General features: G+C 47.1%; 4 protein-coding genes across 7 annotated transcripts; 3 read left to right on the top strand and 1 right to left on the bottom strand.

Moving 5' to 3' along the window:
* The first annotated feature begins 4,594 nt into the window (after nt 1-4,594).
* Sar1a (secretion associated Ras related GTPase 1A) lies at nt 4,595-19,804 on the top strand. Of its 2 annotated transcripts, none has more exons than XM_077105397.1 (7): nt 4,595-4,613; nt 9,672-9,745; nt 9,875-9,994; nt 10,436-10,501; nt 13,936-14,039; nt 18,668-18,799; nt 19,648-19,804. In XM_077105397.1, the coding sequence occupies exons 2-7, from the start codon at nt 9,688-9,690 to the stop codon at nt 19,762-19,764; spliced, it is 597 nt and encodes a 198-aa protein (XP_076961512.1). In that variant the 5' UTR covers nt 4,595-4,613; nt 9,672-9,687; the 3' UTR covers nt 19,765-19,804. The 2 variants fall into 2 exon arrangements, with proteins under 2 accessions (XP_076961512.1, XP_076961511.1); XM_077105396.1 differs by having other exon boundaries at nt 4,602-4,704.
* Nucleotides 19,805-24,691: 4,887 nt separating this feature from the next.
* Tysnd1 (trypsin like peroxisomal matrix peptidase 1) lies at nt 24,692-33,120 on the top strand. Of its 2 annotated transcripts, none has more exons than XM_077105394.1 (4): nt 24,692-25,989; nt 27,640-27,770; nt 28,851-28,939; nt 32,338-32,490. In XM_077105394.1, the coding sequence occupies exons 1-4, from the start codon at nt 24,827-24,829 to the stop codon at nt 32,392-32,394; spliced, it is 1,440 nt and encodes a 479-aa protein (XP_076961509.1). In that variant the 5' UTR covers nt 24,692-24,826; the 3' UTR covers nt 32,395-32,490. The 2 variants fall into 2 exon arrangements, with proteins under 2 accessions (XP_076961509.1, XP_076961508.1); XM_077105393.1 differs by having other exon boundaries at nt 24,693-25,989; nt 28,851-29,036; nt 32,338-33,120.
* Nucleotides 33,121-43,126: 10,006 nt separating this feature from the next.
* Nucleotides 43,127-58,138, top strand: Aifm2 (AIF family member 2). Of its 2 annotated transcripts, XM_077105465.1 has the most exons (10): nt 43,128-43,235; nt 48,516-48,648; nt 49,899-50,097; nt 50,436-50,551; nt 52,134-52,253; nt 52,692-52,784; nt 53,969-54,077; nt 55,765-55,917; nt 57,320-57,520; nt 57,797-58,138. In XM_077105465.1, the coding sequence occupies exons 3-10, from the start codon at nt 49,920-49,922 to the stop codon at nt 57,946-57,948; spliced, it is 1,122 nt and encodes a 373-aa protein (XP_076961580.1). In that variant the 5' UTR covers nt 43,128-43,235; nt 48,516-48,648; nt 49,899-49,919; the 3' UTR covers nt 57,949-58,138. The 2 variants fall into 2 exon arrangements, with proteins under 2 accessions (XP_076961581.1, XP_076961580.1); XM_077105466.1 differs by lacking the exon at nt 48,516-48,648 and having other exon boundaries at nt 43,127-43,235.
* A 1,878-nt stretch (nt 58,139-60,016) lies between these two features.
* Nucleotides 60,017-113,460, bottom strand: Macroh2a2 (macroH2A.2 histone). The gene is made up of 9 exons (XM_077105467.1): nt 113,311-113,460; nt 93,737-93,965; nt 81,382-81,488; nt 79,791-79,988; nt 77,683-77,793; nt 75,621-75,720; nt 69,963-70,052; nt 63,533-63,707; nt 60,017-60,712 (listed from the first exon to the last, which is right to left on the bottom strand). Exons 2-9 carry the CDS (start codon nt 93,906-93,908, stop codon nt 60,547-60,549), a joined length of 1,119 nt encoding a protein of 372 aa, XP_076961582.1. The 5' UTR covers nt 93,909-93,965; nt 113,311-113,460; the 3' UTR covers nt 60,017-60,546.
* Between the last annotated feature and the right edge of the window lie 803 nt (nt 113,461-114,263).

The raw sequence follows: 114,263 nt of genomic DNA, 5'->3' as shown, positions 1-114,263 counted from the left end.
CATAAACAGTAATGAAAGAAATCAGAACATGCCACCCCAAGATAGGTCATTTTGGCATACCAATCAGAGCTGAAGGCACTTGAGAAATAGGAGTTACAGAAATGACCATCTGCACTGCCCTTTAACAGCTCCCACTTGTAGCAAGCCCTAAAATTCCTTTGAGAAATGTGCTTTCCATCATACCAATATAAGCAAATAACCCTTATTAACTCAAAGATGGTACCAGAGGAATCTGTAAACAAACCTTACTTAGTGTCTTCCCTATGCAATCAGCTGTCAGAATAATTCAACAGCAGTGGATGGAAAACAATTGGGGGAATATTGCACCTGTATGGGGCATTCAGAGATTTTTTTTCCTCGTCATTCCCTAAACAATGCACTATAACAATTATATACACAGGGCTGGAGACACAAGTTTAGTGGTAGAGCACATGCCTGACATGCGGGAGGCCTTTGGTTCAATCTCCAGCACCATGAAAGCAAAACAAAATAATTGTATGCGCAGCGTTTATTTTGTATTTGTAGAGGTGATTTCAAGCATACAGGAGGTAGCTAAGAGTTCGGTTCAGTGCTAGAGCACTTGCCCATCATGCACAAGGGTCTGGATTTGATCCTTCCCCCTTTTTTTTTTCAAAACAGGCATACAGAAGTTATAAACAAATGCTATGCCATTTTATATAAAGGATTAAGCATCCCTGGATTTTGGTATCTGAGAGGTGTCCTGGAACCAATCCTCCATGGACACCGAGGGAACAACTATATCTATATCTATATATAAACAGATATAGAGATACAGATTTTTTCAAGACATATATTCTATAATAGCTCTTTTACCTATATACCTATATGTCCTCTATATAAAGTGTCTATCTATATTCTATAGTTTGTTGTTGTTGTTATTTTTGGCAGTACTGGGAATAGAACCTAGGGGGCTCTACTGCTGAGCTAGTCCCCAAACCCTTTTCATTTTTTGAAACACAGGGTCTCTCTAAATTGCTGAGGCTGGCCTTTAGCTTGTGATCCTCCAGCCTCAGTCTCCCAGGTGGCCGGGATTACAGGCATGCACCACTCTGTGCTCAGCTTACAGTATGTTATTATTTTACTAAGTGTAAGAGCCATTTGTATTTCCTTTCCTATTCTTTACCTATTTTTCCATTATTAGTCTTTGTTTTTTGTTACTTATTATTTTAATTTAGTTAAGTTACACAAACACATAGAGACAAATGGTACTCCAAATCTTGATATAAAAATATCCATGCCCACCCCGACACTCCTGCCTAAGAGTGGAGACAATCGCATTAACTCTCTTAATGAATTTTTTTAAATTTACCTATATATATTTGCATAGCATGCTTATTTAGTTACTAATTAGCTTTTTCAGATTTGGAAAATACCTATTTTCTAACAACTTTAGAATATGAAAATGAAACTCAATGATATGCATCCCTTCTCTCCATGTACAATCCCCCCAGTAATCAGGTCATATTTTGGTGAGACCATTAGTTGGAGCTTGCATTGTTAGTCTTTTTCATGCGTATTTTTCACTTGTAAATATTTTTCCTCAACTTATTTGCCCTTAGAGTGCCCTTATTATTTTTGGTTATTTTCAGCCTTTTATTTTTAGGCAGCTGAATTTATCAATCTTTCCTTTAATTGCTTCAGAATTTTCTTTTCTTTTTTTTTTTTTTAGAAAGAGAGAGAATTTTAATATTTATTTTTTAGAATTTGGCGGACACAACATCTTTGTATGTGGTGCTGAGGATCGAACCTGGGCCGCATGCATGTCAGGCGAACGCGCTACCACTTGAGCCACATCCCCAGCCCCAGAATTTTCAATCACAGTTGGAAAGGTCATCCTCATTTCAAGATAATAAAGAATCCATGCTTTCTTCTATTTTGCAAGTACTTTTCTAGTGTCATTTAAAATATACAAACCTTTTCTGGTGATGATGATTTAATCTAGTGCCTTGGGCATACTAAGTACATACTCTATTACCCAAACATGTAAATCACCTGGAACTTACTTGGTGTATTATGTCATTTATAGATGCAACTTGGTTTTTTGACTACTCAGGTTTTTTATTTTTGCCCTGGATTTAATCCAGGGCAATATACCTATGCATCCAGGTTGTGCACGTTGCAATTGAAGCCCCATGGGCACAATCCTCTGGTTTGGACAAAGCTGGTGTGAAAAAAGCCTCAGAACATGGCCTGAACCTTTTTTGTTGTCCGGGCAAGATTTAAACTCAATACCCAAGACCCACAGGATGAAGGGAGGGGAGAAGTAGTGCACTAGGGTTGGAGATGTGGTTGCTGGAGTGCCATCGGCCACTTTATTTCTCCAAGTACATTTGGATCTATTTCTGTACTTTGTTCTGTCTCATTGCTTTGGCATCAGTTCCTTTGTTTTCTTGTACTGGGAACTGACCCCAGGGCCTTGCTCATGCTAGGCAAACATTCTACCACTGAACTACGTCCCCAGCCCCTTTTTTAGTTTTGAGACAGGATCTCACGAAGCTGCCCAGGCTGGCCTAGAACTTGTGATCCTCCTGTCTCAGTTCTCCAAGTGGCTGAATTGCAGGGATGTGCCACTTCAACTGGCTTGTACCTGTTTTAAATAATTATGGAGGAGATATATATGTATCTCTCTCTCTTTCTCTCTTTCTCACACACACACACACACACACACACATATATATATATATCACATATTTTTCTTCTTCTTCTTGGTACTGAGGAAGGAGCCCAGGGGTGCTTAACCATTGAGTCATATCCCCAGCCCTTTTTTATTTTGAGACAGTGTCTCACTAAGAGGCTTAGGGCCTCTCTAAATTGCTGAGGCTGGCCTGGAATTTGTGAATCTCCTGACTTGGCCTTCTGAGTTGTTGGGATTACAAGCATGAACCACCAAGCCTGGCTACGTCTTTTGTTGTTGTTGTTGTTTGTTTGGGTACTAAGGATTGAATCCACAGGCACTCTACCACTGAACTACACCCCCTTTTTATTTTTAAAGAGGGTCTCGCTAAGTTGCTGAGGCTGGTCTTGAAATACTAATTCTCCTGTCTTAGCCTTCAGAGTTGCTGGGATTAAAGGAGTGTACCACCACACTCAGATCTATAATGCTGTAATACCTGATAGTGGTAGCTGCTGCTTCTTAGCTGTTTTCCAGAGCCTTATTTATTTTTCCATATGAATTTTAGGAACAGGGTAGTTTAAACACACACACACACACACACACACAAGATCTATTAATTCTAGTACTTTTACTGGGATTATGTTAAATTTATAATATACATAAAATTTATAATTTTACTTAAGAATTAACATCTTTATGATACCGAAATCTTCCTATCCCAGAGTATCAGCTTTCCATTCTACTGTTTTATCTGCAAAATGGGGTACTAATACCAGCCTCACAGGGTTGTCATCAGAATCAAATGAGAAAATGTATGTGAAGCACAGTATAGTGGGGCGACATGTTCCTTTGCTATTTTTTATCATTTGAATTTAAGTTTGGTTACTTGGCTAATCTGAATTTCGGTTCTCATTTGTACAATGGGGCTGATAATGGTATCTGCCTCAGAAAAGAGTAAGGAGGGTAAAATGAGATGAAGCCTCCAAGTACCCACCGGACTGCTGGGAGCGTAAGTGCTGAACAGATACTAGCTCTTTCACTCAACAGGCTTTGCCACGACAGGGAAAATGTGACTTAAAGTGTGACAGCAAACCTAACTCCAGTTTGTATAAAGAGACAAGATGGGGCTGGCAATATAGCTCAGTTGGTACAGTGCTTGGCTTGCATGCAAAAGGCCCTGGATTCGATTCCCAGCACCAAAGAGAGAAAGATGGCATTAATTCCTAGAATAACCACCAGAAGGGAATTTCCACCTAAGGAGGAATTAGGACCCTTAAAAAGGGGAAACTAGGACCCTTAGCACACCTGCAAAAATTCCTGACTAACCGCAAATTCTGCTTCTGTGAGTAGCTTGCTTGCTTGGCGAGAGCTGATAGGACAAAAGAGAGATGCCACCCATACTGAGCTTTGCGGTTTTTTTCCTTTTTAAACCCGACCCTAACTCCGGTAGGGGTCACTCCTTCGCTGTGGAGAGAGCCCCGGTAATCAAGGCTCCCTATTGGAATACCTCTAACCGTGTGTGGATCACTTCCTTCCTGGGAGATCAGTTTGGGGGCTGGATAAAACAAAAGCCAAAGACTGACGGCATCCACCTGAGGTTGCCAGCCCTAAGGTCAACTTTTGTTTGCAGAACCTGTCTACCCACCCGTCGGCTGCCCTTTTTGATCTTATCGGTGCATCTAGGAGCACCGAAGGAAAGAAAACCGGGGAGCAGAACGAGCAAGACCGCCGCTGGACTCGAGGATCCCGCCACAGTCTGCGAAGCCAGGTGCTGCCACGTCTCGCGTGGCCTGCTGGCTCCACGAGAGTAGGTGGAGCCTAGGTGCGGCCCGCCCTCGACAGCGCACGTCACGCCTTAGGCCCGCCCCTCAGCTGCGAGAGTCGCTGGTAGGGCGGTACCTGGGAAGAGAGCGTGACGCTAGGGGCGGGGGCAAGGACGCTCCCGGAAACTCCGGGGGAGGGGTATGACGTGTATCCGGTGAGTAGCTGGCGGTCCCGGGTGCTGCTGGTCTGTGTGTTCTGAGGGAGGGTCCCAGCCGCCTGCCGCCTTCGGAGGAGCCCCTCGGGCCGTAAGTCAGGGGGTGGTAACGGAGAAGGCAGTCGGGGCCCATAGAGCTGGGGTGGGCCGCGGAGGGGGTCGGGGCGGAGGCCGGCCTCGGCAGGGTTGGGGGGGGGGAAGTGACACGCAGGCGGTTCTTTGGGGCCACCGGGCTGCTTCTGGGCGGGGACGGGCCGACTCGGCCGGGTCTGCTCTGTCCCTTGCCGACCTCCGGGCTCTTGAGTTCACTTGCATTCTTCTCGGGGTCTTGCAGCTGCCGGGCTGGATAACAGTTTCCCAGTGTGTACTGTGCTCCCCAGTTTAGGAAACGGCTCCGTGTCTCCTATCTTGGAGGTGCCTCAGTCCTCGGTGAGGCGGTTAGGAGCTTTTGATCATCCTTATTTTGTACGGACTCGGGGACTGAGGCCTGGCAAGTCCCCCAGCTGGCAACTGTGAGCGCTTGAACCAGGTCTACAGGCTCCTAGTTCAGGGCTCCTCCCCACGTCAGCTCTCTGTTGTCATCTGATGTCGTGTGTCAAACCCCGTGTTTTCTCCTTCCGCCTCCCTCTTTCTTTGGTGCACAGATTTCTATTTTCTTTACGATTCTAGCTGAGGGGGTCAGAATCATAAGGGTCGTACCAAATTGCCTCTATAAATATTCTCTCTTAGTCCTCTTCTTTGTCTTTACCCTGAGTCCTTTTGCTTAGGTGTAGACAGAAGGTTTAGGGAGATTTGCCATGGGCTGACATTTACTCCTTCAGCCAAGTGGTTTCCTAGCTAAAACCCCAGATCTGTTTGGAATAGTCTCTCAAAGTTGTTCTGAGTGTGTATAGGAAATGATGCAGAATTTTTAAAAATGAGTTATAATCTGTTTGGTGTTTCTCCTTTCGGTACTTGTTTGAATCAGAACTTAACTTTGCAAGTCTTTGTTTTAGGTGCAGCAGTGTTTTTGATGTCTTTAGAACCCTTAAATTTTAGAATACTCTTACTTGCCATAATGTGATAGTAAAGGAAATAAATACTAATTTTTAAAGTACCATACAAAAGGTGTGATGAATTATAACGAAGACTTAAAATATTATGATCTATGTAGTAGGTGGGTTAAGGAAGTTTTTAAATAAATTTTGTGATTTGGATCTGAATTTTATGTAATATTAACAGAAAGGGCTTTGGCTTTGGTGTTATAAAAGGAGGGTTTAAGCTGGGTGGCTCTAATTCCAGCTACTCCAGAGGCTGAGGCCAGAGGATCAGAAGTTCAAGCCTAGCCTGGGGAAGTTAGCAGGATCCTGTCTCAGAAATAATAAAACCAAACATGGTGGCCATGCCTGTAATCCCAGCTATGCAGGAGACTGACAGGAGGATTGCAAGTTCAAGGCCAGCTTTGGCAACTTAGGGAGACTCTGTCTCAAAAAATAAAAAGGGCTGGGAATGTAGCCCAGTGGTAGAATGCTTGCCTAATGTGTGTGAGGTCCTGGAACTGTGAGATTTTCAGCTAAGTAGTCTTGAACAAGGCAGCTAATTTAGGAATGTCAGCATCTTCATCTTGTTAAATGAGGCTAATAAGCCCTGCTTGTGAGTTGGTGTAGGGATGAAACGAGGTGTCTCTCTAATCTCTAAAATGACTAAGTTGGTATAAATTCTGAGAATTCAAGGATGGAGGAGACATCAAGGCCATTTGCTTAACTTTGGGTAGCAGTGGAACCCAACCCTTTGGGTCCAGTAAAAAATTGGAGGGTTTTTTTGGTTGTTGATGTTTGTTTGTTTGTTTTTAAACAATATCTGAAGTTTCTTCACTCTCCATAGATAATTTTGTTTAGTGTTTGCAGTGCTGGAAGTAGACCCCAGGGCCTTGCACATGCCAGGCTAGCACAGTACCACTGAACTACATCCTTGGCCCTTTTGACTTTTTATTTTAAGACAGGGTCTCACTAAGCCTAGGCTGACTTCAGACTTGCCATCCTCCTGTTTCAGACTTGTGGGTAGCAGGGATTACAGGCATACCATACTGCACCCATAAAGCAGTGATGTCAAAGGAAAATAAATTGGAAAATCAGAATAGTTCAAGTACTGTGAAAAATTCCTTGAAGTGTGAGGTTTTCCCCTCATCACCTTTGCAGAATTCTCCTGGTTGGAGGTACTACTAATTTTTTTTTTTAATAGACGGACATAATACCTTTATTTATTTATTTTTACATGGTGTTGAGGATTGAACCCAGTGCTTCACACATGGTAGGCAAGCGCTCTACCAATGAGCTATAACTACTCAGCCTGGTTGGGAGTACTTTGAAAATGATGTGGTAAAAGAATCTAGGGGTTTGGGATGTAGCTCAGTTGGAGAGCACTTGCTTAGTGTGCACAAAGCTCTTGAGTTCAATCCCCAGTACTTGGAGGGGGGAGCAGTGGGGGAGAATCTATAAAGTATTGACTGCAAACCACTGTAGTACAAATTAATAGAGATGTGTTGTAAAGGAGCAATGGTCAGGGAGTACCTTATTGAAGGGCACTCTCTAAAGATGAGTTGTGCCAGGCGTGATGGCACACTACTGTAATCCCAGCGAAATAAGTAATAAATAAATGTGAATTGTGCTTCTCCAAGCAATAAATTGAGGAAAAATAGGGAAGGGTATCTGCTTTGAGGAGACTATACAGAAAGGCACATTGTCCTTTTGCTTGCCTGTAGTAAAAGAAACTTAGCATGGGAGTTTTGTATATGCGTTGTTTTATTTTTGGTACTGGGCATTGAACCCAGGGGCACTTAACCACTGAGCTACTCCCCAGCCCTTTTTATTTTTTGAGACAGGGTCTCACTAAGTTGCTCAGGCCTCCCTAAGTTCATGAGGCTGCTCTCAAAATTGCAATCCTCCTGCCTCAGCCTCCCAAGTCACTGGGATTACAAGTGTCCCATCATGCCCAGCCTGTAAGTGCATTTAAGTTATTGGACTTAAAGTGTAGACTAAGTTTCTAAACAAAAGTGTTATTTAACATGCCAAATATGGTCTTTCTACCAAAATAAAATTGAATGTTACAGAAAAGGGAGGAAAAAAGTTTTCATTTAATTTATTTTCATAAAACCTTTTCCCTCAATCTGTACCTCCACCCAAATTTCCATGCTTTATTTGACCCTCCGTGGTAAGAGCTGTGAAAAGTGTTAAGGAAGCTCTAAAGTTTATAGGTCAATTCCTAACCCTGACAGAAATCCAGTAATTGAATGAAAAAGAAAAAACATACCGTCTGCATTTTTCAGCTTCCTCTCCGTCTAGCATTCTTTGAAGCATATAGGTGCAGCCTATGTGTGGAGTGCACCTGCTGTCCCAGCTGCTAGAGAGGCTGAGGCACGAGGATGGCTTGAGCCCAGGAGTTCAAAGCCAGCTTGGGCAACAAAAAAGAATATTTTGTGTGTAACCTTTTTACCCATTACTATTCATGAAAGTTTTTTTTTATTATAGTTGATCCCATGTAAAGTCTTGTGTACAGATATTTTTGTGATGGATGAGGGTCTTTTTTTTTTCCTGCCCTAAATCTGAGATATTGAGGCAAATACTTAGTGTAACCAGAAAATGCTAACTCTCACATACCTTAGACTCACCAATGTCTCTAGATCCTTTCCATGTTAACTTGACTCAGAGACCTGTTAGTAGCTTTGGGTCATTGTTTTGTCTAGGCCTGTGGGAAACTAAGTTAATTAATTACTAATTAATATATGTACTTGCTTAGTTAATAAATGTACTTGTTTAATTAAAATATATACTTGTCATTATATTAATTAGTGCTAATTAATATATGTACTTGCTTAGAAAGCTACTACTGTATTCTGAATGAGTTGTTGGTTTTTTTTTGTTGTTGTTGTTGTTGCTTGTTTGTTTGTTTCTGGCACTGGGGATTGAATCTAGGGGTACTTTATACCACTGAGCCACATCTCCAGCCCTTTATTTTATTTTATTTAGTGACAGGGTCTCACTCAAAATTTGGTCAATGATGTATAGCTTCATAGCTCACTGAGTTGCTTAGTGCCTTGCTTTTGCTGAAGCTGGCTTTGAACTTGTGATCCAACTGCCTCAGTCTCCCAGCTGCTGGGATTACAGGTATGCACCATTGCACCTGGCCTCCAATCCTTTTTATTTTGAGACAGGGTTTTGCTAAATTGCTGCAGGTGGCCTTGAATTTTCGATTCTCTTGCCTCAGTCTCTCCAGTACTGAAAGTATTATGCTATTCCTTTTTGTTTCTATAGAATAGTATGTCTTTTCTTTTTATAAGTTGAAACATTTGCAAAAGGGGTTAGACAAATTTTATTAAAGAAGAGATAATATTTAGCTAGGTTCAGTGGTGTATACCTGTAATCCACAGTATGCTTAAGCAGGCCTGAGCAACTTAGTGAGACCCTTGTCTTAAAATTTAAGAAAGGCCTGGAGATATAGCTTGGTGTTAGAGCACAGGGCCTAGCTTGCTTAAGGCCCTGGTTTCAATCCCCAGTAGGGATAAAGAGGTTGTAAATGGACCAGGACAAATTAAGTTAGCCAGTACAATTTTGGCTTTGTTTTTTAGAGCTGTGCACAGACAGGTTAATATGCTTTTCTTCTTATTTTCCACATATCTCTGTGTCCATTTGATCCAGGTTATTAATGAGACTGATTTCCTACAGGTGTTGTTAAGTGGTAGACCTTGGTGGTATCTAAGGAATGTGAATGAGCTGCAGCTGCCTGGAGGAGTGAGTCACACAATAAAAGAGGAACATATGTCATTAACTAATAATTCTGAGTATCATAGGTTGATAGCTATTAGGAAACAATGAATTCATGCAGATGCAAGGATCCTAGAAGCTTCCCTTCAATGTTCAAAATCCTTGTCTTAAGGGTAAAGGAGATTAGTTAATCTTCTTTCTTAGGCCAGAAAACATGAGACTCTGAACATGCATCTGAGCCAAGGAATAAGAGTTAACTTCCCCAGAACTATACTGGTATTTAAAAAGTTAATGTTTGCTACTTTCATATTTTATACAGGTAGTAAGCGTTAATAATGTCTTTCATCTTTGAGTGGATCTACAATGGCTTCAGCAGTGTGCTCCAGTTCCTAGGTAAACCATTTTCTTTAAATATTAAATATATTACAGGTTTCACACTGCATTTCCTCCAGCAATTTAAATATAAGCAGCCTTTGGTATATAGGGGGAGAATTTACATTAAAAATTTATGTTCTCTTTTAGGACTCTACAAGAAATCTGGAAAACTTGTATTCTTGGGTTTGGACAATGCAGGCAAAACCACTCTTCTTCACATGCTCAAAGATGACAGATTGGGCCAACATGTTCCAACACTACATCCAAGTATGTTTGAAAATACCAGGTGCTCTTTTGACCTTTGAAGGTCAATGTCAGGATTGGAGGGGTGAATCTCCAATTAATGTTATTCTTTTATTAAATGAGGCCCCAGAAGCCAGCTTACTTTGAAGTAACCTTTAGTACATACAAAAGGTCAAATAATCATAGATCTAAACTTCTGGAACATTGTCACTGTCTCTTCTCTCTGGTTCTAAAATGGGACACATCTCCCGTATCTCCTATGAAACAACACATCTTGGAGAAAAGTAAACTTTTGACCTTTAGAAAGTAAACTTTTGACTATCTTTAAGAAAGTTTTCATTTCTGTATCTTTTTCTTCACAAGGTGAAAGCTTTATTAGGTGTTTGCATTAGTATTGACTTACAGTATTAGTAATTGGGCCTTTGGATGGAAAAGTTTATTTATTTCCTCTTGACAATTTTTCAGCATCAGAAGAGCTGACAATTGCTGGAATGACTTTTACAACTTTTGATCTTGGTGGGCATGAGCAAGGTAAGAGACTTAATGAAGGCATGGTATTAACTTATGGTTCATTGTGTACTTACCCCACGCTCCCCAAATAGTGTGTCATTTTTACCTTTTAAATTGCTTGCATTTAGGATTGGAATGACTTTTATTTTATATTCATTTATTTAATTTATTTTTTATGTGTGGTACTGGGGATTGAACCCAGGGTGCTCTACCACTTATCTACATCCCCAGTCAGTTTTTATTTTTTGAGATGAGGTCTTGCTAAGTTGCTGAGGCTGGCCTTAAATTTGCAGCCTGCTGCCTCACCCTCCTGAGTCTCTGGGATTACAGGCAGGTATACCACTGTGCCCATTTTTAGGATTGCAGTCTTACTACTTCATTGACGTTTTTTATCTACTTACTATTTTTAAGTAATTTCAAACTTGTCAAAAATTGCATAAATGATACAGGAAATTCTATACATATATAACTTTTGTCCACATTTATTAGTCTCTCTAGTAACATTAAAATCTATATTTTTCGGGCTGGGGATGTGGCTCTAGCGGTAGCGCGCTCGCCCGGCATGTGTGCGGCCTGGGTTCGATCCTCAGCACCACATACAAAACAAAGATGTTGTGTCTGCCGAAAACTAAAAAATATTGAAATTCTCTCAAAAAAAAAAATTTTATATTTTTCTAAACAGTTTGTGAATACATCATGCCCCTTTACTCCCTAGCACTTTCATGCCTTTTACCAAAGAAAAAGAATATTCCTTTACATAATCATTGTAGTTGTAATATGTAAGATTTTAATTTTTTTAATCTGTCTCATATATTCCTTTTTTGTACGTTGTCCCAGTAATCTCCATTTTTAGCATTTGTTCCTCTTGAATAGACCAGTACAATATCACAAATTGTATTCAGTTGTCAAGTCTCTTTTTTTTTTTTTTAAAGAAAGAGTGAGAGAGAGTGAGAGAGAGGGAGAGAGAGAGAATTTTAATATTTATTTTTCATTATTTGGCGGACACAACATTTTTTGTCTGTATGTGGTGCTGAGGATCGAACTCGGGCCGCACGCATGCCAGGCGAGCGCACTACCGCTTGAGCCACATCCCCAGCCCAAGTCTCTTTTATTCATAAGTAATTTTAAACTTGTCAAAAGTTGTCAACATAATACAGTGACTACTTGTGACCATTCTGATTTAAACTGAAATTTCATATGCTCTACCCATTTGGGACAGTTGGAACTGTTTTTTCCAATTTTTTTTTTTGCTTTTCTCTTGAGTCCTTTTTTTTCCTTATTCAGGCTATGTCTTTTTGGTTCACAGTTTCCTATCAGGTGTCTTATGTATTTTTGAGATCTACAAAATGGGCATCTTTATCTCTTGGGTAGTGAGTTTACATTTGGCAAGACTCTAGGCATAGGAGTAAAACATTTAAGTGTGGGAATAAATATTCTGAGAAGGTAGGGAAAAGAAACCACTGACATTCTGTAAGATTTACTCAATCGTTGAGAAGTCTGTTTTGGGAACATTTTATTAGGTTAAATCTCATTTAGCGGGGCCAGGATTGTGGCTGAGAGGTAAAGCGCTTGCCTGGCATGCATGAGGTATTGTGTTCCATCTACAACTAAAAAATTAATAATAATAATAATTAAGAAAATCTAATATAGTTTAAAAAACAGTAAAAATAGAATATTGGTAGTTTTTTAATTATTCAGCCTAATAATTTTATAATTGGTGGGTTCATTAGAATATTATATTAATTTTACTCATTTAATATTTATATCCTGAATAATCCTACATATATTATGGTCACAATCACATAAAACACTGGGCATTTGGTATCTTTTCTCCTTCCAAAAAGACTTTGTAACACTTTACATATTTAAATTCAGAGCCAGATAAGACAACCTAGACCATCTGGAGATTGCTGAAGAAATAGACACCAGATGTCTTTAGATACTCGAACTGGGAATAGTAGATTATTTGGTGTGATAAATTTCACTTTCATGTTTTGTTAAAGTAAGAAGGGAAGGGAAACTTGTTGGTGTACATTGTTTTGTTTAACAGACTGAGGAAAGTTTAATAGAGGCACCTTTTCATAATCAAAGCCACCATTTTATAGAAGTTACTAAAACATTAAACATCTGGAGTTTCCTTTTTTTATTTGCATAGATTTCAACTTTTGAGCTGGGGGTGTGGCTTAGTGGTAGATTATTTATATAGCATGTATAAGACCCTGGGTTCAATCCTAGAATTTAAAAAAAATGACAAAAAATATACATAAAATTATAAGAAAAACAAAACTTTTAACTTCTAAAAGTAGTGCAGACTCAATGTAACAAATAGTATAGCAATATAGAAAGTCAAAGTGACAGTTCTAGTCTCTCCCTGCCCCACATTCAGAGGTATCCAGGTAATTGTTATTAATCCTTTTATATAGAGACACTTTGTTATTCATGCCATTCAAGGACTAGACATGAATGGCTGAGAAATATAATGTAATTAAAGGACTTCTTCCCAGCCTTTCTCACTTCTTTTTATAAAACAACAAACAAAAAACACAAGGACTGACTTGGGAGACTGAGTGCCCCTGAGACCTGAGTAGATGTCAGCAGACCCACATTCTAGTTAGTAAGGCATTAGAAAAAGTTACATGGACAAGCTGGGCATGGTGGTGCATTCCAGTAATCCCAGCTACTTGAGAGGCTGAGACAAGAGGATTGCAAGTTTGAGGTCAGCCTTAGCAACTTAGCTAGACCCTGTTTCAAAATAAAAGATAAAAAGTGCTGGGGATGTGGCTCAGTGGTAAAGTACCCCTGAGTTCCATTCCTGGTACCAAAATAAATAGTTACATGGACAGGTACTATACTCATATTTTTATTTTTTTATATTTATTTTTTAGTTGCAATTGGACACAATACTTTTATTTATTTTTATGTGGTGCTAAGGATCAAACCCAGGTCCTTTAACGTGCTAGGTAGGCACTCTACCACTGAGCCACGACCTCAGCCCCTACACTCATGTTTTAACTCAGAGGTTGCAAACAAAATTGACTCCATAGACAAGACAGGTCATTTAAGTGAGTCAAATTAATTGAGCATAAGACAATAGGAACATGGAGACTTTGGCAAATTGAAGAAATTAAGCCTCATTCAAAGTTTAAGAAAGCCACCATTTGTTTAGTTCTAGCTGATGATGGGCATTTAGGTAAATAGACATGGTTTGCCAGATATTACTGTTTTTCAAGGAAGACAGAAGGTCTGATTTGCAAATTTAGAAAAACAGGTTCAGCTCACAGACCATCAGTTTGCATTCTCTGTTCTGACTTAATACAGCTCAGGACTTAGAGAATCCACAGGGAGGAGTCTGATGTTACTGAAACTGCCTAAGATTTGCTCATTTTATAGATCATTTAGGTTATTCCTTATCACAGTATATGTTTTTTGATGCAACTACAAATTTTGTCTTCTAGCTCGTCGGGTTTGGAAAAATTATCTTCCAGCAATTAATGGGATTGTCTTTCTGGTGGACTGTGCAGATCATTCTCGCCTCATGGAATCCAAAGTTGAGCTTAATGTATGTTTTTTTCCCCCCTCCTTTTTTGGCCTATGTTCTAAAGAATACAGCTCAATAGTGCCAATATTTAATCATTCCAGTTTACACAATGAAACTCCAAGTCATATTGGGCTGGGGTTGTGGCTCAGTGATCGAGGGCTTGCCAAGCATGCGTGAGGCACTGGATTCAATCCTAGCACCACAAAAAAATAAATATGTTTCAAAAACGAAAATGTGCCAGGTGTAGTGGTGGAAGCCATCCCAGTGGTCAGGAGAATGAGACCAGGAGGATTGCAAGTTCAAAGCTAGCCTTAGCTACTTGCAACTTATGAGACTCTATCTCAAAATAAAAAATAAAAAGGGCTGGGGATGTAGCTTAGTAGTGAAGCACCCCTAGGTTCAGTCTCTGGTATAAAAAAAAAATCCCAAGGTATTGTTTTTCAATGTCTTGGGGAACCTCAGCTTCAACTTAAATGATTTTTCTGCTTTATATTATATAGTGACTTTTTGGCTCAATTTGCTCAGGGTACTGCTCAGTTTATGCCTGTTGTCCCAGCATAGTTAATAGCCTTACAATTCATGTATCAGTCTTTATGTAATACTGGTATCTTGAAACCCAAAAAGAGACACCAGCTTATCTATCTATCTATCTATCTATCTATCTATGATTCTGAGGATTGAACCCAAGGGCACTTAACCACTGAGCCACATCCCCAGCCCTTTTTTCTATTTTATTTAGAGATAGGATCTTGCTAAGTTGCTTCGTGCCTTGCTAACTTGCTGAGGCTGTCTTTGAACTTGTTATTCTCCTGCCTCAGCCTCCTGAGCCACTGGGATTACAGGTGTGCACCACTGTACCCAGCTATATTTTTAAATCTGCTTTCTCAGGTTGTGCCTATGTGCCCTTCCACTGAATGACTTGCTAGATCTTAATAGTCTGTTCTCAATCTTCAGTCTTTTGGTCACATGCATCCTTCAGTACTCTCAGGGACTCACTGCAGGTTTTCTCCTTTGTCCATTGTTTTTATTTTATTTTATTTTATTTGGTATTGGGGATTAAACCCAGGAACACTTAACCACTGAGCTATATTCCCAACCCTTTTTTATTTTGACACAGGGTCTCCCTAAGTTGCTGAGGCTGGCCTCAGTCTTGCAGTTGTCATGCCTCCACTCCAAAGTTCCTCCACTCATCTCATCCACCTCCCACCCCATTATGGATTATCATCCACTTATCAGAGAAAACACTTGGCCTTTGGTTTTGGGGGATTGACTTCACTTAACCTCCTGAGTTGCTGGGATTATAGACGTGTGCCACTGTGCCTGGCTAACATTGCATTTTCTTGGCTTGATAATTTCTAGCTCTGGTCTTGTGGAATTACCTACAGGACAGTCTTCACCTTATTTAACTTGTTGGCATTGGCCATTTTTTATTTCTCTAAACTCCCCTTTACACTCTTGATTTTGATGCTGTCTCTCCAGCTTATACTTCTCAGTTTTTGCATAAGTACTTGTTCCTTTGCTTAGCCTTTGAATGTGGGTATTCCCCAGAGTCTCTACTTTCTCTCAGGCTACTTTCATTTATTCCCATTCCTTCATCTCCCATCCACATGTCAATGACCTCCAGATGGACTTCTCTCATCCAGACCTCTTCTGAACCCCAGCCTCATGCATAATTGCTTCCTGCTGGATAATTCCACCTACTGATCCTGCTTTCTCAAAGGAGGAAGCTATTCATCTTCCCCTCCTGTTTCGTAGATAAGCAGTCCAGAAACCTTTGAATTATTGTAGATTCTTCCATCATTCTGCCAGGCACTATATTGCTAGAAGAAATTATCTTGGATTTGGCATTGCCCTGCTTGGTTTTTGTATCACTTTCAGGATAAAATCTATAAATCTTTTGCATAACATATGATCTTTCATGATTCTCCCTCTGTTTTTATTTTTCTTCTTTATCTTCCTTTTTTCCTACTGCCTACCTTAAACTACATTCCACACAGAGAACAACTTGTCCTTCCTTGGATATGCATAAGTAGCCATTCCCCACTTAGCTACCTCACCTATCCCTCCTCCCTCCTTATTCCCAGCCTGCCTCCCTTTTTTAAAATGATATATTTATTTGTTCTAATCAGTTATACATGATAGCAGAATGCTCTTTGATTGAGTGTATACAAATAGAGCACAATTTTTTACTTCTCTGGTTGTACCCAAAGAATAGTCACAACATTTGTGCAATCATACATGTACCTAGGGTAATGATGTCTGTCTCATTCCACCATCTTTCCTATCCCCATGTCCCCTTCACCTCCCACCACATTATGGATTAGCATCCATTTATCAGAGAAAACATTTGGCCTTTGGTTTTGGGGGATTGGCTTACTTCACTTAGCATGATATTCTCTGACTATATCCATTTACCTGCAAATGCCATAATTTTATTCTCTTTTTTTGCTAAGTAATATTCGTGTGTGTGTGTGTGTGTGTATCACAGTTTCTTTTTTTTTTTTAATATTTTGCTTTTTTTTTAGTTGTAGTTGGACACAATATCTTTATTTTATTTTTATGTGGTGCTGAGGATCGAACCCAGGGCCTCACACGTGCTAGACGAGCACACTACCATTGAGCCACAACTCCAGCCCCCCACAGTTTCTTTATCCATTTATCTATTGAAGGGCAACTAGGTTGTTCCACAGTTTGGCTATTGTGAATTGTACTGCTATGAACATTGATGTGGCTGTGTCACTGTAGTATCCAGCCTGCCTCCCTTTTGCTATTAAATTTTAAAATGTCCTTTAAGAGATCTCATATTTCAGGTATGACCACTTCTGAGAAGCCATCACTGACTTCTCAGACCAAATTGTCTCTCCGTAGCTGCATGTCTATTGTCCCCCAAGACTATAAACTTATATGTGGGGATTTTGTTTAGATTTGGCTATGAGGTGCACCTCCCAAAGCTCCTGTATTAGTGTAGGAATGTTCAGAGGTGAAATGATTGGATTGTAAGTTTTTTTTAATATTTATTTTTTAGTTTTCCTCATCAGTCCAACTATTTTGAGTGGACTGACTGGGTGGTAACTAGGCAGGTGGTGTGTGGCTAGAGGAGGTGGGTCTGGAAGGGTACATCTCCCCTTTGGCCCCTTCTCTTCTTCCCTCTCTCTGCTTCCTGACCCTACCCATGAACAGCTTTCCTCCACTGGGCCCTTCCCCCACAATGTGCTGCCTCACCCCGGGTCCAGAGTAGTGACTGCATCTGTCGATTGAGACCTCAAACCATGAGTCCCAAATAAACTTTTTCTCCTCTAATTTGTTCTTTCTGCTATTTTGGTCACAATGATTCAAAAACTAACTATAACAGACTTTGTCTTGTTTCTTATTGTTTTGCCCCAGCAAAGCACTGGACACATTTTTTATTTTTTATTTTTTAATATTTATTTTTTAGTTTTCGGTGAACACAACATCTTTATTTTATTATTTTTTTTATTTGGTGCTAAGGATTGAACCCAGCTCCCCGCGCATGCCAGGCGAACGCGTTAGGGCTTGAGCCACATCCCCAGCCCAGCACTGGACACATTTTAAGCACTTTATCAGTATTTACATGTTAAAGTAGCATCCTTACTCTGATTTTGTCTTAACGCTTCCTGGAATTCAAAATGGTCAGAGCATATTCCCCTATTGCTTCAACTCTTTCTTTCCAAGCTTTCCCATCAATTAAAACTTAGATGCCCAGTCTTGAAGTCTGTTCCACAGACTTTAACTCCTTTTTTGTTTGTTCTGTCATTTAGAATTCACTTAACTTCTCAAAAATGTCTCCCCTGCACAATTCGTTAAATTTGCTACTTTGCAGATATTATCATCTCTTACATGAGCACCACAGATAAATATTATTTGTAAATTCACTGTCCTATGAGTATACATTTTTTCTGTAGATCTAGTGCAGCTAACTTTTCAGAATGGCACCATAACGTGGGTTATCCTTACTTTGTTGCTGCATATCAGTGTAAATGCTTTAAGCTTCCTCAGTTCTTATCCTACTCCAAAGCGGTTGCTTATGTTCTTCCTTCTTTGCACTTGTGTTAGTCCTGCCTTTCCTTTAGAGCCCAGTTTTGCTAGGCCCAAATTGTTTATTTCCCTGAATTTGTTTTACTGTTACTAGTTTGTCCCCATTCATTGTGACAGTCTACTATATTGTGTTATTATTTAGTTTTCTTAACATAAATATGGACATAGAATATGGACTGGGGTATCTTCTCTAACCCTTCATTCTGCATCTCTTGCTGTGTTCAAGATGGGGCTTTGCACATACTGGATACTCAGAACTTGGGTAGTTCCTGTGGTCATCTCTGAGCATTCATTCTTCTGGACTATGCAAATGGGCAGGACCATCTGAAGATGGTTTGTGGCTAAGCCAACTAGCTAAAAGTTAAGGTTGGGGCGGTTCTTCTGTCCCATAAATAGACGACTTTAAGTTGGAATTGTTTTGAGGTAGTTAGAGGATTTTTTACCAACTGTTATGATGAGTCTTTATTCAGATATAGAGATGTTCAGATTTTTCACTTTGCATATAATGCCTTATAAGATCAGAAGAAGTCCCAAAGTTTTCACTATCTGGTCCCTCACTTAGCTTTTTTTTTTTTTTTTAACCCTGTCTTTAGGCTTTAATGACTGATGAAACAATATCCAATGTGCCAATCCTTATCTTGGGAAACAAAATTGACAGAACAGATGCAATCAGTGAAGAAAAACTTCGCGAGATATTTGGGCTTTATGGACAGACCACAGGAAAGGTAAGAGAAAAGTCTTCAGGAGGCCTAGAAAGGACATTCACGACATCTGAAACACTGATGTTTGGCACTCTGGAGTCTCCTTTCAAAAGCTTAAAGGCTTAGGATTTCTTTTAGTATAAGTATTGTGTAAGCTCACTAAAGGCAGAGGCATGTTATTAAACCTTTCTTTTTGTGTGTGGTGCTTGCTATCAAACCCAGGGCCTCACACATGCTAGGCAAGCACTATACCACTGAGTTGTGTCCGCAGCCCCTTTTTAAACCTTCTGATACTTTATTCCTTAGGAATTGAGAATTAGTAGAAAAGCAATCTTTTAAAAGAACACTTCTTAGCCAGAAAGTGGGGTTTTTGGGTTTTTTTATTGTTGTTTTGGGGGCTGGAGATTTCAGGTTTTGAAGAGAAGCAGTCGTTTATATCACATTCCAAGCATTGGAATCAAAGCACTTGATTATTCTCAGTGGGACTTCTAGTCAGTCCCGGACCTCTCTTGTCCATCAGAATACATGCTGGTTCCATGACTCCCAGTGGCTGTTTCTTGGTTGCTGCCATGACTTTCTAGATGAATGTTAAGTGTTCAAAGCAAATGCTCTTGAGAGAGACAGAGACAGAGAGAGAGAGAGAGAGAGAGAGAGAGAAAGAGAATGGCTGGCAATAGAACTATGCTACTTATTATATCCTGAAAGCAAGAGGCCCTAGGGAAGTCATCTAGATGGCCTGAACCACATTTCTGTAATTAATACCCACTTAGATATGCATTTAAGGAACTGAGTAACAGACTTTAGTGATCACCCTTTCAAGCTTTTCCACCGCAGAGATGCTAACTGCCCTTTCTTGGCTTTGCCTCCCTTAGGGAAATGTGACTCTGAAGGAACTGAATGCCCGCCCCATGGAAGTGTTTATGTGCAGTGTGCTCAAGAGGCAAGGCTACGGCGAGGGTTTCCGCTGGCTCTCCCAGTATATTGACTGATGTTTGGACAGTGAAAATAAAAGAGTTTTACTCCTCTGGACTGATCCTATTCACAGCTTCCTCATGAACTTTTCTAATAGAACAAGGAAAGCTCTCCAACCATGTCTGGCGTTGAGAAGCCAAGAGTCTTTGTCAACTCTTACGCCCAGTGGTGACATGTGCTCTTCTCAATACTGTTGTGAGGTAACGCTGCCCCATGTGCTGGTGCAGGTCAGTATCCCCGGACTTGGAAGCTGGCAGGATTTGCCGGGTAAGGCTATGTGCCATCACAGGACACCTGAGAAGAAAAACACGTCTCACCACTGTGGTTGATTTCAAAAGAAAGTGATTCTATTTTTTAAAGAAAGTGTTGTTAATGTAATTGGTATCCATCTTGACTTTTTGAGTTCACAATTTCCTTGGTCCAGAGTTTTCTATTCTTTTTTTTTTTTATTTTATTAGTGAATGACATTTAGATACTTCATAAAATTATGAACAGTTACACATTGGAGGCCAGAGTTCAGGAGAGTGAACTTACTCCTGCTGAGGTGGCAGGTTGGTGAGAGAAGCTCCCCTAAGCTCCCTTGTCTCTGTAACTGCCTTGGAGGAGGTGGCATCAGCTTGTTCATGGAGAATTAAAAAAGGGTCAGAAACTTGGCCTTATGGTTGTGGCAAGTTTCCACTGTGGTCAGCTGGAGTCATTCCTCATCACAGAGTGGGTAACAGATTGTTCACTGTGGAGGAGTTAATTATAGAGTGGGTTATTATTATATTATTTTTACTTATAAAGTTACAAATCTCAGCCAATCTTTGCTTTAATACTGTTGTGAAATTTCATTGCTCTCTGTAGTATCTTTTCTTATTTTCAGTTAAAAAAAAAAACTGAATTTCGCCTCAAGAAAGAGTCGAAACATCTCTCATATAGTCACATACTGCAGGGGTGTCTGAGTTTCTTTTGCAGAGATTCTAAGGGGGGAATTATTCTGAATAGAAGGACACAGGACAAAATTAACAGCTTAAGGGCTCTTAATTCTTTGAATTGAGGACTTAGACATCTGGTATTACAGCACTTGTGTGAATCTAGGAAAGATTTCTCAGTGGGCTTTAAAATTTTTAAAAAATAGTTGCAGAATTTGATTTCTCTTGTTCATGAGTTCTCTTTCTTACATCTTCTCATCAGTTACCTATTTTGTTGGTGTTTAAAGGTTATTATCTGCAGCTTTTCCAGTCTTTTTGGTATGAAATTGCTTTTTGTTGTTCCAAAAATAAGCTGGGGAAAAACACCAACCCAGGAACATCCTACAGAGCTCTTCCTGTGGCTGACATCAGTATGAAAGCATCAGCATCTCCATGAAGTCAATGGGCATTGTTTTTATAGCATTCCATTTTCATAGTGCCACATGTAAAATTGGATTTTCATGATCTTAACCTATATTCTACAGTGTGGTGAAAGATGATAGGAAGTCATCTTAAGGTGGGAGGTATCTATATTCATTTCTTTAATAAAAGATTGAAGATAGTTTCTTCAAAATTGAAAATTGTGATGATGATCTTGCAAAAGATTGAACTCGGTTCACTGGATTCTGACTTTAATGGGAGGGTAGGGAGACTATGGATAATACACTCCTGGGGTGGGACAGGATCATTCTTTAGTTGCTTTCTCATTCTTGGTCTTCAGTACCTTATTGTTGGGAAAGCATTCTTTTCCACTGCCAGGTCCCAAATGCAGAGGCTCCATAAAGTATGTCTGGGAAGTTCATACGTTGTGTTTATAGCAAGCATAGCTGGATTAAGACAAAACTGTTGGTTTGGAAAGGGGTCAAAGCCTTAAGTGAACAAATCTAGCTAACAGCAAATGAACTAGTTATAGATAGATAACTTGCATACTTTTTATTTCTTTTGGCTTAAAGGTTGTCCATAATTTTCTATCAAAGACATGAGGCTTCAGTGTTAGTTTTCTTTTCTGTTTCTCCACTCTCACCCCGTTTGTCCCTAATCAGTTTGTAGTAAGCTAGAAAATTGTGGTCTCTACATAGGACAGTTCTTTGTGAAAGTGGTTTATTTTGGCCACTGGAGGAAGAGGGCGTTGAAAAGTCAAGCAGCACCCATTGATTTCTTGCCCCACAGAACACTGTTCTTATCATACAATAGCTGAGAAAGCTACTGGAGGAGCTCAGCTCCAGACAGATGAGCAGAGCCTTGTTCAGGAACTCCCACAAGCTGAGACCTTTCATTCTGTTTTATCAGAGTGCATATATGTCCTACTTCAGGAAAAGTAAAACATTCATTTACAAAAGAAAGTCAATCTGTATCCTAAGCATTTTAATAAAAAGTTAAAACAACCTTGCTATTTATTTTTCTTTCTTTTTTTATTCTCCTTTTTTTTTTTTTTTTCTCATTGATTTATTCTGTTTGAGCATATAATCATCTGTTTGGGGGAGGAAAAGCAGAGTTCTTCCCTTCATAGAGGAAGAAACATTTAGGGTGGGTGTAAGAATCTTGAATTTTGTTTTCAGGAAGAAATAAACAAGGCTGGGCTGGTAGAAGAACTTTAGTACTGTTTGGGAACCTTGAAGTGTCTTGTGGACCCAGGGTGGTTGTCATTTCTGCAACAGGAGAGGGATGGTAGATGTGTAAGCAAAATCTTACTTACAAGCTGTCAGGGAAGCATCCATTTTAGCTCTGTTTAACTCATTTTATATGACTTAAAGAGAATCAGTTGAATGATACCCTTGGCAAATAAGGGGAAGGACTCCTTGGGCATTTAGTGGACTTTGTCAGAAGCCTTGCTTTTAGAAAACTACAAAACAGATTCCAAAATAAAGTCAGGACAAATAGAATGGGAAATAAAATGAAACAGGTTCTTTACAACTGAGACTTAAACCACTAGAAATGTCCTTTCGTTCCTGTTGATATGAAAGGATGACATGGGTTCTCTGGGGAAATGGAATTGTTTTGTTTGAGGCAGAGTACAACGTGAAGATCAAAGATGAGCCTAGCACTCAGTGGGTCTCACCTTGGCTACCTCTGGCTGTGACTTGGGACTTCTGTACACAGAAACAAAAAACCCTGATGCATAACAGTTCATGCCAGAGGCTTGAGCGTCATTAGGGGAGAATCACTGGACTCTAGAGAGAAAGTCTTAATTGCTCAGAAGTTGAATTAGGGGAGATTTTGCTGTGAACAAGCTATCTTCTGTGTCATAAAACCAAAAGAAGACTGTGCCTGGTGTGGGAAGACTGCTTAATTTCAGATCTGCCTCATATACCACGGTCAATCCTTTCTTCAAACTGATTTGTGTCACCAGGAACATTGAAAGCATTATCATGTGTTGTGCTGCAAATACACCAAGCAGCATTAATTTTATTCAAAGAAGTTTTGCAAAAAGTTTATGTAATTTATATAGTAACTTTTTCATTATTGCTGACTTAGATGTGTACTAGTAATCTTGCTAAAGATTAACATTTTAGTGACAGTGATAAAGCAGACTTCATAAAATGTGTAGCTTGTGGTGACTGCTTTGGAGTATCACGATGTCCTCCCAGGCCTGCCTATTCTCAAGATACTTCTTTGGAAAAGTAGGGAAGTTTTATGTTAACCTAGATTAGAAATGGCAAACTACTGTTTGAGGGACAAATCTGTCCTGCTGGCTGTGTTTGTATGGCCTCTGGGCTATTAAAGATTTTTACACTTTATGGTTGAAAAAAATTAAGAATGCTATTTTGTGAAACATGAAAATAATGAAATTCAAATTTTGTAATTTTTGTTTTTTGGTGTGTATATAGTTCTGGGGATTAAACTCAGGGGTACTTTACCATTGAGCTGTATCCCTAGCCATTTTTTACTTTATTTGAGACAGGTCTTGCTAAACTGGGGAGGCTGACCTGGAATTTGCAATCCTCCCACCTCAGTCTCCCTAGCAGCTGGATTACAGGTGTGCTATACTAAACACTGCAAAATTCATAAAATTTTATTAGAACACAGCCACCATGTTTCCTTTGGCTTTTGTGTGATACAATTGCAGAGTTGAGTATTTGTGACAAAGATTATATGGCCAGCAAAACTTGAACTATTTCCATTTTTGCTTTTTTTCAGAAAAAAAAAGATTAGCTGGCCTATATAAATCCTGAGTGGTGGTTATAAATGTTATTATGTCAAATGTGCATACTGCAAAATATAGAACTGCATGATGAAAAATTTATTATAACTATTATAAACTATTATCATAGTTTAAAGGACAATTTAATTTAGAGCAAATCCAGTTTCCATGAGATTTGTCAAGTTGGCACTTTAGCAACAAAAGGCCCTAGGAGTAATTTTGTGAACTCTGTGCCCCCTGGTGGATTGCTTAGGGTTTACTTTTTTTTTTTTTTGTACTGAGGATTGAACCCAGAGAAATTAAGCACTGATCTACATTCCTAGTTATTTTTATTTTTTAATTTTGAGGCAGGGATCTTGCTAAATCGCTGAGGCTGTCCTCGAACTTACATACCCCTGCTTAGCCTCCCGAGTCGCTGGGATTACAGGCTTGTGCCACCGCTCCCGGTTTAAGGTTTACTTTAAAAATTTCAAAATAAAAAAATAACAGCATTTTCAAAATACCTAGTAAATTGGTCGCATTATCCCGGGTCAGAGACTAAGGATCATCTGCATCTGGCCTCTCAAGGCATAGGCATGTGTAGCTACTTAAGTGCTCATTTCTATTTACCAAAAATTAGGCTCGGAGGGCGGATCCCTCAAGCCATCTCACCACAAATCCCGGTGACGCACGCCTGTCACTCTTTCCTGGGGCTGGTCTAGTGGGATGGCTGCTTAGAAATCCCACAAATTGGATAATCCAAAGAGGGCGGGGAAAGGAGATACACAGCCAATCAGACTTCGGTCCCATGCCCAGCCAATCGGGTCGGGTCAGTTGGGGCTTAGCCAATCGGGCTTGACGTGGAAGACTTGAGTCAGTGCTTACGCCTCTAGCTCACAGTTGTGTGTAGCGCTGAGTCGAATTCCCCTGGCTTGCCGGGTCCCGGTCCTACCTTGCATTTTGGCTTGTTCTTGGGGAAACCTTGGAAGTCCAGTCCCAGGAACCATGGGGCGGCAGTGGGGGCCCTCCATGAAGGCGGCCGAGCAGGCGGGCTGCGTGGTGAGCGCCTCCAGGGCCGGACAGCTGGAAGCGGGCTCTTGGAGCTGCAGCGGGGTAATCCTGAGCCGCAACCCGGGCCTGGTGTTGTGCCACGGGGGAATCTTCACCCCCTTCCTGCGGGCCGGCAGCGGGGCCCTGACCGCGGCCGGCACCGCCACCCTGCCCGGCGACAGTTGTAGTGACGACCTGCGCCTTCACGTACAATGGGGACCAACGGCCAGGAGTCCCGCCGGCCGCGCGGAGCCGGGTCGTCCTGGACTGTGCACGCCGCAATGCTCGGGCCTCGAACCCGGCCTGGCCGCGCGGCCCCGCGGACGACCCCTGCAACCGCCGCGCAGGGCCGAGTTACTGCTGCTGCTAAGCTGCCCGGCCTTTCGGGCCCACTTCGCGCGCCTCTTCGGAGGCCAGGCGGCCGAGCAGTGGCGCTTCGCGAGCGCCGCGCCTGACGATGAGGTGTCAGAGGACGAGGAGGAGGATCAGCTGCGAGCGTTGGGCTGGTTCGCGCTGCTGCGGGTGCAACCCGGCCAGGAGGCGGAGGAGGAGGTCGGGCCCGCGGTGACCGTAGCGCCTCTCGGGATTGTACCCAAGGGCGCGCAGCTGCTGGCCTGCGGTTCCCCGTTCGGGGCTTTTTGCCCAGACATCTTCCTCAACACGCTGAGCCGCGGTGTGCTCAGCAACGTGGCCGGCCCGCTGCTGCTTACCGACGCTCGCTGTCTGCCAGGCACTGAGGGCGGTGGCGTTTTCGCTGCGCGACCCGGAGGATCGCTGGTGGCACTGGTGGCGGCGCCACTCTGCTGGAAGGCCCGCGAGTGGGTAGGCCTCACTCTGCTCTGCGCCGCAGCTCCGCTGTTTCGCGTCGCCCGCGCAGCGCTCGCCCACCTCCAGCCCGACGCCGCTGCCCTGGCAGATCTCCTGCCGCCCGAGGTGGGCGTCCCGCGGGGCCTGTCCCTTCAAGACCCGGGACCCCCGTGGGCAGCCGCAGCCGTGCTGGTGGAGTGCGGCACCGTGTGGGGCTCAGGAGTGGCCGTGGCGTCTCGCCTCGTGGTGACCTGCCGGCACGTGGCCCCTCGGGAGGCGGCCAGAGTCCTGGTGCATTCTGTCACCCCCAAGTAAGGGCCTCAGGACTGTCCCTCTTTGCTCCTCACCAGGTTTCAGGTGTGGACCTAGACCTTCCACATGGAGGATTGTGGGGGCCTTTCTGCTGGCCTTATGTTGGTGCTTTGGGGATGTAGTGGGAGTAGATGCCTGTGACTCCCCCTCATTCTTGATAGGCAGGGCCTGAATAGAGCTTGGTCAGGATGCCAGGATACAAGCAGATTTGGAATTGGGAGCTGTGGGGCCGTTCCCTACATACAGGACTGGACATTTTTGAGCTCCTTTTCACAGTCTGAATTTCTTGTCTCCTAGCCCTGGACCTCACACCTCTCACTAAGCCCTTTGATCCCATTCCCTAACGTTGACATTTCAGGGACCCAGGACATTGCCCTCTAGGGGTGATGAGATAGACCTTCTAATCTTAATTATCTCTTGCCATTTAGCAGTGGCTGAAAGTTACAAATGTATAGTTCTACCTAAGTAAATGAAGGGTTGAGGCCCAGGCAGATGAATAACTTTGTGAACAATTTTTAGATGATCCTGGTGGGCAGCTGGGCTGACTTCAGATAGTCACTAGTTCCTTGTGTAGCCAAAAATAGCCTTGTCCTCCCTGGGCCAGAGCCTTGGCTTCCAGGCTTGGTTTTTCTGGTGAGGTTTTTCTATTTCTGTTGTAGCCCCAGGTGCTTAATCCAGGCCAAAGTTAAGCAGTATAGCACCTTGATGTTAATTCCTGGCCTTACCTTGCAAGCCTTTTCAAATCTCTTTTGAATTCCCAAGGTTAGCCCAGTGTGGCTAACCCAGCCCAGCTTTGCTACAGAGGGCCCCATGGGTGGCTGACCAGACAGCCATGATTTTAGACAACCATGATTTTACAGGGAAAGCTGATGGTGAGGTTTTCCTGGTAATGGCCCCCAACTCCTCACCCCTCTATTCTTGTTCCTAAGAAAACCATGGGGTTTGTAGGAAAATACCCCTTCAGTATGTAGCAGGATGTCCCTGTGCGGTGTAGGGCAAGTCACTATATGTGTGTAAGCTTCACCCTGCCCCCTCTAAGTGAGCTTACATGTAAATTATTGGACCAGAGACCGGCACTTAGTGTGCTCTGGAAGCACTAGCATGTATATAAACAAGCAGTAAGAGGGCTAGAAGCCCATCATGCCATCTATCATGCCACCCAATAATATATGAACCCATAAGGAGGCAATGAAAAACTGTTCCCATTTATTTGCCCAACTCCTACTACTTGTCATGTGACCCTGGGAATGTCACTCAACCTCTGGGCTTCAGTATGCCATATAAAACAGACAATGTCAAGCCCCAGTACCAAAAATGATAAGAAGAATGGAAATTGTATCAGTGCCTAATTCAGGGTCACGAGGACTAAGTGAAATGATGTCCACAAGACATCAGCACCAGGCCTGGCATGTGGTGCTCAGCAGGTATCAGGTGTTCATTATCATGGCAAGGAACAGGGAACTTTGCATACAAGTGCTCTATTGTTTGTAAAGCATGTTTGGTTAAGTGACATACCCAGAGCTGCCTGGCTGGTTAAGTTCAGGACTGACCCAGATCTTCTGACTCCTAAGTCCATGAATTTTGCTGTCACTCTCATCTTGCTTTCTCCAGTGCAAAACTAGCCTGTCACTTGTTTCCCTTGCTCCCAGGAGTGTGGCCATCTGGGGACATGTGGTGTTTGCCACCCAGGAGACATCTCCCTATGACGTAGCAGTGGTGAACCTGGAGGAGGACCTAGAAGGTGTCCCTATGCCTGTGCCAACTGAGCACTTCCACGAAGGTAAAGGACAAAGGGTACCTGAAGGCAGGCCCTCTGGTCTGGGCTGGACCTCAGGAAGGAGAGTCAGGGTTGACTAGCCATGCCACACCAGGTGGCAGCTCCCTTCCCCTGCCTGCAGAGGTAATGAGTCAGGGTGGCACTGTGAGGTTCTTGTTGGAGGCTGTTCCAGAATGCCCCAGGTGCTGGGGGCAGCTGGTGTACACTGTGAAGGGTAAGGCGTGGCCCTACCCCCAGGCTCTGCAGCAGTGTAGTGTTGGGGGGCTCCTAATGCATTCAGGCTGGTCAGAGGAGTGTGTGGTATCTTCAGGGCTCCCATGGCATGATTAGGTAAATGGCTCAGAGATGCTGCCACATGGTGGGAGATGTCCCATTTCATGGAGACCGTGTGATATAGTGATGAAGAGGACAGATGCTCTGGATCAGCTTCTCCTCTGCCACTGCTGTCCTTGGACAGACTGCTAAACTGTCCTGCCTGGGTCACCACATCTGCAGAATGGGATCCATGCACCTTATCTTGGGTGTGGCGAAGACTGTTTGAGATGTGCCTATAAAGCATCTAACCCTAGGCTCTGCCCTGTACCTTCAAAGCACTTGGGGAGGAAGGTGGAGGCTACTTTATAGCCCTCATCACCGTTTCTTTTCCCAGGAGACTTTTCAAACCCAGGAGGTGATGAATATTAATTTCACAGACATTTATTGAGCACCTAGATACGTGAAAAGAACCGCAAAGCCGGTTCAGTGGTGCACACCTGTAATCCCAGAGGCTTGGGAGGCTGAGACAGAAGAATCTTGAGTTCAAAGCCAGCCTCAGGAACTGCCAGGCACTAAGCAACTCAGTGAGAGCCTGTCTCCAAATAAAATACAAAATAGGGCTGGGGATGTGGCTCAGTGGTCGCGTGCCCCTGAGTTCAATCCCTGGTCCAAAGGAAAAAAAAAAGAACCCCAAATGTGACCGGCTGGTCTTCCTGCAGTGGGGACCTTGGCATGGGAGTATCTGAGTAAAAACTCAAGGGGCAGAGAGGGTGGGGATGTGTTGGGAGCGAGTCCTCCCCTGCTTCACCCTCCTTCCCTCCCTTGCAGGAGATGCTGTCAGCGTGGTGGGCTTCGGTGTCTTTGGCCAAACCTGTGGACCCTCGATGACCTCAGGCATCCTGTCAGCTGTGGTGCAGGTGGACGACACACCAGTGATGCTGCAGACCACGTGTGCTGTGCATGGTGGCTCTAGTGGGGGACCCCTGTTTTCCACCCATTCAGGGGACCTCCTGGGTAACCAGCTCCTTGGCCCTCTCTCACCCTTCCCCTTGCCAGAGCCTCAGTCCTGCCCTGTGAATGTTCTGTGTCCAGCCCTGGGAGGACCCTCTGCCTGGGAAGATGGTGGGCGTTATGCCCACAGTTAGTTCAACCGAGTTTTCAGGCTATTCTGCCTTTGAAGGTGGAGAGGGAGGTAGGCTGAACTGGAAGGGAAGAGATCTGGGCCTTGATCTGTTCTCTGCCACTACTCTGCTGTGTGACCTTAGGTATGTCAGTCTCAAGCCTATGGTTCCTAGGCAGGTAGAGTGAATAAATGAATGAGTGACTAGAGGAAATGGAGGGGTGAGGTCAGGGGTCAATTAGGATTAACTCTGCTCAGCTGCAGCAGATTGTGGCCTGATAGTATTTAACAAGAAACTGGGATTTTTTTTTTTTTTTTTTTTTTTTTAGTACCAGGGATCGAACCCAGGGTCACTTAACCATGGAGCCACATCTCCAGCCCTTTTTAGTTTTAATTTTATTTTTGAGACAGAGTCTTGCTAAGTTGCTTAGGGCCTCGCTAATTTGCTGAGGCTGGCTTTCAACTTGTGATCCTCCTGTCTTAGCCTCCCAAGCTGCTGGGATTACAGGTATAAGCCATCACGCCCATCTGAACTTTTTTAAAGATTTGGATTGTTTAATCTTCTGTTTTTAAAATTTTGGTAATATCAGGTTGTTGTTGTTTTTTAAAATCCATTTAGCTATTTAAAAAGAGGGAGAGAGAAGCATTGTGAGTCAGAAACTGCTAGGATTCTGTGTATAGCACTACTTGTTTATTACTAGCCTTTTTAGTTCTACTTTTTTTTTTCTTTTTTTTGGTACCTGGAATTGGCCCTTTTTATTTTTTTTTTAATTTAGAGACAGGGTCTCACTAAGTTGCTTAGGTCCTCGCTAAATTGCTGAGGCTGGCTTTGAACTTGTGGTCCCCGTGTCTCAGCCTCCTGAGCTGCTGGGATTACAGGCGTGCCCCACAGCACCCAGCACTGCTTTTCATTATTTCTAACTTTTTTCTCTTATAGTGAGTAACCTTACTTTTTCTATCTACAGTATTTTTTACTTGTTTGTTCAACTCTCGTGTATAAACAGCTTTAGAATTCCTAAAAACCTCACAGCGGTGAGCACCAGTTTCAACTAGTACAGTGTTGGGTGTTCATGTGCAATTGTTTCTGTCTTTGACCTTACAGTGTCTGTCAGAACAGTGCTTTCCAAAGGTACTTAGCTTCTCTCTTTCATAGTGGTTATTTATTTGTAATAAGAGTCACAATTTTTCTCCATGTTTCCTCACATCCTGGTTGCTTTTTTAAGCCATATATACAAATAGGTGAATGAAGAAATAAAATTCAGATTTGTGTGCATAAGTTAGTCCCCCCGCACCCCTTGCACAGTCTGTATCTCCTACTCTGTCCACCAAGAGGGACAGGGACACTTTCACTCCATTTGCCAACAAGCGCTTTTGGAACCCAGACCTTGGTTTCTAAATACTATTCCTTAACAAAAGGAACCAAGAACTGGATGATCCCAGGGCTGGAGCAGGGAAAAACCAAGATAGGAGTGTCTTATCCCAAAAAAGGAAGTCCTAATAAGAAGAATGATGGGGCATGTCAAGTGCTGACAGGACCAGGACCAACCCTGAAGCTCCCATTGGAACAACTCAAACAGCCAACAAATATCTGTAGTGTCACATTATAACCCAAAGAAAAGACTGAACATCCGTGAGTCCACATTGACACAAAGAGAACCAAAGAAGTTAGAAATGGAGACAAGCAGCAGCTCTTCCCTACAGAATTCTAATTAATTAATGTAGAGAAGAAATGAGGAAAACAGGGATTCACAAGACACCACAGCAACAGTTGCAGACAAGAGCTAAATGGACAGATGTCGAAAGTAGTGGGCAGAGTATTTGCATAGCCTCAGAATAGCTCCTCAAATATTTAGAATTTACAAAGGTGGAATCCTCTCTTCAGTGGAGAGGCCTGGCAGATACTAGCTTAGCCAGTGGTCAAAGTCAACACCAAAAGTACCACAATACAGGCTGGGGAAGTAGCTCAATGGTAGAGCGCTGCCTCGGGTGGGTTCGTGGTCATACAAAGGACAAACAGTACTATAATAGACATCAGCCACCTCCTGATAACAGACAGACAGGTCACTTCTTTGGGATTCTTCCCAATAATGCAAAACCCCATTGACCCTGGGATAAATTTTGGCCCATTGTACAAAATAACTGTCTTATACTCTTCAAAGTGTCAAGGGCATGAAAGAAGGAAAAGCTGAGGAATCAGCCCAAATTGTCAGAGATTTTGGAAGATGTGACAACTAAAGCAATGTGAGATCCTGGGTTGATCCTGGAACAGAAGGAGGACCATTAGTAGAAAACAGTGAAATGCAAAGGATTCTTCATTTTAGTATAGAAGCAAAGTTAATTTTTTTTCTTTCTTCTTCTTTTTTTTTTTTTTTTTTTGGTATCTGGGATTAAACCCAGAGGGACTTAACCACTGCGCCGTATCCCCAGTTTTTTTTTTTTTCTTTTCCTTTTTTGAGACAAGGCCTCACTACGTTGCCAAGGTTGAATTTGAATTTGTAATCTTCCTGCCTCAACCTGCTGAGTTGCTGGGGATTATGGGCATGCACCACTGTGCCCGTCTAGCAAAGTTAATCTCCTAATTTCCATAAACATTTTATGATAAAGCAAGTTATTACATAGGGGAAAGCTGGGTAAGAGGCATATAGGAACTATTTGGACAAGGCTTCTCTGTGTGAAATTGTCTTTAAAAAAAAATACAGAGCTAGAGTTGTGGCTCTGCGGTAGCATGCTCGACTGGCACATGTGGGGGGCTGGGTTCGATCCTCAGCACCACATAAAAATAAAATATAAAGGTTAAAAAAAAATACAGACACAGCAGGCCAAGCAAAATATGTCTGTGGGTCTGACTTGTCTATTCATCATTCAGCAAGTGTTTGTTGAGGGCCTGCTCTGCCAGGAACTCTTCTCGGCCCTGAGGAGACTTCATGAATGAAGCACTCAAGAGCCACCTTCATGGAGTGGGAGAGAGGGAGGACCAGATAAGTGAAATACACAGTGTGTTAGAGCAGGGTTGTGGTTAGCGGTGGGGTGTGAGGAACAGCTGCCTTATTACAGGAAGCTCGGTGACATCTGTTATGATGGAAGTTTTGAGCTCCCCGCAGGACCTGGAGGTTCCAGAATAGAGATGATCCTCCTCCCACGTCTGGTTGGGCTACCCCTGGCTCATATCCTCTTTGTTTTCTGACTCCTCAACAGGCATTGTCGCCAGCAACACCCGGGACAATAACACAGGGGCCACCTACCCCCACCTGAACTTCAGCATTCCCATCACGGTGCTTCAGCCAGCCCTGCAGCGGTACATTCAGACTGGCGACCTGGGGGGCTTCCATGACCTGAACCGCGCTGCTGAGTCAGTCAGCGTGGTGTGGAGGCTGCAGCGGCCCCTGCCCGAGACCCCTAGGAGCAAGCTCTGAGGCTCTGTCATCCCCTCTCCCCGCAGAAGAAGAGTGACTGTTCTATGCCATACAAGTGATGTTGAGGTTGTGGCCACCTTAGGATCCAGGGCCCACCCAGCTCCAGGACTCCAGTCCCATGGGCCTCAGAGTTGACAGCCTGTTTTGGGGTGCTTTCTTGACCGCCCCCCGCACTTCTCCAGCACTAGATTCAATCATGTTATTTCCCTCCTGGGGATTCAAGCCAGCTACACAGAACTCCGGTCCTGGTAGTCGGGTGCTGCTTGGAAGACTTTGCGTCTGTCCTGCTGACTCCTGGTCTCCCCATGTCGGGGCTGGCAGAGGACTCTGGGCTTGTTCAAAAGACCTTAGCACACAGGGCCTGCTCTGAAGGCCAGAGACAAAGGGTTGGGGTACAGTGTGTCCCTGCTCTGCCACACCTATGGGCAGGCAGGTCCCTGGCCAGGACACCTGGGTCTTCACTCATGCAGTGCCTTCATTTTCCAGCCCACATCCTGGGTCTCAGGGATCTTGGGGGTTGAATGTGTGGTTGGGACTTGGGAATAAACACAATCTACTACTTCTCTATAGCCGACTCTTTCCTAAGAGTTCAATCAGAAGTAGACAAGCACCCGGTAAAGAATGCCCCCTCTCTGTGCTGTTTTCTTGGCAGGGTTTCATCTCACAGGAGTCTCCTGCCAGGCTGTCTCTGGTTACTAGTCATGTCCCAGTCAGTGCTGTCTGGGGCTTGTGGGTCCTAGAGGGTGGTGGTCTTGGCCTGGCAGCAGCTTTTTTTAAATTTTATTTTTTAGTTTTTGGTGGACACAACAACTTTATTTTATTTTTATGTGGTGCACCCCGCGCATGCCAGGCGAGCGCATTACCGCTTGAGCCACAACCCCAGCCCCTGGCAACAGCTATTTAGAAAATTCCTGGGATATGCAGAGGTCTGGGCTGGGCTCCAGGCTGGGTAGGAGTTCCAAGGAAGCCACAGCAACTTCCAGGAGCTAAGACCAACTGTGAGTTGATGCTGTGCACTATGTGCCCAGGGCTCTCAAGAAATAATTTTTGTTGGGAGGGTGAGGCAGGAGGACTGCAAGTTCAAAGCTAGCTTTAGCAACTTAGTGGGGCCCTAAGCAACTTAAGGAGACCCTGTCTCAACAAGGACTAGAGACGTAGAATAGTGGTAAAGCGCCTCTGGGTTCAATATCCAGTAAACCCCTGCACCTCTGCAAAAAATGATTTTCACTTGCAGGTTGAATGCCATTTTGGAGATGGCTAGGGGGCTGATCTAGGCAGGAAGAGGGCCTTGGGAGTATCTTGCTTCTAATATTTATTGGACTCTGGGTAGCTGCAGAAGACTACCGTCATGGTGGTTCTTGCCTTTACAGAGTGGGAACGGGCCCAGGGGGTGAGGTTAGCATGAGAAGTCCTACAGTAGGTCAGGGGAAGCAGGAGGCTGGGTCTGAGGTCAGGCCTTCCTGGGGGTGGGAGGGGAGGATCTATTCCAGAGCATATGGGACCAAGGCACTCAGTCTGTTCCTGGGAGACTGGTGTGTTGGCCCAGAGTGCAATGCGCAGAGCAGCTGCCGTGCAAGAATATGTCCGGGGACCAGAGAGGGGCTTCATCAAGGTGACTCAGGTGCTGTTCTGTGAAAGGAGAGTTCAGAGTGTACCAAGTGGACTAGAAATGGGGACGGTATTCTAGCCAAGAACAGCGGGAAGTGGGAGAAGGAAGTGTGCAACCACACCCTTGTTCTGGGAGTGCTCCCAAAGGAGAAAGGCTGAGGCCCCAGGACCGGTTATGATGGCCTTGGTGAGAGAGAAGTTGACAGGCAGGACTGTGGGCATGGGAGGATTGAGTTCCACAAGAGGCTGAAATGGCCAGATGGAGGGCTGAGTCCCAGAGGGAGGAAGGTCCAGTGGTGCCTGGATTTCTGGCTGGAATAACAATGAGGTGATGACAAGTTCAGGGCTCTGAGACCTCAAGTAGAGGTCTGAGAATGCAGGGTGCTGAGGAGCAGATGAGTTAGACAGTGAGGAGGAAGTGCCCTCCATCTCAGGGCTTAAGAGTTTATTGTTCACGTCAAGATCAAAGTAGTGTCTGACCAAGAAGGGAAGCTTGGCTCCCGTGCAGTATGATGGAGGGGCTCTGCTTCCTTCCCTCCTGTGGCTCTGATGTTGGGTCTTGGGGTCCTAGAGTTCTCCATCAGGTCCTCTACCTGCCTGTTGGTTGGGGGAAGAGAGGAGAAAAGATCCCTGCTTCATGAAATACACCCAACTGTAAACCCATGACAGTCAACTCCAAGCCATCTCTGAATATTTATTGTTAAAAGTTGATTTTTTTTATGTTGATAAAAATATGTATCCTGTCATTCTTTTAAAACTGCCAACTGTGTCAATGGGAAGAAAGAATATTTTAATCATATAGACATTCTGTGTTGCAATGTATCTCTGCCAACAGTCATTGATCTGTAAGAATAAAGAGCTTTTACTGGGAAAATAAAAATGGGATGGGGATGTAGCTCAGTGGTTAAGTGATTCCAGGTTCAATTCCCAGTACCCCCCAAACATATGTATATATAATATATATGTAACATTTACATACATATATATACACATATTTTTTGAAATAATTTTAAACACACAGAAAATTCACAAGAATTCCTAAACATCCTTCACCCAGAGACCCCACTCAATTTCAAACGTGCCCCAGTGGTGTTCTTTGTAACAAAAAGATCTAACCTGGGGTCACGGATTGCACCCACATGCCACTTTTCTGTTCTCTCTTGAATCGGAACAGCTCCTCAGGCTCTACTTGAACTTCATGCCCTTGACTTTCTGAAGACAACAGGACTGTCATTGCATGGACTGTCTCCTCACTTAGGTTTGTCCAAGCATCTTGGGCAGGGTAGTCACAGAAGTGACGTCTTCTCATTGCGTGTCCTCTGGAGTAGCACACAATGTTTATTTATCCGATTACAGATGATACTAATGTTGACTACAACTTTCTCCTTTGTAAAGTTCTCATTTCTCCTGAGTAATAAAGAATAATAATTTGAGCCGGACACAGAGGTGCAGGCCGGTTATCCCAGCAACTCGGGAGGCTGAAGCAGGAGGATCACAAGCTCAAGGCCAGTCTGGGTGACTTAGTGAGACTCTGTCTCAAAATAATATGAAAAGAGCAGGTGATGTAGCTCAGGGGTAGAGCACTTGCCTAGCATGCATGAAGTCCTGTGTTCAATTCCTGGTACCTACCCCCAAATTTGTGCAGAGGTACTTTGGGACTATGTAAATCTATTGTTCCTAATTCCACCTTTACCTGTTAGGTGTTGTACCTTTTCTGTTTGCTGGTTGAGTAACTGAACTGGTTGCCAAGTGGTAACTTTGTATTGTCATTCCTCCTACACACAGGAGGTGGCTTTCTGTTGTCAGAGTTTTCCCTTCTCTCTGTATCTGGGTGGACTTATGGATTCATATTTTATTGGGTGGGTTAAAATGTCATTTATTTTGGTGTCCATATTGCTCTGGATCTGGCTAGCAGGCCTGCCTTCAAGTGGCATCTCCCCATCATTATTCCAGAACGTCCTTCATGACAAAATGGTCTAGGTCTCTTTGTCCTTTTCTTAGAATCAGCCATTTCTCCAGGATTCTTCTGGTGGAAAATGGCATTTAGAAACATTGCTGCTCCTGGGCCCTCTTGACATCTATTTATTTCTATTGCTTTCTCTCTGTGGTATGCCATGAGTCACACAAATAGCTTCAGTTCTCACTTGTTCTCACTATGTTGACTTGTTTGCTCCACTACCAGCACATGGCCATCTCCTTCCCTGACCTCTCCGTGCTGTCCCAGGCTCCCTGTTTTAATTCTGTCCTTGCAGGGGCCACCCTAGCTGCTGCACCCAAGCCTGCCCAGTGATTTTTTCTTTCTTTCTGGCACTGGGGATGAACCCAGGGGCACTCTACCACTGAGCTGCATCCCTAGTCCTTTTTATTTTTGCTAAGTTGCCCAGGTTGGCCTTAAACTTGCTATCTTCCTGCCTCAGCCTCTGAAGTCACTGAGACCACAGACCTGGGCCGCCATGCCTGATGCTTGCCCAGTGACATTTTTACTTCAATAGGAAAAGGACAGGAAGCCCTCTCAGATTCCCCACACAAATGCCCAGTGGAACAAAGAGCTAATTGGGCCCACACCTTGCTGCATCTGGGGCTGTGCCTTCTGATGGAGCTGTGGCGGGGGGGGGGGGTCCATTTAGGATAGGCCTGACTGGACTACAGATGAGGCTGGGGAGTGGAGGTGATACTGCAGGAGAAGGTGCCACAAAGGGCCAGGGTCAACAGTGGTTAAGGGACAGGGGCAAAGGGGAGCCTCCAATGGGCTGACAAGTGACAAGCAGAGTCATAGGAAGAAGCCTAGAGAGGCCTAAGACCCAGCCACAGAGACAGACTTAGATGTTAGCAAAGTCCATTTTCTTTTCTCCTCGGGTGTATACAAGCCTGCATTTCATGGCCACCCTCACAGATAGGCTTGTTTCTGAATTCCAACTCCTGGATCTAAGGAGCAGGTAGTGAAGCATTCTAGTCTGGCCTACAAGAAACTTCTGCCTGGACTTCTCTAAGCAATGACTCCCTCCTCTTGGTGGGAATGAAGAAAACACCTGAAAGAGACTTGGAAGCTACGTGTTGCAGTGGATAGAACCTCTTTTAGTCTGGTCCCTGGATGACTGTATAGGAGGCAGCCTCATTCACCAGTCTACTGGCCAAGAACTGATGCTCCAGCAGGAAATGCACTCCTGTTCCATTTTGGGGTCTATTTGTCATAGCAGCAGAATCTACTCTAATACAGTCTTTTCCCAGCTGGGAGCATTATACCCAACTATATGTTGGGGGGAGCAGAAATGGGGCCTCTCTATCCTTTGAGTCTTACCAATTCAGTTGGAACTATAGACAGAAAAGGAGAATGTTTACCAAGCTCTTCAGAATTGATGGTTGCCTCTTTCCTAAGTGGGGTTACTGCTTCTTCCCAGGCTCCTGAGTTGATCCTGGTCCTGTGATCTGGGGAAGAACAATACAGCCCCTTGTCTGTCAGAAAGGTCCTCAGGCCCAGGCGCCCTGCGGGTGAGATAAACACCTCTTCTTCCTTTTAGATTCTGTGATGTCAGATAATTTGCCTGCTGTCCCCACCAGTCATCAAAGTTCTGTGGACTGGAATTGCCAGTGTGTCGGTATCCAAACCACCAAGCCTTCCTAAAACCTCTAGCACCCAGAAATTCAAAGACAAAGGTCCTTTGTTAGGCCCAACCCCTGATTTTCAATTCCAAAGCTTTGGGCATTACTTGATGGGCAGAGAGGTGCGACATGAACTGCCTCGGAAAGGGCACAAAAGGGATTGCATGAGACCCTATCCCCTCTCCTGGAGAGGGCGTCTTCTGCATGCCAATAAGATGCTGGGTGGCAAAGAGGACAGCTTGTTGATTCTCATGGTTTGAGCAGCTCCTTAGAGACGGGCCATACCAGCTCCGACGTCCCATGCCCAAGTGCAGCTTCTTCCCCCTTCCACCTCCCTCTGCTCTCTTCTGTCTTTACCTTCCTGCTGTGCTTTTGAGTGCTTCCTGTGAAACCTAGCCAGACCCAGGGGAGGCCTGAGAGTCTATTCTCTGTGTCACATGTTATCGGGCTGTACTCAGGAAATTTCCCATGCTTGCTTTATGCCACAATTGAGACTGTTTTGCCCGCTCAGTGACCTCCAGCTCTCTTAGGGTGCTACCCTGCCAGAGGATTTCCTGGCTTTGGGGTCACAGTTGCCACCTATGTTGTTCAAATCTCAGCTGCTCTGCTTTACTAGCTGAGTGACTTTGCCTATGTTTCTTAGCCTGTGGGGGCCTCTGTTTCCTTATGTGTAAAATAGAAATTAATAAGACATGTCTTGCGAGAACCATGTAAAAGATGAACCTGAAAAGGAATTCAAAGTACTTCATTTGTGTCAATAAATATTAGCTATTGTTTTTCTAAGAGTGCGGGATAGACTGTTTCAACAGAAATGAATCATTCTGGTTGTCAGGGCCTGAGGCCAGGGAGGATGGGGGTGCCTCCTAATGGGTATGGGATTTCTTTGGGGATGATAAAAATGCTCTGGGATTAAATAGTGATGATGGTTGTGCAACCTTACCACCATGATTATGTATGCTGTTTTTTGTTGTGTTTTGTTTTTTAGTACCTGGGATTGAATACATGCACCCCCAGCCCTTTTCATATTTTATTTAGAGACAGGGTCTCACTGAGTTGTGTAGTGCCTCTCTAAGTTGCTGAGGCTAACTTTGAGCTCACAATCCTCTTGCCTCAGCCTCCAGAGCCATTGGGATTATAGGCACGAGCCACTGCACCCAGCTCATGACTGTATATTGAAAGGGTAAATTTCATGACATGTAAATCAAAATTAAATTAAAATATTAATTAAAAAAAATCATTCATTTAGCAAACATTAGTGATTGCCCAGGGAACCAGATGCTGGGGTCAGTGTCAGACACTGGTAACACACAGTCAGCCAAGTGAGGTCTCTTCCCTAAAAAATTGGTCTGAGATGTCCTTGTTGTCTTAGTGTCACAGTTAAACACCTGCACTTTGACCACAGTTTGTAACACTATTTTCCTCAGAGTTTAAGGAAAGAAAAAGGAGATAAAAGTCTTTGGACGGGGTATGGTGGTGCAGCCTGTCCTCCCAGTGACTTGGGAGGCTGAAACAGGAGGGTTGCAAGTTTAAGACCAGCCTCAGCAATTTGGGAGACCCTGTCTGAAAATAAAAAAGGCCGGGGATGCTGGGGATGTGGCTCAGTGGCAAAGCACCCCTGAGTTCAATCCCCAGTACAAAACAAACAAACAAACAAAAAACTTTTTGAAAATTAGCAAAGCCCAGGACAAAGGCAAGCCTCACTGTACCCAATGGACCCCCATGTCCAGCCAGTGGCTTCCTGATAACTCCCCACTGGACCACTGGACAGCGTTAGAACAGGCAGGGCCTACGGCTCTCCACACTCATACTTTGCTGTTGGTTTCTGTGTAGCTCCAGGGGAATAAGAAGAAGGCAGGTATAACCAGTAAAGGAAGAGAGGCAGGATTCCAGAGAACTGGAGGATGCAGGCTGGGCCTGTGAGAATCCGTTGCTGGAGGGATGACCAACCTCCTTCCCAAACAGAGATGATTCCAGGCACCGGCAGCTCCTAGAGGGAATTGAACACTTCAGTCCCTATATCAGGAGTACAGGATATGAAGGTCTTGGACCACTGTTTGTAGTAAAGATACAGGAATGGTTACCTCTGTGTGACTGTCAATGAAATCTGGGAAGGTGAGGGTAGTATTCAAAAGACAGTTAGAGCAGGCACAGTGTTGCACACCTGTTATCCCAGAAATTCACAAAGCTGAAGCAGACAGATCATATGTTTAAGGCTAGTCTCGATAATTTAGAAAGAACCTGTCTCAAAATAAAATTTTAAAAAGGGCTGGGGATGTAGCTCAGTGGTAAAGCATCTGTGGGTTCAATCTCCAGTGCCAGAGAGAGAGAGAGAGAGAGAGAGAGAGAGAGGCAGAAAGACTGTGTGTGTGTGTGTGTGTGCGTGTGCATGTGTGTGTGTGTGAGTGTTGGGCTATCATTGAGCATTGAGGAGGTTGCCAAAGAATTGTGTGGCCTTGAGGATGTGGAGGAAAAGGTACACTCTTACATTGCTGGTGGGACTGTATAAATTGGTACAACCACTCTGGAAAGCAGTATGGAGTTTCTTCAGAAAATTTGGAATGGAACCACCATTTGACCCAACTTTCCCACTCCTTGATATATATACAAAGGACTTAAAATCTGTATACTACAGTGACCCAGCCACATCAATGTTTATAGCAGCTTAATTCACATTAGCTAAGCTACGGAATCAACCTAGATGCCCTTCAACAGATGAATGGATAAAGAAATTGTAGTATATATACACATTGGAATATTACTCAGCCGTACCGAAGAATGAAATTATGACATTTGCCAATCAATGGGTGTATCTGCAGGTTATCATGGTAAGTGAAATAAGTCACTCCCCAAAAAACAAGGCAGATTGTTCTCTCTGATATGCGGATGCTAACACACAATAAAGTGGGGAGGGGAGAATAGAAGTTTATTGAATTAGACAAAGGGGAATCAGAGGAAGGGAAGGGGAATGGGAATAAGGAAGACAGTAGAATGAACTGGACATAATTTTCTTATGTTCATATATGGATACACAACCAGTGAAACTTCACATCATGTACAACCACAAGAATGGGAGCCAAATTAGAATAAGTTATACTCCATGTATGTATGTCAAACACACTCTACTTCTCATGTATATCCAAAACCAACAATTGAAACTCTACTGTCACATATATCCAAAAAAAGTGAAAAAAAAATTGTGTGGCCTTAGACGAGCTCATCTGCTATATAAAACATGTATAATACTGTAACCAGTTGCCCTGTGCCTGGTATCACCCTAAAACACTTCACATTAGTGATCATGTCACCAGACCGGGGTCTGAAGTGGTCCCTCTATTGGGCAATGGGACCTCAACTTGGACCAAGCAGGTTCTTTTAAAAATTTTTTTTTAATTTTTTTAAAAATATTTTTTTTAGTTGTAGATGGTCACACTATTTTATTTCTTTATTTTTATGTGGTGCTGAAGATCGAACCCAGCACCTCACACATAAAAGGCAAGTGCTCTATCACTGAGCCACAACCCCAGCCCCCCAAGCAGGTTCTTGACTCACATGGCTGAAAAGAATTTCAGGATGCATCAAAAGCAAGGCACAAGGAAAGATTTGTTAAAGGACAACAAAGTATACACACCCCACAGGCAGGGTGCAGAGGACCCTGGCCTCTCGGAGAAGAGTGAAGCACATAGGGTTGAATTCTCACTATAAATGGGATTTTCCTTGGAAGAAAAGTGCTGGATTCCAGGCAAGTTGTTGTGAAAATCAAATCCCATGTCAATCATTTGATGTTTGGGATTTGGAAAGTCTTTTGGGGGTTAAGCAGTCCTAAGTCCTAAGTGGGCACATTGCGTAGGTCTTTGAGTCTGGTGACATTTACGTTGATTATGTTCATGTTCTGATACAAGCCGCCATGGGAAGTTTTGTTCACTTAACCAAAAAAAATAAGCATGACTGGTCACGCTGATAAGTTGGGGTCTCCATCTAATAAGGGTCTGTCTCTCTCTCTGAGATCCCCCACTTCCCTACTCTTTGCCCAGAACTAACTCCCCATTTTACAAGAGAGATCTCTGCACCATTCTTTGCTTCCAGTCGTTGTTCTCCCCATTTTTTATTGGTGCATTATAGTTGTACATAATGATGGGATTGGTTGTTATATATATGTATGCACACCATATAACAAGAGAATTTGGCCAATACCATTCTCCAGCATATCCCCCTCCCTCCCTGCCTCTCACCTCTTGGTCCCTTTCCTCTGCTGATCTCCCTTTGATTTTCATGAGATCTGCCCCCACCTTTCCTTTCCTTTTTTTCCTCTCTAGCTCCAGCATAGGAGAGAAAGCATATGACCCTTGGACCTTCTGTTTGACTTATCTTCCCTTAACATGATAGTCTCTAGTTCCACCCATTTTCCTGTAAATTACATACTTTCATTTTTATTTATGGCTGAATAAAACATTCTCTCTATATATCTATATCTATATATAGAGAGATATCACATTTTCTATTTTTATTTTTTTTAAAATATTTTTTGAGAGAGAGAGAGAGAGAGAGAGAGAGAGAGAGAGAGAGAGAGAGAGAATTTTTAATATTTATTTTCCAGTTTTCGGCGGACACAACATCTTTGTTTGTATGTGGTGCTGAGGATCGAACCCGGGCCCGCATGCATGCCAGGCGAGCGCACTACCGCTTGAGCCACATCCCCAGCCCTTCTATTTTTAAAAATTCTTTTTCTAGTTGTAGATGGACACAATTTATTTGTTTGTTTGTTTGTAGAGCTGAGGATCGAACCCAGTGCCTCACATGTGTGAGGCAAGCGCTCTGCCTCTCAGCCCCAGCCCCAGCCCTCTATCACATTTTCTTAACCCATTCATTGTTGATGGACACCTGTTTGCTGCAGTCTTGACTGCAAATGGTGGTACAAGAAATCGTTGCTTTTGGGGCTTGATGTTCAGCATTAGCCTTTCCCTAGGTTATCGCTTCCATGAAAGCAGAAAACTTGTGTGCTTTGTTCTTCATTTTATCTCCCCAGTCCCTAGCACAGTGCCCAGCATACAGTAGGTGCTCAAACGAAATCACTCTAGATATTCGTGGATGTTGTGCCCAGGGTTGTGAGGCCAGCGAGCGGGAGAAGCTTTGGGGCTGTTACCCAGCAACTGAGCAGCGTCCGAGTGGCCCGGGCTGGAGCGGGGGCGGCAGGCAGCCTTGGGGACCTGGTTTCAAACTTTGAGAGTTCACTCGCGGTCAAGGTCCGTCTCGCTGGCGGTCAAGGTCAGCCCCACGCGCCGCAGGGGACGAAGCCCAGGGCCCTGAGGCCGAGTGGGGAAAGCTATTCCGGGCCGCCGAGGCGTGGCCGCGGGACCCGAGGGCGGCGCTGGGTCCGCCCTGTCCGCCCTGTCCGCACGGTCGCGGGGCGGGCGCCGGAAGACGCCTGAGGATCCGAGCCGATCGGAGCGCAGAGGAGCCGGGTCGCGGCGGCGGGTGAGTTCGCGCGGGCGTGACTGAAGAAAAGGGGCTAGAATTGCGCCCAGGGTCGCGCAGCCAGTGCTCGGAACGGTCCCCAGCGGCCCGGGCGAATCAGGGACCCCAACAGGGGCGCGGAGCGGGGGCCTGGCCGACCGCGGACGGGGTCGGAGGTCGCGGGGTGCAGTGGGCGGTTGCCTAGGATGCGCGGCGCAGGCCTGAGCATCCACACCCGCGAGACAGCGCAGGGGGCTCTCCGCCCCGTCCTCTCCCTGAACCCCTGCCGAGAAAGGTGGGCGCAAGCCGCAGACAGCCGGGGAGCTGAGGTCCCGCGGGTGTGACACGGGTCCTGGGAGGTCTTGGAGTTCTGAGGGCAGAGGGAGAACCCGAGTCTTCAAAACAAAGTGACCGGAGACGGCCGAGTGCCCATCGCCTCGGGGTGCATCAAGAGGCCGAGGTTCTGCGGGGTGAAGACCAGCAGAGGCTGAACTAACTCTCATGCAGTTCCAAGTCAGACTTGGAGCTGCTCTAGTGGGCAGTGTTGGACGCGTCCCTCCCAATGTCACCCACACGGAATGCTCCCTTCCCACCTTCCCCAGTAAGGGTCTCTGAGCTGGGCCTTGTGATCCCAGTGACTGAGCTGCTCCCGAGGCTGTCAGGAGGATCGCAAGTTCGATGCCAACTTCAGCAATTTAACAAGACCCTGTTTCAAGCTAAAGAATAAAAAGGACTGAGGATGTAGCTCATTAGTAAAGCGCCCCCAGTCCTCAGTGCCCAAGAGGGGGGTTCTTTTTTGACCCTGGGATTTAAGGAGAAGCTGGGGAGAATGAGGTGGTTTGGGAGGGTGAGTTTTGGCAGGGGCTTTGCACCCGTACTTCAGGGTAGTATCAAGTTTTAGCTTCTGCACAGATGTCTGCTGCTGGGACTCCCCAACCCTCAGAGGACATCTGCCTCACCCCAGCTCCTAGAGAGAGCTCTTCAAGACCACTTCCATCTCACTGAGGACCAGAAACCCAAACCAGGGCAAGGCCTTGCCCAGGACTACCCTGCCCATAAGTGATGGAGCTGGGCAGGTCGGGGGTGCTCTGGGGCTGGCCAGGCTTAAGCAGGGTCCCAGTGCACGTGCTGGCAGACCATGGTAGAGTTAAGGAGATATCAAAATGACTGACTCTGAGAAGCTTGGCCACCTCACTAAGTCGCCGAGACCGGCCTTGAACTTGTGATCCTCCTTCCTCAGCCTCCTGAGACTCTGGGATTACAGGCCTGCACCATGGCACCCGACCTCTCTTCAGACTTTGAGTCCCTTTTGGAAAGTGGTCCTTTTTTTTTTTTTTTTTTTTTTTAATATTTGGGATGGGTTCCCTGGGGGGCTGGCCTTGGAGTGCCCACTCTCAGCCTGGCCTTTAGTGTCCAGTGAGGGAGGTCTCCTGCTCTTCTCTGTCCCTGAGGTAGAAGAGGAGATGCTCGCTTGAAGCCCATTGAGTCACAGGTTAGTGGCCTGATCATCCAAGGTGGCCACTCCAGAAACATGACTATCCAAAGTCCAGTATTGAAATCTACCCTCGGAGGAAGCCACGATGACTTAAAAAGTCCTGGGTTGGATGTGGTCTCTGTGAAGCAAGGCAGGCGATGTTCTTGCCTTGATCAGGCCTGCTTGTCTCTTACTGTGTCTTCTGAGCCTTGACCTCTCATCAGCTTTGGCAGAAATGTGACTTCTTTGCTTTCCAGTGGATTCCTAAAGGCCTCTTATTATTAAAGAAGAACCCCCTGGGATCAGGCTCATGTCTGACCGAGCAATTCCAAGTGCAAACCACATGAAAAGTTTGTCTATGAAAAAGTTGGGGATAAGGCTGAGTGCCTTAATCCCAGCTACTCAGGAGGCTGAGGCAGGAGGATAGCACATTTGAGGCCAATCTTTGCAACTTAGAGAGACTCTGTCTCAAAATAATAACAAAGATGTGATTTCCCCAGTGGTAAAATACCCCTGGGTTCAGTACTGAAAGAAAAAAAATAGTTTGTCCCTGTGCTGTATTCTCCCACTGTTGGAGTTTTTCATGGATTAATGGAGTCTCCCATTGATTGAGGTTTGCCTGTACTATTGCCATGTTAGATGAGGCAATTGAGCATTCATTCATTCCATGCATATATTTTGAGCACCTACTGGGTAGGTGGCCTGAAGTGCAGACCTTGGTTGAGGCGTCTGGCTAACTAGGTCATGGCCCAGCAGAGAAGAGTCCAGCTGTCCTTAGGGGCCAGGTAAGAATTGACACTGCAAGAGCCGAGGAGAGTGGGGGTGTCCAGAAGTGCTAGGTGAGGGGCTGCTGCCCAGGAAGTACCTGGTGGAATGTGCTGGATAGTACCTGGTTCCCATCCCCAAGTGAGGTTATCAGAGGTCATTAGAGGAGAGAAAAAGACAGATTCCAGGAGAGGCCTCAGGCAGCAGGAAGTGGAAGAGCACCTCCTCTCCCACAGCCCTGCCTGCTGCCCTTGGAGGTCTGGATCTGCCTTCAGGCCCCCCAACTCCAGAGAAGCGGTTGCCTTGAGGGGGCGGCCTGCCTTGGTGGGTGAGGCAAAGGTTAAGGACCCCTGGGGACTGAGGGGACTCTGGCTAAACTATTTGGTCAAAGTACCGCCTGTGAGGCCTGCCCTGGGGCTGCTGGCTTTCTCTTTGCACAGGGAAGGTGTCCCCTGAGGGGCTGGTCACAGCCTTGTTTGCCTACCTGGCAGTTAAAGCTGCCTTGACAAGACAGGCACCACGCAGTGATATCTGTGCTGGCCCCTGTCCCCTGCCCTCCTGCGCACCCTACCCCTTCTGCCACATGTACCCTGAATAACTCCCACTGCTGTCCACCAGGGCTGTGGCCTGTGCTGTCCCCTCGCTCCTTTTCAGAGTTCTGAGATCTTGCCTTTGAGTCTCTGGTGTGATCTAGCACCCAGTGGCTCCTCTGCCCCCCATAGCCTCTCAGAGCCCTTGCCCAGCCAGCTTGGAAGGGAGGCTTTCTGGGTATTTTATCACTGGCTGCCAGCCCCCAGGGCAGGGCCCGTCACAGGGGTTCCCACACTGAAGGGGCAGGTGAAACACCCCACCGGTGGGTGGCGTGCCTGATGCCTCCCACGTTCCCGGGCCCTGCTTAGCTCCTGGTGCCCTCTCCTACCTGTGCCTGGGACCTTGAGCCCTCCTGGCTCCTGGCTCCCAGGAGACATTCTTCTGGCCCAGTTGGCAGAATACGCCTGAGGAATACTAGGGATCAATTCTGGATAACCTTTCTGAGGACACGGGGCTGTGAAGAGAGCTCTGTCCCCATGAGTACTATCCTGGTCCCAGCTCTGCCCAGGGTTCAGTTAGATGGGAGGGATCCTCCAACCTCAATGCATCGGGATCATCTGGCCAATGGGAAACACCTGGAAATCCCCTCCAAACCTCCTCTGTCCCTCAGGGAAAGAGGTCGGCAGTGGGCAGTTGAACATCCACGAAGACAGTGCCTAGAGCTCTGACTGTAAGCCACCCCTGGCTGTGGGAAGATTGGGGGACCATGTGGGGGTCACCATGGCTGGGAACCCCCTGTGTCCAAGGATAGCTCAGGGTGTTAGAGTGGTGGGGCCTTAGAGCCTCCACTCATGAGAGGGAGTACATTGGTTTTTTTTTTTTTTTTTGGTGCCAGGGATTGAATTCAAGGGCACTTATTCACTAAGCCACATCCCCAGCCCTTTTTATATTTCATTTTGAGACACAGTCTCTCAGGGTTGCTTACAGCCTTGCTAAGTGGCTGAGGCTGGCTTTGAACCTGGGATCCTCCTGCCTCAGCCACCCAAGCCACTGGGATGATAGGCGAGCACCACTGCGGATGGGGGTAAATTGAGGCCGAGAGAGGCCTGAACTCTAGGCTACTGATGATCAGGACAGTGCAGTGACATTCCAGTGCTGCAGTGTGACCCCAGAAGGTCCCCTGGAGCCCTCATCCCCATGAAGCTTCAGCAGCTTCAAGACTGACCTCAGAGTGCATGTCCTCCTTCCTTGACAGCTCTGCCTGCCCTCCCACTGTCAGCTTCCTCCTCCCCGAATCTCGCAGGGCTGTTGGGCCTCGATGCTCTCTGGGCAGTGACCCTTGCTTGTTCCCTGGCGCCACTCCGGCAGCCCTTATCTATACTTGGCACAGTCTGGGAGCAGGTGTGGTTGGTTGCCTGTCGCTGAGCGAGTGTCCACAACAGCCCCTGGCTGCTCTTAGCAGTTCAGCTTCCTCTGACTGAAGGCTGCACCCCGTATGTGTCCTTCTCTGGGGTACAGCTGGCCAGAGACAAGATCCCTGGTTAGAGCCCCACTCCCTCAGCTTCCCTAGGGGCAGACTGGGATGCTACAGGCGACCCTGTCCACAGCTCCCAGGTGGGCTGGGGGAGCCCTGATGTTTTAGCCAGCATTTCCATTACTGGGATCCAAAGACCTAATTAAGACAACACAGAGGAATATTATTTGGGGCTCATGGTTTCAGAGGTCTCAGTCTACAGAACAAGGTGGACTCCCTTGTTCTGGGTTTGAGGTGAGGCAAACAGCAGGGTGGAGGAGGAGAGCCGCTCAGGGTATGGTCCGCAGGAAGTAGGAGAGGCCCGCTCACCTCCTCGGGCCACACCCTACCTGCCACACTTACCACCTGGTTCACTGATATCAGTGGATTAGCTCACTGAGGAGGTTAATAACTCACAACCCAGTTGTTTCATCTCTGAAAATTCTTGCCTCGTCTAATACTTGAGCTTTTGGGGGACACCTCATGTCTTAACCATAACACCTGGCCATGTGGTTATGGTTCCTTTCCCCTCTGTCCACCTCGGTGTTTGGGCATCTAGTGACCCAGCTACTGCTTTCCTCAGCCTCAGATGGCCCCAGCTCTGGCTCTGGGCCACGGGTTCCCGAATTCCAGTTCCCCTGAGACTTAACCAAGGTTTGCTCTCAGTTTGCTGGGAACTGGTCACCAGTGAGTGTGAGCCTGGGGTGAGTCCAGTCTGCAGACCTGGCCCTGCACACTCTTCTTACATGACCGTACCTGTCCCTGGGTCCTTGCTGTCCCCTTTCTCCTCTCACGAGGAGTCTGCATGACAGCGCTTCTCCTGACCGTCTCTTTCACCAGCAGACATTCCTTGGAGATTTAGCCCAGAAGGACTTTTTGCTGTCCCCATTTTGGGGGAACATGTCTCCTGACTGTCCCAGGAAAGCTGTAGGAGTGGGACCTGGTCCCGTGCCAGTTCCTCCTCCCCACCCCATTGTCACACCCCTCTGTCTTAGTCCCATTTGTGTTGTTACGACAGAATACCAGCGGGGCATTTGGAGTGAGCAGAACTGACTCACGCTCTGGAGGCTGGGAGTCCAGGAGGGCAGGGTTGCACGAGAAGGCCTTTTTGCTGTGTCATCCTGTGACAGAAGGCAGAAGAGGGTGAGAGGGTAAGAGACCAAACGAAGCTGCAGGCCTTTTATTTATCTATTGGGGATTTAACCCAAGAACGCTTTACCACGGAGCTACATCCCCCAGCCCTTGTTATTTTGAGACGGTTGCTTATGGCTTCACTGAGTTGCTGAGGCTGGCCTTGAACGGCTCAAGTTATAGATGAACACAATGCCTTTATTTTATTTAGGTATTTTTATGTGGTACAGAGAATCGAACCTAGTGCCTCACGAGTGCTAGGCAAGCGCTCTGCCATTGAGCCACATCCCCAGCCCCTCAAGGTCTTTTACATGACTGTTGATCCATTCATGGATTAGAACCTAAACGATGCAAACATTTGCTCCCAACATGGTCACATTGAGGATTAAGTTTCCAACAAGTGCTTTTTTTTTTTTTTTTTTTTTTTAATGATACTATGGGATTGAACCCGGGGATGCTCTACCATGGAGCTACATCCCCAGCCCTTTTGCAGAATTTTATTTTGAGATGGACTTTCACTAAGTTGCTAAGTCTGGCCTCGAATTTATGATCCTCCTGAGTGGCTGGGATGGCGGGTCGTGGGCCACTGTGTTCAGTTGCAGCACATGCTTTTGGGGATACATTCAAACCAGAGCGACATTCTATTTTGGAGGAGTCTCAGTGGAGCTAAAATTTGGGAAAAGAGCTAGAAGTTGAGGCCATCTCGTCAGACCCTGCTAATTGACCTTCTTAGATTTGGGCCATAGCCTGTAAGCCTAGCAAGGTGTGATTGTAGTGTGTGTTTGGTGCAAGGCTTGAGGAATTTCTGTCTGTTAGATGTGCCCGTGTCGGCCAGTTCTCCACACACCTGCTCCCCGTTCCCTACTGTTCACCTGCCCAGCTTCCATCATTTATATTATCCACCTGATCCTTTGACTGTGTAAGCTCTGCCATTATAAGGTAGAGGCCACAGCAAGAGCATGTCAGTAGAAGGTCCATGTGAATGTTGTTGAGTGATTATTACCCTCTTCCAAAGTCTGGTGAAATATACTGGGTAAAAAAGTGCAGAACAGTTTGTTAAACATGTACAAAAATTGTCAGAACTGTAGGTGCATGCACACGTGGTAAAAGTGGGTGCCTCTGGAGAGGGAGCAGACTGGGTGGGGGATAGCAGTTCTGAATTTAATTCACATTTTACAAAGCTGGAATTTCATTCATGAAGGATTGACCTCATTTGTGAAGGTCAGTTCATGACATTTGACCTTGACTCTGATTTGGTCTCTTCTCCCAGCCCAGTAGTGCCTGGTTCAAGATGGGGTCCCAGGTCTCAGCAGACACGGGAGCCCTGCACGTGGTGATCGTGGGTGGGGGCTTCGGCGGGATCGCGGCCGCCAGCCAGCTGCAGGCGCTGAACATCCCCTTCCTGCTGGTGGACATGAAGGACTCCTTCCACCACAACGTGGCCGCCCTCCGGGCCTCCGTGGAGAGTGGTAATGGACTCCTTTCTGGGGCTGCCTTTGTGAGCATGGCCTTGTCACTGCAGTGGGACCTAATTTCAGGGACCGATTTTCTCCATGTAGGGCGAGTTTCCTAAATGACATCAATAGATTCTTTCTGGTCAGTGGCTTAAGCAGTTGCCATAACAAGGCCTCGCAGTCAGAGCTTGGGCTTTTCCAAAGACCTGGGGCCCAGATTGGCACTTAGCAGTCGGGGGGACCTGGGTGCCCCTGTTGACCTAGCTGTGGCCAGGGACGCCCCTGTTGGTATGTGGCTCAGGAGAAGCTCAGTCTGGTTCTGCACTGTGAACTCTTTTGTGTCTGTTCCCCAGGGTTTGCCAAAAAGACGTTCATTTCCTACTCAGTGACCTTCAAGGACAACTTCCGACAGGGCCAGGTGGTCGGGATAGACCTGAAGAATCAGATGGTGCTGCTGCAGGGTGGTGAGGTGAGTGCGGTGGGCTGACCAGCTGTCCTCTAGCTGGAGGACCAGTCTCTCTGGGGCTGAGAGAGTGCCCTCTGTGCCTCCAAGCTCTGCCTGTTGCGGAACAGATAGGGTCTTCATGGAGAGAGGCTGGAGCAGCCACAGAGTATGGTGGCAGGCATTTCTTGAGTTTTTCCTGTATGCCAGGCACTGTCCTGATCCTTCATGTAAATCTCATTTGGTGATTGCCATGATGGTATAAGGCAGGTGGGACCCTCATTTTTCATATACATTAAACGGCTTGCCTCAGATCCCCCAGCTGAGCTGGCAAAAGACTGAGCCAAGATGGGAATCGGGGCACTTTCAGCCCTGAGTCCTTGCTCCAGAAGCCAGTGTCCTGGACAGGGACCAGGCCGGGCCGGCCGTGGAAACTGTCCTCACTATCTAGAAGTAAAAGTTAGGCACAAGCATGATGCCATGTTCCCCAGATGGGGAGGCCATTGGGGGCTAAGGTTTCCTTCACTCATCTTCATGATCCTCGCCCCAGGGAACCAAGCACCTGGCATGTGCCTGCAGGGAGCCGAGCTCTGTCAGTGAGCAGCCACCAGCCCTCAGGATGGATTGACGGACAGCTCTAGCTTAGCTCCCAGTGCAGTATTGAAAGCTAAGCGGGGATTGGAATCGGGAGACAATTTCCTGTCCTCAATGAGTATGTGCCTTAGTGTGAATCACTCGCTCTTGAACTAATTTAAGGGACCAGAGACTCACTAGTTGGAAAGATTACTGTCTCTTAGTCCTGCAGTTTTGATCTGTGCTTCTCAGAGCCCTGGAAGGGTCCATGAGGGCACCTCGGAGCTCAAAAGCAGGGGCTGAGCGGGTCCAGACGGCCTCTGGTCCCCCTCCCACTGAAACACCTTTATGTACTTAGGCTCCAAACGATATTCCCTCCCTCCCTCCCTCCCTCCCTTCTTTCCTTCCTCCCCCTTTCCACTCTGTTCTTTTGGTAGGGGTGGGAGGAGCCTTCTGAGCTGTCCAGGAGATTCTAAACTCCACATTGGAAGCGCGTCCCTGTGCCTGATTTCCTGTTCCTTGCTGACCTGCCTTCTGCAGTGGGGGCTCTCCCCTCCCGTAGGGTCTGGCGCTGTGGGTCATGTATTCTGCAGGCAGGAGGTAAAATCTGCTTGTTTAGGTCTTTGGGTTCTGGTGCCATCCCTTGGCCCCCCTGGTTTGGTGATTTCACTTCCTTCCAAAAGGACTGTGTCCTCTGTGTGCCAATGGGCCTCTTCTGCCTGGTGCTCCATGGATACTGGGGTTCTGGTGTTAGATATGGAAACCCAGGCCTCCCACTTTGTCTTACCCTTATCTTTCTTTTCTTTTTTTTTTTTTTTTGGAGCGGGTAGCAGGGATTAATTGAATCAGAGACACTCTATGACGGAGTTACATCCCCAGCCCTTCTTCTTCTTCTTCTTATTTTTTTATTTGGAGACAGGATCTCACTAAGTTGTTGAGGCTGGCTTTGAACTTGTGATCCTTCTGCCTCAGTCACTGGGATTACAAGCAGGTGCCACTGTGCCCGGCTCATCTTTCTTTTTCTTGTCCCTCACAGGCCCTGCCCTTCTCCCATCTTATCCTGGCCACGGGCAGCAGTGGGCCCTTCCCTGGCAAGTTTAATAAGGTCTCCTGTCAGCAGGCCGCCATCCAGGCCTATGAGGACATGGTGAAGCAGGTGAGCTGCTGCCGATAGGCGTGGGGAGGTGTAGGCGGATGAGGGAACAGCTGGGGCCGCAGCAGGGAGACCGTGGGCACTTGAGAGCAGCTGGAGATTGGAGAGTTGCTAGGAAGACGTTCCCTGGGAGAGGCCCTGGGCCTGCCACAGAGGCCTGGACATGAGCTCCCCAGACCTGCTCAGGCTCTGCTTGGTGTGGCCAGACTTGTCCCTTCACATTCATCTGCCCTCCGGATTGTCCAGCGCTTTGGGATTTTAGAGCAGGCTCAGTTCCTGTGATGCCAGTCAGTTGGCACAGTGACCCTAGGAGGACGCCTAATGGGATCCCAAATATGGAGAGTTCTCTACCTTTCTTTGGCCAGGGAGCCCACACCACAAGTGGAACCACCAGGCGGAGGGCGGATATGTAGGTGTTTTTTATGTCCCTGTTCTCTCCAGGTCCAGCGCTCCCAGTTCATCGTGGTAGTGGGAGGCGGCTCCGCTGGAGTGGAGATGGCAGCAGAGATTAAGACAGAATACCCTGACAAAGAGGTGAGGTGGCCACCTTGGCCTGGAGCTTCTTTGACTTTACCTGAGGAGCATCAGGAATTTTCTGAGGGCTCTGGAGGTCAGAGCCCTGCTCACAGAAGCTGTGCGTGCTTGTGTGTTTCCTGTCCTGTGCTAAAGAGAGATTCTGCAGAGACTTTTCCCAGGGAACCAGGATCCTGCCGCTGAGTTTGCAGATCTGTTCTTGGAGAGGTCCTGCTTTCTGGGCCAATCCCGTGGGTCAGACCCGGGGAGATGTCTTGTAAAGGTGAACTCTGTCAGCTGGGTGTGAGCTGGGCGTGGTGGCACACACCTGTAATCCCAACGATTCTGGAAGCTGAGGCAGGAGGATCACAGGTTTGAAGGCAGCCTCAGCAAACTAGTGAGGCGCTAAGCAGCTCAGTGAGACCCCGTGTCTAAATAAAATGATAGGGAAGAGGGGTGGGAGGGAAAGGGAGGGGGAAGGGGATTTGCAAGGGTGGTGGAATGTGGTGGTCATCATTATACAAACTACATGAAGACTTGAATTGGGTGTCAACATATCTTATATACAATACAGATGTGAGAAATTGCGGTATATATGTATTAAGAATTGTAATGCAAAAAGTACATGTATAATGGCATAAATTGACATGAACATACTTTATATACAGAGATATGAAAAATTGTGCTCTATATGTGTAATAAGGATTGTAATGCATTCCACTGTTGTCATGTATTTAAAAAAATTAGAAAATCAATTAAAAAAAATAACATAAAGAAGGGCTGGGGATGTGGCTCAGTGGTTAAGTGTCCCTGGTTCAATCCCTGGAACCAAAAAAAAAAAAAAAAGGTGAACTGTGTCACCTTCAGAATTTAAGGTGATAAAACCTAGACTTTGAGTACCTCTTCTTGCCAACTTGAACAAGGACACACTTAGTTGGATTTTGGTCCCTGCCTGATGGGGTAGCCCTTGCCCTGGATGGCCACGTGGTGGGAGCCTGCAGGGCAACCCCTTGCCTGCCCAGGCGTGGGGACAACTGGCTAGCAGGGCCTTCTGCCCGCAGGAGGGTGGCCTGGGCCTGCACTGATCTTTCTAATGCTCAGGGGTGCAGGGGGCAGGGATAGAGAGCCCTGGGCACCTGGAGAGAGAATGTCCTGGCTTGCCCTGGGCGTGACGAGCGCTGAGTGATGTTTTGTTTTGTCCCCAGGTCACTCTCATTCACTCTCAAGTTCCCCTGGCTGACAAGGAGCTCCTGCCCTGTGTGAGGCAGGAAGTGAAGGAGATCCTGCTCAGGAAGGGCGTGCAGCTGCTGCTGAGTACGTGGACTTCAGCCCCCCTGACCTACTGGGGCGGCTCAGAGCCCAGCCACAGTTACCCAGTCCCTTCCTCTGCCTCCTGGGGATCAGCCTGAAGCACCAGGAACAGTCCTGAGTGTCACAGCCCACTGACGCCTCGCCCAGCTGGAGGTCCATGTCATGCAGGCAGCAAAGCTTGCTGTGCTTAGGGCACAGGCAAGACGGGGGAGATCTATTTGCTAAGTGGTGCTGTGGGATACTTCTTGAATGAATGATGTATATATATATTTAAAAAAAAATTTTTTTAGTTGTAGAAGGACACAATAGCTTTATGTATTTATTTCTATGTGGTGCTGAGGCTCGAACCCAGTGTCTCACACATGTGAGGCAAGCGCGCTACCACTGAGCTCCAGCCCATGATTTATACATATTAAGCTTTTTTTTTTTTTTGGTATTAGGGATTGGGTACTCCCACTCCCAGCTCTTATTTTTTTTGGGCGGGGGTACCAGAGTTTGAACTCAGGGGCACTGAACCACTGAGCTGTATCCCCAGCCCACTTTTTAATTTTATTTAGAGACAGGTCTCACTGAGTTGCTTTGCACCTCATCATTGCTGAGGCTGGCTTTGAACTTGTGATCCCCCTGCCTCAGCCTCTCGAGCCACTGGGATTACAGGTGTATGCCTGGCCCAAGCTCTTTTTATTTTTTATTTTGAGATAGTGTCTCACTAAGTTGCTGAGGCTGGCCTCAAACTACTAATCTTCCTGCTTCAGCCTCCCAAGTTGCTGATGACAGATGTGTTCTACCACTTGCAGCACTGAATGATTTTTTTTTAAAAAAAGTGCATTTGAAGGATCTGCCCTAAAATTCGATATTTTTGTGCTAGAGGGAATAGTTTTGTTGGTTTATTTTGAGAGTAATGAGTGTGACTTTGATATAGATTGCGGGGGAGAGAGACCTACCCTGCATTCTATTTCTTTTTCTTTTTTTTTTTGGTGATACTGGGGATTGAATCCAGGGACACTTAACCTTTGAGCCGTACCCCAGCCCTTTTTATTTTTTATTTTGAGGCAGGATCTCAGTAAGTTGCTGAGGCTGGCCTTGGACATTTGATCCTCCTGCCTCAGCCTGCTGCATCACTGGGATTATAGGTGTGGGCCTCTGTGCCTGGCCCACCCAGCATTTTAGAGGGGACTCTGATCCCAGTGGTGGGACACCTATACTTTACTGCACTTGGGCTTGACATCCTGTGCCTTGTGGATAAGGTGGCGAGGCATCTGCTATGAAAGTCCCTCCCTGGTTGTGAGGGACAGTTAGTGCCCTGATTTCAGGCTGAGGGTCCAGGAAGCCGGCTTCTCTGCCTTTCCCTGTCCTTGCCTTGCCAGTGGTGTGCTGGGACAGACAGGGGGACCCTGACATTCAGCAAGGCTCTCTTGAGGTTTTTCTGTTGAATAACTCTTCCTAGAACTTCTTGACAAGCTTCACTTCCCCCAGCAGCTGCTTGGACCTTTCTTCCAGTTGGATGCCCTGGGGCCAATGTCCACATAGAAGGGCCCGAGGGAAGGGCATGGTGGGGGAGGGGGTGGAGTGATTGCCTAGTTGGGCCACTGCAGCCCAGGTCTTCCCACGGTCAGTCTTGGCACGGGCCCCAGCCTCTGCAGTCTCTGCCCACCTCCTGGTCATGGGACCACCCTCCCCTCCCATGCAGGTGAGCGGGTGAACAACCTGGAGGAAATCCCTCTCAACGAGTATCGCGAGTACATCAAAGTGCAGACAGACAAGGGCACCGAGGTGGCCACCAACCTGGTGATTCTCTGCAATGGCATCAAGATCAACAGTTCTGCCTACTCTAGTGCATTTGGTAAGCAGGTGACCCGGGCCACCGCCTCAGTCTCCAGCATTCTTTGCAATGCCCTGTAGTCCTTGCCCCTGAACCAGCGCCCCTGTCCATTTCCTAGCTGCCCACTTGCTTTCTTCTGAATGGTGACCTCTATGGATCTAGGTTAGGAGATCAGAATCTTCTAGCATTGGGACTGTCCCCTAGTGGTAAGAGATAGCAACAGGCTTCTGAGAGACCCATTTCCTGCTATTTTTATAGGGATGTGGGGGAAGTTCTGGGTCAGGCCTTTCTCTGTTCACAGTCCCTGTCTTCTCCACATCCAAATCTGAACATTTGACTACCTCAGCTCATAATGGCTTTGGGGAGTTGGCCGTAACATACCCTCATTTCTTTTTTTTGGGTACTGGGGATTGAATCCTGAGGGACTTAACCACTGAGCCGCATCCCTAGCCCTTTTTATTTTTTATTTAGAGACAGGGTCTCTCTGAGTTGCCTAGGTCCTTGCTAAGCTGCTGAGGCTGCCTCTGAACTGGAGACCCTCCTGCCTCAGCCTTGAGAGCCACTGGGATTCTAGGTGTGCGCCACCGCTGGCTGTGCCCTCTTTTCTTACAAGTCAGTATTTAGCTGTCGAGTTACCTGGAAGTGTGGGCAGGGGAGGAACTGATGTGTTTAGGCCTCCAGGGGTCAGTGTGGACGCTGTGGGACTCCGGGGGGCCATCATTTACTTCTGAGCATCCTTCCCTGTCAAGGAGCTCCTGTGCCCAGCAGGAGGGATGATTCAACTCCAGAGGAAGCATGCCCAGGCGGGCGGGTGTCCTAATGGATTGTCAAAGAAAATTTCTCTTAATCTGTTAAAAAAGAAAAACTGTTTAAAGTAGTTTATCATTTATTTTATTTTTTATGTTTCTGGGGATTGAACCCCGGATACTTTCATCACTGAGCTATATCCCCAGCCCTTTTTTATTCTGAGACAGGGTCCTTCTAAGTTACCCAGGCTGGCCTGGAACCTGCAGTCCACCTCCCTCAGCTTCCTGAGCAACTGGGATTATAGACAGGTGCCACCATGCCTGGCTCAGTTTATCATTTATTAAAACCTTGCATTTATTTTAAAATTCTGAATCTGTGTTCAAAGGGAAATTTAAAGCTTGGCTAGCCATGGCAGTGTATCAGGAGTTAGAGTCCCATGCATTTTGGAGAAGGTGGCTTGCTGGGGTTTTGACAGTCTCCGCCCTGGAGCTGTGAACTTATCTTTGCAGGGGAGGTCCCAGGTGGGGATCCCAGCAAGAACTCTGAGGGTGGAGGATGGGCCTCTGAGCATGCACCTTGGGGGCCACTGAACTAGCACCCAGTCCTCATCCCCCGTGTCTGGTGGCTGCTTAGTGCAGCAGCTCAGGACTTGGTTTGGGTGTCCTCTTGCCCACAGAGAGCAGGCTGGCCAGCAACGGTGCTCTGAGAGTGAACGAGTTCCTCCAGGTGGAGGGCTACAGCAACATCTATGCCATTGGCGACTGTGCTGATGTGAAGGAGCCCAAGATGGCCTACCACGCCGGCCTCCATGCCAACATCGCTGTCACCAACCTCGTCAACTCCATAAAGCAGAGGCCCCTCAAGGCCTACAAGCCAGGTGAGGGAAGCTTCGGGGCCTCCTGGTGTTTAGGGTTTGGGGTTAGATAGGGGAGAACTTCTAGTGCTGAACGAAGGCTGGCCTCTAGACCGCACCCTCGAAACTGATGACAGAGACATCCTTCTCAAGCTGTTGAAAAATAAGCTGGGGACTCCCCTGCCTTTCCAAAATCGTACCCCGCTTCCTGCCCTGAGTCGGAAGGCCCGGGAGGGGGTGTGCCCCGGGAGTTGCGGCCTGTGACCTTCAGCGGCTCTGCTTTGTGTGTGTGCTCCCCAGGTGCGCTGACGTTCCTCCTGTCCATGGGCAGAAACGATGGCGTGGGCCAGATCAGTGGCTTCTACGTCGGCCGGCTCATGGTGCGGCTGGCCAAGAGCAGGGACCTGTTTGTCTCCACGAGCTGGAAAACCATGAGGCAGTCCCCACCCTGAGGGGAGGCCAAGTGGGAGACGTGTCACTACTGCAGATGATGACGGCCTCTGGACAAAAAGCACCCGGCTGACAAGTGCCAAAGCACAAGGCTCTTCCTGTGCAATGAGATGCCAGTGATGTACTGTGTGGACGCACGACGCGTGTAAAACCAATCGCAAGGGGGGCATTAAAAAGACGTGTCCTAGAGGATTCCTTCTGGGCTCTGAAGGTCTGCTTGCAGCAGCGCTGGCTGGAGGGCCTGGGGGGAGTGGTGTGTGTGTGCGTGCGCGTGTGTGCATGTACCTGTGGGCTTGGTGTGCTCTGTGTGTGTGTGTGTGTGTGTGTGTACCCATGCCTGTGCCTGTGGGCTTGATGTGCGGTGTGTGTGTGTGTGTGTGTGCCTGTGGGCTTGGTGTGCTGTGTGTGTGTGTGTGTGTACCCATGCCTGTGCCTGTGGGCTTGATGTGGTGTGTGTGTGTGCCTGTGGGCTTGGTGTGCTCTGTGTGTGTGTGTGTGTGTGTGTGTACCCATGCCCATGCCTGTGGGCTTGATGTGGGGTGTGTGTGTGTGTGTGTGTGTGTGTACCCATGCCTGTGCCTGTGGGCTTGATGTGGGGTGTGTGTGTGTGTGTGTGTGTGTACCCATGCCTGTGCCTGTGGGCTTGATGTGGTGTGTGTGTGTGTGTGTGTGCCTGTGGGCTTGGTGTGGTGTTCAGAGCTCTCAGGGTGGTGTGGCGAGCCGGCTCCTGGAGCCTGGTGTCCCATCTGTGAGAACAGGAGGGAGAACCTGCAAATTGAGACCAGCCACCGAAGAGGCCCCGGGGTGGAGAGATGGCTTGCACCCCAAACCTTTTCCGTCACGTGGGGTGGTGAAGCCTCTACATCCCACAATAACCAGGAGCCTCATTTTAAACTCCCCTTTATGGTTGGTGCCTATACTTCTGGATTTGTGGTGTCTTTTTAGATGGGGTCTCACTCTGGTGGCCAGGTTGGTGTCAGACTCCTGGGCTCAAGTGATGCTCTTCCTCTGCCTCCTGCGTAGCTGGGAGGACAGGTGCGTGTCGGTGCAGGTGGCTAGTCCCCACATGCCTGGATTCCCCTGAAGCTTTGTGATTTCAAGATCGTGACTACATACCAAGGTGCATTTAAGAACAAAGACAGAATACCCCTTCTGGTCAACCCTCCCGACAGTGAGTTTTTACAGAGCGGGCAGGGGTCAAGGCTGAAGCCAGGCTTGCCAGCTTCTGGAGGTGGGTAAGGAAAGGCAGCAGAATTTGATGGTAGGGTACATCTGTTACCCTCCAGGGGGCAGAAGAGGGTTCTGCGGGGGCTCCCTGGTAGATTTCCAGGCTACTGTTGACTGGCAAATTTATAACTGACAAACTCCAGCTCCTGGGGGTGAGGAGGGGTCCTTGAGGTTTGTGCTTCTGGTTTCCTGGACAACCCCCGGCCCTCGTCTGCAGGGCCAGCTATGGAGCAGTAATGTCTAACATCTAGACTCCTGTATTTGGGAGAGAGATTCCAATGTGGAAGAGTCTATTTGGGATCCCCTAGGTTAAATCTCCGTGGCAGAACTTGATGAGTTCACATGAATAAATCCAGGCTGACTCTCCCTGCCCTCCCCCTCCCTGCTCATCTTTGATGGTGGCCTCTGGGGACTGGGGCAGAGTGCTGGGGCCACCAGACTCACTTGGGCTCTCAGCCCATCCCACGTTTGGGCTATGCCCTGCCGTCTGTTCCACTTTGTGGCCAAGGCCTAAGTGAGACGTCCTGCTTCTCGGAGGCTGGTGACCCCTCTTGTGGCTTCATCACCGCCAGTGGGCTCCTCCTTCCCAGAGGGGGGCCGCCACCTGACAACACAGGCCATGGGCATCACCTAGCATGGTGGGCATCTCCGCCAGTCAGTGACAGGCCTTGTTCTATTTATTAGAACATTCTAGAGGTATCCGTTCATGGGGACACAGTTTTCCAAATGGAGGAAAATATTGCAATAAAAGAATATGTTAATAAGAAAGACACTGGATCTTTTATTTTTTCTTTTCCTTTTCTTTAAAAAAATGAAATGAAACCAACAAACAAAAAGCCCAAAGCAAAGAACTTTTGAGGAGTCGTTACAGATGTCATAAGGGAAGCGGGGAGGGGCACTAAACCAGAAGAGAAAAGCACCAGAGCCATGTTGTCCCCATCTTCTCTCCACCACGGACACACCAGCAAGCCCAGCTGACTCTCACACCCTCTTCCCTTGGATAAAGGAAGAACAAAAGATTTTTAAGAATCTTAAAAGGATTTTTTTTTTTTTGTGTGTGTGAGTGTGTGTAAAAGTCAATGCTATAAATCTAAAACGAGGTCTGTGTTTTTTTAAAAAAAGTTCTAAAACAACAGGAAGAAAACACATGGGAAGAACCCCTGGTGGAGACCTGGTTAAGTACGGACCAAGGCCCTTTGTAAGGAGAATATAAAATGCAGAGGGTCCCTCGGTGGCAGGACCTGCTCCTGCCTCTGCTCCCTGCTGCCCTCAGCTGCCCTCTGCTCCCCTGCGTGACCCTTCCTCTCTCCTTTTCAAAAATAAAACCCCACTCTCGTGACGTGGCTCTTCCTCCGATCCCTGCTGGACAGCGGCTACTTGGTGTCCAGCTTGGCCATCTCCTGCACGTAGATGCCGATGCTCTCGCTGTCAAAGAGCAGGAAGTACACGTTCTTCAGTGACGACGCGCTGGAGTCGTCGAAGTGGGCTGAAATGGCCTTCAGGGTCACCTGGGCGGCCGTCTGTTTGGGAAAGCAGTTTCTGTGCCAAGGCAAAAGGAGAGCCCACGTCATTTTGGTCCCCAGATCCCGGGTCCTAACTCTTCCCTCATCCTGGGAGGGCAAAGCCCTGGGTTCCTTCTGATTCTGGCCTTGGGCTCTTGTTTGTACCAAGTGAGGCATCACTGTGCATAGAGTCACCTCTGACCTAGTCAAAGGGTCATTTGGAGGGGCTGGTGGGAGACTTTGTCCTCACTTTATAGGTCCCACACTGACGGGTATGATTTTGGCCAACATCATAGGGCTGCCAGGTGAGGTTGCCCTGTTTTTGAAGCTGTATTGTCTGAATCAGGTAGAACTTGGCTTAAAAATCTCTAGTAATTCAGCTGGGCACAGTGGCACATATCTGTAATCCCAGCAGCTCGGGAGACCGAGGCAAGAGGATTGCGAGTTCAAAACCAGTCTCAGCAACTTGGTGAGGCCCTACGCAACTTAGCGAGACCCTGTGTCTAAATAAAAAGTTAAAAAGGGCTGGGGATGTGACCCAGTGGTTAAGCGCTCCTGGGTTCAATCCTTGATACAAACAAACAAACAAAATCTAGCAGTTCTGCATTACAATACCTGGCCTTCATAAAAGCAAACATAGGTTATATTAGCTTCCTCAAAATTGGTTTCAATACTAAACAGATTATTTAATAAGAGCAAAAATGCATGCTTACTAGCTTGTCTTCAAAATTCCTTTCCATGCGCTCTCTGTTTCTCATGAGCTCTTGGATGTGCTGGTGGGATTTCTGCAGTGGTTCTGGGCAGGACTGGGCCGGTGGAAGTTTGCTAAGAGTCCCAAGCACCAGGGAGCCATCGAGAGTGCTGTCCACTGGCCTCATGAGATACAGCCATAATGGTTACTTGGGGTCAGCCACCAATGACCCCTGGCACAGGTCCAGGATGGGCCTGCCCCATGTGGATTCTTGTGCATGTGCGTGTGGGGGTGTGTGTGCGTTCTGTTGAGGAACACGCTGCCTATGGCCCACTTAGAGACCATGTAGCCGGCAGTGCCTCGGCCTGGACTGGGGAGGGCCAGAGCTGGGGGCTGTGCTGCAGATGCGGTTACAGCAGGGACCTAGGCCTCTCCGCTCTCTCTTCTTCCCGTGATGTGCCTGCCTAGGTTACAGAGCCCAGCCTCCGCCCCACGGTGACGCCTTTCACAGCTTTGGGAGTGTCTACCCTACCTCAGCGCCCTGGCCCTGCTGTTACCCCGGGGCAGCAGAGGAAACCCACAGCGGGACATGTGGGGTGGGGGCGAGGTTCCACATTCTAACCAGGTGATGTGCCTGCCTCTGTCCCACAGACCACACTGGAGTAGCAAGGCCTTCAAGTGTGGTGTCCCTGCCCCCTTTGCCCCCCCTTCTTTCACCTTTCCGTTCCTTTCTTTTCTCCTTCTTTCCTTTCCTCCCTCCCTCTGGGGATTGAACCACTGAGCTACATCCCCCAGGGCGCTGTGGCTCAGGTATGAGGTACCCCCCCAAAGCTCAGGTGTGAGACAACCCAAGAAAGTTTAGAGGTGAAATGACTGGGTTAGGAGAGCCTTAACCAGTGCATTAATCCACTGAATCAACTGAGTGGTAACTGTAGGCAGGCAGGGTGTGGCTGCAGGAGGAGGGTCTGAGGACCTGTCTTTAGGGTTTGTATTTTTGTCCATGGTAAGGGGATCTCTCTCTCTCTCTCTCTCTCTCTCTCTCCCCCCCCCCCCTCTCTCTCTCTCTCTGTCTCTCTCTCTTTCTGCTTCCTGGTTCCATGACCTGAACCAATTTTCTCTGCCATACCTATCCACTCGATGATTGGCTTCACCTTGGGCCCAGAGCAATGGAGCCGTCTGTCTGTGGACCAAGATCTCTAAAACTGTGAGCACCAAATGTCGAAAGCTGCCACCCAGGAGCTGAGCGCCCCCTAGCCTTGAGCGATGGAAATGTGGAGACTGGCTTCCTCTGCCTGGAAGCAGGTGGACCCCCATCTCTGCTCAGCAGGGGAGTGAAGCAATGGGGGTGGGGGTGACCCCATGGGAGTGGACTGCCTTCTGGTTCCTCTGTAATACCACCCCTTACCTTTTTTGGATGGAATGTTCTATTGAAAGGTTCCCCTCAATACATAGGGTTTCAGGTGCGCTTCCTCTGTCTGCCTCTCTTGCTTCCTTGTGGGAGCTGGGGCCGAGGAGCCGAGGTACTTTCTGTGTCTGTGTGATTATTTAGGAGCCAGCCCAATTCACCTGGAGTGACCCTGACTGATTTAGTCACGTGTTGTGGTAACCAAAAGAGACTTTTCCTCCTCTAAAATTGTTCTTGTCAGGTCTTTTGGTCACAGCAGCCGCTGCCAAGAATCGGACTACAACACGGGTCCGCAGTTGCCCAGCCCTGTGATCCCCCTGCCCCCGGTTCCTGAGCAGCTGGAGTAGAGGCGTGTACCACTGTGCCCGACTCAAGCCTGGTGTTTTCTAATCGTGCATTCTAGAACGTGGGTAGCTGCTGAGATGTGGGCTTTGAACACAGCAGACTCTCAAAAATTGACATGCCACCTTGCTCTGCCACAGTATGTTCCCTACAGCCACTTTTCTGCCTGGGCTTTGACATCAGGAGGCAGGGGCTGGCCCCAGCCATGGACAGCAGCCTCTTGGCTGACCAGGGGGCCCGTCTCTCCCTGTGTTTGGAGGTGGGAAGCTGGGTTCCTTACTCTACTGCCTGGCTATCCTGCTGACCATGCTGGCGAGCCCTGGCTGCGTCTTCTGGAATGGAAGACCACGTGTGAGTTGAACAGCAACTGGTTCCCAGGAAAAAGCCTGGAGAAACCAACTCCAGAGGAAGCCTCCTACCTGCCACTGGGGAAGGGTGGGAACGCGACAGACTTTAGCTTCTTGTCCTCGGCTGCTGACAGGCAGTTTTTGATGGTCTCTTCAAGCTGTTCTTCACATTTGTCGGAGCCCCACTGGGGGATGTGACAGTGGATGACAAATTTGGCTGCAAGTCCACTGGATTGGCTGACGGCGGCTGGGACATGGGAGAGAGGAACGCCGCAGGTCATTTCCTAAGTCTTGCCTTCAGCTGGGAGTTAGGCCAAACAGCGCGTCTACATGTCAGGTCCGCGGGGTGGGGTGGGGTGGGGTCGGGGGACCAGGAAGTGGAAGGGAAGCTGACTGGATGGCATTCCCTGCTTCCCAGCGGGAGCTGTTGGGATTGCCCTGGACAGTCAGCACGAGCTCAATGCTGACAGCTCGTCCACTCTGGTCTGCCAGCCAGGCCCGGAGTAGGAACCTGCCCACAGTGGCCGAAGTCAAAGGATCACACCCACGTAGTCTCCCGTGTTGTGGTAGGTTGAGTAACAGACTCCCCACAACACCCACTCCTGACCTCTGGGACCTGTGGATGTGACCTGACATGGCCAGGGGGATTTTCAGATGTGACTAAACAGGAGATTCTCCTGGATTATCTGGCTGGGCCCTGAAATGTAATCCTATGGGTTCTGTGAGAGGGAGGCCGGAAGGCCCAAAGCAGTGAGGGGACCAGGAAGTGGAAGGGAACCTGACAGGGTGACACTCCCAGCAGGGTGGTGACAGAAACAGAGACTGGGGCGCCCTGTCCAGGGGCCAAGGCCTGAAGCCAGGAAAGGCCAAGGCCTCTCCCCTGCACCTCCCGAAGGAACCGGCCTTGTGACACCTTCCTCTAAGCCCTTAGAATGTTTCAGAATGTGGCTGTTGGGCCTGGACAGTGGGCCCTGGAACCCGGAACCTGGGACTGTCCTGCAGAGAACCTGGGACCCGGGGTTTGGCCTGATTAGGGCAATTTCCCCAAGGCTCTCATCTCATGTGCTGGGGAAGCTGGTTCTTCACACCCACGGCTGATTCATTTTACATATGTGTGGAACGATAGTCATGTTATCAGCCGAGTGATATTCTTTTGAATCTAATGTCATTTTTAAACAAGAGGAATACGTTTACTGGCGGTGTGAAACATCCAACCAAGGAAGAAAATGAATTTCGAGGTCGCCCCTGATAACACTTCAATCCAAAGCAAAGCATCTCCATGGCAACCGGAGACGGGAAACGCGGCTCGCAGCTGCTGTGGTTTGTGATGCTCTCTGGAGGTGCCAAGGGCAGGGGTCAGGCTATTGGGAGGTATTTGTTATAAGCACCGACTAACGCTGCTAACCAAATGGCTCCCACCATCTCTGATCTGAGTGGTGTCCCCTGGTGGAACTCTTTCACCTACTAGGTACATTCTGAGGATGACAGGCTGCTGCTAGAAGCTTCTAGAACCTTCCCTCAGGGGATCATCACAGTGTGGCAGGCCTGACATGTTCTTAGGCATCACCATAGCAAAAAAAGGGACCCCAGGGTGGCCTCTTGTCCTGCTGGAGAGCTACCATTGATCCCTGGTCACCATGACACTGTGGAGCTTCGGTTCCCCAGAGCAACCTCTGTTCTTCCTGCCTGCGGGGTCCAGTGTCTTCCCTGCTGCAGGAGGCGTTCAGCTCTGGCTGCTAAGCAACCATCTGCAGCCCCATCGCCCCCTCAGCTTTCAATAGCACCCTGCGTACTGGTGACCTTTCTGGTGCCCCAGGCCCAGTGTGTGTCCAGCAAAATTATCGTTCACTTGTCAAGTTCCCAAAGGAATGACTGTTAGGAGGCCTCATTCACAACCACACCCCGTGTTCCCACCCTGCAGTGTGCACTGAAGGTGTTAACACAAACTGGCTCTGACCCCTACGACAAATTCATGGATGTGTTTACCACACAGCCTCTGTCACTTCCCAGGGCAGCATGTGGCATTTCCTCATTCGGCATCCCCTTCTGACTAAGCTGCTATCTGGTGCTACTTCTCACTGGTGCTGCTCCTAAAATATTTCCTGATGCACCCTCTCCACACCCTGGGCACCGGGACCTGCACTGTATTCAGTCTGCTTTGCCCACCCCAAGATGCACTTAAAAATCATTATTATCTTTTTTGTTGTGGTGGTGCTGGGACTGAACCTAGGGCCCTGTGCACTGTAGGTGACCATTCTGCCACTAAGCCACACCCCCAGGCCGTTTAATATCCTTTTACTTATTTAATTTTTTTTTTTTTTGAAATCAGGATGCATCTTACAGTTGCTGTCAGCCAAGATTGAAGCTGAGTTCTTTCAGAGATAAAGTTGCATTTCCTTCTACATCACTTGGGGACACTACCAAACGGAGGTCGCACGCCACTGTCTTCTCCGCCTGAGGTTTGGGGCAGCACTGGACTTGGCTGTAAACCTGCAGAAGTACTGGCCTGCAGTTCAGGTTCGCCAGCAAGAGGCCTTTCCTCCCAACACCAAAGTCAAGACATGTACTTGCTGTCCTTTCTGCAGGATAGGTCACCGTGCTCTTAATCTGAATGTCCCAGCCTCATGCGGGGTCTCCTATTAGCCCACTTACGAAATTTAATCTTAGTGGCCCAAACAATGAAGGCATTTATTAAAACTGATGGTGTCTTGAAATTAAATGAAGTATGAAGTCAGATCCTAAAGGGTCGTCTCCTCTTTTCTCTTCTTCCCAGGGCGTGTACCAACTTTAAAGTGTGGACTCGTGTTCTTTCTAGCCTGATTGGCCTCAGACTACACATACTTAGACTCAACATACTTGTGCCAATTCACAACTGTTTCCTGCAGCCCTCTACTTACTTCTGATTGACTTCTGGTTCCTTCCAGAAGTGTCTGAATTGCTGCCGCTTAACTTTTGCATGTTTGAAATTGTGCACATTCTGTGTATATAAATATACTTTCTTATTAATTTACGTATTTTAATTAGGTATATATGACAGCAGAATGCATTTTGATTCATTGTACACAATTGCAGCACAACTTTTCACTTCTCTGGTCGTACACAATGTAGCATCACACCACATGTGCAGTTATATATATATATATTGCTAGGCAAGCACTCTACCACTGAGCTATAGCCCCAGCCTCTTGCCCTCACTCTTGAATGAAAAACAGCCCCGTGGAATTCTTGGTGGGCGTGTTTTCCCTTCAGTGCTTTGAAGACTTTTCTTTCCTCTTTCCAGTTTCGGGCTGCTGATGAGGCGCCTGTAGCCACCAGACTTCTCATTTCTTTACGGATGATCTAGCTCTTCTCTTGGGTTGCCTTGGAGGTTTCTCTTGGGTTTTGAACCTTTGACCCTTCATTATCATGGGTCAGGTTTGAGGTCTATTTTTATTTATAATGCCTGATATTTTTAACCCCAGGGCTCATGTTTAATTCTAGAAAATTCCCAGCTGCGATCTTTTAAAATACTGCTTCCACACCTCTGTTTTCTACCTCTGGGACTCTGTTGTGAAAGGCGCCAGCACCCTCATTCTGTGGAGAGCAGCTATTTTCTCTCCTCCTCACCCTGTCAGGCGGTTGGCGGGAGCCTCCCCCAGACCCCAAGCCCCCAGACCAGGTGCAGTTCTTGAATGGCTGATCTGGGTCTGTCTCAAGGTCATGGGGATGAGGGTCCTCCAGACTCTGAGGTCAGTGGGCAATGTGGCCTTGGGCCTGGGTGAGGGGTTGGATCCTTCCTCTACTGTAGAAAGTCCAGTTTCACCCAAGCCATAGCCCTGGGGGATGGTCAGAGCTTTGCCTTCAGAAAGGGCAAGGAGTTCTCTCCAGCCCCTTGCTGTGAGCAGCGAGCCTGGCCCTGCTCCTTCCACCAGCGACTGCAGTCCTTTATAAGCAAGAGCGGCCTAGTGGCTCTGCGTAGGCTCTGCCCTGCATCCCAGTGGCCTGGGCTGCAACTCCCTGTTGCTGCTGCATGTCTTCTACTTCCATCTACACACATGCCCATCTTACGTTTTTTTTTTTTTAACCTGTCCGAGATTTTATTAGCAGGACCATAGCGGCCAGTCTCAGAAGAGAAGGGGGGAGGGAGGGAGGGAGAGAGAGAGAGAGAGAGAGAGAGAGAGAGAGAGAGAGAGAGAGAAGAGAAGAGAAGAGAAGAGAGGGGGAAGAGGGGGGAGAGAGAGAAAGGAGAGGGGGTGGAGAGAGAGGGGAGAGTAAGAGAGAGAGGGAGAGCAAGAGAGTAAGAGTAAGAGAGCGAGCACAAACAGGGTGTTGATATTTAGGGGCTTAACACAGGAAAAGGAGGAGCAAGGTGAGTGGGCCATTACTTCTTCATTGGCCGAGAGTTCGCGCCACTTCAGGGATTGGAGGTGCGCCATTCAAAGATGCAGCCATTCACAGGGATTGGAGGTGATGGTTCGCGTACCATTCAGTGCATCATGGACTTGAGTTCCCAGAAGAGAAGCCCTCCGGGTGCCATCTTTACCAACATTCCTCCCTTTTTTGTTTTGGTTTGGGGGTGTTGTACTCGATCTGGCTACTTCCTGCTGACTAGGGGCGTTGTTTAGAGGGAGGGAGGGAGGTCAGTTGGTTGGAGAAGAAGAGCCAGGAGGCCCCATATCCATGCATTGAAGACATGGATTTTCTCCAGGGAGAAGTCCATGAACGTGCCCTGCAACAATCTGCAGCGCGGTGGTGGATGTCAGGCAGGCAATCCAGAGGAGTAGACTATGACAGGAACAGTTGGGCTTGGGGTTTGGGAACGGGGTTCCGCCTTGAGTGATGGGGATCCCCGTCCCAGGTTTTGGCACCAATGTAAAGGTTGATGGAAAAGCTCTGTAAACTCAACAGGCCAAAACAACCGTTTACCTGTCTGAGATTTTATTAGCAGGACTGTAGCAGTCAGTCACAGAAGAGAAGGCGGGGGAGAGAGAGAGAGAGAGAGAGAGAGAGAGAGAGAGAGAGAGAGAGAGAGAGAGAAGAGGAGAGAGGGAAGAGAGAGAGAGGAGGGGGGAGAGAGAAAGGAGAGGAGGCGGAGAGAAAGGGGAGAGTAAGAGAGAGGGAGAGCGGGAGAGCAAGAGTAAGAGCCCGATCTTACGTTTGAGGGTGGCTGTCTTAAAAAATTTAAAAAGGAAATTTGGCCCACCATTGCATGTCTGGGGAGGGGCGTGTACCAGCTCTAAAGTGTGGACTTGTGTTCTTTCTTGACTGGGAGCTCCCTTTATTTTTCTAATAATCTAGTCTGATCATGACAGTTCCCTGCCTTAACTTCAAGGTGGCCTTTCTGGTCCAGATAGGGTCAGATCCAAACCCCGTCACACAGCCCCAAAGGCTCAGCTCACTTTTGGCTGCTGTTCTCTCCCCGCTGCTTGCTCATGTCCACGGCCACAGCCCCCAGTGGGCTGCACCTCCTCCCCCAAGGGCTCCCTCTTGGTGCCCGTTTCTTGTGTCTGGGGACAGCAGGAGGTTTCGCTGTCCTCGGCAGTCGTAGCATGAGTGCAGCACAGAGAGGAAATGGCCTGGGGACGGTGTGGTGGGAACATGGCTCTGAAAGGGAATCACTTACCAGTAGCCATGACAACAGGTGCCCACACAAAAACCCTCTGCACAGATGTGCACAGGGGCTCCATTCACAGTTGCCAAAGTTGGAAACAACCCAGACACCCATCCACGGTTGAGTGGATAAACAAAGTGGAATATCGTTTGGCCATAAAAGGGAGAGAAGAACCGACGCATGCTGCCACATGGGTGGGATTCAAAAGTACCATGTTAAGGGCTGGGGTGTGGCTCAGGGGTAGAGCACTCGTCTAGCATGAGTGAGGCCCTGGGTTCGATCCTTGGCTCCACATAAAAATTAATAAAATAAAGGTATTGTGTCCACCTACAACTGAAAAATAAATATTAAAAAAATCCCATGTTAAGTGAAAGAAGCCAGACACAAAGGGCCACCCATCGCTGTATGATTCCATTTACGTGAAAGGTCCAGAGTGGGCAAATGTGTAGAGGCAGAAAGTAGATCAGTGGATGCCAGGGCCTGGGGAAGGCAGGTGGGGGGACTGCTCAATGGGGACGGGGCTTCTGTTCAATTTCAAGGTGATCAAAACGCTGTGGAACTAGGTCGTGGCGATGGCTGTACAACATTGTGAAGGACTTAATGCTACGGAATTCATGCACTTTAAAATGGTTACAGTGGGGCTGGGGCTGAGTGCTTGCCTTGCACATATGAGGCACTGAGTTCGATCCTTAGCACCACATAAAAATAAACAAATAAAATAAAGACACGCTGTCCATATACAACTACAAAAAAATTTTAAAAAATTACAATGGCAAGACTTAAGCCCTGTGAAATAGCTTCGGGATAGTTAGGGCATATTTCATTGCAGACACCAGATCCGTGTGAGCGCGGCCAGAGACTGGCGGGGAAGGGTGGGGCCGTGCTGGGTCGCGGAGCCCGGTCTATGCTTACCTTCAGCCACTTCCAGAGGGCCCTGGGATTTACGCAGCTCCTTCACTGTTTCCAAGAACTCTTTGCCCCCGGCCTTTTCCAGGGCTTTACCTGCAAAGGAGAACAGGGGGAAGCCACGTGGTGTGTTTTCAATATAATCCCATGGTAGGACAGATTCTCAGGAGGCCTGGGGGAGGGCATCCTTAGACACTAGGAATCTCACTTCCCAGCTGTCATCCTGGTCTGCCAGTGATTGCTGGTCTAGGGGTCTTTGGGCCTCTGGTGTAACAGATTTAGTTAGTAAGTCTTTCTCTCTCTCTCTTTTTCCCCCCAATATTGGTATTGGGGATAGGACCCAGGGATGCACTCTCACTGAGCCACGTCTCCAGACTTTTCATTTTTAATTTTGATACAAGGTCTTGATAAGTTGCTGAGGCTGGCCTTGAACTTGTAATCCTCCCGCCTGAGCCTCCCAAGTTGCTGTGATTACTGGCTTGTGCCCCCATGTCCAGCTGGTTAGCAAGCTACTTTAAAGGACCTTTTAAGGGGTGATTTCCAGTCCTGGAGATGACTTATTTCATTCTTTATTTTGGCCAAGATGCCAGTATTCTGTTCTACAGGTTCAGTAGCAAGTTGTGAGTCCTTGGGTCAGAGGACAGACACAGGCCCAGGGCAGCCTAGTATCTTGTTCTTCCAACTGAGGCCTTGATTTGCAATGGAGACATGCAGAGATTTGGGAGGCTCATCTCCACGGACTTCCTGTGGGGACATCATCCCAGGCACTGCTGTTAGGGCAAGCTCTGCAATATCTCAGGGTCTGGCCTCCAAGCAGGAACCCCACCTGAGTGCACCAGGGGACCCAGCACCTCTTCCCACACTCTCATTCATGTCTGAGATGACATGGGTGTTCGGACTAGGGTGACGGCTGTTCTCCACGGGACACAGGTGTTTGCCCTCAGACGTTCCCATCTTCTAGTGAACGTGGCCATCTGGCTGTCTGGGGCGAGTCTCAGATCTCTCCTTATTAGTTATCATTATGGATTGAGCATTCCTAGTATGAAAACCCCAAATCCAAATTACTCCAAAATCCAAAAATTTTTGAGCATCCACATGACACCACATGGAAAATTCCCTACTTGACCTCACGTGATGGGTGGGTCACCGTCAAAACTCAAGTGCACTGAAAATATTGTATAAAATTACTTTTAGGTTATGTGTGTGAGGTGTCTATGAAATCTAAATGAGTTTTATATCTAAACTTGGGTCCGCTCTACAAGATATCTTGTATATGTGAAAACATAAAAAATCTGAAACACAGGCTGGGGCTATAGCTCAGTTGGTAGAGTGCTTGCCTTGCACAAGGCCCTGGGTCCAATCTCCAGCACCACAAAACAAACAAACAAACAAACAAATAAAAAACAAAAAAATATCTGAAACACATTTGGTCCCAAACATTTTAGATAAGGACTACTCAACACCACTACCACCACCCTCATCTGTTCAGAGGCTTCCCCAGGGCCTCAGGGATAGACTTTCTACACTCAAGACACTCAAGTATCTTTGGAGAGCCACAATACTTTGTGCACATTTTTATTTAGGACAAATGTCTATTCTAGCAGTTACTATCCATGGGGCTGGGGAGGGGCTTCTTCAGGAAGGTGCTTGTGTTTCCTTTTTCCTGGGCTTGAGTATAGTGACTTGTGCCTTGGCTCTCAGCTGCTTTGGGACCTGTGTAGCTTTCAGTAATAGACAGTTGAGGCTGGGCAGCAGCAACCACAGCAGCAGCAATTTTGTTGGCTGTTGGTTGAATGGCTTCCTGCTGTACGTTACAACAGGAGCTGTGGATCTTCTTTTTGGAATTGTTGAACTAGGGGCATTAAACCACTGAGCCATATCCCCATCCCTTTTTATTTTTTAGAGACAGGGTCTCACTGCCTTGGTTATGTTACTTGCTCAAATTGCTGAGGCTGGCTTTGAACTAGCAATCCTCCTCCTCAGCCTCCCAAGCTGCTCTTATTACAGACATGTGCCATTGCACCCAGTCAGGAGCTGTGGCTCTTACGTACAAGTCCTGGTAGTTTTGTGTAGTTGCTGGGGGTGGTGGTGGGTGCAGTCAGAGCAGGTGCCGTGTGTGCCGTGGGGAAGGCTCCGCGAGCAGCAGCTGTGGTAGGACTAGGCCTGGCAACTGCAGCCGTGGTGGCTGTGGGTGCCTGGGCAGCACTAACTGTGTGAGCACTACTAGGTCCCGATGGACAGTGGAGCTAGCAACCGTGGTTGAACAAGAACAGGCTACACCTGAACTAGCTCCTGGCTACACTTAGCCACAGCTGTGCCTGCTGTGGGTGAGTCCTACGTAGTTGCTGGTCACTATCTTGGCATCTTCCTCTAGCCAGCGGGGCACTTGTGTGAAACCACAGGGCATGCGGGAACCTCGGGCTCCGGCTTCGGCTGCTGAACTCGGATCTCACCTGCTGCCTCCCTCCTTTGCTTTGCTCCTCAGCCAGGTACTTGGGTTTCTATTCTTTTTTTTTTTTTGGTACTGGGGATTGAACCCAGGGAACCTTTACCCCTGGGTTACATCCTCAGTCCTTTTTATTTTTTTTATTTTGAGACAGGGTCTTCCTAAGTTGCTTAGGGCCTCACTAAATTGCTGAGGCTGGCCTGGAACTTGCAGTCCTCCTGCCTCAGCCTCCTGAGTCCCTGGGATTGTAGACGTGCACCACCACGCCCCCCTGGTACTTGGGTTTCAATGATATGACTAGGAAAGGGGATTGCAGGCTCTGCCAACCAACTCTGAGTCTTCTTTCTGGCTTCCAGACTCTCAGTCAGTATTGATCTGCTGGGTCCAGAACCCCGAGGAAGCCTGGTAACCAAGGTGGTAGCTAATTCATACAGAGGAGCAGAGAAATTGAAGCTGCTGCCCCTGCATTCAGACCAGGGACCCAGTGGAGATGTGCAGAAGGCAAGGAGAGTCCACCCTGTCCACTAAACACTTAAGAACAAAGCAGCTGAAGAAGCAGAGAGGCAGCTTCACTCTGGGGAAGCATCCCCACGAAGAAATGAAGGAACACTAGAATTAGAGGATCCACGCTTAGCAACCGCGGGCAAACGGACAATCCAGGAAGGGGCATCTGCGGCTGCTAAGGTCATGCAAAGAGAGACAACGAGCACCCTGTTCCAAAAACAAGACTTCCAAGGAGTCTTACTAAGTTATTATTTATGGCGCTGGGACTTGAACTCGCGGCCTCCTGAACTCTACCATTGAGCTTCGTCCCCAGTCCCAAATTTCTTGAACCTGGATCTCATTAAGCTTCTAGCTCTAACTACCAACTTATAAAAACAAAACAAAACAACAAAAATACACAGCGAAGAAAAGATGTTAAATGAGGATGCAAACAACAAAATCCAGATTGTATGAGACCCTCCAGGACAAACAGCCTGGTTTCCTCAACAAATAAATTGCAAAGAAATAAAAAAGACAGATAAAGGGGGAACCTGTGAGTTCAAAGACTTATCAACCAATTGCAGTCTGTGGACTCATTTGGGTCCTAATTAATTTTAAAAAATAATATTCATGACATAATTGGAATCTCAACATTCATTATAGTTGATATGAAGCTAATGTTTTTAGCTGTAATAATGGTACTATGCTTATGTTATTAAAAATTAGCCCTTATCTTTTTTTTTGGCACTGGGGATGAAGCTACGGGTGCTTAACCACTGAGACACATCCCCAGCCCTTTTTTATATTTTATTTAGAGACGGGGTCTTACTGACTTGCTTAGGGCCTTGCTAAATGCTGAGGCTGGCTTTGAACTCGTGATCCTCCTGCCTCTGCCTCTGGAGCTGCTGGGATTACAGGCGTGTGCCAATGCCCAGCACTGGTTATCTTTTAGAGGTTGTTCTGAACTACTCACAGTTAAAATAATATGTTGTCTGGAAATATGTGGAGGGGTTAAAAGCCGAAACACGCTTGATCACACTCGTAACTGATTATTGCATCTGCAGAGGGGTTCATTACACTTTCTTGTTTGTGTGTATGCTTAAACATTTTTGTAATAACTCATTTTATTTTGCATGCAGAGGGAATTGGGGATCAAACTCAGGATCTTATGCATGCTAAGCACACACTCTACCACTGAACTACACCTGTAGCCTCTAACATAATATTTTAAAAGAATAAAGCATGGTGCTGGGCATGGTGATGCATGCCTATAATCCCAGCAACGCAGGAGGCTGAGGCAGGAAGATTGCAAGATCGAGGTCAGCCTCAGTTACTTAGTGAGACCCTGTCTCAATATAGACCTAAAAATTGGGTTAGAGCTCCCCTGGGTTCAATTCCTAGTGCAGTTAAAAAAAAAAAAAAAAAAGGTCTTAGCTGCATGGGATGCTTGATCTGGGTCCGTGGTGGAGAACTGAGTGGTGATGGGTGGGCCTGCTGGTAACACAGCAGCAAATATTAAGACTCAATTTTCAAATGCCAGCGAGCTCAACTCTTGGCCAAGCCCCAAGTATGCCTCCCTAATCTTCATAGCACGACAAGAAGCAAGTTCTCTTGTTATTCTCAATTGCAGATGAGGAAACTGAGGGTTAGCCAAGTTAAGAAAACTGCCTAAGGTCACAGAGCTAGGAGGCGTTTGTTTGTTTACTTGCTTATTTATTTATTTATTGGTGCTGGAGATAGAACCCAGGGCTTATATCTGCTAGGCAAGCACTTTACCAACTAAGCTATATCCCCAGCCCTAGGAAGGGATTTGTAAAAGGCGGGGCACACACCAGGTGGACTCAAAATCTGCTCTCTTAACCACCTGGCCCCTTTCCACCCATCTCTCCTCTCCAGACCCCCACAAGAGGCAATCCGCACCCTAGAGACAACAGGCCTTTCCTTTGTTCACTTTACCCTTTCAGTGGGAGTAGAGGCTGTTCTGTCTTGTAAAAATGGATGAGGGGTACCCATTTCATGTGCTGTTCTTTGCAATGCCCTCCCCACTCATGGGACAGGTGGAAAACCACTGGTGAAACAACCAGTGCTCGCGGCCTTACAGACTACCGAAGTTTTTCTAGCGCTCTCTTTCCTTTTTACCAAGAGCATTTTCAATATTTGCACTTGAAAAGAGAATGAGGTTTCGTCCAAAACATGTAGCATATTTCCAATCTGGAAACTACTCAGATGCCATCAATGGCAGAATGGATTGATAAATTGGGGTCTTCCACACAGAAAATGAACGGACACAGCTACACTCAGCAGCACAGCTGGATTCCACAAACGCTCTGCCAATTAACAGGAGCCAGACTCCGATTTCACTTAAGTTCAAGAGATGAAGCCCCTCCACGTGTGAGAAGACAGGATAGTGGTTCCCCCTGGAGAAGATGATGGCTGGGAGGGGCCTGGGGAGACGCTGGGTGCTACAGGGTCTGCTTCCTGACCTAGGTGCTGGTTGCTTGGTGGTATTTGCTTTGAGAAAAATTCATCAAGTTGTACAGTAATGATCTATCTCTAGGCTATACTTCAATATAAATTTCTCGAAATATGTGGCTGAGTTACTCTGTAGTGATGCTGTTCCATTACGTACAGAGACAGAGTTTGACAGGGGACCCCGGGACAAGGGCTGACTTCGTGAGGACTTGCGTGAGCAGGTGCCACCCCATGGCACCTCTCCTGAAGTCTCAGGACCTTACCTATATCTTCCTTGAGGTCAATTTCGGCTGTGGTTGGGTGGACAATGCCCTCCACTCTCATGGAGCCAATATGGCTGATGTCACTCTGGGTCAGGGACAGCTGAGTTAGGAAGAAAAGATGGAAGATATGGGAAAGATCAAATCCCATGGAAAATCTCGCACTCACTCTCAATAATTCACACTGAACATCGACACAAGGGCTGCGCGTGGAGCAAAGGTTTCCCAGGTTTTCTTTTCCTCTGACGGTGCTGGGGATTGCACCCAAGGCCTTTGCGTGCTAGGCAAGTGCTCTACCCCTGAGCTGCACCCCTGGCCTTTTTCATTTTGTTTTGAGACAGGACCTTGCTAAATAGCCCAAGCTGGCCTTGGACTTGCCATCCTCTTGCCTCAGTCTCCCGAGTTGCTGGGATTACAGGCATGTGCCACCATGCCCTTTACATTTATTTTTATTTTGGGGGGATTGAACCCAGGGACACTCTACCACTGACCTCCATTCTCAGCCCTGTTTATTTGACTTTATCTTATTTTGAGACATGGCGCCACTGCGCCCAGCTGGTGTTTGGGTTTGAAGAGGCTCCTGTGAGCTCAGTGGATTTTTCACTTTGACGCTAGAGAATGCAACAAATCTGCCTTCTCTTTTGGGAACCAGAATGGAACTTCTCATTTCTTTCTTTTGTTGTTTATGCCTTTGGCTCCCACCCTTGGTGGCCTTGGTTTTGGGTGCAACATCCTCTGAGCAGCTCCTGTGAGGGAGAGATGCTCAGGGCTTGCCTTCCCTTCCCAGGGTTTGGCATTTCCCCCTGAGCAGCCCTGAAGTTTTGGGATAGGGCACTGAGGCCAATAATTTTGCAGGAGGGATGTAATTTTGGCTCTGGGTTTCCAACCTACCTCTGTCTGGCCACCTTGCTATTTATTTATTTATTTATTGTACTGGGAATTGAATTCAGGGGCCCTCGACCACTGAGCCACATCCCAGCCCTATTTTGTATTTTATTTAGAGACAGGGTCTCGCTGAGTTGCTTAGCACCTCGCTTTTGCTGAGGCAGGCTTTGAACTCGCGATCCTCCTGCCTCAGCCTCCAGAACAGCCAGGAGGACATGCGTGTGTCACCACGCCTGGCTCCGCCTTGCCTTTTGGGGACCACATTGGTGGGGAGTTAAGGGCAGTCTCCTTTGTTTCTCCAGGTGAGCAAGAACTTGGCCATCCCCTAGATAAGAGAGAGAAAGCTAATCCTCATGTAACCAGGGAGAACCCCTGGAGGGGACATAAATTCCACCTCTTAGCTTCCTGCTCTGCTTCATCAGAGATGAATTAGGAACCGGCCACATTGATGCTCTTCTTTCAACAAGCTTTCCCAGCTGCTGCTATGGTGGTGCACTCCACTGGCAGGCCGCGAAAGCTCAGAGGCCAGAGATATGATTAACCGGCTCTCTCCTCGTGTGTCTTATTTCAGTATCAGTTGACTTGGTAGATAAATTGTCTGCTCAGTAAACTTTATGCTCGTGGGAATGAATTATTTGCATGTCTGACTGGGCGGCTGCTGTGTTGCTAGAGACTGTTCAAACGTATAACCTGTTTGTTTTCTTTCTGCAGCCAGGGAAGGCAGGCAGACTGAATTATTGGCAAATAATTCATTTTGAACACCAGGGGTATTCAGGAAGCATATATTTCTATTTTCTTTCTCTGATAAATGACATCAGACCATGAAGACAGGTCTCTCTGAGGCTGTTGGAGGCAGTTAGCTATGGATTTTTTTGGTGGGTGCAGAACTATCTGGGACCTGGGGGACGTCATGTCATCCTATCTACTGACCAGAAACCTTCTCTCTATTACCTTTGGCTGACCAAGGTCAGCATGGACAACCTCAGCACTAAAATATCTCTGTTCATTCTCATGATGCAGAAACCGCCATAGTTTGTTAGTTTAAAAATGAATAATTCAAGACTAGAGTGGAAGTCGCATTAAGGAAGCGAGGGACGAAGGCGGCATCATTGCTTGTAAACAGCAGGTTATAAAAGTGTAATCGTGTTTTACTACAGCACATTACGATTCTCTTTATTACCTTCTGCCCTAGAACAAGGCTCTTAGAAGACAGGATGGTGAATCCATCCCCTGGCCCATCTTCCGAGGTGGAGTTTGAAGTTCCTTCTTTGTCGCTGTCCTTTGGTTTGGACTGTTGGTAGAAAATCAGAAGGACGGATGAGAACAATTCAGAGGAAGTCTGATGTGGCTGCGACGATGGCTGCCAACTCGGACGGGAAAGGGGTCGCTAGGAGTTACGTTCTGCTGTTTTCTTATTTGGTGGAATGGAGGACAGAACCCGTGGGTGCTGTGCCACTGAGCTACACCCCAGTTCTTTTTATAAACTTTTAAAAATTTTGAGCCAGGGTCTAGTTAAGGTGCTGAAGCTGGCCTCCCACTTACGATCCTCCTGCCTCAGCCTCACAAATTGCTGGGATGCACGGGAGCACTGCCATGCCCGCCTGGAAGCTTTTCTTTTGATTCGAGGATCAAACCTAGGGCCTGGTGTACGCTAAGCTCAGGCTCCACCACTGAGCTCACCCCCGCCCTCTGCTGTTCTGTGATGGAGGAAAGCAAGAGATGTTCTGTGATGTGAAGAAAAGAAAAGGGTCTGCAAAAAAATAAAGCATATTAAAGACGTTCACTGGTCCTTGGAGTACTCATTTGTCTGCATGCGTTCAGCTGCCTGCAGGGTTCCACGCCTGCAGCTTATGATGACAAACATCAGAGCCAAGTGACTGGTCCCCAGGGCCTTGCTCCAACACCCCCTCCCCAGGGTTTCCCTGGGGCCAGTGATAATGGCACCAAGTCCTGCCCGATCTCTTACATTAGGAGGTCTGCAGAGTGAAAAGTCCACCTCCAGAGCAGCCCTGCTGTCCTAGGCTGTCCCCATGATGGAGCTCCTCTGTGTCTCTGCTGCTGAGTGCTATCGAGTGCTGGAAATGTGGCTAGCGCATCCGGTGCTGAATTTTTAATGTGGCTTAGTTTTAATTCAAGTTGCAATGGCCGCACGTGACGGGTGGTTACTGCACTGGGCTGCATGTGAAAATATTGATTACTCTAGGGCTGGGGATTCAGCTTTGTGGTAGAGAGCTTGCCTAACACAGGCAAGGCCCTGGGTTCGATCCCCAGTATCACAAAAAGAGAAATTAAAAAAAATAAAATATCTTTCCATAAGTGGTGTCAGCAAGCTAAGGCAGTGGTGTTAGCAAGCTGCCCATGACATCTGGCATGCAACCTGCCAACCCAGGGAAGTGTCCATGGGAGACGGGGATTGTTCAGCATGCAGAGTGGGGCTCTGTGGGGAGCTGAGAAGCAGGACTCCACACTGCTGTCTTTCACTTACAGTTTTGGTGAGGCTGTAAAAGGGATCTGAGAACCACCCCCACTTATCTTGGGGTTGGAAATCTCTGGCAAACCCCGTTGGATGACATGAGCTCTAATCTCAAAGGTCCTTTCTTCTACCTACTCCTTCCTCAAGCACCAAGCTACAGAGTCCTCAGTCCTCTGGAGATGCCAACTGTGCCCTCATCATCTTGTCCCTAAACTTCTTTCTCATTCTGGGCTGTCTTAGTCTATCCAGGCTGCTATAACAAAAGACTCCTGACTGGGTGACTTATAAACATCAAAAATATATTTTTATTGCTCTGGAGACTGGAAATTCAAGATCAAGGCTCTGGTGAGGGCCCCTTCCACACGGAGGAGGGCCTCTTGCTGGGTCCTCCCAGGGTGGGGAAGAGGACAAGCTCCCTCAGGCCTCTTCTTCTTAGTACTGGGGATTGAACCCAGGGGAGCTCAACCACTGAGCCACATCCCCAGCACCCCCCTTTTTTGTATTTTATTTAGAGACAGGGTCTCTCTGAGTTGCTTAGGGCCTTGCAAAGTTGCTGAGGCTGGCTTTGAGCTAGCGATCCCCCTGCCTCAGCCTCCTGAGCTGCTGGGATCACAGGCGTGAGCTCCCGTGCCCAGCTCCCTGGGCTCTTCTGATCTCGTGTATGAGGTTGCGCCATCGAGATCATCACCTCCCAGAGGCCCCATCTCTGAACCCCATCCCTCGGGGGTCGGTGTCTGCAGATGAATGTTGGGAGGACACAAACACCTGAACCACTGCAGGGGCAGTGACTGGCCTGTGAAGCGCGCTGGGCTCACCTTTTTGGATGTGCGTGGCTTGGCGGCCTTGGACTTCTTGCCTCCCTTCTTGCCCGACGTGGCCTTCCTGCCTCTTTTCTCTGGGGGTGGAGAGAGGATAGTTTCCGACTTGCCTTTGGTCCCTCGCTTTTTGGCCAGCAGTTCAGGGTGAATTCTGGGCAGGACCCCTCCGCTGGCGATGGTGACTCCTTTGAGCAGCTGAAGAGAGAAATGTATGCACTCATACAGCCAAGGGCTCGCTGGTTCTGGGTTTAAGACAGTTCTGTTGGCAAAACGAGGCTTAAATCTGGTCTTGGTTTTCCCTGAAGAAATGACACGATACATATTGAACCGGCTTCCCCTCTTTGACTTGGAGAGCATTTCTCTGCAGGTAGCAAGGCCTCCCGGGATCTCATACAGTAAGCAAAACAAAAGGGTCAGGCCAGTTGAAGCCAGGCATGCTGCCCAGGGCTCTGGAATTCTAGAGGACAACAGAGGATGAAGGGCTGCACCTCAGAGGAGCCCAGCTGAACAAGACGAGGTTCAAAGGTCAACACAAAGACTGGACCGATAACAACCGTCCAGTCTGCACACTGTCCAGCATGCGTTCATCAGTCAACGCGTTTAGCCACGTACCTCCCCATGGAGAGGTTTATTTATTTGCAAATAATTGACATTTTCCCGCTCCACTAATATATTCTGCGTATCCCAAACCATCAGGACACCAAGGGTGATCTGAGACCACGGCTCATCTGTGATCTGTTAGTTCTCCATCTGGGACGAGAGAGGCATAGAATTTGGGAGTAAGACTCTAGAAATGTTTAGAGCAAATTGACTGGTCACTGTAGACCTGTTAAATCTGATAATGAATACTCGTGGCTTGTAGTTCGTAGGTCTTTTTGAAACTTTTCTAGTAATCCTTTTTTAAATACATTACATCATTTTGTTTGTTTGGTTTTTTTAATTCATTTTTATGTGGTGCTGAGGATCGAGCCCAGTGCCTCTCACGTGTGAGGCAAGTGAGCCCCAGCCCCAGCCCCTCTAGTAATCCATTTTTATTCCGTAGTTTGAAATGATCAGTCTATGACAGCTTGGCAATAGAAAAGGGTTCTCCCCCGCAGTTTGAGAAGAATGAGATAGAAAACAAATATAAAAATTCTACCATTTACCCACCACCTTGTGTACCCTGAGGTGGGGCGTGGGCACTCACTGGACTTTGGAGCTAGTTCCATAATATAAAGGGTCAGTTCTAACATGGAACTAAGGGGTCTCCTGTTCTCAAGAGAATAAATCGTCAGCATGATTTGGGTGAAGAAACTCTGGAGAGGAACCTGGGTTGCCCCTTCTCAGCAATGTGGAGCTCATCTTCACTGGGGAAAGTCTGGCAAGATCTGGAACATACAATGGGATCTATTCTGGGGGTGACTGAATTTTGACAGAGTTAGCAGAATTTCTCCTTCTCTTAACCAGTCTGAGGGTGTTTTTTTTGTTTTGTTTTTGCATAGATGGGGTTAGGAACTGTCACAGGGAAGATCCTGGCTGGCTGGCTGGGTCCACCTGGGGAAGTGAGCTTCACACACCCCTCCCGGGGCTGTCTGAGCTGCGGACCTACCTGGTTGAGCTCCTCGTCATTGGCCACAGCCAGGAGGATGTGTCTCGGCGCTATCCGGGCCTTCTTGTTGTCCCTCGCGGCATTCCCCGCCAATTCTAAGATTTCCGCTGAAATTACAAGGGGGCATTAATAGACAGTCACAGAATGGGGTCAGAGTGGCTTTTCTTTGGACTTCAAGATTGGCTGCCTTCATTGCTTTGTGATTGGGCCTGAGAAATGCAGAAAGTGGAAATGAACTCCAGTTATAGGTAAGTAAGATGCTTTATCAAGACCTCACATATGATCCTGTAGCCAAATCCCTCAAAATTAACTCTCCCTCTTCTTCCTTAGAACGCCAGCCTCTGATTTCTTTTCTTTTCTTTTTTTGCTGACCCCATAACCACAGGAACAAAGACTGATTTCCCATCCTCCCTGTTAATAAACATGATCATGTCACTGAGTTCTGGCCAACGGGAAGCAAGCAGTTATGAGGTATGTGGCTTCTGAGAAGAGGCTATCGATGAAGGAGAGCTGCACCCTTTTTCCCTTCCTGCTGGTGGACTGAGGATGTAATGGCTGGAATCTGGGCACCCATCTTTGACCAAGAAGAAGTTGCAGATGATAGAGCAACAAGACAGAAGGAAACTCGGTCTTCTTACTATTGGGACTAGGAGAGTGGAATAAACTCTCTTCTTTAAGGTTCTGTAAGCAGAAGTGAATCCTGACCAAAACAGAATGCCAACACAGGATCTGGACTGCAGTCTATAGAGAGCAGGGCCGACTCTGGACAACAGGGACAGAGGTAAAGTCTGCCTTCAGGACCCGTTGGAACCCCTCTAGACTCTCCTTCCCGCTTTGCTCATTCTTCAGATCCCTTCTGTTTTGAGCAAGTGGGTGGAAGAACAGGCTTTCCCTGTGGGATGAGGAAATGCTTAGCTTAAAAAGGGAATTCCTGGCCAGGTGCGTGGTGCACACCTGTGATCCCAGCAGCTCAGGAGGCTGAGGAGGAAGATCGAGAGGTCAAAGCCGGCCTCAGCATTTAGAGAGGGCCTAAGCAACTCAGAGAGAGCCTGTCTCTAAATAAAATACAAAATAGGGCTGGGGATGTGGCTCTGAGTTCAGTCCCCAGTACCCCCTCCCTGCACCAAAAAAAAAAAAAAAAAAAAAAAGAATCCCTAAAGATGAGAGCCGAGAGTCCTGGGTAGAAACGCATCTCTCGGGATTTAAGCATAGCATTGGTAAATGTGAAAACGTTAATTAAGAATATTGATAAGGGCTGGAGTGGTGGCTCAGTGGTAGAGAGCTTGTCTAGCATGTGTGAGGCCCTGGGTTTGATTCTCAGCACCGCATATAAATAAATAAATGAATACATAAACAGAAGGTCCATGGACAACTAAATAAATAAATGAATAAATAAACAGAAGGTCCATGGACAACTAAAAAATTTTTTTAAAAAATGCTGATAAAAAAGAATTGTCCCAACATTCTTTTACACGCTATCACAATTTAGTGGTCAAATGTGAAAATTTATAGCGTTTATACCATCTGGATGCTTCCTGCCTTCCTCCTCTGTTTTGTTATTTTTCTTTCTTCCTTAAATTTAAAAGGATTTTGTGCTGAATCAAATTTGTCATAAAAAATATGAAGGGGTCTGGGGCTATAGCTCAGGGGTACAGCGCTTGCTTAGCAAGCGAGAGGCACTGGGTTCGATCCTCAGCCCCACATAAAATAAATAAAATAAAGGTATCGTGTCCATCTACAACTAAAAAAAATGTTTTTTTAAAAAAAGTATGAAGGAGTCTTTAAAGAAAAATTCCTCCCCTTGGAAAAGAAGCAATGTGCCCACATGCTGTCTCACTGGTAACGGGGGCTAGCAAGTGTGTGTCTGTGTACTTGCGTGAATATGTTGTGTGTGTCGCACGTGTGTCTGCTGGGGAATCTGCTGGTACAGTGGCATAAATACTAAGCCCTAAAATTAATAGGCGATTCTGTGTGAGTCTTCACAATCAACCTAATTTCAAATAAAATAGCACACAAAATTGCCATCATTTTAAAATCTGTGGCAATAATAAAAACTTGGCATAAGTATGCCATGTTAACTAAGCAAATGTGATTAACAAAAATTAGAATAAAATAAACATTAGAGTTAAATATTTATGTGGCATTTCCATAATGAAAAGTGCTAAATCGCTGCAAATTCATTCTCCCATCTTTCCCAGATTAGTAAGCAATGTATATTGTGTTTACCGACAATTCATTTATACAGTGACCATGTTTTCTAAATAGAAGAAGTGTGAGCATGCTCTTTAGGACAATGGGACAGATCATTGAAATTAATGCTGTATTAGATCGTCTGATTTGCTCCCTTTGTTCCTCTCTCCTTTTCTTTCTCTTAAAAATGACACACATCATCTCAGTGGCTTGGGAGCCTGAGGCAGGAGGATGGTGAGTTCAAAGCCAGCCTCAGCAACAATGAGGTGCTGAGCAACTCAGTGAGACCCTGTCTCTACATAAAACAGAAAATAGGGCTGGGGATGGGGCTCAGTGGTTAAGTGCCTTTGAATTCAATTCCCAGGACCTAAATAAATAAATAAAGATACACATCAAGAAATGTGGTCAAAGAGCCTGCATGAGTCGGCTTGCAGGCTCTAGGGTCCCAGGTACATGAAGCAGGGTTTGCAGCACCTGCTCTCTTGGGGACTGTCACTTCCAGGTGCACACTCTGGAAGAAGGAACTCAGCTCACCCCTTTTCTAGATGGAAGAGGGGATCCAGGAGTCTCTCGATTTGAAGCTTCTGAGCAATTGAACTGGACTTAGCATCGTGGACCATGGGCTCCTGTTCCCTGCATTTATAGAGAGGATGAGCGTCTTCCCCAGGTTCATCAAACAGACTGTGAGCGGAGGGCTAACGGGAAGCCCCACATGCTTGGAGCCTTCAGGAAGCCCCCGAGGAAGATCAGCTTGCTTTCAGCTTTTCAGACAGATGCATGGACATTAGATCTACAGACAGAGAATCTGCTGGAATCAAAGAAGCACAGGAAGAGGGGAAAGGCAGTGACTGAGCGCACAGCAATGGGGGGCGCGCTGGTGGAGCTTGGTGAAAGTGCCACCAGACTCTTGAACCAGCCCTTCTGAAATAATCTGTGGAAAGGAAAACTTGATTGTGTGCTCTAGTGCAAAACCAGAGGTGGGACTTCTTTAAACTCTTCTTAATAATACAGAGTAGAAAATCTAGATCAACTGGTGCTTATCTCTTCGGATATTCCATTCAGGGCATCTTTGGGACAGGGATGTCACCATTTAAATGACATCAATCATCCTTCAAGTTTCAAATGTTATTATGACATTGTTGTTATGTGGGTTAATAAAGTCTGCTACATTCTTGAGTTACTTTATGGACCCTGGGGGCAAAAGAATCTTTACATTGGTAATCCACAGGAAACTAGATTTATACATATTTGTTTTTTTTTTTTTTTTTGGTGCTGGGGATCGAACCCAGGGCCTTGTGCACGCAAGGCAGGCACTCTACCAACTGAGCTACATCTCCAGCCTGGACTTATGCATATTTGTTTTGCTGAACAATTTGTGGGAAGACTGTTATTCTGCTAAGTGGGTGAAACGCCCACATGAGCCCAGAGAGCTCTGGAGCAGTCCCCTCACTTGGGGTCCAGCGGTAATGACCACGTGGAATACGGCCGAGGGTCTGATAGTGCAGGGAATGGTTTCTTTAGCTAAAAAGTGTTGTAAAGCGCATGCACATTATTTTGGGAGAGTCCGTGCCCTTTCATCTTGCACACAAGCCTGGATTCCTCCAGCCCAGAGAAGATGGGGACTACTACATTAAATGCAGGGCTGGGACAGGGGACACCGAGTGGCCATTCCTTCAAGGCCCTATTTCCTCTCCGGATCCCTTTGTCTTTGTTTGCTTGCCCCCAAAGTAGGGGTGGCCCAGGGCTCTGTCCGTGCCCCCTGCTCTGCTTGGCTTCTGCAGTCTTCTGGGAAATCCCATCCTGGCCGTGGCCCAGCCTCCACCCTGCCCATGCTACGTCCCCATGTGCTCCCTGAACTGCCTACCAAGGGGTCCAAGAGCCAGCCAAGTCACCACATCCCCGAATAAAAAGCATATCATTCCCTGACCCCCTCTCCTCTCTCGGGACTGCAGCTCTGGCCATAGATGGCTCCCTGGAGACCTGCCAGTCATTCCTGCCCTTCCTGTTCCCCTTTCCCCTTCTCCCTGTCACCACATGGGCTCCCACGGGCGTCACCGATCCTACACATGCCATCTTCCTCTTGTCCCATTACCCGAAGCCACTCTTCTCTTCCAGCCCAGGTTATTGTAACGGCATCTAAATGGCTTCCTCACCCCTTGTTCTGTCCTCCTATAGATCCATGCTGAGGAGGCCACTGCTGGCCCATAGGTACGTTTGTGCAAAGAAGAAAAAGATGCCCCTTCCTCAAGACAGGTCACTGCCATCTGACGGACGTCCCTATAACAAATGTGCAATTCTTTGCACTCTGATGGCAAGGATACCTTTTGGTTTTGGGGTATGGGGCATTGAACTCGGGGCACTCCTCGACCACTGAGCCACATCCCCAGCCCTATTTTCTATTTTATTTAGAGACAGGGACTCACCGAGTTGATCAGTGCCTCGCTTTTGCTGAGGCTGGCTTTGAACTCACGATCCTCCTGCCTCAGCCTCCCAAGCTGCTACACTGGTGTTTTGAAAAGAGTGCTTTGTCAGCCAGGGTCATGTTTTGATTGTGCAGGTCACACACTGCACAAGGACACGCCTTTGGGGAGTAGCCTTCCTGGGCTAGGCGCTTTGGTACATGCCTGGAATCTCTGTCTCTATATAAAATACAAAATAGGGCTGGGGATGTGGCCCAGTGGTCCCGTGCCTCTGAGTTCAATTCCTGGTACCAAACAAAACAAAACACAAGTGCAATAAATGAAACTTTTTAGAGAAGAAAATGCTTGGTATTAAGCGGAGAGACCTAATTATCTAGGGATGGTGTGTCAATGACGAGTTAACAAGAGTGCCCTGGAATTCATTCCTGTTTTAAGACTTGTCTGCCCTATAAAAATATATCACTGAACACTTTCTCACCATAAAATAGTTATAAATAATTCATTCTCCCCATCTTGCATTCAGAATATGTATATGGTTGGTAAATATATATATACATTATGTATGGTTGATCAATATATATTATACATATGCATGTGTGTGTGTGTGTGTGTGTGTGTGTGTGTGTAAATACAAAATGCTTTTCCCAGAATTTAGGCTTGGTTTTCAGTGCATTTCCCCAGCTTATATTGGAGACGTGGACTGGGACGATATTGTCCTTGGTTTGGCTTCCCCACCAGCTCCCTGTCTGCTACACCCCTGCCTCTCTCCGTCCTGCAGGGGCTGGGACTTGTTGGTGCTGGCACTAATGTTTTGGTAGCCCGGGAAGGCCCAAGCTGCCTTGTCTCCCATAAGGTGTTTGGTTTTTTACATAAAATTCCCTGTTTTAATTATTTTAAGCATATGACCCGGTGGTGTCCGGTGTATTCATGAAGCTGTGGAACTATTGCTGCCGTTGCCAGAATTTTTTGAGGGTCCCCAGTGGGAATTCTGCCTCCGTCCCTCCTCCCTCATCTCCACCTTCCTCTCCCGACCTACTGCAGTTTGGCTCTGACCTCCTGCCCCATCCTGGCCAAGGAGGGTGGCCATGACTTTGGGGTGGCAGATCCCTTAGGGTCATGCCTCTCACCCCCTCGCTGGCTTTCCTGGCGTCACTCACTCCTGCCTTTCCCTCTAGTCCCCTCTGCCACGTCTCCCCCTCTACCTGGGCACTCTGGTGTCCCCTGAGCTGGGTCCTGGGCTCTTGGCACTGTGCTCTCTCTGTGACCTTGCTCACTCCCAGGGCCTGAAGCCTGCCTCTGTGCCCCAGCCCTGAGATCACTCTGGGGCCTGCGACAGACCTAGGTGGCCTTCCCTGCAGAGGTGCTAACATGTGGCACTCACAGTAACACGGGGACCAGGGATTCGTAGCTGGTAAATGGCCGAGTCAGAGTCCAGCCTGGCTGGATCTAGTTTCCTGAGCACCCTGCCCTCCTGGGCATCTTACAGACACCCAAACTCCGCAGATCCCAAATGCAGCCCTGCAGCCTGCCTGTGCTGTCCCCCTCGACTCCCTCCTTGAGCCGCAGGCCACTAGCTGCTAGCCCACACGGCCACTCCTCGACCTGGGTGTTACGGTTTGGATACAAGGTGACCCCCCAAAAAGCTCCCATGTTACTGCAGGAATGTTCAGAGGTGGAAGCGAATGGATGACGAGAGTTGTGGCCTAATCGGTCCATCCTAGTCTGAATGGACCAACCAGGTGGTAACTGAAGGCAGGTGGGGCATGGCTGGAGGAGGTGGGTCCCAGGGAGTGTGTTCTAGAAGGGCTCATCTTCCCTGTGGCTCCTTCCCCTCTCTGTCTGCTTCCTGGTGGCCATGAGCAGAGCCGGCCTTCTGCCATGATGTTCTGACTCGCCTGGGCCCAGAGCAATGGGATCCACTGAACCCCTGAAGCAGTGAGCCCAGATGAGCCTGTCCTCCTCTAAGTTGCCAGGTATTCTGGGGACAGCGATGACAAGCTGATTAACATACAGTGCAGCCTGGCCTGCAGGATGGTAGCCAGTCCATGCCTGTCGTCATTGACACCCCTCCCACTGGCCTGCCCAGGACTGCCCAGAGCGGACTCTACCCTCCCTCATCTCCCAGCTCACTTTTCTGCTCACCAGCCCTCCATGCAGCCCTAGTCCTGGCCACTGCCAGTTTTCAGAAGTGACACTAGAACAGCTCCCACTGGTATCCTGGATGCTGGCTTCTTGCCAACAGTTCTTCACTCAAAGCCCCCCAAATGCCAGCTCTGGCCTTTAATGTCCCCCGCATCTGTAAGTGTAAAGTGCACATTCTCACATAATTCAAGGACCATCAGAATCTAACCTGGGCCACGGGGCCTCCATCTCCTCTCTCACCCACACCCACACCCACTTCTCAGCTCTGTTCTGGACACATGCCGCTCCCTGAAAAGGCCCACATACCCCCTCTGAACTTTGGGGTTTCACCCCCACTCCACGTCTCCCAATTTCCTTCCTCCTACTTCATCCATCCCATTGGAATTGACCAGCTCATTCCCACCCTGGCCTCCATCAGCATCACTTGGGGGAAGTTTTAAAATCCCAATGCCCAGAACATACCTTGGAGTCTCTGGGGGTGGCTGGGTGCCATGATTTAACATTGACTGACTTGAGTAAAGCCAGGGTTGGTGTTATCGTTTGGAGGCGAGGTGACCTCCAAAAGCTCACAGGTGAGACAATGCAAGAAAGTTCAGGGGAGAAATGATTGGGTTGTTAAAGCCTTAACCCAATCAGTGAATTAGTCCCCTGATAGGGATGAACTGAATGGCGACTGAAGTGGGGGTGTGTGTCTGGAGGAAGTGGGAATTGGGGGGGTGGCTTTGGGGTATATAATTGTACCTGGCAAATAGAGACCTCTCTCTCTGCTTCTGATTGTCATGTGAGCTGCTTCCCTCTGCCACACTCTTCCTCCATGATGTTCTGCCTCACCTCAATTCTGGAGGATTGGAGCCTGAGAACTTGGAAACTGTGAGTCCTCAAATAAAATCTTCCTCATCTACAGTTGTGCTGGTTGAGTCTTTCAGTCACAGCAGCGAAAAAGCTGACTAAAACAGTTGGGAGTCCGGTTATGGCCTAACGGGCCCTAGCTTCCTATCAGATGGTGATTCCCACCCCTGCCCCCCTTCCACCGCCCTCTGGCTCCCCGCCCAACGTGACCTCCCCTCCTGTGATGTGCTTCCTGCTTGTCCTCCCTGCCGGACAGTGGACCCAGCAAAGGTGGGACCATGTCTGCCTGTTTTCTCAACATCGTCAAGGTCTGATCCAAAGGCAGCATCAGTCAGGATTGTTCCATGAATGTGAAGGTCATTTCAAGGGTGACAGGAGGTTTAGACACGTTGGACACCCTTTCTTCCACAGTCAATTGAAGCCCCTTCATAAAACAAACTGACTAGCTGTGTGAGCTTTTCATTGCTGTGACCAAAATATCAGAAAGGAACAACTTGGCAGAAGAAAGATTTTGCCTTGTGGTTTCAGCCCGTGGTTGGTTGGCCCTGTTGTTCTGGGCCGAGGCAGAACATCATGGTGGAAGGGTGTGGCAGAGAGTGGAGCTTACAGCAGCGAACAACAGAGGAAGGAAGGGGCCAGGGACTAGTGTCCCCAAGGGCATGGTTCCCAGTGACATACTTCCTCTAATCATGCACTACCTTCCTAATTTCTACTGCTCTCAGAAGTATTCAAATTATCAATCCATCAAAAGGATCGATCCATTGTGGATGTTAAAGTCCTCATGACCCGGTCATTTTCTCAAAGTCCTACTTCTGAACACTCCTGCATTGGAGGCCTGAGCCTTCAACGCATGCGGTTTAGTGGGGACACTCCAGGTTCAACTCATAGCAATCAACAAACAGAAATCCTCCGCTTCACTTAGTCAATGGTGGCCTGCAATTGCACTGATATAATTAAAATTAGTGGAATCTGAATTAAAACTCCTTGTCTCATGAAAATGCAAATTCAGCTCAAGCATACACCACCTTAACAGAATTAGTCATTTGTACTGTGTCCCGAATGATTTTATCAACACTTAACAGAGGGAAGAGAAGAAGTGCTGTTTATGGAGTGTATTCTATGCACCAGGCAATGTACATACATGACCTCATTTAATTAAGTTAAATGAGTTGCCTCTGGGAAACACCAAAGCTCAGAGAGGTTGGGGTAACAGTTGGCAAATGGATAAATATGGATTTTTTTTTTATTTAGTTGTAGTTGGACACAATACCTTTATTTTACTTATTTTATTTTTATGTGGTGCTGAGGATCGAACCCAGGGCCTCACCCATGCTAGGCAAGTACACTACCGCTGAGCCACAACCTCAACTCCTGCATAAACCTGGATTTGAAGTGACATCTAAGTCTGTGATTTCCAATTCCCTCCTAAGCTTAGAGGGGAGAAAAGGCACAAAGAGGCAGGTGGGGAGGCCAATGTCTGTAATCCCAACAAGGAGGCTGAGCAGGAGGATCACAGGTTCTAGGCCAACCTTAGCAACTTAGCAAATCCCTGTCTCTAGATTTAAAAAAATTAATAAACTTACAAGGGCCGGGGGTGTAGCTCAGTGATGGAGTGCTTGCCTACCAAGTCTTTGCCTGAATCCAATCCCTAATACCTGGTGGGGGAGAAAAGCACAAAACACAGGACACAGAGAGGACAGAGGCAGGGATGGATGGTGGGACTGGCTGGGGGAAGGATGTCATGGACATGGCATCCTGCTCTGCTCACCTGATCTCTTCTCTCACTTCTCCTGGCTGCCCAGCACCAATGGCCCAGTTCTACCACCAGGACTCACATGCCAAGGCCTTGCTGTGGGCGCTGATGGGCGGAGACTAACGAACGCTGACTCAGCAAGTACTGTGGAGTAGGAAAACTCAACATTTCCCATCTAACACATCTGAACCAAGAATAGAGAGGCCAGTATCCAAAAGGCTAGATTTTGCATTTGCACTAAGTGGAGACATAGGAAAAGCATAATTATTTTCATGTATAAAAACACTGGGGCAGTGTGTCATGTAGCAAAAATGTACACAGCTTGGGGTCAAAGGCCCCGAATCCCAGCTCCCCACTTGTAAGCTGAGGGAGTCTTTAAGTTTCTCAGTGTCTTCTAGAATTCAGTGGGTTGTTTTGAAACTTCATAGACCTCTCTCAAAGTTCCTTCACTCCCTTCCTGAGCTAGATTTCCCCATCAATTTTTCTTTCTTTTATTTATTTTGATGTGTGCTCAGGATCAAACTCAGCGCCTCACACATGCTAGGTGAGCGCTCTACCACGGAGCCCCAGCCTCAGCCCTTCTTTCTTTTATTTTTGGTTCTAGGGATTGAACCCAGGGCATTCTACCACTGAGCTACATACCCAGTCCTTTCTATTTTTTAATTTTGAAACAGGGGTTCTGCTAAGTTGTTTAGGGCCTTGCTAAGTTGCTGAGGCTGGCCTTGAACTTTCTATTCTCCTCCTCTGCCTCCAAAGTCACTGGGATTATAGCGTGTGCCACCATGCCTGGCTCCCATCGATTTCTGAGTCCCATCTCAGACTCAGTGACTCAGACCACCTGGGGACACAGATAGATAGACCTGCATTTGAAACCAGCATCCCCCAGGTCTGTGGGCTTGTGGCTAGAGGGTGGCTGCAGTCTTGCTACTCAAAGCGTGGTCTCTGGAGCAGCAGCAGCAATCCTGGAGTCTCGACCATGTCAATGCGACTCCTGTGGGGTCCCCACTTTGAAAAGCACTTCTCTGCAGCACTTGAATGGGCTGAGTCCTGGAGTCCCCCGAGTCATTTCTCCAACTCTTGGAGGATCCAGAAAGGTGTTCAGCTCAGGAACGGGCCTTCATTTTGCAACAGGTCAGGTGCTGAGGCCTGCCTGTTGGAAACTCCCAGGGAGAATGTGTCCACGCGAGGACCAAGGCAGACTGTTCAGCAAATGCTGACTGGGGAGTGGCTAGGAGGGGAAGCCATCCTCCCGAGGGAGGAACTGGAGGGAAGAGGAATAGGGGCTGGGGATGGAGCTCAGTGGCAGAGTCCCCTTGCCTAGCATGAGTGAGGCCCTAGTTTGATTCCCTAGGACTACCACCACCAAAGGAAAAAAAAAAAAGATAAGAAAGAAAGAAAACAGGAAGCAGGGACCTTCCCCGGGGTTTGCCTGGTACAGTGCAGGGCTGGGCTTACCAGGGACAGTTTGCTGAGTCTGACTTTTTTTTTTTTTGGTGGGGGTGGGGGGGATGGACCAGGGAACTCAGGGGCACTGAACCACTGAGCCACACCCCCAGTCCTATTTTATATTTTATTTAGAGACAGGGTCTCACTGAGTTGCTTAGGGCCTTGCTGTTGCTGAGGCTGGCTTTGAACTTGTGATCCTCCTGCCTCAGCCTCCTGAGCTGCTGGGATTATAGGCGTGAGCCACCACGTCCCGAAAGACAGTCTGGCTTTTTAACCTGGTAGGATTTCCAAGGCACTTATCCTTGGTGTCCAGGTATTTTGTTAATCTTGGGCAAAGTTAGAGACAATGTTGCTCATGGATAAAATGACCCCATGAGGAACTAATCACACTTATTTATTTTTATATTTTAAGATACTCTATATTTCTTAGAAAACATTCCTGATATTGTGAAGCTTGGTTTTGATTTAACTATTACATAAGAGAAAAGTAACAAAAAGTTAAATAGGAAGAAAGAACACACACAGTAAAAATCTCTCTCTTAGCAAAAACAAATAATTTAACAACAGATATGGAAATTATCTCCTGTGTGCCCACAAAAGACAGAGAACTGCCTCAATAGAGGACAAAATTCAAACATTACATTGGCTTTATAGAACCACATGAAGATGCTTTTGATGTTCAGGTACCTGTTTCTGATAGACATTGAGCCCTAATTTAAATATACCAGGAAAACTGATGTTTAATGAGCAATTTGATATAAAGGGAAAATCCCTGATAATAAAATTCCCCTTGAAATGTCTTCTTCAGGAGCCTACATATTTACATATCATAGTTCACCACAGAATCCTTGCAGATTGTGTCTAAAAAGTTTTTATTTTTGCGAAAGTATGAGACGCAACCCATATGTGAAGCTTTTTTTTTTTTTTTTAAAGAAGTGTCAGTACTAAATAACACTTAATTAAACGATTAAGTAAAAACCATTTATTACTAAACTGTCTTTGGTGGAAGATTAGGATGCACAGAATACCCGTGAATATATGTTAAAGAGATGGTGACAATTCTGTGGTGGAATACCGTATTGCATTTGCTTAAAATCTAGACACACCTGCAGGGTACAGACCTGGAAGAGCCATTTAACTGTGGGTTCTTTTTTTTTGAAGTGGGGGTACCTGGGACCCAGCTCAACAGCACTCAACCACAGAGCCACATCCCCAGCTGTATTTTGTGTTTTATTTAGAGACAGGGTCTCACTGAGTTGCTTAGTGCCTCACTTTTGCTGATGCTGGCCTCGAACTTGCAATCCTCCTGCCTCAGCCTTCCAAGCCGTTGGAATTACAGGCATGTGCCATCGTGCCAAGCTAACTGCGGGTTCTTGGTCTTCCATGTTGACCACCCATCTTTCCTAGGCCCCCGGCCAAGCAGGCCAGACAATACCCTGTCACTACCCACAGTAGCCTTGGGCCATGCTCAGGGTGATTCGTAATGTCCCTCCCTGGCCAGTGTGAAAGGGGCCCCTGGAGGTGGAGAGCTGGGAGTGGCTGACCTGGACCTTACCTGCCAGGTACTCGATGACTGCAGCCATGTAGACGGGGGCGCCCACGCTGATCCGGTACTTGAACGTCCCTTTCTTCAGGTAACGCATCAGCCTCCCCACCGGGAAGATGACCCCGGCCCTGGCTGACCGGGACAGCTTGGACATTTTCTTCTTCCCGCTCCGACCCGACATCTTGCCTCAGTTTCCCTCTCAGCTTGCTGACACACTGGCCTCCTGGCACTCACAATGCTGGGGAGGAAAGAAGGCAGGAGTGAGGAGTCGGAAACACCGTGGGCACACTGCTGTGGCCCTAGGGCACCACAGTGACTGGCAGCAGGTGGGGAGCCAGGCATCATCAGGCCACCCACAAACACCCCTCCCCGCCAGGCTAGCGCGGCCAGAGAGGACAGGCCAAAGTAAACTGTCACTGAGAGGCAGGATATGGGTGTGTGGTCAGCTGAACAGTGATCCCCGAAGACGTCCATTTCCTCACCCCAGAAGCTGTGGACGTGACTGTGTAGGACAAAGGGACTTTGCAGATGTGACACAGCTGAGGGTCTGGAGATAAGGAGATCATCATGGATCATCTGGGTGGGCCTAATGCCATCACCAGGATCCTTACAAGAGAGAGACAGGGAATCAGAGTGAGTAAAGAGACGTATGGAGAGAAGGAATCATTCTCCCTGCGCCTCCAGAAGGGACCAGCCCTGCCAACACCTTCCCTTTAGCCCACTGAGACTGATGTTGGACGTGGGACCTCAATACTGCAAGGTAGCAAATTCGCATTATTTTACTGTTTATTTTATGTTTTGAGACAGGGAATTGCTGTGTTGCCCAGACTGGCCTTGAACTCCCGGGCTCAGGCAGTCCTCCTGCCCCAGACTCCTGAGTAGCTGGGATCACGGGCGTGTGGCACCCCACCTGTCTGTGTTGATTGGAACCACTGAGTTTGAGGTGATTCATACGGCAGCATCAGGAAATCAAATATGGCTCCTCTTTGCCCAGGTGACCGCACCCATTATTGTTAGCTTTGATCCACATGAAGCTGATAGGCATTTCTCAGATGGAAACACCTTTCTAAGTTCAACAACGGCATAGCAGCAGTCTTAAAAACAGAAACAGGGGCTGGGGTTGTGGCTCAGTGGCAGAGTGCTTGCCTCACACTTGTGGGGCACTGGGTTGGATCCTCAGCATCACATAAATAAACAAAACAAAGGTATTGTGTCCATCTACAAAAAACAAAACAGAACCAAACCCAGAAACAGGCCGGAAGAGGCAGTTTTATTGAATATGCTCCTGTGGAGTAGCCAGACATGCAAATGAAAAGCCATAATCCAACCCAAGTGTCTGCTCCCAGGAATGGGGAATCCAGATTGACTTGGGGGATGGATTTCAAGTCAGCATGAAGAAGTGGCTTCTTAGAGTGCCCCAGGATGCAGGTGTATAACTCACTGCTACTTGGGAAGCCATCATTGGGGGATAATAAAACAGCGACATCCTCTTGGACCAAGTCTTTGTGGGGTCAAAAATAATTTGTAATGGAACTTGGGTGTGTTTGAACTGTTGGTTGATTCAAAATAAGGAAATTATGATGGACCAACAAAACAAACACACAAACAAAACAAAACAACAAGAAACCAAAACAGGACCAAAGAGACAGAGATGGAGACTTTCTCTGAAACGCGTTAATGAATCAAAGCTGTCTGCTCCAGAGCCTTGGCATTCTTTGGAGATGGAAAATGAGCAAGTCAAAGTAAATGGAAGTGGTTGGCACCCACCGAGGAGGCCGTGTAAATTCTGAACAGGTCATCCCTCCAACAGCCAAGGTGGCCAGGAGGTAGGAGGGCCAGGAGTGGGCCAAGCTGATGGAGGAAAGGGCTGAACGGGATGCACAGCTAATGAGAAATGGACGCAGAACTGGGACTTACTGAATCTGGACAAAGAATGAACAGAAAGTTCAACTTTCTGTAGGATTTGAGGACTCTGTTATGACTGAGAAGTTTCACACAGAAACTCTGGAATGAGGCACAGACCCTTTTCTGGACACCCACCTGTCCTCCAGGTGAATGGGGGCAGTTGGGGGCATTTTATTGACACACATTATTTTAGAAGGCTCACGTGTACTTATCACTTTCCTATTTTATATGTCATTTGCCTCCAAAGGATGTAGGTTTTCATGAGTTAAGTACATGCAAAAGTAGCCTTAGGATGTCCCCTCTTTGACAGCAGGACGCAGAGGGACAACGGCAGTTTGTGTTCAGAACCTCCCAGTCTCCAGTGCTGCTGTCGGAGGCTGCTCACTCCAGCTAACCCGCTGACGGACGTGCTCTGCTGGTGGAAGGGAGCCGTGTGGGGTGTGGGGTGTCTGTCTCAACGTGTGTCGAGGAAGCCAAGGCCAGGTGTGTAACGGCGTGGAGTACCTGCTGTTGGCTAGAGCTGACCTGGGGGCAGGGGACACGCCCAGCAGTGTTAAGTGGTCCCTGACCTCATAGCACACACGTTAGCCAGGAGGGTGCTCAGAATGCAGGTGGCTCTTGGTGGAGTGGAAAGAGCCCAGGTTGGGGAGCAGGAACCCCCCAGTGTGGTCCCACCTCTACGTAACTGACTATGTGAGCTCACGATGTCACTTACTTGGGCTCCCAGAGCCTCATCTGTAGAAGAGGGGAGGAGGCTAATTGATCCTTAAGGTCCTTCTGGTCTTAAACTTTCTCATTTTTCTGAAATGCACTTTCAAATGGTTTTAGAAAAGCAGCTTAGTCCCCTAAGAAGCTGGCTCTCAAGAGTTAAGAGACTGCAGGTTTACAAAGATGTACTGGTGAATCCACTAAGCCAATTATGTGCTCCCCCCACCACTCCTGGTAAGTGTGGGTCTGTGTGGAGGGAGGATTAGTGAGTCTGGTTGCCAAGGAAACCACCTGAAAAGCCCATCACAGGGTGGACATGCCCTGTGGATCCGGAGGTCAGACCCTCTCCCAGAACCATTCTTCCACCATGATGCATGACGTGCAGATGCCACAGGGCAGGGCACCCGACACACACACACACACACACACACACACACACACACACACACTTTTCTCAAATGAAACACGTAATACAGCTCCTTGGGAACTTCCCCAGGTTAGTAGCCAAGAGCAGTCACCATGGTCCTGGAAATTAGGGATCAGGACCAGTGGTAGAAGAAAAGCAAGTGACTTCAGGGGACCGACGATGCCTAAATTAGCCTGCACACTAAACACTCACGAAGATAAAATGGCCAAGGAAGGAAAATCGAGGTGGGCTCAAGCAGAGAAACATACTGGTTGCAAATTGCAAAAAGGTGCTTAACCTCAGGGATCATCCCAAATGCAGTAGTTCATACCGAGATTCACTCTGTGCTTCAGACCTTCTTCTAGATGAGGGCCTTGGACAAGATGGGCATGTAGCCCCAGGTGAGGTCTCAGCGTGAGATGATGGACTGATGTCCTTCAACCAGGACCGGAGAGTTCTGCTGGGTGTCAGGGACATGAGGCCCCTGGAAACTTTCAGTAAAGATCAGGCCACATCCAGGAATCCCCAGAGAAGTGGGGTGGGGGGTGGGAGTTGAATGTTACACTTGAGGACCCTGCATCCTAAGGCCACACCTCCCCCTAAGTCTGGGGTTAGGAGAAATGACAACCCCTCACTTCCTTTCTTTTTCAGGCCACCCTTTTCTCTCATATATATATATATATATATATATATATATATTTTTTTTTTTTTTTTTTTCAGTCTTGGGAAGTCAGGAGTTAAAATCTCAAATATATTTTTATCCACATTCTGCAAGTTTGAGTCTGAAATAGTGTACTGTCTAAAGAGAAAAGAATCACTGAAACAGGGAAATTTGTTTCCGTCTGATTAACACTTAAAAATGTTTACATTTATTTACCTTCTGCTCTAAAACAATATTGCTCCGAGTAGGCGAGACTTAAAGACTGTAATACATGATGTTTGTTTCCATGCTTGAAGAAAAAACAGACTGATGGGGCTTGGTGAGGCATAGCCACACTGCTCGGGGCCTGGTGGCCACTGGGCGGTCAGGGGGCCCTATCCTCCAGGATGCAATAGGGCACTTAGGGACCAGGTAAAGCCTAGATTGCCAGGCACAGTGGCACGCGCCTGTAATCCCAGCATCTCTGGAGGCTGAGGCAGGAGGATCACAAATTCAAAGCCAGCTTCAGCAGTTTAGTGAGGTGCTAAGCAACTCAGTGAGACCCTGTCTCTAATAAAATACAAAAAAAGGGCTGGATATGGGGCTCAGTGTAAGTCAAGCTCCCCTGGGTTCCATCCCCAGTACCAAAAAAAAAAAAAAAAAAAAAAAGCTCAGATCTGCGATGTATCTGTATACCTGGTCCATACTGTTGGAAGATCCAGGTATAAACTCTTGTAAGTCTTTCCAAAGTGAATCTGAGAGTTTTAAGCTGTAGGCGGTGGGAGGCAGGAAAATAAAACTCCAAACGCAGAGAAGGGGGGGAAACACAGGCTGTCTGCCCCTCCGCTCCACCCCCAGGGCACAGCAAAGACCAGCGCTGGTGTGCGAGCTGGGGGCAGAGGGCGATCAGGCTCTGTTGTTTTAGGATTTATTCCTCCGATTGGGTTTTAAGCCTGTAGGGCCACCGATGGGTTAGATTTTATAGATAAAACAGGGTAAATATTAAATTGCAGCCCTGATTCAGACACGGGCAATAAATTCACAGTAGCCTATTCCAATAACTACTGTATTTCACTGATTTTATGATGCACTTTTTTTTTTTTTTTAACATTTTACTATCTCTAGAAATTGGTATGCATCATGCAATCAATGACCCACAGTGTCAATGAAAGTAGCATCTAAGGAGCATTTATTATCGAACAAGAAGCTACATTAGATGCTGTGGAATTTACACGATCCTTGTCTTTAAATATTTTCCAATGAAGTTGCATTGGAAAATAAGTAAACCGTAATACCCTAATAAAGGTCATGATGAACCACAGTAAAGCTTCAGGCAGATGTGAGAGCCCCGGGCCCCAAACTCACGGGGCCCCTGGGTGAGCCCGCAGCACCGGAGGAAGCTTGAGCTTTGGGTTCTTGACTTCTGCTGGACTCCGTCGATGCCAGCTTAGGAGGGGGCAGGGTTTCAGGTGGCATTAGGTTTCTTTTAATAATGCCAGATCTGTTTTTGATGGTTGCTGGGATTAAACTTGGTGAGTGAAAACTGACATGGGACAGAAAATCTGATTCCAAGGTCTGAGAACCGGTGGAAGGCCCGACAGGTGCACATAGCCGATCTGCCACCCCTTGAGGTTAATGAGGAGTGGAGTCGGGGGAGAAGGTGGGATGAGATGGACATTATTACCCCTATGCACACGTATGACTGCACGGATGGTGTGACTGTCTATCACCTACAACCAGAGAAATGAAAAGCAGTGCTCCATTTGTGTAATAAATAAATAAAATAATTAAAAAACTTGAAACTGGGGCTGGGTGGTGGCTCAGTGCTAGAGTGCTTGCCTAGCAAGGGTGAGGCACTGGGTTTGATCCTTAGCACCGCATGTAAATAAATAAAATAAAATTTAAAAAGTGAAGAAATTGGAGCTGGAGTGGCAGCACAGCCTGTAAACCCAGTGACTTGGGAGGCTGAGGCAGGGGGTCCCAGGTGTCAGGCCAGCCAGGCAACTCAGTGAGACCCTGCCTCAAAATAAATAAATAAATAAATAAATAAAATAAAAGGGCTGGGGATATAGCTCAGTGATAGGGCACCCCTGGGTTCAGTCCCCAGAACCTAAATATATAAACAAAAATAAAATAAAAATTTAAAAAAAGAATAGAATGAAAATATTCTTCTTTGGGGGCGGGGTACCGGGGATTGAACCCAGGGGTGCTTAACCCCTGAGCCACATCCCCAGCCCCATTTTGTGTTTTATTTAGACACAGGGTCTCACTGAGTTGCTTAGGGCCTTGCTAAATTGCTGAGACTGGCCTTGAACTTGTGAACCTCCTGCTTCAGACTCCTGAGCTGCTGGGATTACAGGCGTGTGCTACTGTGCCTGGCTTTTAATTCATTGTTATTTTTCAAACTCCTAGTGCATTGGTAGGCATAAATTCTTTGGACTTCCTCAATGGCACCGACAGACATTTCTTTTGGTCCAGTGGCATCAAGGACCGACGACAGACACTAAGATTCTGTGAGCTGAGAAAGTGTGGGCGTCCTGTGTTAGAGCCGACCACCCACAAGCTTAACCATACTCCCATGGCCCTTGACTTTCAGTGGTTTGACTTAGGATGTTTTACTTTATAAATTCATTTAAGAATTCACAAGAAAGAATGCTTGAAATTTATACTTTGGGGGTGTGGGTGTAGCTCTGTGGTAGAGTACCTGCTTAGCAGGTGTGATGCCCTGGGTTTGACACCCAGCACCCTCTGCCCCAGTTTTGAATTTGGGTCTTTTCTTGAACTAGTAATATGCAGCCCAATCCTCTCTCGTGCTGCTGGGTGGTGGGCTGAAGTCCCCGTCAGCCACACTAACACGAGGAGAAACCACCAAGACTCCGGTGTGCTGTGTCACTACGCTAGGCTGTCGGGGGGATCGGGTGTATTGAATGCAATTTGGACTCAGATATTTTAAACTTATGATGGGTTTATTGGATCATAATACCAGTGTAAGTGGAGGAACATCTGCAGATACTCTGTTCACCCTGAAGCAAGGAAAATAACATTAAAGGAGTTACTTTAATTTTTTTTTTTTTTTTTTTTTTTGTGTGTGTGTGTGTGTGTTTAATGTTAGTCTCTTTCTTTTTAGTGCTAGAGATTGAACTCAGGGCCTCACACAGGTTAGGCCAGCACTTTACCACTGGGCTTCATCCCCAGCCCTTGTTACTTTTTATTTTGAGACAGAGTCTCACTACATTGGTGAGGCTGGCCTCGAATTTACAATCCTCCTGCCTCAGCCTCCTCAGTTGCTGGGATTGCAGGGGTGTACCACTGCACCTGACTTTGAGTTTATTTTAATCTAAGTAATACTTGCATATAGTCAAAAAACCAAAAGGTACAGAAATGCATAAAATGAAAAGCAACTGTCTCCTATTCTACTCTCTATGCCCAATCTCACTTCCAGATGCAACTACATGTAGCAATTTAAAATTTTAGTTCTGGCGACTATCTTCAAACTCCAGTTTATACCTCTATCTCAGACCATTTTCACTTTCCCATAGTTTCCACCTGGGCCTAAGAAGAATGAGAACTTAATTCATCTTTCTTCTCCTTTTTCCTTTTATTTATTTATTTATTTATTTATTTCTGGTACCAGGGATTGAACCTGGGGTGCTTAACCACTGAGCCACATCCCCTGCACTTTTTATTTTGAGACAGGGTCTCACTAAGTTGCTGCTGAGGCTGGCCTCAAACTTGTGATCCTCCTCCCTCAGCCTCCCAGGCTGCTGGGATTACAGGCGTGCGTCACCACACACAGCTCCTTTTCCCAACTGTTGATGGTTATTGTTTTCAGTTTTATTTCCTCCACCGACTGTCCATTTCTGTCTCTATTTCTGACTCCATCAATTCAAGGCCTTTCTCATGCCATCACTGTGAGATGAGGACTGAGCCGCTCTCTCCCCACCCTCCCCTCCACACAACCTCCTAGTTCCGCCGTCTCCTGGACTTTCCATTGCTCTGGTCCATTACATTTTATATTTTGTTTGACAGTCACAACAAAGTCGTCCACAGTTTTTCTCTAGACTTATTTTGAAAATTAAATACCAACAGGCAGCACTTATGTGACTAAGACTTTTTCAAAGTTGTTTCCTTCATATTCCAGGGGGCTGTGGGCATCCATTTCTTTCTCTGTGGTCCAGCCTCAAGAAGAATGGATCCTCTTTCGAGATCATTCCATGTGTTACTTGGCTTCACATTGGGACCTGATATTTCTTACATAATTTCCTCCCTAACCCCTGAAGTCACTGACTACAGTTGATTCTTGTTAAATGTGGTCGTTGTGTTCTGCAAAGAAGCCGGAACACAGAATTAGCAGCCTTATTCCTGGGAGAAAGACAGCCTTGGGTTCCAGCAGGGCTACGGTCACAATTTTGTGACTCAGCCAATCTTGTGGACTTTTTTATTTTTCGGTGCTGGGGATTGAACCCAGCCAAGCTCTCTGTGGGGTATGTTTCTGTTTAAAGACATCTTATCTCATAGGCGTTGCTGGTCATTAACACTGAGCTCACGGTCAGCCGTGCTGTAACTCATGCCTGAACGCAGCTCATCTAACACCCATATTTTTTCCATATGGAAACACGAGACAGCCCGCAGCACTACGCATGTGGGCATCTTCAACTGTGAACACCAACAAACCCCACAAAGATGCAAAGAAGAAGCAGGGCACTAAACAGACTGTGGGAAGATGCTTGTTTACAGTCTGAGTGGACACAAGAAGGGAGACCCTTGCCCTGCCCACCCTTGGCAGGGAATGTGCACATGGGGAGTTGCAGACTGTTTGCAGCTTTGTATAAACACAAGTCCTTGAGTGACAGCAGTAGTGCCATGAGTGCTGATTCTGGGGTTACAAATACATTTTGGCCAGTAAGAAATCTGCATATATGGAATCAGTGAATAATGAGAATGGACTCTATTTTTCTTTTTTTTTTTTTTTTCAGTACCAGATTGAACCATTGAGCCCAGGGACACTCTATCCCTGAACTACATCCTCAGTCCTTTTTACTTTTTAAAAACTTTGACACAGGGTCTCACTAAATTGCTGAGGCTGGCCTTGAACTTATGATCCTCCAGCCTCAGCCTCCAAAGCCACTGGGATTACAGGTGTGCTGCCACACTCAGCTTATATTTCTCTTTGTTCTTGTTGGTTAAAGAAAAATACACCACTATCATATCTCTCAAATCACCCAGCTTCTCAATTATACCATTTTTTTGGGGGGGGGCAGGGACTATATTCTTCTCAGAACCCTCGTTCCTGAGGCCTCTGACCTCCAGCTGTGGTCTGGAATGGAAGGAAGTTCTTTTACCTAGTGGTCATCCTGGGGTGTCTTCCTGCTTCCCTTCCTTGGTTTTCTCTTGTTCTGTTGGTGTCTACCTCGTGGAACATTTCCGGAGGTGCACAGAGGAGCAGACTGTTTTCTTACACAAATGGAACTGTCTCAATTGAGTGATCTTGAATTATCACTCAGTGGGGTTTATAATTGAAGTCATCGATCACCCCACCCTACCCCACCCCACCCATTCCGCTGGGCACTTGGCAATAAGCCAGTTCAGTCTGAAAACCTGGGGTTTTCCTCACTCGGGGACCTCCCCCGTTAGGTGTGACTATCCCCTCACCCCAGCACCCCTGTATTTCCCTCACGTCTCCCTTTACTAGTTTCTTCTGGAAACACCTGTAAACCAGATGTGAACCTCCTACTTTACTCTCTACGTCTCTTACATTATTTTTTCTCTTTCTTTTTTCAGTCCTTTCAACACCTCATTCTGGAATCACATTTTTAATTTCCAGGAGCTCTGCCTTGTTTTGTTTGTTCCTTTTTCGCAGCATCCTGTTCTTTTTTGAATACGCCATCTCTTCAAATCTCTTTGCAACTAATTAGAACGTGTTAAAGGAAACGTCTGTTTCTCCCCAGCAGTTGTCCTGTTTACTCATCTTCATCTTTCCCTTACATGATGGCTTTCCTTAAATGTCCGGGAGTCTCTGGTTGCACACTTGTGTTTAAGAAGGAAGGACCCAGTGATTATCACAGGTGGATAGAAGAGCTTTGCTCAGGCAGGCCCACACCTGCTTGGAGCTCTGGGGTGTGCATGCGGTCATGCTGACCAGCAGGCCTAGCTGAGATTATCCCCTTAGGAAAGAAGAGCCCCCAACATCAGAATGAGGGAGCTTTGAGAGCCATCCCCATCCCAGAAGTTCTAGATGAGTCCCGTAGTTAGATTTCTTTACCCAGAACCCTCAGGTGGTTCGATTGGTGAATGAACACATTTGCAGAGATTCTCCGGGGCAGGGACAGAGGTCAAGTCGCTCAGCTGTCCTCAGGTGTGACCTGCCCACCTTCACTGCGGCTGTCTCTTGTGTTCATTCTTAACTGTGGCTTCCCCTGTGACAGCGCATTTAGTCTTCTAGAAATTTCTTGACAGTGTCAATTTGCTCATGACCTACACCCTGTTCCTCTGTTCCTAAGTGTTGATTTACCATGATTTCTGTGGGCTCTCGAGAAGGAAGGGGCTGAATCACAGCTCATGTGCTCAGTCCGTCACTTTGAACTGGAAGCCTGAAGAGTCATTTTCATTTAATACCTTACACATACCTCATTTGCAGATTAGCCTAGAGATGAATATGTTGGCAAGGAGAAATAGTTCAACTGTCTTATAATTGAATAATAATGTCATGTTAAAAAATTAACACTACTTCTATCATCAGGTGAGTCATTGAAAACTAACTGGTCTGGAGATAATTGAGGCAAATGAATAATTGCTTTTGGTGAGAAAGAGCTGACTAACTTCATTCAACACTCTCAATACCTTAATAAAAAGACAGTCTGGATTCTTTTTTTTTTTTAAGTTGACCATGGACCTTTATTTTATTTATTCATTTTTATGTGGTGCTGAGAATTGAACCCAGCACCTCACACATGCTAGGCAAGTGCTCAGCCACTGAGCCACAACCCATCCCTAGTCTGGATTCTTTAGACCAACATTTTTTCTTTTAATTCAAATAAGTTCTTTTCAAGTATAAAGAGCTAATAAAAACGAAGCATTTTTTTATGCCTCAAATGACTCCATGACATTTTTTTATATTTATTTTTTTAGTTGTAGTTGGACAAAATACCTTTATTTTATTTATTTATTTTTATGTGGTGCTGAGGATCAAACCCAGGCTTCGCATGCGCTAGGTGAGTGCTCTACTGCTGAGCCACAACCCCAGCCCCACTCCAAGACATTTTAATTTTTTGTTTTTTGTAAACTGATAAAGACCACGACAGTCCATTAGAAGCCTCCAGTGCCCTAAGGTTTCGTTTTGTTTTGTTTTATCTTATACCAGAGATTGAACCCAGGGGTGCTTAACCACTGAGCAACACCCCCAGCCCTTTTTTATACTTTCTTTAGAGACTCTAAATAAATGCTGAGGCTGACCTTGAATTTATGATCCTCCTGCCTTAGCCTCTGGAGTTGTTGAGACTGTGGGAGTATGCCACTGTACCTGGCCAGGCTCCAATTTAAATGACCTTTTTTTTTTTTTTTTTTTTTTTTTTTTTTTTTTAAACAGAGGTTTAAAAAAAGAAAACCTATACAGAGGTTTTTAAAAAGACACAACATGGGCTGGGGTTGTGACTCAGTGGTAGAGCGCTCAACTTGCACATGCAAGGCACTGGGTTCGATCCTCAGCACTACATAAAAATAAATAAATAAAATAAAGGTATTGGGTCCAACTACAACTACAAAAAAATAAATTAAAAATAGAACATGGTGGTGGAAGTTAGGGAGAGACAGAGACAGAGAGACAGAGACAGAGAGACAGAGAGACAGAGACAGAGAGAGACACAGAGAGAAATCAGTAACTAGAGGTGGGGTGCAGTATTCACAGGCCAGAGGAAAGGTCAGGCTAATGAACCATTTGCTAGAGGATCTAAGATTATAAGACATCTTTTGAGATCGAGCTCTTCAGAAGCATACAAATCAAAATGCCTTTGCATATGTTAACTAGAAATCAGAGGTCTTACAGCTTTTTAATGATGAAAATGATATTTTAAAAAACTTTAAACACTGTTTTCTGAAATGTTCATGAACATGAAATTTATAGTGTCATCCCCAATGGATCCGTGTACTGTTTTAAAATTGCAGAAAATTTTCCAATTTATTTATTGTTATTACCTAGGATATTTCCCTCATCTAGTACTGTGCTTTGGAATATCTGATATTGTAAATATTTATGAAAAATGAAGCCGATGCTGCGATGAGGCATCTTTACTCTGTCAGTTCAAAACCATCCTTTGGGAGAATAAAATGAGATGAAGTAAAATGAAGTAGGACCTAAGGGAATTCAAAATAAATACATTAACTATATGTAGAAATATATTTTAAAGGGTCTGAAAAAAATCTCTTAGTTTCACACCTAATAGCATTCTATTATATTTTGGTGTGTTACCCTAAGTACTGTATTAAAATAATAATAGTTTATTAGCATTATTTTGTAGCTGTAAAAACCATTTTCAGTAATACCAGCTAAATCACTTGCTCTATTACACTTCCATTTATGAACTCCAAGGGCAAATCATTATTGCACAAGTAATACTTTCCAAACCATTTTCTTCTAGGGCCACCTTTAAGTGAATGAGAATAGTCAATAATTTTATCGTCATATATGTTAAAGCACATTAACAATTTATAACGTAAAGAGCTATATCAAATGTGGTTTCATCAAAATGACACGGGATCAAATTAACCAAATTAACCAACCATGAACGTGAGAACCAAGCATTAATCCAATTTACTTAAATTATACTATTGGATAACAAATCATCCCCTTTTTAAAATGAGGATTTCCATTCATGTCTTGGAGTGGGAAGCTCCACTGCCTGCACCGTCCTGGCAGTTCAAAGGCAGAGAACAGTGTGGCCAACTCGGTCATTCCAGAGGAGCTGGGGGAGGGGCATGGGGTGGGGGCTGGGGGTGGGGGACTTAGGAGACCTCCTGGCTGTCAGTGCACTGACACTTTAACTTTTTTTTTTTTTTTTAATCTTTGTTGAACTTGAGCCATGGTTTTCTTCAGCAAAAGGCAGAAGTTGTGGCTACACAGTTTGATTCTTCATTCTTAGCGTGAGCTACTTACTAATATAAATGTGTGGCCGTGGGTGATGGGATAGTTGGATAAGAAAGAGATGACAAGCTTAGTTTCGTTTGAATCTGAGTTTAGGAAGACGTCCCAGGGGAAAGTCACCCAGAAAGTGAACTGGTTTGCCTTCTTGAATCTATTCATTCGTGGAAAATAAAAACAAACCAACAAAAACAAATCAAAACACCCCCAAACCTTCACGGGGTCCAGTCTGGTCTCTTGTGTTTTTGCTCTTGGAGAATTTGATAAACAGGAGCTTTGGGCAAACTATGTCACTTCCTCAAAATCGGGTAGTTTGCAGTCAGCAGTGTAGTTTCTTGTGAGCAGCAGCCTCTGGGCTTCTTTGAGCTCACAGGTGGGATGAAGGATGCAGGATGCGGGGTGGGGCTGAGGGTACCAGTACCGCACAACAGGTGCTGCCGATCCAGCAGGGACTTCCAGAGACATCCTGTGGGCCACTGAGCACTCTGGAGGGCCAGGTGACTGCTGTCCAACCTTGAGCCACAGACTGCCCTGAGCAGAGGCAGCCGATCTGGAACCCTTTCCCTGCCTGCACCTCCCCACCCTGTTTTCCTTGTTTTTAAAAACATTTCTTTTGGGCTTGAATGAACATTTATAGGAGCTCTTATGTATAACACAGACTGTGGGGGGTGGGGGACCTGGAGGGCTGTGTGTCCCCCTTTCCCACCTTGGCTCTAGGGAGCCCCACCTGAGAGCCCACCACCTGCTGGCCTCCCAGGTCTCCAGCTGAGAAGATGCTGCTGTCCCGCGGAGATGCTCCGGGCGGGCGCTCACCTGGTACTAAGGTTCACAGAGGTGCGACACCTGGGAAAACAGATCCAGGGGATCTGTCCCTTGTAGTCACTGTTTCATTGTCCATGAGACTGATGGAAAAGAAAAGGTGGACTTGAAAAATTTGCTTTCATTTTGCTTTAGGAGGGCCTGGACATGGACGGCAGAAGAGCTGAGGAAAAATTCATTTTTTTTTCTCCTGGCGGCGGCAGCGGCCGGGGGCAGAGGCACCGGAGTGGATCACCACTTCATTGACATTCTGCAAGGCTGATCAGATGATCAATTTGGAAGTTTACCACGCGGTGAATTATCATCTGACCTAAAAGTTTATGCTGTCCAGCGCATAAACTATTGGAATTGACCCCTCTGTGTGCCACCACAACTGTTTAATTTTAATGCTTTATTGAGCTGCAAAGGCAGCTCAAAATAATACCTAGATATTCTCTAGCTATGCCATTTAGGGGTGCGGCCCCGCAGACACAGGGCCTGGGTTCCAGGATCAGGCTGATTTTATCTGATTATACGTTTATCCTGTTGTCATGGAAACCCCACCCTCCATTTAGGAATCCAAAAATCATTAGGACTGCCTCCTTCATCCAGAAACAATCCCCAAATCTCTGGTCAGACCATTGGTTGTCGTTTTGGGCTAAAAAAAATACAGTCCCCATAGCTAACTCTCCCGCCATGGCAGGATCAGCTGGAGTAGATGTCCCTGGACCGGTGTTGATGCATATTTTCACCCACATTTCTGTCAAAGCACGAGAATTTTGACTTGAATTACTTACTCCATTCCAGGTCCAAATTGGCAATGTCAGTCAAATAAATCGGGTAAAGTATGATGGATGCTGAGACGGATAAATGAACAGTAAGGGCTTCAGAGAAACCACCAGATTTATCTTATTTAATACTTTGTGACAAGACAGTTTAAAGTACAGTGTCATGTGGCTCAATCTGAAACTCCTTATCTTTCATTTGTCATCGTCGGGGAAAACAGTGATGCAAATAAAGGGTTTGTTAAATAAAAAAACTGCACATCCTAGTATTCAAACGACACAGCCTGAGGGTCCCCGGGAGGCTAGTAGCTCCCCAACCTTACTGCTCGGCCACAGAGATGCAGGGTTGCAGAGTCAGGCTGCGTGGGTGGCTGGAGTCCCTGAGTAGTGACTCTGAGCAGGGTTTTTTTTTGGGGGGGGGTACCAGGGATTGAACTCAGGGGTGCTTAACCACTGAGCACATCCTCAGCACTTTTTCTGTATTTTATTTTGAGACAGGATCTTGCTGAGTTGCTTAGGGTCTCGCTTAAGTTGCTGAGGCTGGCTTTGAATTTGTGATCCTCCTGCCTCAGCCTCCAGAGCTGCGGGATTACAGGTGTGTGCCACCACGCCGGGCTGTGGGCATCTCTTTTCTTTCCTGTAAGATGGGTATAAAAAATTCTCTATCTGTAGGGCTGTTGTCAGAATTAAATGAGTTTATTAACTATTATTAACACTATTGTGTTTAGGCCAGCACCTGGCACTTAATAAACATCAACCATTAGGGTTCACTCCTCAAAAGAAGCCGTTATAGAGAGCTATTTTTGTGAGCTACAGTGCTCTAGCGTTTCCTCCAGTATATTTCTACTCCATTTCAAAGTAGGCTACTGCAATACTAGGGTGCTTGAAGTGGTGTGCACGAGTCACATGGTCTACACCCTCGGGTCAGCAAGTACTTTGTTTCTCCTAAGGCTGGGCCCGTTTGGACCCTTCCTCATCTAATTCCGTATTTTCCAAATTCCACCTGCCTGGGATTCACAATCGTCTCCATGTTGGAACCACAGGATTTCACAAAGTCACAGTCTCAGGCTGGAAGGGACCTGAGTGGTCAATGACTGAGTTACTCCCCTGCCTTATCTTATCTACAATGAAAAGTGCGGTTTGGAAGGGGCAGAGGGCATCGAAAGGCCAGTCCGTGCCACATCTGCGACACCCCACCTGGAACCCCCTGGACTCCTGGTGTGAGGGTGCTTTTCCTATATTCTGTTCCATTTCGTCCCTGAATGAGCTTAGTATTAGGTACATGGTGGACACTCATCAGTAATTAAATGAGTGAATGAATAAAGGAAACCAACATTAAATACTGTTTCAAAAGCATCTTTAGTTTCCTTCTGTGATTTCTTTTGAAATGAATTATCTTCTCAAATACTTTTCTTTCCATCTGACCTGATTCCCGATAGATACCCCAACGTGTCCCCATGGGAAAAACATTCTCTATCTCATGGCCCACCTGGACTCCTTTTTAAAACGCACCTTTGTCTTTCTCTTTTCTCTTTAAAAAGTTCTGTAGCGTTTTTGACCTTCAATGCAGGTCATCTACTGATCTTTTTTTATTAATTACTAAAAATATTAATTGTATTCAGTTATCCAAGCATTATATAAATTAAACTAAGGTGTAAAATTTAAAAAATGATGACAATTGGGTATGAATCATGATGACTAGAGTCCCTCCTGACAGTCCTTCACTTCTTGTCTTTTAGGAGGGATCTTCTTTTGCACCTTGTTTGTCCATTTATATAGCATTTTAATTTATAGAAATTTAAAGTTTCATTTTGTTTTTATATCAGTAGTACCATATGATAGGTACTGTTTGGTAATTTTGCCTTTTTTTCATTAGTTGTGTCTTGGAGATCTTTCTCTGTCTCAGTTTTTATACACTTGTTTTATTCTTTTTAACTGCTGTCTAATATTCCAGAAGATAGATGTACTAGAGTTTATTTAGCCATTCTCTATTTATGGCTGTTAGGTTTTTTCAATTTCAGCAATGAACCAAGACTCTGCAACGAACATCCTTATACATCCTGAGCAGGTGTGTGCCTACTTTTATTTTTCTTTTTGTATTGCTAAGGATTGAACCCAGGGACATTCTACCACTAAACTACATTCCAGTCTCTCTACACACATACATACACACACACACACACACACACACACACACACACACATATGTGTTGCTGAGGCTGGTCTCAAACTTGAGAACCTCCTGCCTCAGCCTCCCTAGTTGCTGGAATTATAGGCATGTGCCACCATGCCTGGCTTTTTTAAGGATATATAACAAGAAATGAAATCCTGGTCTCAAAATGTGCACATTATCCATTTAGTAGTGCCCAAACTGCTCTCCAAGTTGGTTATCAATTACACACCTGCCGATAGATCTCCGAGTTCCTGGCTCCCCACTAGTTCACCAACACCACATTTCCCCTTGGTTTGCTCCACTTTCTATTTGATTTCTGAGGCTTGGGGTGTAAGCTCAATGAGAACAGAACCTTGACTTCTTTTACATTTGCTTCCCCCTTTCAGAGGTGTTTAAGAATTGGTGCTTTGTAAATGTTTGCGGAAAGATCTCCAGCCCTAAGTTTTTGCTCATCTTTAAGCAATACATATTTTTTTCAAAATCATTTCCCAAGCCTATGTCTAAGTTTGAAGTTCTTTCTTTCTTTCTTTGTAACGGGGATTGAGCCCAGAGGCGTTTTACCATTGAGCTACATCCCTAGTCCTTTATATTTTTTTGAGACAGCATCTCACTAAGTCGCTGAGGATCTTGCTGAATTGTTTAAGCTGGCCTCGAACTTGTGATCCTCCCGCCTTAGCCTGCCTACCCTCTCGGATTACAACAGCCTGGCTGAGGTTATTTCTTAAGAATGAAAAATATTCTTAAGAAAGTCCGTTGAATTTCTGCACATCCCTCCCTGAGAACAAGTTACAGATCTCTTTCCTTTAAAGTTGCCTGCGACAGAATTCACCTCCTGCTTTGCTGGCAGGAGGCAGAGAAAACAGACTGTGGTTGTCTCAGACAATAGCTAGCAGGGTGTTCCCCCCCCCCCCCCCCAGTGGGAAACAGCAGACCAAAGGCTCTGCACAAACTCTGGAAACTCACAGAGGATGGAATGGTGAGGCAGTAGGGTTAGAATCTTTAGGATATTCTGGATCCAAGGAAGCAAATTCTTTTATAGAGTTTGAAATAGTGGAAGCCATCAATAATGTCCAAAGTCTGACAAGGAATGGATCCAGGTAAGGCAGAACTACTAGGGTAGGAAAAAACAGAGAGGAAAAGTGGGCTTATTTTAGGAGGAAATGTGGATGTAGGACAGAGGGGGTTTGAAGATGTGAATTGTGCAACTCCAGATACATTTTCCCACCCGGCAATGGCTGTGTGTATTTATATGATAATCTTAGGCTAAAGCAATTCTGAAATTCACAAGCGCAGTACAAATCTTGTAGCTCTGAATATTTAATTTGAATATAAGAAGAGTTTGCTAATGGGGAAAGAGATGACTTTCAGTTAAATATGAATGGACTGAGAATTATATACAGCTTAGTTTGTGTTTTGAAACAACGTAAATGAAGACATTCTCCTTCTTAATAATGTTTTCTTTTCCTCTCACCTATTGACCCGTTTCAGTAGCAACTGTGCAGCTCAGTGAGAGAACGATTGTATTTCAACTCAAACCCAAATGAGGAAAGTGAGGCCACCATTTGCCATGGTGGACTGATGGCCCCTAGGGGCTCCTGGGTCTTGAATTCTGCTGAGCTGGACAAGGCTGGCCCAACAGTTCCCCAGCGCCATCGTATCACCGGAACTACCCAAAAATCAGGCTCTGGAGCCTGGGTCCATCGCACTCTGTCAAACACGCAGGGACTCGCTCTTTTTCTCAGCCCTTTTTTTTTTTCCCCTCTGGCTCCTTCCATCCCATACCCATCAAGGGGCCATTGCCCTAAAAGCCTCAGCAATGAGTAGGCCTCAAACAAGCCACGGTGGCCCCTGTCATCTAGGAACTACTGGCGATGGGAAGCTCCTGGAGGGGGCTCTGAGGCCCTTGGAGGACCAAGGCACCTTTGACCATTGTTGTGAGGAACAAAGAGGGCAGGAGCGGAGGGCGCCCCCACGAGGAAAGGCGAGAAAAAACACCCACGGGCGCGATGGGACGCTGGCCAGACCGGATGGAGGGTGCACCTGGGTGGCCGGCCGGGCGCCCGGAGAGGCAGGGCTGGTCCCCACCCGCCGCGCCCCGCGTGCGATTCGCACCGTGTCGTGCGCCCGGCGCAGCCCTCTCCCACCCCACAGCCCTTTCCCGCGCCGCAGCCACTTTACTTTTATTTCCTTTTTCTTTATATTGCGACTGTTCTTGTTGTGGTTGTTATTATTATTATTTTCCCGCGCAAAGCGGGAAGCCGGGACTGCCGGGGCGAGCCAGGGATCTGCCGCCATTTCCCGGTGAAGGCGCAGCGCGCGTCGGCACCGGGCGCCCCGGAAAGGGAACCGGAGGGGAGTGCCCGGCCCCGCGCCCTCCTCCGCGTCGTCCCCGGGGCGTGCGCCCGCCCGCGCAGCAGCCCCCGGCCCTCGCCCGCGCCGCCCGGCGTCCCCGGCCTGACCTTCCCCAGCGCGGCCCGCCCACGGACCCCGGTCCCTTCCCTCCACCCGGAGCCTCCGCGCCCCCTCCATTGTCAGCTCGGCGCAGCCGGAGCCCACCGGGCACCTTTGGAGGCCCCGAGCGGCCCTATTCCGGCGCCCTCGGCCCTTGCGCAGCCCCCAGCACCCGGCGCAGCCCCCCTCGGCGACTGGGCGCCTCCCTCTTCTGCACCCCAAACTCCGCATCCCAGGGAGCCCTCGGCTCCCTCCAGCCTCGCCCGGGGCCCGAAGCTGGACCGCGCATCCCTCCTTCCTCCCTGCCTCAGTGCCCACGCTGCCCCCGGCCCCTCGCCGGCCGCAGGAATTTTGCCGCTTCTTTAGCACCCCCCCCCCCATTTCCCGAGGAAGCAAGTTGGGCCGTTTGGTTTATTAATTTTTCTTTATATGCGGAGGGTGGGCTGGCTATTGGGGATGCGCCCGCAGGGGCTGGGGGAGAGGAAGGGGTGGCTCTGTCCGGCCCCTGCACTGCCCTGGCAGCGCGTTTTGTTTCCAGACCCCGGAGCCCCTAAACAATAATGCCATCGCCATGGCGGGCTCACCTGGTGCTGCGCCGCCGGCTCCGGGCGCCCGGTGCCCTCTGCGCGCCCCTCCCCGGGCGCAGGTTCGGCCCGCGCGGCGCCGGTGCCGGGCAGGACTCTTTGCCTTTCTTTGGGTTTTATCTGTGCGTGTCAATGGCGGCAAGCGGCAGTTCTCTGGGCCGCGGATAGTAGCGGGGGGAGGAGGAGGAGGGAGAAGGGATTGCTCCTTCTCCACATAACCACCTCTAGGAGGAGTCGCTCAGCCTCATCCCCCGCCAGCCCTGGCTCCGCGATGGGTCCGGGGCTTTCGGTGGGGCTTGATGAGCTATTGTCCTTCAGGAGCGTTAATGATGAAACCGCGCGGCCTCCGCGTAGCTGGCGGATCTGTTGGATCCGCAGAGGACCGCTTGCTAAGATGAGGCTAAAGGTGGGGACAGAGGCACCATGGTCACCATCCAGAGTCTCCTGTTAGCTAGATCCACCTTTAGTGGGAGAAGGAGGCGCGGGTGTTCTGGCAGTTCTGGGGAGAGCCTTAGAGGGTGAACGCCAAAAATGCTACTTTCCTTACTCTCAGTGTCCTGAAACCAGCACATTAACGTTTGCGTCCACCACTGGGGAGGTAGCCTAGGGTGGCCATAGCCACAAGAACTGAGAATTTATGTATCCGTGCTTGTCTGCTTTTAATTAAGACCTGTTTAGAATAGGTTGTTGTGTAATATTTGAAGTAGCTGATTATATTTTGGCGGGTGAGACTGTGTCTGGGCATAATTTTTAGTTGGGTTGCTTTCACTGTATTAATTTGTAATATCCAATGGGTATTGAGGTTAGCATCCGGCTATTGTCTTAAGGACCAATTTTTATTAGTCGATAGAAAACGCATCCTTATGGGGCTATGGTGGACCATATCAGGTGTGACAATAGGGATTAGTTGCTCTGCTCCTACTGGAAGCCATGGTTCTCTTTTGTATTGTGAA

The sequence above is a fragment of the Callospermophilus lateralis genome, chromosome 15 (assembly GCF_048772815.1).
Source record: "Callospermophilus lateralis isolate mCalLat2 chromosome 15, mCalLat2.hap1, whole genome shotgun sequence".
In the NCBI taxonomy this organism is placed as follows: domain Eukaryota; kingdom Metazoa; phylum Chordata; class Mammalia; order Rodentia; family Sciuridae; genus Callospermophilus; species Callospermophilus lateralis.
The sequence above is the reverse complement of the archived record's forward strand: the minus strand, read 5'-3'. Positions and strand labels throughout refer to the sequence as shown.

Excerpts from the sequence above, each read along its gene's own strand:
- Sar1a (XM_077105397.1), top strand. The coding sequence starts at position 9,688 with ATGTCTTTCATCTTTGAGTGGATCTACAATGGCTTCAGCAGTGTGCTC. Across the intron at positions 10,502-13,935 it reads TCTTGGTGGGCATGAGCAAG|CTCGTCGGGTTTGGAAAAAT; the intron begins GTAAGAGACTTA and ends TTTGTCTTCTAG. Across the intron at positions 14,040-18,667 it reads AATCCAAAGTTGAGCTTAAT|GCTTTAATGACTGATGAAAC; the intron begins GTATGTTTTTTT and ends CCCTGTCTTTAG.
- Tysnd1 (XM_077105393.1), top strand. The coding sequence starts at position 24,827 with ATGGGGCGGCAGTGGGGGCCCTCCATGAAGGCGGCCGAGCAGGCGGGC. Across the intron at positions 25,990-27,639 it reads GTGCATTCTGTCACCCCCAA|GAGTGTGGCCATCTGGGGAC; the intron begins GTAAGGGCCTCA and ends CCTTGCTCCCAG. Across the intron at positions 29,037-32,337 it reads CCATTCAGGGGACCTCCTGG|GCATTGTCGCCAGCAACACC; the intron begins GTAACCAGCTCC and ends ACTCCTCAACAG.
- Aifm2 (XM_077105466.1), top strand. The coding sequence starts at position 49,920 with ATGGGGTCCCAGGTCTCAGCAGACACGGGAGCCCTGCACGTGGTGATC. Across the intron at positions 52,785-53,968 it reads CAGAATACCCTGACAAAGAG|GTCACTCTCATTCACTCTCA; the intron begins GTGAGGTGGCCA and ends TTTTGTCCCCAG. Across the intron at positions 55,918-57,319 it reads TGCCTACTCTAGTGCATTTG|AGAGCAGGCTGGCCAGCAAC; the intron begins GTAAGCAGGTGA and ends TCTTGCCCACAG.
- Macroh2a2 (XM_077105467.1), bottom strand. The coding sequence starts at position 93,908 with ATGTCGGGTCGGAGCGGGAAGAAGAAAATGTCCAAGCTGTCCCGGTCA. Across the intron at positions 77,794-79,790 it reads AGCCACGCACATCCAAAAAG|TCCAAACCAAAGGACAGCGA; the intron begins GTGAGCCCAGCG and ends TTCTACCAACAG. Across the intron at positions 63,708-69,962 it reads CCCTCTGGAAGTGGCTGAAG|CCGCCGTCAGCCAATCCAGT; the intron begins GTAAGCATAGAC and ends CCCATGTCCCAG.